This window comes from Emys orbicularis, chromosome 4, assembly GCF_028017835.1.
Source record: "Emys orbicularis isolate rEmyOrb1 chromosome 4, rEmyOrb1.hap1, whole genome shotgun sequence".
Classification (NCBI taxonomy): Eukaryota; Metazoa; Chordata; order Testudines; family Emydidae; genus Emys; species Emys orbicularis.
Genome location: NC_088686.1, coordinates 61,652,070 through 61,796,248, shown reverse-complemented (window position 1 = coordinate 61,796,248; position 144,179 = coordinate 61,652,070). Strand labels below are relative to the sequence as shown.

At 43.6% G+C, this 144,179-nt stretch overlaps 2 protein-coding genes across 2 annotated transcripts; both read right to left on the bottom strand.

The window, feature by feature from the left end:
* Positions 1-17,106: 17,106 nt before the first annotated feature.
* On the bottom strand, positions 17,107-19,295 carry CHST14 (carbohydrate sulfotransferase 14). Its single transcript, XM_065403721.1, has one exon. The coding sequence runs from the start codon at positions 19,293-19,295 to the stop codon at positions 18,186-18,188; it is 1,110 nt and encodes a 369-aa protein (XP_065259793.1). The 3' UTR covers positions 17,107-18,185.
* A 38,671-nt stretch (positions 19,296-57,966) lies between these two features.
* BAHD1 (bromo adjacent homology domain containing 1) lies at positions 57,967-124,936 on the bottom strand. The gene is made up of 7 exons (XM_065404133.1): positions 124,926-124,936; positions 74,352-75,995; positions 68,535-68,896; positions 66,166-66,325; positions 65,055-65,131; positions 61,746-61,837; positions 57,967-58,156 (listed from the first exon to the last, which is right to left on the bottom strand). The coding sequence occupies exons 2-7, from the start codon at positions 75,976-75,978 to the stop codon at positions 57,967-57,969; spliced, it is 2,508 nt and encodes an 835-aa protein (XP_065260205.1). The 5' UTR covers positions 75,979-75,995; positions 124,926-124,936.
* Between the last annotated feature and the right edge of the window lie 19,243 nt (positions 124,937-144,179).

Genomic DNA, 144,179 nt, shown 5'->3' with positions numbered 1-144,179 from the left:
ATGCTCGGTTCTAAAATATACCTGAAAACCTCTGAGTACTATGGACTTTAACACAAGGGATTTAGTACCATGATAGTCATTGCAATAGATGTATTTCTTAAGGAATCTAATATCAGTTTGTTGCATGTTGTTTACAAACTAGTCTTTTTTAGGTCGATTTTCACAACTGGTATTGAGGATGGATTTTTTCCCCCGCCTAAGAGACAGGCCTCATTCAAGACCATTTATCCCAATCCCTCCAAGCTTTGGTGGTTTTGATATACTGGTATATTCATTTGAACTGAATTCTGCAAACACATCCAGCCCATTCAATCTATCTTTATGTCCCCTTTGTTCTTACTGTGGAAAATCACAGCAGCAAGATGGAGTTTGGAGTCACATGGGCAAGTCACATGTCCATGCAGGACTCAGTTTGCAGGCAGCAGCCATTGCTCACATGCTACTTTGAATGTTCCCAGGAAGGTTCCTCAGATGTGGATTGGAGTCTCCCAAGGTCCATTGTCAGTTAAGTGTTTCTTGATTGGGCACTTACTCAGAATAGTCCTTTCTCAAGAAGCTGACCAAAAGCTTCACTGATGCTACTTAGAATCAAAAACATTGAGATACAAGTACATAGCCAATATTCATACTTCAAATACAAAAATGATCACACATACAGACAGCATAATTATAACCAGCAAATTACAACCTTTCCATAGACATCTTACTTGATTTTCTTTGTACAAGATTTGGTGCAACTATAGGACCTTGGTTGCAACAATGATCTATATGGTCACAGTTCATGATAAGAACGTCACAATAGGATTGTGGGATATAGCAGGCAGAAAAGCACTTTCCTTTTTCCCTCCCCTGTGTACTCCCCACATTGTGACACCTCCATGGAGTTCCATCCCTACCTGTGCACTTCAACCACTTTGGGACACCCATATTGATTCACTCCTCCCTCATACTACCCATCCCCCAGTGTTGTATGCTGCCCCCTCCATCACACACTATTTGAGTTTGGGACTTTAAATCTGTGTTTCCTGTTACAATCCCTATGAACAAAATGTGAAACTTTTTCAAGTTTTATTTTTGACTGTTTCTTTAACCAGCATAACTTGTGCAATAAAACACATTAAAGTCACAAAGACTCTGCAATGTAGATGTGGTACACACAAGAAACATAAAATGTTTCAGTCATAGGTTTTTTTACACAAGTATGAAAGCACAGATAAGACAACATAAAGAGACCAAAAACATGCCACTTTAGCACCCATGAAATCAGCTACAATTCTCACAATCCAATCCAACTCCCCTTCTTGCCAGGATAACAGCTGGATGGACAGCTGCATGTTTTTAGGCCTCTGATTCAAAGTAAGAACAAAAGGCATCCCTCATAGTTTTGCCCTGGTGGTTTACACTTGTGAATGGACGCCTTGGTGGCTGCTTGTACCAGTGAGCAAGTCTCCACACAAAAGCCTTCTGCCCAATGTTAAGCATTTCTCTCAAATATTGTGGCAAACAACTACAACACACAGCTATAATCCTAAACAAGTTTTGTTCTGCATCTTCTAACCTAGCCAAAATACAGCATCACCTTGCTTTCAAATGGCTAAATACATGTGCCACTGTCATTCTGCCATTACTGAGGTGATAGCTAAACAGTTCCTTCCTTCTGGCTGAGTGGCCTGGGCATGGCTTCATTAGCCAGGGAAGCAGAGAATAAGCTGGGTCTCCCAGGTTAACTGGAGCAATGTCACATCATTAATGTCCAGGGCGATCCTGAGGGCAAACTCTCCATTATTCATTAAAGTAAACAAAGCTGAGTTCTGAAAGGTCCTAAGATCATGGACCTTTCCAAACCACCCTGCATTTATGTTTGTAATCCTGCCACTGTGGTCAACCAGGCCTCGGACCACCATGGAGAAATACCCCTTTCTATTTATAAACTCCAAGGCCTGACATAGTAAGCATCTGTGTCCCTTCAATTGCCCCAGTACTATTCAAGAACCCCATGTGTGAAACATCAATCAGCTGAGCATTACCAAGCTTTATAACCAAGTACAACGGTCAATCTCCCCAAGCCAAACTGGTTGGCGATGGAGCAGTAACAGTCAGGGGTGGCGAGCTTCAGGATGACAACGGCAACCCACTTCTCAAAGGATATGGACTGCATGTTGGTATGCTTCCCCTGCAGCTCCAGGTGCCAGGAGCCTGACAAGGGCAGTCAGGGCCAAGGGTCAGAGCATGGTCAAACCTCAGGCTGAGTAGCAGTGGAATTCATAGTCAAGTTCCAGGCTGGGGTACATACCAAGGACCAGAGTCTTAGTCAGGTTTCAGGGTTCACGTCAGGAGGTGAGGCCCAAAGCAAGCTGAGGTCAAATCCAGGAGTTTAAGAGCAGGAATGGTCATGGCAGCTACAGGAGAGCCTCATTGCCTAGATGCTTCCTGGGATGACCCTTGGGTTTCTATAGGGTGGGAAACCAATCAGGAGTCATAAGGCTGCTGCCTGACTGACACCTTGAGGTGGGACTTCCTGTGGCCTGTGTCCAGTGGGTTGTGGGTAATGAAGTGTAAGCTGGCTACAGCTGCTGCTTGGTGGCAGCATGGAGGTGTTTACTGCCTAGCAGTTCGATAGGCCCAGGTTTGAGATCCCCTGGCTCTTACCCCTGGACTAGTTCAGCACACTTCTCAAAAAAGGTTGTCTTTAACCTCCTAAATTCTATTGCCACTGCTGGTCAGCAGAGAGGCAAAGGACCACAGGATACTTGCCTGAATGCCATGTGCTTAGTGTATGCCATAGGCCCTACCATGTGTACACAGTGATGCAAATTGCAAGAGGGCACAGCTGTGCTGCTTATGTATTGCGCACCAACTAGTGCATGTCAACTCAGTGCAAACTAAACCCCGCCATGTACACAAAGCCCTAAGTCAGACTCGGGTGTTGCAGGAAGGATTACTAGTGATTCAGTACATGGTAGTGCACTCTTGCCTCTGAGGGCTTGTCTACACTTACAGCAGTGCAGCTACATCACTGTAGCGCTTAGTGAAGATACTACCTACACCAACAGACCGCTTCTCCCGTCAGTGTGGTACTCCACCTTCCCGAGAAGCGGTAGCTATGCTGACAGGAGAAGCCCTCCAGTTGACGTAGCACTGTCTACACCAGGAGTTTGGTCAGTATAACTGTATCGCTCAGGGTTGTGGAAAATCCACAAAGTTTGTAGTGTAGACCAGTGCTGAACCATGCCTCAGCACAGACCTTAAAATGGTATGTGCTGCTGCAGGGGGTGTATTTTGGGTGAGAGATAAAGCAGAACTCCAGGGTATTTGTGGTCATTAAAACTCCTATATCATTTTTTGGTGAGAGTTTCAAGTGGAATCCTTCACGTCCTGCCACCAAAAGCTGTGCAGTGTTTCTATGGGCTGTTAGCTTCTCTGCTCTACTCCAGAGGCAATTGCATTTCAGTATACGGTTTGTAATGTGCTTTGGGGTATGACTGGATGCAATGCTTTATGCACCCTTAATGTAAGTTATCATATGGCAATGCAACCCCTTCTAGAGCCTGCAAACAATACATTTCTCTCAGATAGGAAATCAGTTGCTTGGAGTACATGTCTTCTATTATCACTCACTTGAATGCGGCAAGCCAGTTTCTAAGCTCAATCACTTTTGACTGAAACTGCTTCCCTTTCACCCTTACAAAATAGGCTTTGCAGAGTTGTAGCAAGAGAACATACAAAGAAAGCTAAAAAAAAAAAAAAATGCATTCAGCACTCACAAAACAGCAGGAGGAGGAAAATGTGGTGCAGAAGTCTGAATCCTTAAGGGCAACAAGATTTTCTTCTGGGGGGGTACCAAGAACAGGCCCCCTCTCTTGTAGCTTAAAAACTTGGCCTACAGGTTTCTTTCTCTTTCACAAGAAGCAGTGAGCAAACCCGATGGACATCATGAAAACGGGTGGCCCAAAGCCATGTTATAAGAATTATTTGGCTTCCCTGACTCAAGGCTTTACTGGTCTGTTCAATTGATCTAGTTCCATGATTTCCTGCCAGGCCAATTAGGCTAAGCATCTCTTTAGTGACAAACCTGCAGTGGAAAAGACCATGAAAATTATGACATAAAAGGAGGCCCTTGAATTTCACACCCTTCCTCACACCCAGAATTATTTTATTATATATACACAACAGTGCACATGCTGTCTGTTTTCAGTACCTTTGTTGGATTGGCTGCAATGACAATGTGCTGCAGCACTGACTAATCTTTACTGATCATTACCCATTGGAGACTTTAAAGGCCTTTGGTTGACATTATCAGTGAATGAGTGTATTTTCTGGTAATGAATAAGCACTTATGAGTCATGAGGCTGCTGTGTGTGTAAACTTGGCATATGAAAATCCTAGCAACAGCCCAGAGGGAAAGCTATTGCAATTCACCTCTTACTAAAGTTTATGCTGGTTGCAGCAGATTGTTCAAATTCATTTGGAGAGATTTTTTGTATACCCTCATCTCAGCAAAACTAAACAGGAAAGATGTCTGACCTTTAACGTTACAACAGTCCTGCCTCTGTCAAATCACGATTATTTCCCCCAGTTTAATGGCTGTGGCTTTTTGAACGTAGAAATTTTACTTTGACAGTGCTGTTCAATTCTTCAGCTTCACTTTGCAAGAGAGGGAGAATCCATGATTACTCAATATTGGAGTCATTTTTTGGACGGGATGGAATTAGGGTTACTAACGCAGGAATATTCCTTCTACTACAACATCAGAGAAGGCACATCACTGAGCCAGAGAGGGAGGGAGGGATGTTCTCTTTCATCAAAACAAAGAGAAACTAACTTCAGCATCTCATTGAAGTTGAAGGGAATTGCAACATGTATGACCATCTTGCCCAGTTATAATTTAGTCCAATTGTAATTTTTATAGATGGAGTTATACAGATGATTTCTAGTGTGGTATCCACTATTGTTTTAATACAGAGCTGACCTCCTGGGGAGAAGCTGTGATTGACATGCTAATTAAGGCCTGCTACCAGAAAGGGGTTGAGTGCAGTAGTTAGGAAGACAAAAGGAGACTTAACTGGAAAATCTACAAGGGCTACTTTCTAGGGTGGAAGTTCCCTGGAGAGTATAAAAACACAGGACATTGAAACAGCCTTTTGGGGAAGACCCATATACATCTATCTATAGATTGCAGGAGGAAATATTGTTAAAGAAACACCAATGTATGTTTTGCACCTAAAAGCAAAGAGATTGAAATAAATATTTACTCCCAGCTGCAGAAGAAGATGTTTAATGAGAAGCTATGTGTACTTTTGAGACAAAGTTAATGAGGTGATGCCTGGGGTGAAATCCTTGCCCCATTGACTTCAATAGCAAAACACCCATTGGCATCAATGGGGCCACGATTTCACCCCGGTCAGAGACTCACAGAGGTTTTGGGGGGTCCAAAATCTGAAACTGAGGCCCCCTCACTCATCCAAAAAAAATGCTATTAAGGGGAGGCTCTGGGGGGAGGGGATTGTAGAGGTACCTGCCCTGCATTCACCCCACATCTGAGGATTCTGTCCCATGGGGCTGGGCCCACTCCCCACTGCAGGCGTTGCAACATGGCATGTGGAGTCACAGCCGCCCCACTCACATGACACAAGGGTGGCTGAGTGGTGCTGCAACTCCCCACACCAGGTCACACCACCACGCAGTTTGGGGGACCTCTCAACTGGCAGCCTGAGGAAACTGCCCCTTTTTACCCCCTGTCCCTGCAAAAGATATGTAATAAATTGGGCAGGTCACAGGGCTGAAATGGCACTTCCCATGTTAAAGCAAATATGTTCTCCCTGTTCTGTAGTTTGCCAATAAAGTCTTCTGTTCTCAGCTGAGTTGGGCAATATCAGAGAAGTTTTTTGCTGATTCTCTCGAAGGAAAGACCTCTGGCCACAGGGGAAAGAGTGAGAATGGTGGATACCCCAGCTGACATCAAATGTCAATGGAATGGAGAAAGCTAACATCCATCCAGAACAGGGACACTAAAAAATACAGAGACAGGCGTCACCAGCTGTGGGCAAAGGACAAGATGACCCCAAGGATACAAGGCTCCCTCAGAAGTCCTCAGAGTAGGAGTACTGAAAAATCCCAAACAACTGTAAGTATTACGGTAATATCCAGGGGCCCAATCAGAACTGGGGTCCAGCTGAGCAAACACAACTGCTGTTCCCTTGCTTTCAGTGCATCCCCCTTGCTAGCGAAACTCCCATTGTGAAGAGACTTTAAAGTCAGCCTCTCTTCACCCTGACTGCCAGTGAGGCCTTTCCACAGCCACTCCCTTCTCTACTTCTCCCTCATCAGTATGCGTGTGCATGCACAGTCAGGGAGGAGCAATTCAGAGTGAAGGGTACAAATCCTTCACTGTGCAAATCCTGGAGCCTAGCTGCCTAGAAAGTCAATTTCAAACAAGGTAGGTGGAGTCATCTCTTTTATTGGACCAATTTCTCTTGGTGAGAGAGAAAAGCTTTTGAGCGTCCACAGAGCTCTTCTTCAGGTCTGTATAAGCTTGTGCCGTTCAACAACCATAGGTCCAATGAAAGATATGACCTCACCCACCTTGTCTTTCTAATATCCTGGGACCCACACGGCTACAACAACACAAATCCTTCTTTTTTCCACGTGCTTTAAAGAAAAGGTCACTGTCAGGTATTTTTTGCTAGTAATTTAGTTATTGTTACACAAGGTTTTATAAAACTAAATTTCAATAGAAATGTTTTAATTTTTTAAAAGAATCAATGAGGTTTTTTGAAAAAAAATCTCCTGCAGTAGTGGAAACTAAGACAAAATATCACTGTGCTAGTGTATGAGAATGAGGAAGTGAAAATGATTTAAAGGAAAAGAGCACCAGTCTAGTTTTATTGCCCCAAACAAGTGAAATAATGATAACAATACAATCAAGTAAGCAGTACAATTGCTTAAAATTAAACTCAATATCTGACTTTTTTCCAGTTGTACTAATGTAAGGTGCCATTCTTAACACAGGTAAGGCATTAAAAAAATGTATACCTGATAACAAACCATAACTATCTAAACAACAGAATATGAGGGAAATGATCAGTTATACCTACTTCTCAGAGAATGTCTCATGTCAGTACATCACTAGACAACATATCATGGTAGAGAACAAAAAAAGTGTCAGTGGTCATTTTTAATATAGAAATGCTCAGAGATCTAACGTTTACATCACTTCAACTACCTGAATCAAGGATCCTTTTCCATTTGTCATTAAACATCTCAATCAGTTGAGGATGATATGACACTCATTTCATAAGGAGGAGTTCCTGAATCAGGCTTCTCCGCGTGGCCAAGTAATCTTTAATATAAAGGATGAAACAACAGAAACTTTCAGACAACCTGTAATCAGAACCAGGCAATTATTAAATGCCCTTTGCTGTTCGGTGCATGCGGAAAAAAGAGAAGACTCCAGGTCTGTATGTAGACCAGCCACCTTGACTATAGAAAATTTTCTGAAGAGCTAAGATACCACAGTGATTACTACATGCATGGATGGACAGATAGATATTCTTTGTGTATTTTCACATCATCCTTAGGAATATCTTTCTTCTACGCTTGTGTCAGCAGTGTTACACAGAAGGGCTAGGGCAACAATATTTCACCTAAGTAAATTTGATTCCAAATAATTTGGTTCTCCTCCTGCTGGTCTGATTCAGTTTATTGTAAAGTAATATACAACGATTAACCAGCCTACAGATGTCACCAGACTGTCTCTGATCCAACAAAACATATTACTGGAAAAGTACAGGCCTTGAAACTGAACAAAATTGCAAAAATATGTTAGGCTGATAAGTGACCTTTAAAAATTTCCCCTGCTTGCTGCTGTTTCCTCATTTCTACCAGGAGGAACAAAGACCAGGAGGACTGGATAGTTCAATGAACTCGTAAGGGGATATAAGCTTTCATCCACTAGGACCCTCACTAGTTGGAAGGCATCCCGGGTCAGTAGTGAGCTGCGATGGCAAGTTATCACCTAATGGTTGTTCAGTAATCTGTATGAAATTAATTTGGTGGTCTCTGTCGTATTCTCAGTAAACAAATGTCCATATCATTAAACCACCACCACCATCAGAACTGACACTACTCACCATTCTTGTTGGCAGTCTTAACAAAGAGCCCAAGGACTGAAGTGCATGGAGACTGAACTATTCTCTCACACCTAGAAGTGTTTTCAATGACAAAGTTGAAGAGTGTGGGCACAATGATGTGGGGAAGCCTATACTGCCTATGGCTGTTCTGTGGAGTAAGAGATAGCATTTGTCTTCAAGACTGTCAATATGATACCTTACCTGAGCATCGTATTTTCTAAAAGTTTGATTAAAACATCCGTAAAAATACCTCAGAACTTTCATATTAAATAGCAGCAAAGCATTGGTCTATGGACAGATGTGAGGAACAAGGCTCCTAAACTTAAGTTTCAGATGATATCAACAATTCACTTCATTACTCAAAGGACCAGGGAGATATTGATGACCATATGGTGGAGATGGAACATTTACTCTCTGGTGGAGAAAAAAAGCAACAAGCAGAAAGACTGTTTTTGCATCTTGCATCTGTGGCACTGAAGAGACCTTTGTGCTAAGTACCACCACAGGGCTTCACATTGCAACTGGCAAGCTTAAGTGGTTTTGGAAGTTAATAAACCTTGTGTGGACATATGGATCAACAAAATCCTCACACATCACTGATTGTACAATATTACAGACCGAAATTTGGAGTTCAGACATGCATATGATAGAAATATTGTTATTTATACTGGGCTTTGTTACTGGGCTTGAGAGGAAAGAAGAATGTAAAGTTAAGACATCATTAAATGCCAATTCATCACCTAAACCTGACCAAAAACGTAGTGAAGGCAAGATAACTTAATTTGCTCCTTCTAAGCTGTTGTTAGCAAAAGTCCTGACTGTGTGAAATATTTGTGTGTACTGGTAAAAAGTAACTAATGGCATACTAAAACAAAGTAACATTCTGACAACCCAGGGAGTCCCTTTCAGCAGCACTCCTCAATAATGAGCTAGGATTAATACTAATGGAATGTTTCTACATATTTTTCATCATCATGACAAATCCCAAAGGAACATGGCATCCTTGCAAACTGAGCCCCACCTGGATTGCGCCACTGAAGCTTTTGACACCCACATGATCACCGGCTGTGTAGCAACTTTTTTTGGTACCCAACACTTCTGAATTCATTGGTCTTCCATTCTGATATTATGTCCATACTCAGAAAGCCGCCAAAACTGAACCAGTGCTGATGAAGGCAGTTGCTTGGTTCGGGTTTGAATATCCTCATTTCTTATCTTGTCCTATCACTTGATATGGGCAGATGGGGAAGATGACAAGAACCAAAAACATCAGTGCAGGGTTCTTCAGCCCTTCACAGTACCCAAGTTTCCCTTCTGTGCAATAGAGTTGGTATGACTATGGTTCTATAGATCTGCAGCTTCATAGCAAACTTGATGTCACAACACCCCCACAGAGGCCACTTAAAGGGCCCAAAACATGACAGCAGCTGCTGATACATGAGTGTCTGCATCCTTTGAGTATCCTTTAGCATTATCTATGAAACTGCCAAAATATTTGATACTTGCCACCTGCTTGATGTCCCACTTGGACAGGTTAATATAGAGGTGGTTGTAATTTGCAGCTGGAGTCTGCTTGATGATAATGGCCAGAGACTTATTTTTATCCAGATTAATTACCACACCAGTGCGTACATCTTCTTGCCCGACCAGATTGGCCATCAGCTGCAGAGATTCAGCAAACTGAACCAACAAGACAATGTCATTAGCATATTTGAGATCTCAAAGCAGAATGTTCAGCTCAGCACCACCGACAGCTGCATCCTTAAGTTTATCTACCAACCAATCAGCACAGATATTGAACAATGATGGCAACAGAACACAGCCTTACCAAACTCCCATGGAGACAGGAACCCAGGCTGTATAACTGCCATTGACTTGAATGCAGCTTTCCATTCCATTATAGAGCTCCTCTATGACACTATTCCAGGGATGCCAAGTCACCCTATTAGATCTTAGATCATCATTGCCAACTCAGTGCTGGGGCCTCAGCCCTTCAAATGTCAACCATGGATCAGTGAAGAGACACTTACAGCAGAGGCACCTAAGAAACCTGCAAGGCTACAATCTGCGTCTTCAACAAAATATTTGTTGAGAGCAAAAGTAAAGGCTGAACAGGTTTGACTTCAGAACATTGTCAAGTCATTGTGTAAAAAAGATAAGGAATCCTGGTGGTCAACTCAGGCAGCCAGTTCAGAACAGGCTGCAACTAGGCACGATCTCTGCAGTCTCTAGTCATCTTTGCAGTGTTGGCAAGGAAGGTGGAACCAACTTGATTATTAAAGAATTGGGATGGCAGCATCAGCCAGAGTCTGCAAGATCAGCTGCATCAATGGGAAGATCCTCTCAAGATGCTCTTCCATTGTCCATCGACTGCAGTCGCTCTTCCATATGAAGGGGGCAGGAAGTTCCAGAAGAGCAACCTTCCTTCAAACAAGGAGAGAACAGGATCGCAGTCCATAAGCAGAAGTCTGGGCAAGCACCAGGGGTTTGTAACATTACCACAGAGTTGCTGAAGACAGATGATGGTATTGTAGTACCATGGTTGCATAGATTCTTCCAGATCATCTGGCATACTAATATCAACCCTGATGACCGGAAGAAGAAGGGGGTTATTCATCCTCTGTTCAAAAAGAGCGATAAGGCCAAATGTAGCAACTATAGAAGCATGATGCTATTGTCAGTCCCAGGGGAAATCTTTGCTTCCGTGTTAATGTCCCAAGTCAATGATGCACTTTGTGGCAAAGCCCAGGATTCTCAGTGCAGCTTTAGACCAGGTCATTCCACTGTCAATCAGATTTTTACCTTGAGACAGCTTTTTCAGAAGATGGCTGAATTTAATAGGTTGTGCAGAGCACTTTTTGTACACTTCCATCAGGCCTTTGATTCAGTGCCTTGAGCAAAGTTTGTGGGATCTGATGAGTTTATTTGGCATCCCTGGTGTTATACTATTTTCCAGTAACAGTGGCCAGGTCCTTTACCTGGCTATCAGTATCAGTTAAACCCTTCTCTCACCGCTCTCTGAGTTAAAGAACTAAAGGAAGACAGAGAATGTCGTGCTTCGAAAACAGAACAAATAGTTTAATTGGGATAATTAACAAAAACAGGGAAAAGGGAAGAATAAATGCATAAAACCTTAAAACAACAATAATTGTGATTGCCCCCAAAGTAGGCTTAAAGCCCAGGCCCAATACTAACCCTTGGCCTAAATAACCTAAATAAAACAGACAAAAAGGTGCCCCAGAACTGTTTCACGTCAGGTGATGGACTGGAATCAGATGTTGATGGTAAGTACCTGCTTCAGTTGCTAGGGATCGCAGGACTCTGGTCCTTCAACTGCCGGACCCGGACTGGCATGGCCAGAAGCAGGCGGAGCACAGAGCCTTCGTGGATGACTGGACCCAGGAACCACAACAGCTGGAACCAGGTAAGACTCGATGCTAGAAGCCTTTATCATTGGAAGGATCAGGAACCGACGAAGGATGTCCTCGACACCTGCACAGACCTAACAGGTACTCCGCTGCTTCTCTAACGCACAGCACCTGACGTCCGTGTGCGCAACCCTTATACAGTCTGTGAGTGCGCAAAAATTCTAAGCAGTCAGTTGAGCTAGTTCCATGGGTGACCATTTATTCCCGGAGTTCCTTCATTAAACAATTGCATTAAGCACCTAATTAACAACAAACACTAATTTACCCATTACAATTATGCATATATTAAAACACAAACATATAAACTGGTAAACCACATTACACCGGGGAGATAGTGTCTACTTATCTTTGAATACTTCCATATGCAAAACATGCAAACTTCTCAGAGGGCGGTCAGGACTGGGGCTTATGATTACAGAATTAGAAAGTATTAGGTAAGAGGAATGTAGTAGACCAGGGGTCGGCAACCTTTGGCATGTGGTTCGCCAGGGTAAGCACCTTGGTGGGCTGGGCTGGTTTGTTTACCAGCCGCGTCCGCAGGTTCGGCTGATCGCAGCTCCCAATGGCTGCAGTTTGCCGTCCCAGGCCAATGGGGGCGGCGGGAAGCAGCGCGGGCCGAGGGATATGCTGGCCGCCGCTTCCCGCTGCCCCCATTGGCCCAGAGCGGAGAACCGCGGCCAGTGGGAGCCCTGATCGGCCGAACCTGCGGATGCGGCAGGTAAACAAACCGGCCCGGGCCGCCAGGGTGCTTACCCTGGCAAGTCGCATGCCAAAGGTTGCTGACCCCTGTAGTAGACAGATGGAAACACACCACTACTTCCTGCTCTTTTAAGATGAGAAGATGCCTCCATAATTTTAGGATAGATTTGGAACATGAATTTGCAACTCCGCAAGCAATCTCTTTAGATTATGGTGACAGTATAGGCGGTTTACAATCTTTCCATCTCTCACGCACCATTGATTTCTTCAACCTATTTTTCAAAGATTTTTAAAAACCATCCCTGCTGAAACTCACTTTCTCCTTAGTATCCCTGGTCCAGCTACAACCATCTAGATGTTCAAATCTGGCCAAGTCAATGAGAACAAAGACTTCCAGGAGATTCCTATTCCTACTCATTTCCCAGTGCAAGCTGCACTGGATGTGTTTGGAAGTTGGAACAATTTAGAACTTGCATCAGCATTTAGAACTTGTGCTGTGTGCTGAAGGTGTGTCAAAATGCATGGTTGGCACCAAATCCCATTTTAGAGTGTGTAAACACATCCTCTGGTTTTCCTGCCTCTATAGTACACTATAAGACCAAACAGTTCTGTCTGCAGGCACAAATGGAATTTCACTAGTAGTCAGTGACTTCACAATTGCTTGTCCTCACAAGGGGCCCCATTCTCCACTTACTTACACCAGTTTTACAATGGTACTGTATAATAAAAGCCCAATTCAGTACCCATTGAAGTAAATGAAAAGACTCTGATTGACTTCAGTGGGTGTTGGATCCGAATTTTATTCCCAATTTAGATCCTGATCCTGTAAGCTGGCCGCACAAGGATCTGCTTATGCAAAGCAATTTGCAGGATCAGGAACTAAAACTGGTGTAAGGGGAGAATCAGGCCAAAGGTCTGTAGGATGGCATGTCACGCTCACTTCATGCTCCGCACCCATAGCTAGCTGATGTTCTAGAGATAGCTGAGTTCAGTACCAGTCATAAAAACTAGTGAAAATCTGGCAACTATGTTGCACAACTACTCTTTTCTCTCCTCTTGACTCTTGTGTTGAGACACTGATTAATGCTTATTATAGCTAGAGGGGGTACAGCATATTCAAGTTGCTGATGCAGAAATTCCCCTTCCCTTACTGCAAAAAGTGGAACTGCAGCGCTGCAGAATTCAAGGGGCCATGTTCATACTTTTGTTACATTTCATTGCTGAGGTAGACTGGTTCTTGACAAGAATTCAGTTTAGGCTTGTCCTTACTGCAGGGCCTTTTCTGATCTGAGCAATTTCTTTCCCACTCATCTCTCTAGTGTCTTGTTACTTAATCTGTCTCTTTTTAAAAGTATCTGTCTAATTATTCTACTAAGGCCTGGTCTACACTAACCCCCAACTTCGAACTAAGGTACGCAACTTCAGCTACGTGAATAACGTAGCTGAAGTCGACATACCTTAGTTCGAACTTACCGCGGTTCAGACGCGGTCCACACGCGGCAGGCAGGCTCCCCGTCGACTCCGCGGTACTCCTCTCGCCGAGCTGGAGTACCACAGTCGACGGCGAGCGCTTCCGGGATCGATTTATCGCGTCCAGACCAGACACGATAAATCGAACCCGGAACTTCGATTCCCAGCCGCCGAACTAGCGGCTGGGTGTAGACAAGGCCTAAGAAAAGTTTTTTTAGATTGTAAGAACTTTAGGGCAGATGAGAGCTGTTTCTTTTTGTGTATTGTGCAACACTAAGTACATTGTTCAGGTTAAACAAAGCAATAATTAGTAAATAGAAATGATAGCTTTTTATTGTGCTTGATGAGTGCAAGGAGGTAGGGAGGAAGAAAAAGAAACAAACACCACTACTGAAAGTAATGAGGAGCAACCAGCTATTTAATCCTGCCAATTTAGAACAGTGCCAGAAAGAAGAAACATTTAAAACAAACTGAACACACTAAAGCAGTTAGTGGCTAATTGGTTATGTCCTCTCCCTTTGGAACTTAGCTGGTGACAGTTTTACTTCTATTAGCGCCAAAGCCCCACTTGTTACTTGCATCCTCCACAGCTTTAGTCTTTCCAGGTTTGCCTGCAGCTTAATTTTAGCCTCCTCTGTGTTTGCTACCCCTACTATTTTGATATCATTTACAACATTTGATCATGATTTAATTTGCAGCAAAGAAACACCTGACAAAAGAAAGACATGGAGCAGGCAGAAGGAGCTTATGTTTTTGTTCTTAGTTGTCCAAAAAAGCTTCAGGAAATCTTAAAAACCTTGGACAACAGGACCAGGAAGTATCATTAATTGAATACTGACTGATTCTTCACTTTTGTGATCAGTGGACCACAGTTTGCAGTATGCTGAATTAAAAGCAAACAGAATCAATAATGCCAGGATAGACTGCAAAAAAGTAAGGGAAATCAAGTTCGGCTTATCGCAGCAACCATAACTTGTCTCCCTTAAATTTATGGAGCATTTTGCATATCTGTGTATATTTTATAGCACATTCAGTGGCAGAATTATGCTCATGCTGTGAGTAACAAACTTTGAATTTCCTGACTGCATTAACATAGAAAAAAAAATTTGAGGGGGGGGGGGTAATTTTCTTGGCTTAAATGGAAAAAAGGGGATTGATAACATGCACAGGAGCAAATGCACAGGAGATTGAGATTCAAAGAAAAGCAAAACACTGATCCTTCTGTGGGCAGAAACCAAATCTTGTCTAGAGAGGGGAAGCTGCAGCCAACAAGCATTTTAAACCTTTAAAACTATTTTAAATTAATTTTGTAGTAAAAAGCAAAAAGCCAAACAAGAGAACATTTTTGTGATAATCCCCCAGCCTTCATAGATGTAGGTATAGAACGGGGGGGAGAGGGAGAGTAAGTTCCATCCAGTGTATTCAATTAAATAAATTCAGAGATCAAAATTAATTACACTTGCTTTCTCCATCATTTACACCCATTTTACAAAAACTCCTGACTAATATCTGCTGCCTTTATCTGGGGAATGATCCAGACATTTCCAGAAGTTTCGATAAATTCCAACACCAAGATCCAAATTCTATCGTCCATCACGTTTGTGCATTCCCACTGAAATCAATGGAGCGTCTCAGGAATAACTAAGGTTACAACTTAACCACATCTGTGAGAGCCAAGCTGATTGAAGGATGTGGATATGACAGGCAAACAAACAGGGTAAAGAAAAACAGAGTAGATTTAGAGGGAGGGACTACAGCTAGTATTTTGAAATATATGTATGTATTGCAGGGCCGGCTCCAGGCACCAGTGGAGCAAGCATGTGCCTGGGGCGGCACATGCTAAGGGGCGGCATTCTGTCCATTCTTGGGGCGCCAGAGTCCGGGCGGCTTTTTTTTTTTTTTTTGGCGCTTCGGCAGTTTGGGCGGCGACAGTCCAAGCATTTTTTTTTTTTCCTGCTTTGGCAGTTCGGGCGGTGGCAGTCCGAGCGGTTTTTTTATTTTTTTTTTGCGCTTCGGCAGTTCGGGTGGCAGCAGTCCGAGCTGCTTTTTTGTTTTTGCTTGGGGCGGCAAAAATGGTAGAGCCGGCCCTGATGTATTGGTCACTGTTGTCACCCAGCCAAGGTGGAATTCATTCAAAGTGGAATTCAATTGAAGTCAATGGGCATTTTGCCTTTGATTTCAGCATAGCCAGATTTCACCCATAAAATGTCAAAATATAGAAAGCTCTTAGGTCACTTAGTTAATTTCCTGTGAAGGCTTGTTCCTCACAGTATATATCCTAGTGCTTTTGTCCAGGCTTGCTTGAAATGTGGGCTTATACCACTTCCCTTGGACAGCCTTATAGGCCACACTGCTAGGAGACATGCCATATATGTACAGTGAATATTAACACATCTTGTGCATCTAGCTACAGAGGTGGCAGTATTTAAAAAGTTATAAAGAACTTTTTTTAAAATGCCTGTCACATTACAAAAAGGTGCTTCCAGGAAATAAAAAAATGTATGATGTATCTTAACATCTATCTACATCACTCTAGGTTAACTGGACAATGGTTAGGCATATGGTTTGCTGTATCCACTGCTTTTCATGCTGACTAGTATTATCTAATTGTTTCCTTGTTCTCCCCCTCATCTGTTTGTTTTATTCACCTGTTTGTTCTCTTTGGTCTTACTCTTTGATTGTAAGCTCTTCAGGACAGGGACTGTTTATTTGCTATATCAGGGGTCGGCAACCTCTGGCACGTGGCTCGCCAGAGTAAGCACCCTGGCAGGCCGGGCCAGTTTGTTTATCTGCTGCGTCGGCAGGTTCGGCCGATCGCGGCTCCCGTTGGCCGCAGTTCGCCACTCCAGGCCAATGGGGGAGGCAGGAAGCCGCGGCCAGCACATCCCTCGCCCGCGCTGCTTCCCGCAGCCCCCATTGGCCTGGGATGGCGAACCACGGCCAGTGGGAGCTGTGATCGGCCGAACCTGCCGACGCGGCAGGTAAACAAACTGGCCCGGCCTGCCAGGGTGCTTATCCTGGCGAGCCACGTGCCAGAGGTTGCCGACCCCTGTGTTATATGTTTGTATAGTGCCTAGCACAATGGAGCACTGCTGCTATTGTAATACAAATAAATAATAACAACAACAATCCATGACTAAAAGAAAAGCACCAAGCCACAGAATAATTTATATATAAATTGTATTAAAAATGCAGCTACTATATAAACTGTCATGAACAAATTTGAACATTATCATCCACACTTTTAAAGTTGAATCATAATTCTTACATATAAATAGCTATGAAAATGTCATGCACATATAAAAAGCAGAACTGAGCATTTACTTACAGTAGTGTCAAATGCAGCTGCATAAAGCATTTTTTCTTGTTTTTTCTCCATAGGCTGTAAATAACCACTATAAGCTATTTTCTAAATTTTGTTACAAGGGCTGAGAAGCTCTTGATTTTAATAACTTTTTTAAAAAAGAGGGGCAAAAGAAGAATTTGTTAGTAATAAATACATTGCTGCACCAAATGTTAGTTTCGCTATGTAAGTAATTGGTACTCTCAGATCTTTAATCACACAAAATAAAATGAACAGTGAATTGTCTTTGAATTAACATCTTGTATCAAGAGGAAAACATTAACTTTTTCTATGAATACGACATTGGTTCAATACTGAAATAATATACTCCACAACCCAGGCACTGCTACGTCACAGAACAAGAACTGACTTGTCAGCTTTAGATGCACTCAACAAGTGTGAAGATTATGGATACTCAGGCCTAGTTTACAAAAGACTTTTCTCTCAAAATTTCCCATCACTGCTTCCACCAGTTCAACCTAGGAACAATTTAACTATCCTGCAGTAACTCTTTAAAAAACAGCTAATACAGTTGATGCTGTGGGTAATTCTGCCCCAGAAAATGTAACCTGGACCACAAAAACAGAACAATGCTTTGTGCTTAAAATATATCCATTCCCTGATTCTTTTGCATATATTCACTGTCTTGTGCTGTAGAGAGAAGTTTTTAAAAAACAGATATATAAAAGCTATTGTGCTTAACTCAGCGGCACATAGACATAGTAAAATTGGAACAATACAAAGGTAAAAGATATTCTAGTTGTAAAGGCTATATATCATATGATATCTTAAAAGGTTTAAAAAGTATAAAATTAGGAAACGTGCATAGGACACGCATTACTTCACAGGCTTCATCTACACTAGAAAAGCGTAGCTTTTGCCAGTGTAGCTATACCAGCAAACCCTCCTAGTGTAGCCACAGTTTATGCTGGCATAAAAGTATTTTTGCCAGTAGAATTTATACAGGTTATTGAGTGAAATAATCTACACCAGCAAAAGTACTTTTATGCCAATACAACTGCTTACACTAGAGCTTCTGCCAGTATAAAAATGTTGCACAACATTATTCTATCAGCATAAGTTTCTAGCATAGACCAGCCCGCAAATAGAAAAAGTTCACTGTCTGCAAAATTCACTAGTAATATTTGGAAGAGGATAGGCAAACAATGAGAAATCCAGAATGTATTTTGGTAACAGTTCTTTTATAAGCCCACGTTGAGTGTTACACAGATAGTAATGTAGAGTTTCCCGAGTCACAGGCTTATACCATGATTGTCGTTCTGGGAAACGGATAAAAGAAGGTGCTTGAACATGTTCAAGAATGTAATTTGCATCCACATTCAGTCTTTCATATGATCCGATGAAATCGTACCTCACTGCACAGGGTTGGCATAGGTTGTAGATGGGCATCCAGTGTTCGTTCATTCTCTCTGCCTCTTCATCTAACAGATACCTGAGAAATTCAGAAAAAGTGACATCATCCCCCGTGGACTTTCTGGGGCTTTTTCGGTATCTTTTTACTATTTCCACACCATACTTTAACTGGTACTCTTTGATCTCTCCAAATTTATTCCTATAAGCTGATAAAAGTCTCTCCATCGGGTCTCGAACAAATATAAACTTGTAGTAATGCTTTAGCCTATAGCTGATCTCATCTGGCTTCATGTCACCAAGAAAAACCAAGTCATTCTTGTGGTCCATTTTGAGCTTGACATTCACATTCTCCAGCGCTCCATCCAAAACTTTCAGTATTCGTTTCCAGTTGGAGCAGGCGACTTTGGGGACGTAGCAATATAAGAAGCGATATTTATCACTGACCAGGATGTGTCTGAGCACGGCTTTCCTCTGACCTGCTGAAAGCTCCCAGATGCTATGAGGCATGTTCTTTTGCCCACACATGGTGCGGACTGTCCGGTTACGAACATCTTGTAGCACCTGGTAATCCACGTCCTCGGAGGCCACTGCCCTAGTGTCACCGCTGCTCCTCCAAGCGAGGTCTCCATGTGGGGGATGGAGTGGTGGTGGCTTCACCTCTGCCAAAATGCCCCTCTCAATCATGAGCAACAGGCCACTGGAAGCCACAATCACCCCAAACATGAGCATGGAGGGCAACAGCATGGTGCCACTGCCGGCCCGCATCCTGGCAGGCACCACGGCCCGGCGCACGGAGGTGGCTCCCATCTCTGCACCCCGCACTGCCACCGGGGCCAGAGGGCGTGGGAACATGGCCCAGGCACTGGCTCGGTGTCAGGGCCAAACAGCAGGTGGAGCTGGCCCCTACCCAAGGGGGAATGGAGTTGGGCAGGGCTGTCTCCTGCTGGATGGAGGCAGCACCTTTCCCCTCGGGCCCAGGGTCTCTCTGCCAGGTGCTGCTGCAGCCCCCTCACCCAGGCCGGGCAGCGGGACTCTGCATGGCAGCAGGGGGCTCCCTAGCGGCTGCCCCCCATGCTGGGCTCGCGGCGCGCCAGCCGGGCAGCACAGCGCGCAAGGGGAGGAGGCCGGGCCGCCGGCGGCGGGGGAGGGCGGCGGGCTGGGCCCCTCCGGGCCCGGCGGAGTTGAGCGGCAGCGACGGCCCGGATGTCCCGGGAGCGAGTGGGGGGGAGGCCGGCAGTGACGGCAGGGAGGAGAAGACGGCGGGCGGCTCCGCCCAGCGGCTCGGGGCCTGGGGGCGGCGCGCTCAGCTCTGAGGCGCCGGGAGGCGCCGCCAGCCCCGCCGTGAGGAGGTAGGCAGGGACGCTGGCTGCCGAGTTAGGGGCAGCCCCGCCTGCTACGCAAAGGGTGCGTGGGCTGGGTGAGCCCGAGGGGCACTGCTCGGGGGAGGCTCTGTGCCCACAGGGGCATTGCAGGGGGGGCTGTGTACACACAGTGTGCATCGCATGGGAGGGACACGGGCTCCGCACAGCAGCGGGGGGGTGAGCTGTGTGCACGCAGGGAGCTGTGTGCACGCAAGACACTGCACAGCGAGGAGGCGGGGAAGGAGAGCTGTGTGCATGCAGGGCACTGCACAGCGGGTGGGGAAGGGGAGCTGTGTGCACGCAGGGCACTGCACAGCGGTTGGGGAAGGGGAGCTGTGTGCACGCAGGGCACTGCACAGCGGGTGGGGAAGGGGAGCTGTGTGCACGCAGGGCACTGCACAGCGGGTGGGGAAGGGGAGCTGTGTGCACGCAGGGCAGTACACAGCAGGGGGGAGGGGGAGCTGTGTGCACGCAAGACACTGCACAGCGAGGAGGCGGGGAAGGAGAGCTGTGTGCATGCAGGGCACTGCACAGCGGTTGGGGAAGGGGAGCTGTGTGCATGCAGGCACTGCACAGCGGGTGGGAAAGGGGAGCTGTGTGCACGCAGGGCAGTACACAGCAGGGGGGAGGGGGAGCTGTGTGCACGTTGGGCACTGCACAGCGGGGGGGTGGGGTGGGCTGTATGCAGTTAGGGGCATTGCACAGCCTAGGGAAGGGGGCTGCGGGGTGGGGAGAACACTGTGTGCCCACAGGTTTCAGAGTAGCAGCCGTGTTAGTCTGTATCCGCAAAAAGAACAGGAGTACTTGTGGCACCTTAGAGACTAACAAATTTATTAGAGCATAAGCTTTCCTGGGCTACAGCCCACTTCTTCACAGTGACATTGCCCAGAATGGGGGAGGGACCTGCACAGATTGCCTCCACTATCAATGGGGGATTGTTGTATAGGGGTTTCTGTGCAGATGAGGGAACTTTGGGGGCTTTGGGTGTAGGTGGCTGGGAGGAGATCTTTGTGTTGGCATGGGGACTGTATAGGAGGGGGCTATAGAAACAAGCTGGGTCCACTGTACCCAGGCAGTGTCCAGGCCAGCCAATATAAACTGTTTATTAATACAAATTGCACATGGACCTGATGAATTAAGCAGAATATTGGAGCCTTAAAGTGGAATTATAGTAAAAAAAAATCACTCTAAAAATTGTATGTTCTTTCATAGCAGGTTTTTTTCCAGTCTGAATTGATTTATTTGCTTAGAAAATTAAGATGTTACTACTTTTTATTCCTGTTAGTAAAGAATGGCTGTGGAAGAGGGAGCTGGATTCTGCTCATTTAGCACATCATCAAGAATATTGCTAACTACCATGGAGGTGCAGAATCATTGGTGACAGGGCTTAAGCCAAAAAGAACCTAGCTTGACTCTCAGATTCCAGGGTAAATTTACAAACTGGGATTAGAAAAAACAACTTTTACTTTCAAATTGAGAAAGTTTTATCTGGGGTCTTTGAAATACAATGGTATTTCAGTGCTATTTTTACAGTCAGTATTCAGAACAGCTGGCCTCGATCTTGTGGTCAGATTGACCAGAGCTGGGTGCTTGACACCTCTCATACTTAAAAAGCTCCTTTTTATTTGAACAAGAAACCAATTATGAAAAACAGTTAAAAGGAAATTACTTTTGAAAGAGTGAAGAAAGGGAAGAATAACAACAAAAAAACCACCTGCCTGGATTTTTTCTGCATGGTTCACTTCTAATTTACACACTGTGCAGCATTTCGGGAGTTGCTCCACTTATTTTTAACACAAAATCCGTCATTTTTGGTAAATTTTAATACAACTGGAAAGAACTTAGCTGGCTATTTACAATTGGCAGAGATGCTTTCATAGATTATCCAACCGTTTTTAAAGTTGCCTGGTATCTAGGCATGAAATACAAATTATAGGTAACTGAGAAGTCAAATAAATTCGATCCCAATGCTCAACTATTCATTCATGACCAGACGTGTTTTAAAGTTGCCTCAAAGAAGTGCCAGTAGTTTAGTTGCCCGACAATTCATTTGTATACATTTTAGGTTTAGGAGAGACAAGGCGGGTGAGGCAATATCTTTTATTGGACTAACTTCGGTTGGTGAGAGAGGCAAATTTTTGAGCTTACCCTGAGCTCTTCTTCAGGTTTGGGAAATGTACTCAGAGTGCCACAGCTAAATAGAAGATGGAACAGATGATGAAAATATCATAAATGTTTACATCATTGCTTTCATGGTGGATTTGTCCAGAAATTCTTCTTCAAGGTGGCTCATGAAGAGGTTGGTATATTGGGGAACCATCCTAGTACCCATGGCGGTTCCATGAGGTGGCGTACCTCATCAAGTGCACTAAATGCCCCAGTAACAACTGTGTGGGTGAAATGAGACAATCACTATGCTCTCACATGAACTCTCACAGAAAAATGATAAAAAAAAATCCTATGACCTGTGGGCGAACACTTTTCACAAACCGATCACTCTATATCTGATCTCTTAGGGTATGTCTACACAGCAACTAAATACCCGTGGCTGGCCCATACCAGCCAACTCGGGCTCACAGGGCCAGGGCTGTTACATTGCTGTGTAGACTTCTGGGCTTGGGCTGGAGCCTGGGCAGTAGAACCCTACGAGGTGGGAGGGTCCCTGAGCTCAGGCTCCAGCCTGAGCCCAAAAGTCTACAGAGCACTGGAACAGTCCCTCAGCCCAAGTCCCGTGAGCCCGAGTCAGCTGGCATGGGCCAGCCATGGGTTTTTTATTGCTGTGTAGTCATCATCCTGAAAGGAAACCTGCACAACACCTTCAAAAGACGAGCCTAGATACTAAAAATCATGGACTCAATAGAGACACTGGATTTATGGCTCATTACAACAATCTATAACCCACTAACCTCCCAGCGCCCCCCCCCCCCAGCTTTCCCCCTCCTTTTTTTCCCCATGACTGAACAGGTGTTAACTGGCCACTTCACCTTGAATGGTCCCTTGAAATGCGTTTTAACTACTTATGCTAAACAATCTGTTCTACCTTCTATTTAGCTGTGACACTCTGGAGTACATTTCTAGAGCCCTGCAAGGATACAAAAATTTGGATCCACATCCAATCCGCATCCACAGTAATTAACTTGTATCTGACCCGTGAGCCACACTCCACCTTTTATATGTATCTGCACCAGCACCCTGTCTCACTTATTCCACTGCAATATCTTCACAAGGCTTTTTCCTCCTCTGCATTTGAATTAGACAGATTCCTTCTCCATGCAGCTTGGGTTCCATGGAGGGCTGGGGGGGGGGGGGGGGGGAAGGATGATGATCACAGGAGAGACAGGCTCTCTGTGTTCAGCTCCAGGGCTCAGCCCCACCCTGACCTGGAGCAGCCATTACAGGGAAAGTCCAGTTTTGTCTCTGTAGCTCTGGACTGGAGGACACATACTCAGTCACACTATGGGGATGGCACATGCAATCTGGTCACACCTAGGAGCTGTGAGGGGATGGAGCATTGCATTCTCAATCTGGACAGCAGTAGGAGCTGTGAGAAGCATGAGCATGCTCCGTGAGGGCAGAATCTTCAGAATTTTATAAGCTAAAATGGAAGACGTCTCTACTGAGCGTATGAGAATTGTGATTGTTCAACATCTTATAACTTGTGATCAAATTTGGACAGATTTTCATAGACATGGCAAAAGGCATATCCCTGATACAAAGGCAACCCCGATGCTAAATTTCGGGTCTGTGCTCCAAAACATGTGGGAGATAGAGCTATTCAAAGAAAAGCTTGCCAGATTTTTTTTAACATGGGAAAAACAGCATATTTTTCCCTAGCCTTGTTCTTGTTCTTGGCTGAAACGTTTTGGCTGAAATTTTCCAGGCTGAGGCAGAGACGAGGCATGTAAATTTCATCCAGAATGGCTAAAGTTTGGCAAAGTAATAATCAGCTGAAAACTGGCTCTTACAGTGGGAAGGATTAGTAACCTTAATAGATGGTGCTAACAGCCCTGCCTATAACAATATCTAGAATGAAGATCTCACGCAGCACAAATAACGCACTTTTCAAATTATTCTGCAGCTCATTTCCAGAACACATCACAGGGCTCCGGCTTCCATAACTATCTATGTCAAAAGCTTTCTTAACATCAAGAGAAAACAGCTTCCACTTAGTTTTCTTTGATCTAAACTCTAAAGCAACAAATGTTTTGTCAGTGAAGTCAGACAAAGAATTTGTAGTGAAGTGTAGGATCCTGAAGCCAAATTATTTTACATTTTAGTTTTATTTTGATGTAAATATATAATAAACCTGGTGAAGTTACTATAGATTCTGTCATCAGAAGAACAATTGTTTTATCAGATTTGTTTACTGATTTGAGATTGCAAATCCAGGGATCTGACTGTGATCTCACACCAGTGTAAATATTGAGTTACACCGGTATATAATCCATGGCACTGAGATCAAAATCTCCAACATTAGTCTTATGTGGTTTGTTTACAATTTACAGTATAAATCACAAGTAATGGGAGTTTCTAATTCTTCCATGTGTACAATTATTGATGATATTGAAATTCATAACTCATGTCAAGACACTTTCAAAACACATAAGTCGCCTATCTTTCTCATTTAATTCTGAATTGCAAATAGTTTAAGAAAAAATAAATTCACTTTAGCTTTCTAAATATATATTCTGGCTCTGCCACAATTACAGGAGCGAGGCAGAAGGTGCACATGGAAGCATGACATCTGGTTATGACAGCAGCTGTGTCTCACTGACATTAGCTGGAAGCTGTGAGGGTGGGAGTGAATGGATTTCAGATCACTTTCAGGTGTGCTGTTTCATCCGATTGATCTGCTGACATCATGGTAGTAGAACACACTGGACAAACTTTGTTGTCTTTGTTGATCTCAGGATAATCTCATAATATCTAGGTATTAATACCATGCTTGTCATTTGAGCGTCTAGCCCAGACTAGTGCTTAATGATTAGTCTACATACTACCACAGCAAATTGCTGTTATAACTGAAGCTTGCCATTGCATGTAGCATATTGTGTTACAAGACCATCATTAAGGCTAAGATTTTGTCATGGTTATTTTTAGTGAAAGTCATGGACAGGTCACGGGCAATAAACCAAAATTCACGGAAGCCGTGTCTGTGACTTTTGCTGCTGCGGCTCCATGGTTTCTCCCACCACTGTGGTGGCTGGGAGCTGTGGGGTTCCCACTCCAGCCGCGGCGGCTGCAGGGTGATCATATTTCCCAAAGAGAAAATGGGACACCCCAGCCGCTCGCCTGAGACGTCCCCTTTCCCCCATGTGAGGCTGTTGCCTGTCGCTGGAACTTTGCTGGAAGCCCCCTGTCACTTGTCGCTGCTCTTGCCTGTCGCTGGAACCCTGCCAGGGCCCCACTGACTGTCAGCCCCAGAGTCCTGCAGCCCCTGGGGCTGAAGCAGACAATATCACTGAGGTCTCTGGAAGTCAAGGATTCTGTGACTTCCATGACCTCTGTGACATAAACGTAGCCTTAACTATCATTTATGCCGTCTGTAATAATGATTTATTTCAGGGGTTCTCAAACTTCACTGCACTACAACCCCCTTCTGACAACAAAAATTACTACACGACCCTAGGATTGGGGACTGAAGCCTGAGCCCCACCGCTCCGGGTGGATGGGGAAGGGGGGCAAAGCTGAAGCCCAAGGGCTTCCACCCCAGGCAGTGGGCCTGTAACCTGAGCACCCCCGCCCAGGGCTGAAACTCTTTGGCTTTGGCCCCGGGCCCCAGCAAATCTAAGCCAGCCCTGGTGACCCCATTAAAATGGGGTTGTGACCCACTTTGGGGTCCCGACCCAATTTATTTAAATGTGTAATTGAAATGTCTATTCCCTTGCTCTTGCTGCTTTTACACATTTAAAGATACACAATACAAATTATAAAAATTACAATGTATAGCATATAAAATACTTAACACATAAAACACATTGATATTTTTCCTTCATATGAGCAAAGATATAATAAACCCATACATGACAACCCTCTCAACCCACTCCCTCGCCAAATGTCTGAGAGAATAGAGAGGCTTTGCAAGCATGCCTGGTAAGTTAACAAATCCCAGCCCTGGTGGACTATTGGGATGATCTATAAATGCCTTCACCATTTATAGGTGAATTATAACTAACATTGATATTGTGTCTTTCATCCAAAGATCTCCTAAAGTGCTTCATAAACTACATATATGGAAATCACTTCTCTCACCATTGAAATGCAGCCGATCCCTGGGGTGCCACATGGCACCCATTTAACAACACACAGCACCACACAATAATTTGGGACAAGAAGTAAAGAAGAATAGTAAATTCAAGTCTGTAAAAGATATTTTGGCAGAAATTACTTTCTTCAACAGATTCTCATTTACACCAACGGAGGCACCATCATCCTTTTCTTCCTTAAAGGTGATCTCTGCCTTTAAAGGGTGGCATTGAAAAATCTGTATGACTTCCAGCTAGTTTGGCTTAATTCAGAAGTTTTCAGAAGCTGAGTCAGGGAGAGTCCAAGGGGCTGCTTCCCTCAGTGGCAGTATGGCCCAGTGGTGAGGATTCAAAGGGGCCACCACATTCAGCAGCAGTATCTCCCAGTGGCAAGGGTGTGGAGGTAGAGGAACCCAGACCCACCATACTACACCGAGTCCCTACCCAGGGCCCTTCAAAATCAGGTACCCTGCTACAGGGTTCAGGTATCCATATCCCCAGGCTCATCTTCTGGGTTGCTTCCTACCCTTTTCTCTGTCTTCGTCAGCTCCTCTGCTGGTTACAGCAAGTCATCCCCTTTGGTTCCTGGGGTCGAAGGGCTTCTCATGACGCAGCTAGGAGGGTTGGTTCCACTGGCTTGGAGTCCTGGTGGCTTTCCAGGAGGAGGCTGGATGCATGCAACTGCTCTCCTCGTCTGTCAGCCTAGACTGAGCTGAGCTGCTCCCTTTTGAATGCTCCCTCTACTAGGAGCATGCCCAACAAGGGTGACGGGGTGCATCTCTTGGGCCCAAAGCAGTTTGTTAATCTCTGCCTTGTCAGTGCAGATTTCGTACACCCCGTCACAAGCTGCTCAATAATAACTGTAGGTCAGATATCCCGTTTTCTATATTCCTAACCTAGCATTTTGTGATCTCAGGGAACTTTGTTTACATAGCCAAACACAATGAAGCCTTTCACCAAAATCGCTGGCAATAGACCTCAAAGAAACTAGCGATGGGGAGTTTTACTGTAAGAGAGGCTTGGTCACTGTCCTGGTGATCAGGAGGGTATCAGCAGGTAAGGGCTTCTGTTACACTTGCTGAAGAGTTGTGATAAAGGAGGCTTTCATAATCTTGGAGAGAGAAGTCTTCATGGTTGTCACAGAGAGTTGGGGGTGGGGCCATTGTCACTCGTCACATTGTAGGCAGGCCGGGAGAATCAAGTTCATATTCTCACCAAAGCACTGTCCCTGCTCTGCACATGCTATAGGTAAGGCAGAGAGCACTTCAAGGATCTGATACCATTCCCACTAAAGTCAATGGAATAACACCCACTGATTTCAGTGAGTTTGGATTAGGCCCTAGGAGAGCAGTAATGGACTTCACTTGCAAGCAGGTGGTAAGCTCCCAATATCAAGGCCTGTCACTCACAATGCAAGGTACTTCTTAAAAATTATATATATGTTGTTCACAAGGATTCTGGAGGCTTCTTAAAAAGACATGAACAGTAAGTGTTATCTTTGTCTGCTCCCTTTTGACCTCCTCCCCGCCCAAATGGATCAAGAATATCATTTGTATGTGTGGTACTTGTTTCTGTGTTTGAATTAGTCTAATACTTCTGTGATTTAGTTAATTTCATAGTCAATCTTTGCTCTACCATCTATTTCAATGCCTTTAAAACCCCCAAATCATCTCATTTTCTGAAATCAGAAATTTTCATCGTGATGCAAGAAAAATGGAGTATGGAAAAGGACTGAAAGTTACCAGTTGACTGTGACACTGCTTTGATCAGCAGTGTGCTTTCATTCAAACAGCAATGATTATATGTGACCTGCAAACTGGACATCTTGCCCAATCCAGTTTGGTTACAGGAGCCTAGAGGCAAACTAAAGAATGGGACAGGATGTGGTGCTGGCAGTTCAATATGTTTCACTCTCCCCATAGTCCATACAGAATCAATGCCCCAGTTAGAAATCAAAAAGTAATAGTACTCGCCAAAATTGCCTCTAAACCAAGCCCCGCCTGTGTGGGATGTCAGTGTGAGATGCCAATCGCAGTAGACTGCACAGATCTTCATGATTGTCCCCTTTCGTTCCTGCATAATTTGCATGCAGCAACACCATCTGATTGTCAGTTCCCTTCGCGTGTGCTTTGATCAGCAGTGACATTTAAAGTGTTAACATTAGGCTTCAGAGTCAACACTTGATTGTGATGAATAGGGAACATAATACAAATTGCCATACAGGATCAGATCTGAGGTCCATCTATTCCAGGACCCTGTCTCTGACAGCAGCTAGGACCAGAAACTTTAGAAGAAGCCCGGAGCAAGCAGATATGGGATAGTCTGTACCCAATGTGATCCCCTGATCTCTAACAGTTAGAGATTGTCATAAACCCTTTAATATCATTTCCAAAATTTTTATTGTCATTAGTTACAATTCTGGATGGTCTAGCTATCCATATAAACTTCCAACCCTTTCTTTAGTCGTGTTAAGTTCTTGGCCTCAACAATTTCCTGTGGCCATGAGTTTTGCAGTTTAATCACAAGCTGTTTGAAAAGTATTTCCTTTTATCGGTTTTAAATTTCTCACCATTTAATTTCATTGAATGTCCCTTTGTTCCCGTGTTGCGAGACAGAGAGAACAGGAGTTCTTGGTCTACCTTCTGTACACCATTCATTATTTTATATACTTTTATTATCCCCCCTCTTATTTGTCTCCTTTCTAAGGTAAACAATCCAATCTTTCAGTCTTGCTTCATATGAGATTTTTTTCCAGACCCTTGATCATTCTCATAACTCTTCTCTGAACCCCCTCCAGTTCTGCATTATCCTTTCTGAGCTCAGATGACCAGTCCTGTATTCAGCATTCCAGGGGCAGCTCACACCTTTTAGAATTGTTGTTTCAGGCAGTTTGCAAACTCAGGCAGACATTATGGTATTGGTTTACACTCATTCACAGTTTCAAGGCTATCTTCACAATCTTATTGCAGTTAGAGACCCCCCCCCCTCCAATGAAATCTTTAATTCTGGAGCTCAACATGGAGGACTCCAAAAAGAATAATACCTTGCTAAGTGTGTCCAAGCTAAAGTCTCCAGTAAGAAATTACATTTGGCTTCCTGAAATTCCTACAATTTCAATTAGAGACAGCAGCATTATTCTTCACTTTTTGTCCTAATCTGTTAGGTAGTGTTACTTTGCAGTGTAAAATAGTTGCAATATTCCTCCCCAAATGTGACTGCAAATCAACAGTGGGACAATCACCCCTAAATATACTGTGCATTGAGTATGTGATGTTTGTCAAGACCTTTGGGATCCTTCATGATGAAAGGTTCTGTATCAATGCAAGCTGCAGTCTTGCTGAAATTTAAAAGTACATTGCTTTATAACAAACAAACAAAACAAACAAAAATAGCCCACAGGAAGGAAAGGCACTCAACCCAATGCAGTTACTCCCCTGAGTACTCACATGGCCTTTCCCTCCCCACCCTCTTTCAATTTTTAATACAAAATTTAATTGCCTACAACAGCAGGGGGCAGGAAGAAGAAGAAGAAAAGGCAAATGGGAAGGTGGGACCAACACGAGGAGAAGAAATTATTTTATTTTGCACCTATATTATTAAATAATTCCACCCTCTGCTCTCAAGATGACACTCAGACAGTATAATTCCATTTTGCATTTTCTGGCAAATTAAAATTCCCCTTTTCTTACTCATGGCAGTCTAAAGCCCTTCATGAGATAACAGCCTTATTATGTACAATCTGAGCACATTATTCCTTATAACCACCCTGCACCTTTACTGCATTGCTTTGGTGGTTAGAGTGCTATAGAGGGAGTGCAGCTGTTTTCTCAGAGTGCAGTGTTTACAAGCAGGACGTGCCCCGGACTCCAGCCAACTGTTGTTATATGCAACCTTTTTTCATCCCAGCCCATCACTCAAAGAGGAGCAATTATCTAATTGAGAAAGTGTGGCTTCAATCCATGTTTGCAGGGAACAGTACAGACAATGGGCCTTTATGTTGGCGATTGCTTCACAGAACACAATGAACATGCAGGGAATGGAGGCTGAACCTGGGACTTGATTCATCTGCTCTCAAAAGCTGATGCAAAAGAAAAGGGGAAGAGCCCCCCTCCCCCAATCTTTTAAATGAAGATTTAGCTCCATTAAATGTAGAATTTCTTAATGCTGTTAGCACAGAAAGACGCAGGCATGTTTGACTGTGTTCCTTTGGTATCCAGCCAGATTAATCCTCAACTCAAGCATATTTTTTGGAATATAAGCAAACAGCACATCTCTCCTCTTGTGCTGAGAGCTCAGCACTGGTTGCCTATTAAATCTTTTATTATGGGGTCTATAACAAGGATTCATACCATGGTGCCACATGGAACCATTCACAACAGGCCCTCTGTACTGATACCCAGAGTCATTTGTGCCACTTCCAGAAGAGATGCCAGGGTAATCAGCTCTGTGGTTCAGGAGGACTGGGCTGCAAGTGGCTGAGCAAGTCTACTTCAGCAGAAGACCAGATCCAAGGAAATAGGGACTGGATCATGACCACAGACAACAGTTGGCATTGGCCCCTGGGACAGTGCTGGGCAACAGCAGCTGAGCCAGCACTCTGGCCACTGTAACTCTAATTAAACACTGCAGAACAGACCTTATTAAGAAGAGCTGTGCCTTATTGGTGTGTGGAGCAGAGCTGGAAGGTTAATTAAGCCATTAAGCAGAGGATACAAAAAGGCACAAGTAGGAGGGAAGCAGACAGAGAGCGAGCTTGCTCATTCTTCCCTGCTTGCTTCAGGAGCTGAAGACCCCTTAAGATGGTAGGAGTAAGGCTGTACAGGGTACGGGTGGAGGGAACCAACGCTATAAATAAACTGCACTGAGTGTTTTGCCAGCAAAAAGGTCTCTGAGGCATTTGTGGATGGGAGCAGAGGCAGGAGCCCTTCCACAGCCCCCTTTGGATCAATGAAACACACTGACAAGCACTGATCTATAATATTATATTGCTGAGCTTTTCCATGATGCATCAATGTGTCCAGCCTATGGAAATCAATGGGAGCCTTGCCACTGACTTCAATAGGGCCACGAGTTCACCCTCAGTATATAGAAATCAATAACGGAGAAGGGCACAAACCCACTACACTAATTTGAACACCTATAAAATAGACTTTAACAAATCTTGCATTTTCTTAGCTGTGAATATAGAAAGGGATTTTTAACACACACACACACTCTCTCTCTCTCTCTCTCTCTCTGGCCCAGATCCTGCCCCTTGACTGTGGTCCACACACACTGCTCTAGTATGGGGGGAACCTAAGGTGCTCCTTGCACAAAAAACAGGAAGAGTGGCTGTGTAGCACTGTACATACCACATATAAAATTCAAGCCTGACTAAAAGGATGCCCTCACTAGCACAAATCAGACCTTTAATTCTCCATCTCTGCAGTGCCACTGGTAGTTAGCGTCAGTCAAAGCTATAGTGTAGGCACGGCTTAGGCATTTTTACCATGATGTCATTTAAGCCGGCTATGGATGTAAAATGTAATATGAAGCAGGTCCGGCTTAGGTGGGGGGGGGGGGGGAGAAGAGAGGGAGGAGGCGCCGCGGCGTGTGCTACTCTCGCCCACAGACACTGCCCCTCTAGCTCCCATTGGTGGGAACTGGCCAATGGGAGTGCGGAGCTGGTGCTCGGGGTGGGGCCAGCGTGCGGAGCCCTGTGGCTCCCCCGCCTAGGAGCCGGACCTGCTGGCCACTTCCCGGGCACAGTGTGGTGCCCCAGGACAGGTAGGGTGTTCCGGTCGAAAACCGGACACCTGGTCACCCTACTTGGAAGTGATGAGGCCTCAGCTGGAGTACTGTGTCCAATTCTGGGCACCCCACTTCAAGACAGATGTGAACAAATTGGAGGGAGTCCAGAGGAGAGCAGCAAAAATGATTAAAGGTTAGAAAACCTGACCTATGAGAAAAGTTAAAAAAACTACGTGTTTAGTCTTGAGAAAAGAAAAGTGAAGTGGGGACCTGATAATAGTCTTCAGATATATTAATGGCTGTTATAAAGTAGACTGTGATCAATTGTTCTTCATGTCCACGGAAGGTAGGACAAGTAGTAATGGGCTTGATCTGCAGCAAGGGAGATGTAGGTTAGATATTAGGAAAATCTCTCTAAGGGTAGTTCAGCTCTGGAATAGGCTTCCAGGGGAGGTTGCGGCATCCACCTCATTGGAGGTTTTTAAGAATAGGTTAGACAAACACCTGTCAGGTGTTAAGTTTATGTGGTCCAACCTCAGTGTGGGAGGGAGGGCTTGACTAAATGACCTCTCCAGGTCCCTCCAGTTCTATGATTCGCTTTACACTTTTTCTCTCTTTCATAGCTCTATTCCCCTCCCCCTCTTGTCAGTTAATTTCAGAGCCTTAGTTTCTCCATCTATAAAATGGGAATGATACTGATCTCCTTTGTAAAGTGTTTTGAGAGCTACAGCTGAAAAGTGTTAGATGGTGGTATTACTAAGAGCTAGGTATTACTATTTTATTAAGGGCCCCTGCAGTTTTAACTCAGACAATGCCTATTGAAACCAATGGGCTTAACAGGACTGCCATAAACTACACAGAGAACTGTACATAAACATTGTCTGGGGTGTGTCAGACTGGACCAGACAAGGGTGTGGAGTGACTCCATTTCTCATCTCATTGGCAACAACTGGGGTGTCTGTTTAGGGTTATGCTGTCACTTGGTGCCTTTTCAGAATTTCTCAGGCTGCTTTTTAATACTTTATCATTTGTGATAATGACTGACATTTAGATGGGGGCCTTTCATCCCAACATCCCAAAGCGCTCAACAGAGTTTACAAATAGATCACCTCACCTAGCTGACATTAGGATGAAAGCTGGCAGATGTTTAACAGCTCACAGCAATATTTCACCAGAATTTATGAAGAGAAAGAAGAATGCTATTTCCGATTGAAAGTATGTTAGCAGGCAGAACACCATTACCCAGATTGGAATTTGGCTAAGGCTACTGGGTTTATACTTCCCCCTTTGATAAAACTGCCATGGGATTTGTAATGACTTCAAGTGGACAGGAGCTCAGTTTTACACTTCACACAAAGGACAACAAGCAGGATGATTGATGTTCCCAACACCATATTGGGACTTTGATTCAGAGCTAAGAGTGCCACCTACTGAACCATCACAGCCACTGCTTGAAGGAGCTGGGGGGTTTCTCAGCAATGTCTTATCCAAATGCTCATCAGGCCGAACCCTGCTTAGTATGTCGAATTGTAGCTCAAAGTGGTATAGTTGGGTAGAGTTGCAGGCTTTATCAGACATGTTGCTACTGACTCAATACCTGATGAGTGTTTACAAAAGATTTTCACAGAAGATACCCCTGGACTTATCTAGAAGAGAGTCTTAACCTCCTTCCCCGCTGTATTTCAAATGACACAAGTAGAGCACCATGCCTAATGGACTCGGTATATTTCGGAGGAACAAACATTCCAGCAAATGCACTTCACAGGAGTTTGTTTGCCAAGTGGAGTTCCCTCTGTCTTTGGTTAGGAGAAAGTATTGTGTTTAAATGGGAAAACAAATACAGCCTCCAGGCCATTGCCCATCTTCCTTGCCAGCATGATCATTCCACATATATGGTATTTATCACAAGGTAAGTGGGAACATTTTATTGGGAGCCCTTTGCTAAAACATTGGCAGCGCCTCACTGAAAACTGTGGATGATCAAGTGAGCAGCAACATCTGAAGACAGCAGGATCAATGGCTGGTTGAGGGAATTTATATCAAAGATGGAGCAAATTGAGAAAAATATTGATTAAACTATCAATCATATTTCTACACCAACTTCACACGATCTGTCAGGGCATAATCTTTTGTCAGAGAAGTATAAACAACACAAGACTAAAAAACAACAAAGCACCACTGCTATAATGCCAAACACAAGCAGAGGTTCTCCCTAACAGATCGACTTACTATTACTAAGGACACTGACATATACATGGTAAAGTCCATTTTGTGTGAATTATTCTCAGAGGCTAATGAGCATCTTTGCAAACTTGCAAAGACACAGTTGTGTGGTAAAGAATTGCAGAAAGAGTCACTTTCTTGTAATACTGAACAAGAAAAGTTCTTAGAATAAGGAAAACAGATCTGGCCTTAAAATTATTCTGCTTCACTGTGCAGTTTCTGCCTACAGCTTTCTTCAGTTCCCCCTTGTGCCTAGCTTCCTGCTACACATTTAAAGAAACAGTACATACATCCTCCTACTTAATTTACCACATTTCAGTGTAGTTTAGAGGAGATTTGTAAAATTTTTATTCAAGCACCAATGTTTATTAAAACTTTTAACAATCGCACACCAGTGAAGTTTCTCTCTGTTCAGTGTTGCTTTGCAGCTGTAAGATGAAACTTGAATCAAAAGCAGAGTCTGTATCTGCTTTAATAACAGGAGTACTTGTGGCACCTTAGAGACTAACAAATTTATTAGAGCATAAGCTTTCGTGGGCTACAACCCACTTCTTCGGATGCATATGCATCCGAAGAAGTGGGTTGTAGCCCACGAAAGCTTATGCTCTAATAAATTTGTTAGTCTCTAAGGTGCCACAAGTACTCCTGTTATTTTTGCGGATACAGACTAACACGGCTGCTACTCTGAAACCTGTATCTGCTTTAGGGTTTTTGGAAAGTCTCCTCCTTTGCTGCCGGAGCTTTGTCAGTCACAGCATCAGAATAAGTTTCTCTCTTATACACATAAAAATTGTGCATGCAAGAAGGGGAAATAATGTGCGACATATAATGTAGCTCCACACAAAGGAGAATCTTTGGCCCCAGAGTTTTAGAAATGGGCATGCACATTTCTGCACAAATACTTCTAAAAATCTGAGCCTAAGAGTTTCTTATAGCAGGGTTTCTCAAACTGGGGTCTGCGAGTCATGTCCGGGGCCATCAGCCCCGCTGATCAATTCCTCCCCCTCCCTCCCAGTGCCTCCTGCATGCCACGAAACAGCTGTTCAGCGGCGTGCAGGAGGCACTGGGAAGGAGGGGAAGGAGCGGGGATGGGGAGTGCTCGAGGGAGGAGGCAGAAAGAGGTAGGGAAGAGGAGGAGCAGAGGCAGGAAGAGGTGGGGCGGGGGGGGGGGCTTGGGGGGAAGGGGTGGAGTGGGAGCAGGGCCTGGGGCGGAGCAGGGGCTTTGGGGGTCCATGAAAAATTTTAAATCAAAATGGGGGTCCTCAGGTTGCTAAAGTTTGAGAATCGCTGTATTAGAGGATGACAATCTGTTCTCAACCCATCCCAGTGTCTCTGGGGGCTATGCTGGCAAAGGGACTCAGAACAATGGAGGAGCTGACATGGTTTCTGATTCAAACTTAAGCACAGTGGATTTGTTTGGGACAGAGGGTGTGAGCTTTTGAAGTTGTATGTGCCTTAACCTGTTGACTTGTGCTGAGGAGTGTGGGCACCTCAGCACTTTGTGGGGCCAGCCCCAAAATGACCGCTGTAATTATAGAGATGCATTTTCTTGTTTTAAATACATTTTACTGAGTAATATGGCTAGTCTTATTTTAACACACATTTATACACACACGGGTTTACAATGTGTGAAGCTATTTATAAATAGTTACCATGGAAATGTTTGATGACTGCTAACTATGACAGTCACAAACATGTCAGTCCAATAATACTTGTCACTTACAGTGCACCTTTCTGAAGAGCTCAGAGTGCTTCACAAACATGGATTATTTACTTCTGTATCTCACATGTTACAAATTAATTAGCTGATGTTTACCAAGCACTTGGAAGATAAAAAGTGCCATACAAGCACTAAGTCTTGTTGCTAAAAATAAGCCACAGAACAGAACACGTCAGTTCTATGAATATTACTAAGCCTATTTTAAGGATAAATAGGCTGGCAGAAAGCTTCTTGCCTAAGGTCACCAAAAATAAATAAATAAATAAAAAAAAATCAGTGGCAGAGCCACTAGCCAGGGGTAGAAGCGCGGAGTGGGACTCCCAGTTCTTGATGAAAACATTGGTCCAATATGACCTCAGAAAAACTGAGCTGTAAAAGGCTTTAATGGAATCCTCGGGGACATCACAAAGTGGCCTTCTTGCACTTTCCTCTCCACTGGGGGGAGATACATTTAAAATAGACACAGGATAATTTATGTCCAAAATTTAGGTTTCGCAAACAATTTTTTACAACAGATCAGTACAAAAGCTTGGAGTGGACAGAGTTAATTTTGAAAGGCTTATTTCCCTGCTGGGTTTCCAGCCCCAAAACACTGCAGTATCCTGGTAAAGTATGAGAACTAGCAAGTAAAATGGATTAGAAATAAACAATTAAAAAGACAAAAAGATTGAATAGTCTGTGTATTTTCTGGGTGGAGAGAAATGCAGAAGGACTAAACAATTTAACTGGGGCAAAAATCCCTAATGTTGCACTCTCTTTAGGGTTACCAGATAGCAACTGTGAAAAAATGGGACAGGGGGTGGGGGGTAGTAGGCGCCTATATAAGAAAAAGTCCCCCAAAATGGGACTGTCCCTTTAAAAACAGGACTTCTGGTCACCCTAATCCTCTTGGACCTTGGGGTATCAGAATTTCATTTGTTTTCCAGTCACCCATAGAATCTTCTACAGCAGACAAGATCAGAATTTCCAATGTAAAAAACAAGCAGGGGAATGAAACCCTTTAAATAACTAATAGATAAACCATTTCAGGCCTCCACGCAACCACAAAAATGGCACACGCTCAGTGCTTTCATGTTGTGGGTGGTCTGTAAGGGGTAGTGTCTTTAAGGGGGTTTTCAGCAGGATCCTGTTGATTGAAGGATCACCTGCTGCCAGACCTACACAGCTGAGATATTGGTGGCACAGGATGCTAAGCCATCTCAGGCAGACTTCATCCCAAAAGAAACAGAGGCAGAACAATACATTTGTGAATCTGATTCTCCCACAGGATGTTTCAGCTTTCTCCTCCTAGGAAAGGAAAAACCAACCCCCCCACCACATTTGTTGTGTGCCTGAAAATGGCTAATATGGTAAAAATAATTTATGGCACTAATGTGCCATATAATCCCTTTTTATAGCCTGTAATTATTCAGTGTGCCATTAACACAACCCTACTTATTAGCCTCAGTTCAGCACTGATACAGAAGGAAAGGGAATTTACAAGGTCATACTTCATTAAGAAAGAATTGCCACCCCTCAATCCCTTCTCTGAAGAAAAAAATGAAAGGCCCATGACATCACAATGACTAAATATAAAGGTTTAATTGCTAAATCACCCTCATCCTGTAGCAATTACCTTTGTATTGAATGTAATTTTCCCCTATCATGAAATTAAGGCTCTAGTTCTTATTAGCAGCAGAACCCTGCTGATCCTCCTACTCTGTTGGAATTATATGTAACCCTGTTGCTTAGGGCATGAGGGGAGGCAGATATTTCATTGGGGGGAATAAAGAGGCTGCACATCACCTACTGATCATGAAGTAACATCCACATGTGTGTGGTCTTTTAATTTCCTTGCTTTGCCCTCATCCCCACTGGATTTTCCATGTTTGCCTGGACAATAACTATGAAATATACAAAGGCAAATACATGTCGTGTTTTAATTTGCAGGTCCCTGGTGGTGATACGAGTTCTGCTAAGATAAAAGAGAAGACACTGGGTAGCATGGCTTATTAAAAATGGCATTTAAGAGATCATCTGCTGTTCAAGATTGAGGTTTGAAATGAATTAGTGGACACTGAGTATCCGAATGCCCCTGACAAGGAAGAAGGATGTTGTGTAAAATTCTGCAATGTCAGGTCATGGGATACATTTTCAAGTGCAGAACTCCAGACCCCCGCACTGTGGACTTCTGCTGCTGTTGGCTGTTAACAGATTTTGAAGGCTGCCTAAAGCAAGACTGGGTATCTTTAAATCAGTATTGGATGTCTTTCTAAAAGATATGTTATTACTTGGACAGGAATTATGGGCTTCATGCAGAAGTTACTGATGAGGTTTTATGGCCTGTGTTATGCAAGCAGGCAGTGTAGTTGATCATAATAGTCTCTTCTGCCCTTAAAATCTATGAATTTTCATCTGTGATATTAGCCCATCAGTTAGCCAGAAGAATGTTAGTTGGAATCAAGTTATTGCTGTCAAACCTAATCCCCTAGGTCTCCACCAGCTGAAATACTGAGAAATTGTTATACAAGACATTATAGCACACAAACCAATTGGGATGGGGCATCTCATTTCCAGGAGCTGGTTATCAGTTGCCCATGAAGTCAACTTAGAGTCATAGAAATGTAGGGCTGTAAGGATCCTCGAGAGGTCAGCTAGTCCAGCCCCCACGCTGAGACAGAACCAAGTCTATATCTAGTTTGTTTAACTTGTTCTTAAAAACCTCCAATGATAGGGATTCCACAATCTCCCTTGGAAGCCTGTTCCACTACTCGGCTATCCTTATAGTTAGAAAGTTTTTCCTAATATCTAACTTAAACTTCCCTTGCTGCAGATTAAGCCCATTACTACTTGTCCGACCTTCCCGAGACATGGAGAACAACTGATCACAGTCCACTTTATAACAGCCCTTAATATATTTGAAGACTATTATCAGGTCCCCCCTTCGCTCTTCTTTTCTCAAGATTAAACATACTAGTATTTTACCTTTTCTCATACAGCAGATTTTTTAAACCTTTTCTCACTTCCTCTGGACTCTCTCCAATTTGTTCACATCTGTCTTGAAGTGGGGTGCCCAGAATTGGCCACAGTACTCCAGCTGAGGCCTCACCAGTGTGAAGTACAGCAGGACAATTTCCACACTCCTGTTAAAATACCCCAGAATGACATTCGCCTTTTTTGAAACTGTATCGCACTGTTGACTCATATTTAGTTTATCAACTATAACCCCCAGATCCTTTTTGGCAGTAGCACCACCTAGCCAGTTATTCCTCATTTTGTAGTTGTGCATTTGATTTTTCCTTCCTAAATGTAGTACTTTGCACTTGTCTTTATTGAATTTCAATTTATCAAATCTTGATGCCAAGAACAGAGGAAGCCCATGCTCGGATGCCAGGGATGGAGAGTTTGGAAAAGAACCCAAGCCTTTCTGTGAAAAGAGCAAGCAAGAGTATTTCTCCTCTGAAGTTAAACGGGGAGCATCATGCCTCATCATCTAGAACCTTTCCCAGCCCTATCTTATCTGGCTTCCTGGTATGAATTTAGAAAAATAGTACACACATTCTCACAGGGAGAACATGCTCTTATACCTGGGATGGAGGATACGGAAGAGTCATTGGGATCTAAGCAAACAGTATATTTAAACTTTAAAAAAGAAATATGCACAACTCGTCTACAGTCCAATTATTGCTTTTCTGATTTGCTGTACCTTTTAGTTAATAAAACAGCTTTGGTCTCAGAGATTTCTCAAACAACATCACTAAAGGAACATTCATTATATTCCCACACCATTTGTAACCATCCCACTCACAGTAGCTTCTTTCATTAAGTCTAAAAATGTGGGTATTCCCAACCCCAAATCCATGCTAATTTTCCTTATTTTCTCCTTGACACAGCTGCCTTTGCATTTCACAGCAAAGAACTGATGTGATCATTAAGATATCTTCATTATGAATAACAGTATTTAAATCGCCATCAGTACTGCTAAACTGACACTTCAGTCATGAGGAGAAGGAATAGTAGGAATTTATTGTTACAAAGCAACATCTTTTATGATCAGAGAAAACAAAGACCAATCAGAAGAATACTTTTGTTCCTTACAACCTGGATGTCGCTTTAGCATATTTTTGCCTGTGGTAAGTCTCCTTTTTCCACAACTCTGAAGGCGCTAGGTGAGTTTTGTGCTGCTGAAAGGCACTACGTTAATGCCTATGCTGATTTTTTTTTTTTTTTACTAGAAACATGATTGAGACCCACCAATTCATTTCACACTGGCAGACACCAATCAGATGGTACATGGATAATAAAACTCTCATGGTAAGGACCATCACTGCTTTGTCTGTAAAGTGCCATACACACTCTTGCGTTACTGTACTGATATGAAAACAGCAAAATAATAAAAAAAGAATCTATCCTTAAGTTTATGAGGGCTTTTTGCTGGAAGTATATTGTGCAAGGCCTTCTCTGGGCTGTGCTGAGAAAATTTAAATCTTGACTTTCCTTTGACAACACAGATGCATCTACAGAGCAACTCATTGCAGACTGAAAGACCTAGGTCAAAAATCTCTCAGTGACTGATCTGTGGATCATTCTCATGACAACCTTAATAGCGGTCTCAGGTCATATATATGGAGGATGGTCTTTTGGTAAAGACTCTGGACTTGGACTCAAGAGACATGGATTCAGTTCCTGACTCTGCCACAGACTTCTTGTAACTTAGGGCCAGATTTTTAATGTTATTTAGGTGCCTACAGATGCAGATAGGAACCTAGTGGGATTTTCAAAAACCCAGAGGCATCCAACTCGCATTGAAATCAATCAATCAATCAATCAAAAATCCACTAGGCACCTACCTGCAGCTTTAAGTACCTAAATACCTTTAAAAGTCTGGCCGGTAGTCACATCATGCCTCAGTTTCCCATCTGTTAAAGGGGGATAATAGCACTTCCTTATCTCACTGGGGTGTTGAGAGGATAAGTACATTAAAGATTGTGAGGTGCTCAGATACTATAGTGATTAGGCCACATAGATACCTAGATAGACTTATGAACTTAATCCCTGGATCATTGATATAGAATCATAGAACTGGAAAGGACCTCGAGAAGTCATCTAGTCCAGTCCCCTGCACTCAAGGCAGAACTAAGTATTATCTAGACCATCTCTGACAGGTGTTTGTCCAACCTGCTCTTAAAAATCCTCAATGATGGAGATTCCACAACCTTCCTAGGCAATTTATTCCAGTGCTTAACCACTCTGACAGTTAGGAAGTTTTTCCTAATGTCCAGCCTAAACCGCCCTTGCTGCAATTTAAGCCCATTGCTTCTTGTCCTATCCTCAGAGGTTAAGAACAACAATTTTTCTCCCTCCTCCTTGTAACAGTCTTTTATGTACTAGTCCACGGGTCGGCAACCTATGGCACGCATGCCAAAGGTGGCACGCGAGCTGATTTACTGTGGCAAGCTGCTGCCAGCCTGGGGTCCCGGCTGCCGGCCCTGCTCAGCCGCTGCCAGCCAGGATGGACGGAACCCCGGGCCGGCAGCGGGCTGAGCGGGGCCGGCGGCCGGGACCCCGGCTGGCAGGGGCCGGCGGCCAGAACCCCAGACCGGCAGCAGGCTGAGCCGCTCAGCCCGCTGCTGGCCTGGGGTCCCAGCTGCTGGTCCGCTCAGCCCGCTTCCAGTCTGGGGTTCCATCCATTGGCCCCTGTAAATGTAAAATGTATTACTGGCACACGAAACCTTAAATTACCGTGAATAAATGAAGACTTGGCACACCACTTCTGGAAGGTTGCCGACCCCTATACTAGTCAGTTTCAGCATTCAGGTCCTCATGCACTTGCACAAGACTTCAACATTCTCTCAAAGCAAGAGAATGTATGGGTTTTAAAAAAACAAACTTGTGATTATTTTACAATAGGGAAAGCAAAAAATATCAATCCAGATCTGGAGCTTTTATATTTTTAAATTGCTTTACTTCTAAGAATTATTTGATAATTTGAATAAACTTGGGTTTTAGGAGGTTGCTCTTGCGGTGGTGTGGATAGAGCACTTTAGAGACTGTTTTTACATAATAGACCCTTGGTGTGTGTGCTGCTCTTCTTATGGGTTAAAACAGACTGGTAAGGCCTAATATTAAAATTAAATAGGAAGCCTCAGAATAAATGGGGCTTTTATTCAGTATATCTTGTTAATCCAATATAAATTGTTTCCTTTATTAAATATCCTTTCCTCTTAAAAATGGATTAACCACTGTCACTAAAGGCACTGAGGGAAAAGCCATCTCATCACTATAGCAACAAGTTTCACGAATGTAACACTCACTTCTGCAATGGTTACCTTTGCTATGTAGAATTAATTACATTATCCCATTTTAAATCCACCGCTCCCAAACATTTTCCATTATTATTTCCATTGTGCCAATGCCCAGAAGCACCACTATGATTTCAAGTCCTGTTTGTGTTTCCTTTGTAAAGTATCTTTGCTTAGTCACAAATGTGATTTAATATTTAGTTTAATATTTGACATACAAGTTCCTGGTGTGGGAGAGAAGTAGGATTTTTGGGGTGGTTTGTTTTATGCCAGCCCAGACCTGTAAACTCCATTTCACAGACTATGTTATCCCTTCTTCCACGCTTGCCATTGGCAAAGGTTTTTAGGACAACTGCAAGCTCTCACCAATTGACTGCCGTGCTAGGCCCATATATGGCAAGACAGGAACTCATGTTTCAATTATGTATTGTTTGTAGGTTATTATTTAGGAGATTGATGCTCTATCTGTAAGAGAAGTAGATGGCAAAATAGAAGAATGGATGCATGAGCGAGCCCCAGTGCTTCATTGATTTTCCTCTTGTTGGATTTTTTTTTATACACTTGTCTAAAGTTCTCATTATGAACAGCAGCTGTTCACATTGAAAACTTTATATGGTGTCACTTTAAATTTTCATTGTAGGTGGCCAGCCCTCATGGTCATTCTCAAATGAAGGAGCGCCTCGCAGGCATTTGGCGCTGGGGTTAGGGTGGAGGCCGAGAGCATAATTTCAATCTTTACACACTATCATTTCAACACAAAGCAGCTGGCATTGCAAGATTTGCTTGCCAGCATTTAAAATGTTCAGTGTGAGGGGCTGGCGTTGAAAACTTTAAACAGGCAAATCTTTCAAAAGGTGGCTGGCTTCATCCCCAGTGATTGAAATTATTATTTGTATTGTGATAGCGCCCAGAGTCCTCATTCAGAGATCATGGCCCTGTTGTGCTGGCACTGTAAACACATCATAAAATGAGACACATGGAGTTTATAATCTCAATAGTAATGGTGAGTAGTGTCAATAGCTATAACGGAAACCAATTTTTGTCAAAATTCGTCTAAGCATTCCATTCATTTAAAAAAATCCTTTAACTCCCTGGAAAGTTTGGCCTGTTAAAATCAAGGCATTTCAGATCAAAGGAGAACCCCAAAACATTAGACACTACCATCAAAAATAAGTAATTTTAAGGACCTACTTAATCAAACTGCTCAATTCATTTTCAGCTTTCCATTTTTCTCCCCACTCCTGCCAAAAATTAATCACAAAGTTACGGAGCAGCTCCATGATAAAACTGAGCACTTCTCATCAGAGGATCGCAAAGCACTTTACAAAGGTAGATAATTATTCTCTCCCTATGTTACAAATGGAGAAACTGTGACCTGCCCAAAATCTTCCTCTGCTCCTGACTCAGAATGAGCAATGCACAAGTCATCTCACTGACCTGTGCTGCCCTCTTCTGCTTAGCAAAAAGTGGACAGAGACTCATTTCCCCCTGCCACCCTCCCTTTGAATGTCATCTGTAACAAAAATAGGAAACCCTAGTTAAAATCAAGGGACTCTGCTACCTGTATCAAATGCCGTTCAAATTCTGTCCAAGGAACATGCAGTCGTAGCCATTCAGCACCTCCCTGGTTCTGCAGTCACAGAGACATTCTAGTGGAAACTGTGCTTAATCTGGGCCCTGCCTGATGGAAAGGAGACAAAGAGGCCATTCAATATCCAAGAGAAGAATCCTAAGCATCAATTTTGCTGGCACCAGCAGCAGAAGAAACTTGCATCAGGCTTTTCAAAATGCTTTATATTTGCCTTTAAAATGCCTCCCACCCAAATCTCTAGAACACCGGGAGAAATAGGAAAGAAGCCAGGGTACACTGACAGAAGTGCTTAACATTTGCTTTCATTATCAAAACCGCACAGGTGCTGCTGTGGGTATATTTTATTACTTACCGAAAATCATAGATACAAATGGTGCTTTCCAGAAGAAATACAGTGTCCCTGCCCCAAAGAATTTACAAACTCAGTGACTATCTAACTCCCACTGAAGTCAATTTTAGATTTTTCATTTACTTCAAAGGGAGTGGGATTGGGCCATACATTTAGAGGAAGAGATGACAAGCACCAGAGAAGATGACCAGGGAGTAGGCAATAAAACCAGAGGGTCGCTTGGCTGCAAGCTTCAGGGCTCCTGTTTTCACATGGTATTTATTTTTCTATTAATATGTATGACTAGTTTATAAACCTCCAAGAAAGAATGAGTTTTGAGAAGGGAGAGTAATAGAGTTTTATAAATATATACAGAGATGCTGTATTATAGATATATATGAATGATGTACATTCAGTCAGTACAGTGTAATAAGGAACCTATCATTTTGGCCACTTTTAATTGTATGATCGATAGATGATCCGAACCAAAACTCTGGATCCAAACATGCGTAAACTTTGCAAGAGTTCAGAGCTACATTTTTGACTTTGTGGCTGACTTCTTTTTTTTAAATGGTTGAACACCCCTGAACTTTACAGAAGTTCAGAGTCACCTCTAATCCTCTAACACAAGGTTTCTCAAACTGGGGTCCACGGATCCCTAGGGGACCGCGAGGGTACTCCAGGGGGTCTGAAAGTCATGTCCAGGGCCATCGACCCCACTGATCAACTCCTCCCCTCCCTCCCAGTGCCTCCTGCAATTCATGAAACAGCTGGTTCAGTGGCGTGCAGGAGGGAGGGGGAGGAGTGGGGAAGGGGCATACTCAGGGGAGGGGGCGGAAAGAGGTGGGGAAGAGGAGGGGCAGGGGTGGAGTGGGGGTGGGAAGAGGTGGGGTTGGAGCGGGGCCTGGGGCTGAGCGGGGGGTTTCAGGATCTGTGAAAAATTTTAAATCAAAATGGGCGTCCTTGGTTTGCTAAAGCTTGAGAACTGCGGCTCTAACCTGTGCTCGTTGTGAGGGGTATATGCAGCTTGCTAGAGGTACAGTTAGATGGTGCTTAGTGGGGCTTGAATAGAGATGAATAGTTCCGCTACATACAATACACAGTAGTGTAATACACACAGTAGAAGGACTAAAAAGGATGTTTCTCCTTGTTAAATGTGGCCTGCAAAGGGAAAAATTGCAGGGTTGTGCCCTTTATTTCTCAGTCTGGATGCCAAAGACTTGAAAAATGTTTGGTTTTTCCCCCCACTTTTCTTTTTAACATGAAAAATTCAAATCCTCTCTAGCCTGGAAAACTCTATGGTGATGGGAGAATCAGTGAAATGTTGATATTGTAAGAGTCAAAAAAACTGAAAATTAAGCGATTGAGAGGGGAGGGGATTTTTCGCCAGATAATTTAGAACTCTTTCGGTTTTTCTTTGTTTTTACTAAACACATTGAGCTTCAGTAACTAATTAACATTTTGGATAAAGTAGGTGTTTGTTAACTATCCTTATAGTTAGAAATTTCCCCCTAACATCTAACCTAAATCTCTCCCTTGCAGCAGATTAAGCCCATTACCTCTTGTCCTACCTTCAGTGGAGAAGGAGAACAACTGATCACAGTCTTCTTTATAACAGTCCTTAACATATTTAAAAACTTATCAGGTCCCCTTAGTCTTCTTTTCTCAAGACTAAACATGCCCAGGTTTTATAACCTTTCCTCACAGGTCAGGTTTTCTAAACCTTGTAACATTTTTGTTGCTCTCCTTTGGATTCTCCAGTTTGTCCACAACTCTCAAAGTGTGGCACCCAGAGCTGGACACAGTACTCCAGCTGACACCTTATCAGTGCCAAGTAGAGCGGAACAACTACCTCCCCTGTCCTGCATCTGACACTCCTGTTAATACACCCCACATATTAGCCTTTTTTGCAACTGCATCACATTGTTGACTCATTCATTTGTGATCCTCTATAACTCCCAGATCCTTTTCAGCAGTACTACCAACTTCAACAGTTATTCCCCATTTTGTAGCTGTGTTTGATTTTTCTTTCCTAAATATAGTACTTTGTACTTATCTTTACTGAATTTCATCTTGTTGATTTCAGACCAATTCTCCATTTGTCAAGGTTGTTTTGAATTCTAATCCTGCCCTCCAAAGTGCTTGCAATCCCTCCCAGCTTGGTGTCATCTGCAAATTTTATAAGTATACTCTCCACTTCATAATCCAAATCATTAATGAAAACATTGAATAGTGCCAGACCCCACTATATATGTCCTCAAGTTTGACTGTGAACCATTGATAGTGACTCAGTATGGTTTTTCAACCAGATACGCAACCATCTTATAGTAGTTTCATGTAGACCACATTTCCCTAGTTTGCTTATGAGTATGTCACATGGGACTGTGTCAAAAATCTTACAAAATCAAGATATATCATGTCTACTGCTTCCCCCTTATCCACCAGCCAGTAACCCTGTCAAAGAAAGAAATTAGATTGTCTGGCATGATTTGTTCTTGACAAATCCATGCTGGCTATTCCATATAAACTTATTATCCTCTAGGTGCTTACAAATGAATTAATAATTTGTTCCAGTATCTTTCCAGGTATTGAAGTAGGCTGATGGGTACCTAATGCCCATGGTTCTCTTTGTTCCCTTAATGTGTTAGAGCTCATGATAAACATCCCTGAGACTTGTAAGAAATCCTCCTGTAAAACCAGAAAAGAGAAAACTTGACATTCCTGATACACCTCTACCTCGATATAACGCTGTCCTCGGGAGCCAAAAAATCTTACCGTGTTATAGGTGAAACCACGTTATATTGAACTTGCTTTGATCTGCCAGAGTGTGCAGCCCCCTCTCCCCCCGCCCCCGGGGCACTGCTTTACCGCGTTATATCAGAATTCGTGTTATATCGGGGTCACGTTATATTGGGGTAAAGGTGTATTTCTTAGGGTTAAAAGAAAAACAGATCTTATTTTTTTAAACACGGAAAAGAAAAAATCTTTCAGACATTCTTTCTCCATCATAAACAAACAAACAAACAGGCAAAAGCCCATTTGTAATAAATTCTTTGCAGGTCACTTTTAAAGTTTTGCTATTCAAGCCATGGTGGGATGTGCTTTCTATCTTAGCGGGATGTCAGTTCTCGAGTGTGCTCATCCATTAGTTCTGAGGAAGCTCTGTTGACAGTGCTGCTGTTACCTCAGAAAAGAACAAAGGAGGCATGATAGTAAACGCAATTGTGCTTCTCTTGAAGACAAGTGCTGGGTTTGTGAATAAGACTTTCAAGTTTCTAAAAAATTATTGATCTGGGAAAATGGTGTTGGCTGAAAGGGAGAGAGAAAAAGGCTACATGCCAATGGCAGCCACTGGAGGAGCACATCTACCTCTATTCAAGCCATGATTTCTCTTTCTTGTCTGTCCCAGACTAGTTAATATGGGCCTATGCTAATGCTCCCACTTTTTCCTGGAAGATTCTCCCTCCCTCTGAGCCTGATCCTGCCATCTTTAATCAGTCAAAACACTCAGATACACATGCTGTTTTGTCTGTGGCTCATTTTTCAGTAGTCACTTGAATGGGACAAAGCTGTGGGAAACTTGTTAAGAGGATTCTGTCACTTTAATCTGACAGTCAGAACTGCTCCTGTCACTTTGCTGTGACACAATTACTGTCAGTTACAAGTATACATGTTGTCGTGGCAGTTAAATGTAACCAACAGCTTATGGCTTTTGCTCTCTGACTTCATAACACGATGGCATCCAGGAACTGTCTACTGTCGAGATGAGGTGGTGGTCCCTTCTGGCCTTACCCCCTGTGAAATAAGTACCACAAGTCACAGAGTTTATGTCTACGGAGGAAAAGCTGTGTGCGGGCTTGCCTGTCTGAGCTAGCTTGGGTCACCGAGCAGTGTAGACAGTGCAGTGTGGGCTTCAGCACAGATCGTACAAGCCTGGCCCAAACCCTGGCTCCGTACTTGGCTTGCTGGCCTGCGCTGCGTTACCTTCCCTGCTACCATTACGCATGCTAACTGGAATAAAGCTAGCTCGGATAGGCTAGCTGATGTACAGCTTTTGTTCTGTAGAAATATCCGGAGTCTTAAGCTGCCAGAGATGCATTGGTAGGCCCCCTGTATTTCTGCATTCTACAGGTGGGGGACATGCCCTAGAATCCATCACTTGCCACAGAATTGTGCTCCAGAATCTCAGCTTTCGTTTAAAAAGAATATTTTATATCCAAAATAAGAAAAGCGTAAAACCATGAAGCAAATGTAAACAGAGTGTTGTCTTTGTGAGACTGCAGACAATATGAAACAATAGCTCTGAGGTCTGAACCGGCTCATTATCTCAGTGGACTTCATTCTGAAACCTAAGATGACAATTTAAATGTCAACATCCATCTGATGTGCCATAACCCTAAACCACCAAGGTGCCAAATGCCCAAACTGTTCCTTCCAATGTGCCCAAACCTCCAGCTTCCCCCAGCAACTTCTACAAGGTACTTGCACGTTTTCACTATAGATGTGGCACACTGAAAATATAGAGCAGCATGCATTTAATATCTAAACAAGCAGCACATGGGGCTACTGCACTGGTTGTGCTAATCATTGTCCTTTAGTTCATTAAAGCATTAAATTTGTTATTTAAATGAAACCACTATGAACTCCTGAGCCTGCTACACCACAGTGCTGGAGAAACCACAGATCCTGCTGGAGAACATAGGTCCAGCTTGACAGAATACATGTTGCCTGGCCTATTAGCTCATACAGTCCATCTCTCTTGCAATGCACAATTGTCACACCTAGTATAGTGATAATAAGAACATAAGAACAGCCATATTGGGTCAGACCAATGGGCCATCTAGCCCAGTATTCTGTCTCTGACAGTGCCAGTATCAGATGCTTCAGAGGGAATGAACAGAAAAGGGCAATTATTGAGTGATCCATCCCCTGTTGTCCAGTTCCAGCTTCTGGCAGTCAGAGGCTTAAGGACACTCAGAGCATGCAGCCCCAAAGACCTCTGTAGCGAGCTGAACCCCTCTGGTGAGTCAGGCCATAAATTCCATACCAATATCAGGTCCACAGAAAGAGTTCATTTAATATAAATATGAAAGCAATTGAGACTAGGTCCAGTATTCCTCATGTTGCTTACTTTGATACAAAATCCAATTCTTTTTTACATTGTCCCCATGTTTTCGATGTGCCATGGCTTTGTGTTGGCAATGCCTAGGGACGCTAACAAGGGGAAGCTGGGAGATTTGGCCTTTGATTAAGGCCTTGGTGGGGCTTTTAGCACTTGGGAAGGCATGGAAGGTGGTTGGGATTGTGGGATAGAAACATTACCTGGCTGTTTCAGCTAAAACGATGCACAGTTAAATTGTTAATGCTGACAATCTTGTCCTTGTTGGTTTTCAGTATTAACAAGTGCTAGTCACACACTTTTCTTAGAGCTATTTCTTCAGGCTGTCTCCAGACCCAGGGAGATGAACAAGCAAGGTATTGAGTTAAAGTAGATTCACTTTTGCAACGATCTCTTTGCAACCAAAAGGATTAAAATAAACAAATAAAAAAATGTAACAGCAATGATTCTGGAACAAAAGCCTGCAGTCATGGAAGCAGGAATACACAGGGCTCTGCCTCCTGAACTTACTGTTCTGTGCAGTCCAATTTAAATGCTACATGCAGAAGTTCCTCACTTCCTTTGGGAGACTATTCACAGCTTAATCAATTTCATTGTCAAGAAGTCTTTTTTTCCTGATCTCACCCTACATTCTCTCTCATTTCTATCCATTTTTCGGGTTTACAGGTAAAACTTGCACAGAGTTTTCTGTAAGGAACAGCACTGGTAACAAGGATTCTTGGTAAAGAAATTGAGGGCACTGTATCCTCTGGCAAAAAGCATAATCCTACAAAGAAGCAGGTCCTGGAGCTTTTAATGAAACATACCAGAAGGCTGGCAGGGGCAGTATAGAATCATAGAATCGTAGGACTGAACAGGATCTCAAGAGGTCATCTAGTCCAGTCCCCTGCACTCAGGGCAGGACTAAGTCCCTGGCAGGTGTTTGTCTAACCTGCTCTTAAAAATCTCCAGTGATGGAGATCCCACAAACTCCATAGGCAATTTATTCCAGTGTTTAACCACCCTGACAGGTAGGAAGTTTTTCCTAATGTCCAACCTAAGCTGCCCTTGCTGCATTTAAGCCCATTGCTTCTTGTCCTATCCTCAGAGGTTAAGGAGAACAATTTTTCTCCCTCCTCCTTGTAACAATCTTTTATGTACTTGAAAACTGTTATCATGTCCCCCCTCAGTCTTCTCTTCTGCAGGCTAAACAAACCCCATTTTTTCAATCTTCCCTCATAGGTCATGTTTTCTAGACCTTTAATCATTTTTGTTGCTCTTCTCTGGACTCTCTCCAATTTGTCCACATCTTTCCTGAAATGTGGCACCCAGAACTGGACACAATACTCCAGCTGAAGCCTAGTCAGCACGGAGCAGAGTGTTAGAATTACATCTCGTGTCTTGCTTACAACACTCCTGCTAATACATCCCGCAATGATTTTTTTTTTTTTTGGCAACATACACTGTTCACTCATATTTAGCTTGTGGTCTACTGTGACCCCCAGATCCCTTTCCACAGGACTCCTTCCTAGGCAGTCATTTCCCATTTTGTATGAGAACATTTCCTTTAAAAGCAGCTCAGGAGCTGCAGCTGCAGCTTTCTAAGAAGCCAGGGAGGGCCTATCCACACTGCACCAGAGCATGTCTGAACCTGGTTACACAAACATGGCTGGCTGTCCACACAGCATTATTCCAGCAAGCAAAATTTGTCTCAGCACTGCATGTCCTCACTTACCATGCTTCAAAACAGTCTTTGCACCAGTGCACTGTGAGAGAGTTTGTGCATACTTGCAAGCTCAGGTTACTGTGATAATGTTTATTTGGATTCCATCAATATCAGGAAGTGTTCCATAATTTGGAATTGTCTCTATAGATTATCTCCTACAACTCTATAACATTACCTTCACCCAACAACCTAGATAAAACTTATAATTGAATTGTATCTGTAGGTGAAGAAAAAACAAACAAAACCAGTATTCTTTACAACAGCACACGAAGAGACAGTCCAGAACAGGGATCCATAACACCCAAAATGCAACTCTAAAAATCCACAAGTCATTGTTCACTCCACAGAGGTCTGTGCTGAGCTTTCACAGACCTGCAAGTTGTTTTCTGTATCCTCACTATCTGTCTACATAGCACCCCCATGGACCTGAAATTGGCAAGGACAGTTAATATGTGAGGAGTGGGTAGTAGTGAGTGTATGGGCTACAGAATAGCCTCCCGTGGCACTGATGGGTTAAAGATAGGATGCATCACTGGAGTTCTGGGAGTGAAAGATGAGAGGACTGCCCTCACCAGAAGCCGGTTACACCACCCACTGTATTTATGACATGCGGGGCTGGGGTCTGAGAAATTTTGCACATACTGTAAGTGGTTACTATGTGCTACCCCACCATCTCTCCCACAAACCACACCAATTCACCCCCCTCTGTATACTTAGGAGCTAATTCAGTGTCAGTAACAGACATTGATTTCCCACCCCCCTCCTCCCTCGTCTCGCTCCCAGGACTCATTCTCTCCCCTCACTTGTGTATGGGGTCCCTCTCCCATTAATGAAAAACAGTCCATCACTTCTATAAATTGCCCTTTCCATTTCCAAGGGCCTACGGAGAGGAAATCACCACATAATCCAAACTGCTCTGTGTCTGCCCATATTGAGGGGCTTGGCCGAGCCTCATGGAGCAGCACTCAAGGCACTGCTGAGTTGTGGAGATCTTCCTGGTTCTTTTCATCAGACCTCAGGGTAAGCAGCTCAAGGCACTGACCCCCGTCCCAGTGATCTCCAATCCCTGCTGCGCTGGCCTTGCCATCCAGCAGCAGTGTTTCTCCAGGGAGCTATGCTTGGTGGGTGTGTTACAGCTATAGGCACTATGGGCCAAGCCTGTAGTCCTCAGTCCTTTTCAAAACAAAACTCTTGTGGGTGCGGAGGGGGGGAATTTTTTTTTGTTTTTAACTTGAATAAGGACTCCAGAATTTGGCTCCTTTTAAAGTAATGATGATGATAGCTAGATCAGTTCTTACCCTCATTATCACGCATAACTCTGGCTATGCTTCCCAGTCATGAGTCTGCCACCAGATGGCAGACCTACCTAATAGTCAAGCACCCATCAAAAGTCCTATTTCCCCTCTCTTCCCCAAAATCCAAACCATATCAAGATATACAAAACTACGCTCGCCTCTGCCCTTTGGGGCCCTCTCCATTTGAGGCATTTTTCTTCCTTTCGAGCGTAAACCCATTTTTATGATTGCTGTAGAGACCTCCTCGACGGAGACATTGGCAGATGACAGCGTCACACTCCGCCGCAGATGTATTTTTACACATGGAGGTGGCCACTAAGGGAAAGGCCATGGGTTCACTCACCACTTTCCCGGTGCAGATGGCTCCCCAGCTAGAATGCTTCCTTGCCTGAGCTTGGTGCTATTGTCTGCAGGAGCAAGAAATGAAGGCACTCCAGAGAGCGCGCACACAAGAGAGAGAATGAACGAACACACAAGCTACTATTCCACTGTAAAAGAACACAGCAAGGTGTGGCCAATATGGCTTCATCAAGGACTAATCAGAGATCTAAGGTATAATAGCAGCCTTCCTTGGAAGTGAGACAGAAGCAAAAGAGAATATAATCAGTTAATACTGCAGAGAAAAGATAAAGGCAGCAAAAATGCAGGATTAGAGCAGTCAAAGAGGGTAAATGTGTGTGTGTGTGTGTGGGGGGGAACGGAGGGGTCAGAAAGGGTACTACTAACATGGGGAAAGTCAGAAAGAAATTAGGCCCATTACTAGTTGATGAGCGAGGATACCATCAATAAATGCTCTTTGGTAGTTTTGATGCCCAATACTTCTCCAAATCTGTGCGTGAGATAGGATGACCAGATGTCCCGATTTTATAGGGACAGTCCCGATTTTTGGGTCTTTTTCTTATATAGGCTCCTATTACCCCCCAACCCCGTCCTGATTTTTCACATTTGCTATCTGGTAACCCTAGCGTGAGAAGGAAAATAAAAGGATAGACATTTGAACAATTCAGAAGTAGTGAAGAGCTTGTGAATGCGGCTCTTGATAAACAGTTAGTATGACACACTTGGGAAATGGACCATGCACAAACTGGCAAGTCCGGAGATGTCCAACACTGTAGTATTTTCTAAATACAGAAATCAAAATAAATATAGAGCTTTGTGGCTCGGAATGTTCACTAGCTAACTTCCTGCATGCATCTCCCCCTCCTGGTGCCTTCACCGACTGCTGGTGGCTTTGCCAACAGATAGCGGTGGCCTAATCACCAGACAGTACACACCCACATAATCTGCAATACCAAGTTTTCCCACCCAGCTAGCGGCCTTACAGACCCATTTCTGCAGCCACCTCAATCTCCAAGCTTTCTCCAACCTGCTGTAGCGGATGAAGCTCTTCTCCAGTGGATCCAAATCCCACAGCGAACCTGCCAATAGCCTCAAAGAAAACACAATATTTAATTTGCATAAAATAAACCAGCCCAATTTAGATACATTTAGATTTGCACACAGAGCAATAGACAAGGAAAGTGAGTCCAGTGGATGGCACACCAGCCTAGGAGTCAGAGGACCTGGCTTCTATTCCCAGCCCTGCCACTGACCTGCGGGGTGAGCGTAGGCAAGTCACTTCACCCCTCTCTGCCTCTGTTTCCTCTCCACCCTTTCTTTGTCCTGTCTATTTCAACTGTAAACTCTTTGGGACAGGGACAGACTTTCACTATGTGCATGTACAGTGCCCAGCACAACAGGGTCTCTCTGTCACAGTTGGGGTCTCTAGGCTCTACTGTAATACAAATTACAGACATCCACTGATCTCCTGGTGATGTTGAAGGGACTCTCCCCTCCCTCCCTCACCCCCCCAAGGTGATAATCTGTCATCCCTCAGAATGCTTTGCTGAATGCGTCTGTTCCAGTGGGCGTTTCCGTCTGGTGTTCTGAAGGCACAGGACTTGGAGGCTGAGGGGTTTTTGGCTTTTACCACTAAGAAGTCAACTTCTTTTTTATTTTTAATTCATTTGAGAGGAAGACATCCTCTCTCAAAAATAACAGGAGTACTTGTGGCACCTTAGAGACTAACAAATTTATTAGTCTCTAAGGTGCCACAAGTACTCCTGTTATTTTTGAGGATACAGACTAACACGGCTGCTACTCTGAATCCTCTCTCAGATACTCCTGGGATGGAAGCCACAGAAAACCAGATTAAAAAAAACAATGCCTCCATCTGGTGCTCACTCAGCATCTTCCTCCTTGGGTGGCTCTCTCGACACACACAAAGATACCCAATTACTTTCCCTATCCCTTTGTCGGCTCATTCTACAACCCTACAGATATCCACACCTCCATAAGTACTTCCCCCCCTCACTCCCAACTGCAAGTTTCCCATCAATCACACATACCAAGGTCGCACATTAACATTTGCTCCTAACAGACTCAATCTTGCTCGCTTCTGGTTCCTGGATTACTGGCCTCTACTCAGTTCTCCTCTTAAATTGTTCAAAGAGCCCCCCTGCCTGAAAACTGGCCAGAGCTGTAAGCCATATAGAATTCTGAGTGACAGCGAAAAATAAAAACTGCTCAAGACTTGACATTTGTTTTCTAAATCAATACAATTTTTCAAATTTATTTTTTAAGAATTACTTCTAATATATCTTTCTCACAGAAGGAGGGTATAGGGAATGTTCTCATTCCATCTGTAAACACTGAAATACAGATCTGGGAAACCAGGGAAGAGACACAAAAAAGTGCATTTTACAAAATTCTCAACTAAAATATATTTTACATGTATTACATTTCAATTTAAATTCTACTGACTGCATTTTCAGTTTCAAAAAATATTTCCATATCTAATAGATTAAAAAAGCATGAAATATTCTCATTATGGATAAGACATTTTGATTCATTTACATGCTGTTTGCACAACAGCATAAGCAACCATGTGAGTCTTGAACAATGTTCTTGGCCTGAAGCAGATTCTGACATAACATCAGAAGAGACAGGATTTCTCCTCTCCGGACGGGGGTGACAGCACATCCCAGAACATGGGTAAATACAATTTTTCCTCCCCCTTTGGGCAAGCTGGATTTCTTTCCCCCCACCTGGAAAGGAGATAGGACAGGTGGAGGGGGAACCAGGAGAAATAAGATTTTCAGCAAGTGACTGTGGTTTCTGAGGCTGGATAGTAAATGCTTTACTGACTTTGCAGTAGTGTGCAGATTTGAATTAGCAGGAAAGCTTGAGAAACCCTGTCACGACACCAGTAAATAAAGCTACTCCTTTTGCAGAAGAGGATCCCCAGGCATCTTAGCATGGACTGTCCCTGACCTCATTGATCCTACTCAGGATAGCTGTCCAAGGAGTCCCAAATCTGACTCAGAACATATCAGCTTGTCCATATAAGGGTTCCTAAGACTTTCCCATATCATCAATCTGGGCTGTTTCCCCTGTATTAGTCCCACTGCTCCATTTTCCTTGTGCGCCCCTCTCCACCCTGTAGCCACAACTAACTACCTCTCACCATGGGACCAGAAGGGCAGGCAGCAGCTACAGAAACTACAATATTGCTCCACAACCACACCACTGTTTACTACGAGGGAGCAGGAACTATACCATCCTCCCATCTAGAACCAATGAGCATCCATCCCTTCCATGATACTCTCACTTGGCCAATTGAGAGCCCTGAGGTTACCCCGACCCTGCTCTGATGCTGTAGTGAAATGCGCTCTGTAGTGCCAATGGCCTGACCTCCTTATTCCAAGTAATTGTTAAGGAAAACACAGACAATTACTTGACACCAACAGTGCCTTGAGGTATAAGTGGGATTAGATGCTTAAATTATGGATTTGTGCTCAGGTGCCTAGGGTTAAACCTCTTGAAAATGAAGGCTTGGGAGTTTTCCCCTGGGGCGCATTGGCAGGGACTTTGGAATTTTCCATCATCCTCTGGAATACTAGCAGGAATTGTCCATTGAGATCAAGTGAACATGTGCCACACTTCCAGCGTTGGCCCTCATGGGCCTCAGACCTTCCCATCTTCTTGCAAGGTTCTCTTGTCCTTCCATAAACATTCCCCTCTTTGGTATGTAGAGCAAATCTATGGATAACGCCTGTGTTAACAGAAACACAGGCTGCACAATTTTCATGTAACGGAATTTAATGTGGTAGGGATATTTTCTCCAGGCCAGGTAGGCGTAGCCTCAGTGATCAGAGCAAGAGGAAAATCCCCTTGATTCCAGCTCCGTCAGTGTCCGTGGTGAGTAAAGGTAGTGCTACTTCCACTTAAAGGACAACAACATTAAAGCAGTATGAACACTTCTATTGTTTAACACTAGTTCAGGCACCCCCAAAACTGAAAATGCAGGTCCCTAGTTTAAATGAGTGACTCCAGCAGTCAGCAGGTACATGGACCGATACAGTGTTGATTCTCATTCTTTAAATTAGTGCAATCTACAAATGGATTCCCAGCTTTGTGTGACTGATTCAATGGACTCTGTTATGCTGTCCTTTGGTTTTCTTTAGAATTAACTTCAATAGTTTGTGTTAAGATAAACTAAAGTATCTCTAGGATCTATACACATAAGGCAAGAGGCAAAAGTATCTGTAGGAATCAGGTAGCATTTTTCAACAACGCACACCTCTCATTGGTCAGTTCCTTTCAGAAGCCACCAAGCCACCCTGGTGAGCATGTTCAGATGTCAGTATAAGTGGTAGGGGAGGAGGATGGAAGGCAGTGCCAAGAGAGAGCACTGCTAATTTTCTCAGCAGTACGACCATGCCCAAGACCAAAACAATCGTGTCAGGTGTCATTTTTAGGATGAAACAGCCAAAGGAAATATTTTTCATTTCTTCCCCTGCCTCTAGCTTACCCACCTATGGTGGAATGTGCACATCTAGATTCTACAGGGACTAAACTACAGCAAAGAAAACTGAACTTGGAAGGGAGAGAATAAACCATTTACACTGCTAGGGAAGGCCTATGATGTCAAGGAGGGCAAGGAGATGAGTATCCTGAAGAGAAGAAAAGCATGGCTTTCACCTACAGAGCAAACCTCGTGTGTTCCATATCTTACAACAGTACGTGTCTGCTAGAGGTGTGCCTTGTTGGCCAAAGACCTCTGACAGACATGCAGCTTTCCATAAAGGCGTGAGGTAAGGCCTACTATCCCTTGCCCCGTTTTCTGCCTTGGAGCTGAAACAGAGTTCACGGCCTGCCTAAAGGCCCCAATCTGGGTTGGAAATCATAGACTGCAGAAAAATTGTAAAGGGAAAAGGAGTCCCTCTCCCTTTGCAAAGCAAAAACTATTCAGTACGGCAGATGGCCGCTCTGAACTTGGCACAACTTCAAGAGGAATTATTGGATTTTTAAGTAGCAGTGACATCAAGAATCCCCACACCCTGCCTTTTCTGCTGGGCAAGCATGACTATCCTGCACCACGCAAATGAACTGGGCTTTGCCCTCTCTCTTCACATCAGGACATGAAAACCATGGACCTGTCACAGCTTGACTCATACCTGCACCACAGCATCCCTCCTGCATATTCTGACCACCCCCACCAATGATGGCTTTGGATTTAGTATACTGGCTTTTCTCCCCTGCAAAACCCCTCTCAATATATGCATCTCTATATACATATATAGATATAGATTTACATATGCAAGTACCTATATCTATATACATATATTTATTTATAGGTATATATTTTAATTTATGCTCTTTAATGAAGTGCTGTGCTTTGAACTGCTGGCCTTCCTTGACAGGGATCTGTTCCTGAATGCGGAAATCTTTTCAGTCTTTGAGGACAGAGTGCTTGGACATTCCTTCTGGCCTGCAAGCAGTACTAGAAAAGTTGCTGAGCATGCACGGATGTCCCAGATGGTCAACCTGCCACTGGCTCTCTGGTGCCACTTGTCATCACCATAGCTGGACTGAAGAGTTTTGCTACTGCGGATTCTTCAAGATGCGCCCATGTCGAAAATCATAGACATGGCGGCAGAGAAAAACCAGATCAGGATCAGTGTCCTCTGGCACCTTGCGATGTGGAGGTGTGGAATACTCTTCTGACGGAGGAACCATCATTGTTTTCCTGCCTGGGATCCCCTCGACACGACGCTTTGCCAAGGCACAGAATCTGCAATGTAATTAAATACAAAAAGTCACAAGGAAACTTCATTTAGTGCCTTCACTGCTCAAGCTTTCACGATTCCTGCTAAGGCCGCCTGCTGGAAGAGACTATAATCTCTTTCTGCTCCTTAGGGTTACACCCATTATAGTATATTCCTGCCAGGCTACTGCAGGAGTGGGGAGGATAAAGTTATGGATTCTGGAACAGAACTATCCTTTCACCAAAAAGAGATTTAGAGGTTGGTTTACAAGTTATAACTACTCTGATCTTTACCAAGTAGCACACTAGTTTAGATTTCCTGGCTGGTAGATTCTGTACAGTTTTACAGTATGGAGGATTACAACAGTTAATCTGCATTGTTTAACCACCTTTGCCTTATTTCTGTTGATTAGCACTGGAAAAAGATTATTGCTCAAATAAAGGTGATTAAGCAAGAACATAAGCCAGGTCACAGAACACTCCACTCTTTGAGTCAACAAGGCCTTTTACTGGTGCTGCAGGATGACAAAAAGACTTAAATTAATGCATGCTGGAGTTGGATATTCTGCAACAATACCTGCCATTTGTGAGCCTGGTCCAGGAGGAGGAATATGCCCTAGTGGATTATGGTACTTTAAAACAATGACCGGACATTTGCAGAAATAATGCGTGCGTATAAAACGATTCGCCAGCCAGTCAACCTGATAATTATACCATAGTGTTTTAATTTATAAGCACTCATGGCAGAAGACTACTGGGCACCTTAAAAATATAAACATTTTAGTATGAATGGAGAGAATGTGCACAAACAGAGCTGAGATCAGGAGCAGAACAAAGCATGCCATTCAAACACCAAGTAAAATAAAAAACCTTGAGCCTTGCCGTGGGACGACACAGACATGCAGTGGGGAGTGTTGGGAGGGACAGCATTCCTGGCCCTGCAGAGAAGGTCCTGCCTTCTGTCCTTTCTAGAGTTTATTTATAGCAAAGCAGCTGTAAGAACCTCACTGAGCTCAGCTGTAGCAGCAGGACATAAGCAGAAAATACCTGATGTAGACGAGCCCTCTTACATAAGGCTATATGACTATAGCCATAAAATAGTGATACATTAGCTGCCTGTTCAGCAAGTGAGCAACCTATGGAATGTGGGGGTAAAACTTGTGGGTGAAGGCTCCTGCACAGTAGCCAAGCTTGTTCTGCAATAGCTGCAGAGCTGGAGTGGTTTAAGGGCACAAGTATGCACGTAACAGTAATCCAGCCTAAAGATCAAAGGCTGGAATCTCCATGCTAAGGTCGGCATCAGGAAGAAAGCGCCTACATTTGAAATATTTTGAAGATTAAAAGCAAACAAACAACTGTTGACCACTGATGAAACATAGGCTTCGGTGATCAGATTGTGATTGAACACGATTCTCACGGTGAGAACTCTTATCATTGTGCTTGGTACATACCCCAGACACAGAGCTGCCAATGAAACAGCAAAATCCTCCTTCCACTGGTAAGATCTCCTTCCTATCTAGCTTGAGTTCAAACACGTACTTTGCAACGACTGTGGTAGCACTGGGATGGAATCACCATGAACAAGGCTTACGTAATGTGGGGCATCTGCTTACTAACCCAGCTGGTTGAACTCTCACCTGAATAGAGGCACTTAAGAATGGGGGAGGATATCTGCAAGACCTCAATGAAATGGATACCACTGTTCAGGCTACCTTATCAGTTCTTCAAGTGGTTTCAAACACACATTGTGCAACAGTGGTTATCTGAACAAGAATCTGTATAGGAGGTTCTTCTGAGCCAGTGAATTCAGCTTTGCTGACCAGTTTGTGAAAACACCTTCCCACTGCCTGTGCTGATGTCTTTAGACTCCCTGAGCATTCAAACCAGTTTAGCACAGGTCAGCAATGGACCACTTGTATAGTGTGCAGAGAGGCACATTTCTAAGGAACACCGCCAACAGGTCCAATTAGTACAAAATTTGTAAAGGCTCCACACGGTGCAATAAAAATATATCAACATTTGGCCAGTGAGTCAGGAATAGCCCCTGTGGGTTCTGAGATGGGTAACCCCTCCGCATACAATAATTTATGAGGAAAGGCTATATTCCAATCACAGCAGCTTCATGTCAGAGCTGATGCAACTTCATAGATTCAAAGTAATTAGAGTAGGAACAAACCTATCCTATTTTTCTCTGGTGGTTTTTCTCTGGACATACCAAGCACATTTGTGAGAACATCCTGGTTTCTTTTTTGCAGCGCCTCACTGTATCAACAAGCTTTTCTTTACTACATTTTCATTCTATGTCTCACTTTAGCAAGTGCTTCTGAAAGTGTAGTTATGCCAAAAGGAAAATGACAGAAAGGGGTCTTTCCAAATTATTTTAATTCCCCAATTACTCAGAGTGGATTTATTCCACTTTTATTGAAGTTCCATAAAGGCAAATTCTGAGTAGTTCAGAGCTGCTCTAGTTGCTTTAATGTAACATCCATCTGCCTGTCAAGCCGTGCCACAGGGAAATGGGACTCCTGTCCAGAAGTTTCAAACCAGTGCAGAAGCCCAATGGTATATTATTCCCAGTCACTCACGTCTGCTTTTTTGGGGAGTGAGTTATTAAAAAAGCAGCAGGTAGTTAAGAACCAGGATGTACATGCTGCTCAAAAGAACTTTTGTAAAAATCAGTATAAGTTCGTTTAATTAAAAATAACTATTTTAGGAAATGACCTTCATTTTTAGAAACCCAGTGAAGCATTGGAACATGGCATAAGGACCAGTGTGAAACTGGCTAAGATCGTTTTACTGCCCAAGATGAGCAAAGCATACAATGCAACCAATAGCACAGCGTAAAAGCACATAAAATAGGACAGATTTTTAAAGGGTTATTTTCCATTTTAATAACCTATGGTCTGGACTTTAAATCTAATTTCTATTTTGCCATTGTTACTTTTATGTTAGAAAATACTGTTACTGTTAGAAAATACAGATACTCTGAAGTCCTTATCAGAGGGGTAGGTTGCTTTCTGAAGTCCTTGGTCACTAAGACTGATTAAAAATAGCAAAAATTAAACTGTAAAGTCAGTTAAATATTTCTCTAGTCACTATATTGGGTGACCTAATTACCAAAACACCTGATACTATAGGCATGCCTACAAAGAGTGATAAGGACAGCAAACACATTAGGCATATGCATTTTAGTTGAACTTGGAGCATACATGTGCATGTGGAGGAAATGTATAATGCTTGTAAGGGTTTGCTACATTTTTCTATTACAGTACACTCCAGTTTTGTAACTGAAATGTTACTGTGTTTTACTGAGTCTACTGATGATCATGTTCTGTAGTAGAAAGGTCATGCATGTGTAAACACTTATAAACTGCTTAAAGTGTTTATAAAACACAAAGCAAAGAGATATCCAAAGGAGCTAGAGTATGACAAACACTCCTAGATTAGCACAGCACTCTCATTCACTAAATGTACCGCAGTACAGTTTAACTAGAAGAGGTAGGCTGCAAAGCACATGCAGTTCTGCTGAATGAGATCAGGTAATAGAAATGTTGAAAAGAACTGGTGATACAGAGATAAGCTGCAAAAGCAACAGCAAGTTAAGAGCACCACCTACCTGCAGTACTCTGCAAAGGTCAGAACATAGCACTTTTCCTCAATGCAGGCAATACTGTTTTCATCCTGATGTCGGGATGCAAAGATCTCATTCTGCAAACGGATATACAAAGGGGACAGTCACTCAACTGGACAGGAGCACTTAAAGACGCAAGGCAGTCCTAGGTACTCTCTCCTTAAAGAAGAGAAAGGCTATGCACACATGCAACAACATGCTTCTTAAAGAGAAAGCACAACCCCCTACAAGTTAGACGTTGCAATTAACCCAAACAATTTACAGTTATAATTTTATAGCCTAATTGTTTTAGTGACCAAAAGAACTTCACTGTTTAACATTTGACCAAAATGTTATAGCTTTCCCATCACATAAACTCACTGCCATTCTACTTTATATTATCAGGTCTCCACATGTATTGCAAATATCACTGGTCAGTAAGACAGCTGCCACCAGCAGGCAGCTCAGAGATACTGCTTATAACCAAATCTCTCATTTCAAATGCAATTGAGAGTCTGTGACTTATATTGTGATAAGTGCTTCTCACCAGGTGACCTTTCAGAATGCTGCATTGAGCAATATGAATGCAGCTTTTTCAAAAAGTGCTCTTCCAATACCAGACTCAGCAAGAAGACAGCTTAGAGGGGAAAATGTCCTGTAATGTCTGTCAGGGGAAATATTACAAAAGGCCCAAGATGCAAAGAAATCCAAAGGGTAAAGACAGGATTTTTCACCCCATCCAATCCCAACGTCAGACCTCTAGAACTGTATGTGGAAAGACTGGAGAAATTGCATGGCAAAGAATGAACCTTCTTACAATTCCTCACTTTGTTTAGCAACCTAGGCAGGAGCTCTCTTCCTCCCCCACTTCCAATACCCTGTGGGACAGTCTCAGTTTTCTCTTTCCTGTGCTGGAAATCTTTTCTGATTCATTTACACAAATAAATGATATGAATGGTACTTAGCCAACCTCTCCCACTAGCCTCTAAAGTACTGTAGTGATCAGTCTCAGAATAAATAAATTATCCCCTTTTCTTCTCCAACTCTCCCCCATCAACTGAAAGAGCTATTCTAAGTGATGAAAAAATGGCAGTAGCGTCTTCTCCCCAGTCTGAATCTCAAAAGGGTGCATCTGAAGCAGTTAGGGAGGGGTTGACAAGTGCTGCCACTGGGCATAGGCCAACCCAGCTGGAGCTAATTTAATATCAGGTGTGGTAATCCGAAGTGAAGAGGATCTGGGGTAATAAGGGTGCTGTTGTGTAAGTGCCAGCAATGTGCTTCAGCGTTCGTTTCGCCTGGAGCCCCAGGGAAGCAGGGTAGGTGGAGGACGGGCTTCACTACAGCCTCAGGAGCAGGGTCAGAGTCTGGGAACGTGATCAACAACTAGAAAAGCAACAAAAAACTAACCAACAAACAAACCCCAACCCATAGAGGTGTGTGAATGTTTTGGTTTCCTCCTTAAATCAAGTTTACCTGAGTCATCCTTGGCAAGCCTATTCCACCTACTCAGCCCAGTGGCAGCTTCTCCTTTTAAAGCAGTTTTTGTATAGCAAGACAGGTGTGGGAGGAGGAAAGTGAGGTAGTTCCTCCCTAACCTGACTTCTTGCTCTCTATGCACTAAAATGCAGCTAGATACTCTCAGATTTCATTTGTGGACTACAATGTCACAAGGTACCAAACTGGTTTCCAAAAGAAAATCTGGGGATCATACATGCGGCATGTACAACTACTGAATGGAATTTAAAAACAGCACATTGTGGACTTTTTGTTGGATGGAAAAATGGCAGTAACTCATTCCTCTCTAATCTCTCTGTTCTTTTGGTTTAAAAATGTACCTTTTCCCCTCCATACAAAACCAAGCAAAGCAACAGGCCTGGGTTTGAAGACATACTGGGTCACACGTTTTACTTTTAAAAGTGAACACTTTGTGCAGAAGGAGCACAGTATCCTTCTTAAATCTGTTTTTAACCCCCCTAATAAATCCACCCTTTTCTGCCCATTATACAAAAAGGGAACAGGAGCTTTTGGTCCCATATGACTAGGGTTACCATACATCCGGCTTTTCCCGGACATGTCCGGCTTTTTGGTAATCAAACCCCCGTCCGGGGGGGATTGCTAAAAAGCCGAACATGTCCGGGAAAAATGCCGGCCGGGCACTTCCCCTCCCGCGGCGGCTCTGCTCCTCCCCTGACTCTTCGGCTCTGTTTAAGAGCCGAGCTGCTCGAGCGCTACCGGCTTCGGGCACCCCCATGCCTCTGGACCCTGCTCCCCCCGCCGGGCACTTCCCCTCCCGGGCTCCGGGGGCGCAGGGTCCGGAGGCATGGGGGCTGCCCGAAGCCCGAGCGCTACCGGCTTCACGGTTTGCCGGGCAGCCTCCAGACCCTGCGCCCCCGGCTGGGCGCTTCCCCTCCCGGGCTCCAGCTGCGCTGGGGAAGCGCCAGCCGGGGGCGCAGGGTCTGGGGGGTGCCCGGCAAACCGTGAAGCCGGTAGCGCTCGGGCAGCCCTTTTCGCGTGGCTGGGAGTGGGAGGGAGGAGGGGGCGGGGTTAGGGCGGGGAAGGGGCGGAGTTGGGGTGGGGCTGGGGGTGGGAAATGGGCGGGGCCAGGGCCCCGTGGAGGGTCCTCTTTTTTTATTTGTTAAATATGGTAACCCTACATATGACTAATTTCAGGCTAGAGGGATTGGACTGATCCCCTAAAAGAGGAGTTTTTAATAGAAAGTCACAAATTCAATTCATAGATTTAAGGAAAGAAGGGACTCATTTGGATCATCGAAGTCAGAGTCCCACATAACACAGGCCAGAGATTCTCACCCAATAATTCCTGCATCGAGCTCATAACTTCTTGCTGAACCAAAGCCTATCTTTTAGAAAGACATTCAGTCTTGATTGAACTCAAAACACAGCAGCTTCTGATTCCCAAAACAGTGCACCTTCCCCTAGCTAAAGTCAAATAGCCTCTTTTCTAAAGTGGCATAGGACTGTTTTCAGACCAGAGGAAATAGTACATTTTAAAGCAAAGAAGATCCTGCGAAAGGTACAGATACTTCTGTTACCACCCATCCTTGCTACTCACAGCATCAGATTGCTTGTGTCCTACATGAAACACACTGGTTTTACCCATTCAACACAAAAATATGGCAGCATCTGTGGAGCAGCCAGGAGACCGGTGTGACAAGGATCCCGCCTCCATGTGTTATGAAGGGCTAAGCATGAATGCTGAGCAGGGATGTTCATTCCATCCCATCTCCCTGGAATAGAGGGGATCCTTGCCAAATATCCCCTAACCGTCCCAACTAGATATTTGGGACTGCTCACCTGATGCATGCTGGGATTGCGACCTCCCTGAGTGTGCTCTGGTCTGTAATACCACAGGAGACTCATCATTAGCTCCCCTGGATGGAGACAAGAGACATTTTAAAGTCAGTGATGAAAACATGCATTAAGGAGTATCACAAAATCCAGTTTCAGTTCTCCTGTTTCATCCATCAGCCCTTCTATTTCCATAGCTCTCACCTAATTGCAGCTATACCGTGATAAATATTTGATGCTGAGCTGAGTTTCCTTTTGTTATAGCAACTGACTAGGTAAAACAAGTGGCGTCACTATTCCATTGTACCTGCCCCACCTAATAACTATTCACAGTCCCAGATGAAGAGGTCACTAGTCAACAAAGCCAAACGTTCAAATATGAAATAGCAGCTGAACTGGGATTTGTCAAGTACACGGGTCCAAGGTCTGGTACTTGCAATATTTAGTCCTGGACAAATGCAACAACAACAAAAGCACTGCTAGCACGGTCGCAGCAGTGGCCTTACCATCTTAAGTTTTTCTATTTCACAAGCTGTCAGGGGTCTGACTTGCTCTGTATGGTTTGGCATACTGAGCTTCCAACTTATACAAAGAATTAGGCTCTAGCCCTGGAGACCTGTCAGATATGGGATCTTACAATCAAAATCACACTATTCCAATTACCGTTCGGCTTGTCCCTATTACATGATTTTCAGTGCTAATATCAAGAACTTCTGCAGCTACAAATCAATGCTTCATCTCCCAGATTACAAACTGCCTAGGACATTTGCACAATTAGTGGTTCATGAGATACCTGCTCCTACAAAATCACATGGGAGAAATTGTTGCAAAGATCTTTAGTTGGTAGATCTGTGCAGATCCTTTAAGGACAATTACTGATTCTGAGTTAATGACTAAAAAGATGAAATTTCAGTTCTTGTATCAGGGGTCACCATGAACAGCTATAAGGCTCTGATTACCTAGTTCCTCCCCTTTATCACCCAAACCTGTAGTGGTGAGTTATTCTGGCAAATTAGTGTCCGCTACTCAATTCTGCCATTAAACCATTTCCACTCAGTTCTTTGGAATTTGACCGACAGAGGGTGAACATAATGTACTCTGGCTTTCTGCCCAGTACCTGTTTTCGGGTCTTCCCACAGTGCCGATATCTTTGCCACATAAGGCATAGATTTCTTTCGCGGTCCTGATTTCAAAAGGACTGTATCTCGTACCCGGATAATTTCCCCATCTCTCTCCACAGCCTGGTAGCTCTTACGAACAGCTGGCTCTGGCTCATTCTACAGTGTTGGCAGGGGAAAGACAGGCAAAAAGTTAGGCTAGGAAATACTTTAGAACAACTAATACAAGCTGCCTTTAATCTTCCTGGTCTTGATTAAAACAGTTCACTAAAAGCCCTGTCCGAAGTGGTGCACCTTGGCTGCAAGAGATCCCAGAGAGAAGTCACACAGCACAAACCCACTCATAGCATCTCTACATCCAGAGGGTAAATTTGAAAAGTGGATGTGAACTATTTGCTAATGAACCTAGAAAAATAAAAGCCACAGAACATTCTCCTAGGCTCAGTAATCAAGTGTCTTCAGATCAGGTATGGCCACCAGTCTGATGTTCAGAAAGGCTATGGAGAAAACATACTGCTATTGTTTCTGTACAGTAGATTGCAGAATCTTCACCACGCCAGTTTAAGAATCAGTCCTAGTCTAAAAGGAAAAAGTAGTACTTCGAAACCATCTCCCCCGTTGTATTTTAAATGGATCAAAAGTGAGCATTCCTACACCTGTGCACATACAAACCTGCTTTCAGGTAAGTGTTCTTGTGACAACAATTTTTTAATATTATCAACCTAGATATTGTAGGTTTCCAGCTGCTTATGCTACTGGTGCCATTGGAGACTAAATTTGTTGTTTGTTTTGAAATGTAATAGTTATGCTTCCTAAGAGACTATTAAAAACTATTTGTAAGAATGCAACAACATGTAATATGTCCTCTTGAAAATATAGGCAAAGTGAAATCCACTTTACCAACGAAATGAAGTCAAGGGGTTGTGACAACACAAATTGGACTGGAGCAAAAACATTTGGGCTGAGTTACTTGATTCTTGGCTTCTCATTCTTCCTCCAGCACTACAGCAGCACATGCCCTTGTCTCCAGCATGACAAATGAGCAAAGGAAAAGCCTAAAAGGTGAAGGTTGCTTTTCTGCTCTGCTCCCACCTGACCTCTTGGGCATGAGGAACAAGAGTAACGGGCTCTGCCTCTATGGGTACATCTACAGTACAAAACCAAACCAAACCCAAAGCCGACATTCCCACTCAGGCTGGAGCTTGGGCTCTGAACTCAGCAAGGGGGTTGGTCCCAGAGCCCAAGCTCCAGCCCTAGCGGGAATGTCTACACAGCTATTTTTAGCTCTGCACTGCATGCCAGAGTGTGTAGACCTGGGCTCTGAGACTCTCTGCCACAGGGTTGTTTTTTTGCAATGTAGATATACCCTCTGAGTTAAAAGCCACCTGTTCTGCCCCAAGACATGGGATAGTTTCCTTCAGATTTTTTGTGTGTGTGCCAAATTTGTGTGTACAATTTGATATTATGGATAAAATGAAACCGCAGAGCAGGGTAACCCCTGATGCAGCAGAGTTGCCTCACAGGGACAAATCTCTACTCCTACAGGCTCAGAATGCCAGAGATCTGTTGAAGGGGGAAGCCTAGTTGGGAAACCCCCATGGAGAAGAACAGCTGGCTAGGGCCTATAAATAGGGCATAAAAGATGTGGGCTGGTGGGGCCCCCATTGGGCTGACTTTGTGTCCTTCCCAAGGCCGTGTACTGGGCAACAGAGGGGAATTATTGCTGGAGCTACAGGCACCCCCAATGGCTGACGAGACAAGCTCAAGCAGCTTGGCAGTTGCTATTTTTGCCTTAGAATTGCCCTTAGACTGCTGCTTCCTCTACTCCCTGTAGTGGGGATAGAAGGTACCACTTGCCACTTCCCTGCTGGGGTTCACTGCTTTTCTGATCCAGCGCCTGCGTCCTGGCTTACAGGAGGCAGTCGTCCCTCTTTGACTACAAACCCAGCAGCACTCGTTATCAATAAACTGGGAAGAGGGGCAGGAGAAGCAGGTTTTCCTTTGAGGCTTTTTCTCTGCTTGCCTGTCATGCCAGGCGCCAGGGCAGACCAGGGCATGTGCTGCTGCAGTACCGGAGAAAGAACGAGAAGCCAACAATCAAGTGGTTCAGCCCCAAAGCCCAGCAAAAATGTTTTGCACCAATCCAATTGTTCCCTTGTTAAAGAAATGCTGGATGACATCCAGTGAGATCGTGCTGTTACAGAGGTAATAGCAGGAGTGTCACTCTGGAGAATGCTCTTGTACCTGCAGTCAAGTCTACCTAACCTGAAATCCTGCAACCCCCCTTCCTTGTCCCTACTGGATCTCAGTTTACTGTGCAGCATGCTTGGAGGCATACATAGGAAAGCAGAATTTTTCCAGCACTTACCACAACATACACGGCCTTTTCACAGGCTGCACCCACGGGTATCCAGCCATTGGTTGCTCTCCTCCTGCTGATGCGCTGCTGCTTTGGATGAGAGTGACCTCCTGCTGCTTTGCTATCACAGGCATGTAAACAGCCCGTAGTATTTCGAAGACCAGATTTGGAGCCACTGGGGGGCTTAGAGCTCTGTGGACACTCTCGGGCCATGGTCTGGGGTTCCGAGTTGGGAGTCTGCAAGTGAGGAACTGGTTCTGCAGCTGGTGGCACACTGGGCACAGGGCATCCTGAGAGTGGGTGGGCAGGTGATGCGGGGTGCCCTGCCACAGGGATTGTGAGGCTCAGCTGGTCCAGAGATTTGCAACTTTCTAACAAGAGAGGGGGAGAAGGGAAGAGTGATATATTTGTATGGCAGTTTCTTGATAATGACTAAATTAGCAGGATGATCCCAAGCTAAGCAATACTTTCCTACAGAATTCTCTTTATTGCACTACTAGTAGTAGACAATATTTATATTTAAGGTAAACATGGACCTCCTGTACTAGGAAGCATTTTGTACTACTGCTCGATTCTAAAAGCAATGACACTTGAATATGCTGCTTTGAAAATGCAGTGACGTACATCCTCAGTATGACAAACCCATTTGATATGCCCCTCGGTAGTGCTAGCCTATCATGTACAAAGGGCTGGGTTAGCACCCTAAGTGATACTAGACTTCAGTGATTCCAGCCTGTCAACATACATGTAAAGGTGAGTAGCAGCAGGGCTTACTGTGTGAGAGAGTGAGAACTCGCAAAGGACTAAATTATACATTAACCATCTGTCAGGGACTCTCGACACATACTCAACCCTGCCTCAGCACGGGGTGGTGGACTAGATGACCTCTTGAGGTCCCTTTTAGCCTTACATATCTATCCCTCCGTACTAATCCAAAAGCCCAATTTTCTTCTAGGTGCCAATGCAGGCACTAAGTTTAGTCAGTGGAAGTGAAGAGCTTTCTCTAATGAGATCCAGAGCAATGATAAAACATGGGGCCGAGCTTGAAACAAAGCATGGGCTGTTGCCTTTAGGACAGCCCTATATCCCAGAAGCAGACAGATTTACTACCATAGGCTAGCAAGTCAGCTGACAAAGCCTTCCAAAAGCATCCCAAAGCATTTTACAATGATAATACACATCCAAAATTCCCAGTGTCCGAAGTGTTCAATCCATGAAATAAGCCAGAGTAAAAAAGAAAGAAGCTTAGATCTGAAGAAGTCTAGTGACACAGCATTATCAACTCCGGCAGGGAGGGAGCCCCCAGCTTAACAAACAACCCAGTACATACAAAATTCCCCATGCTTCATAAATCTGAAAGCATGCATCCTGGAAATGCCAACAGGGCAGCTTGAGGCAATCTCAGACAGCACTAAGGTTCACAAAGACAGTTGCTTTGATACATCTGCAGGTCCCCAAGTGGGCACCGCCTTAAAAATCAAAGCAGTTTAAGAGAATCAGCGTAATAACTGATTCAATTTACAGAGTGAAGCATGGCTGAGGCTGCTCCAGACAGCAGGAAACTGCTGCCCTCTGCCTCCCACTCAGTGAGCTGTAAAAGGTTATGAAACAATCACCATTCTAGGAGATAGGAGCAGTAACAAAAGAAAGATGCATTCACAGATTAGCAGCAACAGCTATAAAAACAAGCACAGCTAACAGAGCTGGTCGGAAAGATTCTTGATCTCTCTGCTTGCTCGGTTTGTAGCAGCACGGAGGGCTACAGATGTAGAGTACTGTTCCCCTGGGAGGAGGAGTGTTTCCTGTCACTCAGCAGCTTCCCTCCGACTCTTTAGCTGATGGGGTTAGTGGGTGATTGTGATGGGTGTTTAAAAGATGGTGAAGTGTGAGGAAGAACATTGGAAGGTGCAGAGGGGCACACAAGGAGAATGGAGCAGTTGTACTAATAAAGGGGAAACCGCCTAGAATGATGATGTAGGAAAGACTTAGGAACTCTTAAATGGACAAGCTGATATGTCTTGAGTCAGATCTGGGACCACTTGGACAGCCACCATGAGTAGCTGTATTTAATGGTGTGAAGATTAGGAACTGAACTCTGGCACCCTATGGCCTAGGCACCCAGGCTAATTCCACAGATGACCTGGATAATAATGTAGCAGCCTCACGGACATTGAGATCACAAGCCCTTTTCAGTTCCAAACTGAAGCATGACAAACAGCTTCACACTAATACAGGGGTTCTCAAACTGGGGGTTGGGACCCCTCAGGGAGTCATGTGGTTATTACATGGGGAGGTCGCAGGCTGTCAGCCTCCACCCCAAATTCCCGCTTTGCTGCCAACATTTATAATGATGTTAAATATATTAAAAAGTGTTTTTAATTTATAAGGGGGGGTCGCACTCAGAAGCTTGCTATATGAAAGGGTCCCCAGTACAAAAGTTTGAGAGCCACTGCTCTAATAGCTACCCACCTTAAGAAAGGGAAAGACTTCATTCAACCAGTGCTCAATAGGGCCACAAGAACCCCATCATGTCCTACATTCCCATCTGCCATGCATACATTCCCACCACCGAAAATGATCTGCCCGGGTTTAATCTCTCTAGCATCCCTCCACTGCCCATTAATTCATTGGTTTCAAGTGCTACCAATAAAGCATCCCCCATGTCTAAAAATAGATAATCATTGTGGCCAACTCCTCATCCAGTCTGCTCAGTCTTAACCCCATTACCCTGTGTGCAGTTTTACATAGCAGGCTGCTGTCACTGGAACACAAGAGTAATCCCTCTCTCTCTCTGCCGGATATGGCACACAAGCACTGCCCACGGCACCAGTCTAATCCCTTCACCTGTATACAGCAGATCCCCATCATTCACCTACAAGTGAACACATCCTCCCCAGTGAATGAGACTGGCACCTCATTCTTGCAATGCACTGTGCTACTCTGAGTACAAAATTAACACCTGTCCCCTGTAAAGAGAAGGCTAGTATCTATGAGCAGCACTAACTAATCCCATCACTATCAGGATGACAGCGTTCAAAATTAGTTACCTCTACAAGGGCAGTTTGGCCCCACTCGGTACCCAGCTAACCTCTCTAACAACAGACTGTAATCAACAAGAATATAGACGCAAGGCACTTGATATGTCAAGCTGGCAACACTGGGGGATCAACCTTATCCCCTTTTCTCTGCATATGACATTATTCAGGTTAAGTAATTCTTTAACTCACTGAAGCTGACCTTTCCAGGAAAGACTCAGATCTTTTTCACAGGGCTCAACAAACCAGATCTAGAACATTAAACTTTATTTATGCTAGAAGAGCCCTCCCTCCACAATTCACTCAGCAAAAGCAGAAACTCTAGGATTTTCCAATTTTGCAGAATTCTAAATGGAAGTTACTCAGCAAGGAAGACAAGAGGGCCTGTCCACACCTTTGAACACACATAATGCAAATGCACCACATTTAAGAAGTGTGCTACCTTGCTATTTGCCTTTAAAAAGAAAAATCTATAGCAGGGAAAGTCTGGAGGAATACAGCAGAGTTGGAGAAATCCTACCTGTGGGACAGATTGGCACTACTCATGGCATCTTAGCTAATTATCAGCTTTCCAAGAAGGGATGACATCAATCTTCTCCCTCTGCATAAGACATCAACTTTTCTCTCTCTACATAGGAAATCACTCAGAGCACCACCAAAACATCATCACACCCCTTTCATCTGAATGTTAAGCTAGCATCACTAAGGTGCCTGACCCAATTCCTTTTAGTATAGTATAGATTGGCATGACTCAAGGCAGTACGTCAAAGAGCAGTATTCTTATTTCTGAACTAGTCTTCTCACAAGTATTATTCAGTTATGAAAACACTGAGAGCTATTACTGAGACTTTTATGTTACTGTCTAGCCCCCAGGGTGGGGTGGGGGCTTCCACTCCAGGACAGCAGAGATATATTTTGGAAAAAGGAAATCTACACTTTGCTCAAGTGCTTCTGAGTTACAGCACCTTCTTAGAACGGAAGGAGGCCATAAAGCCCATCTCATCCTGTACTCTTGACTTAGAAGTTTCATCCGCCTACCTAAAATCCCCCAGCAGTTTTAATTGGATAAGTTATCCTTCCCTTTGAATCCTAAACTGTACAGCATTGCTGCATGTAGCTGCATTTTCAGAGACAATTCCATCTCAGAGGTAGATGAAGCAATCCCAGTTTATAGATTACACTGTATTTTGGCAATAGCAACACACACCTCCTTTATAGCTTGGTGGCTTTTATGCTGAAAATGTACTAGTATACGATTGCCCTGGCACAACAATTCTGGTAGCCAGTTTTAAATATTGTAAACAGACATGTTTCTACATAGTGAAGGCAAAGCTCCTGGATAAAAACCACAGTACAAAGTCGATGGATAACATAGCTAGAAAAAAAAGCTACACAAATACCTGAACCATTTATTAAACATATTACGCTTCTGGATTTCAATGTCTCATAGGCTACACACAAAATCAGGGAAAGGGATCTGATGGGATCTCAAGAATCCACTGACATTCAGCGAGTTAATGATTTCAATGTACAAGGTGCAATTATGTTACAAATCTCACTGCTAACATCTTTTGGTGTTTTTCCAAACTGGGTTGTGTGACAGAGTGCTGGGCAACAGCAGCTATACCAGCGCTCTGATCACAGGATCACCAGTCAAATCACCCCGGAGGAAACCTGAGGAGCAAAGCTGTGCCTAATTGATAGATTGGGGATGGGCAGGAGAGAGCTACAAGGCTAATGAATCCATCAGCCCAGAAAGTAGAAAACACACAGGAAGGATGTGCTCAGTGGGGAAGAGAGAAAGACTGAGAATGGCAGGCAGGCAGGCTTTTCAGGGTCAGAGGCAGAACCAGGAAAGCTCTTTCAGAAGGAAGATACTTTCTGTTTCCCCCACTCCTTGGCTGAGAGAGCAAAGAAGCATATACTATTGTAAATACAGAGCTGCACAACTCTGGAAAGGTGGTGGGGAGAATACTGTAATACATTGCACAAGGTGTTTGACTAGAAGGCTCCAAGCAGTTTGTGCCTAGAGAAGGGACAGGAGCAGGACGGTGCCCTGTCACAGGTAGCACCTGCTGAAATACTCAATAACTTTGGTGCGTTCAAAGGAAAGAAAAAACCCAAATAAGAGATTTTGTGAGATTGCAATAAAATGTATTTTGGGAATTTCACGGTTCGCAGATCAGGTACAGTGCAGAAGCCAGTGCCAGGTTCCACACTCTGCCCTACCAGTATGCCTCAACCCTTCACTAAAGGGAGCCCCTCTAGGGACGAAAGGGTCATTCGATCTCCATGGTCTAGATCAGCCTTTGGATTCAGCTGGAACTCTGAACTAGAGCTCTTATACACAGTGGTGGCCGTTTGGCAAACTGGACCGCTCATCCGCTAGGAACTGAACAGACCACCCCTTCATTTCCCATAGAATAGACAGCCATTGTACTGTAGTTACCTCTAACCTGGGAAGAATTCAAACCAGGGACCACCTTCTTTCTGCCTCAAATCTTACCAGCCTTCTGACTCAATTTTTCCATCCCCATAAAACATTTTAATGGAAACAGCCTTCAGAGGAAAAGGAAGGAATGCCATAACATCTAGAGGTGTAGCTGAACGCTGCATCTTCCTCACCAACAGAAAGTACATGTCCCAGATTTAGCTGAACTGAATACATAGGGAGCATGCCTCTTACTTGGTCATGCCCAGGCAACAAGATACCCCGCTCTGCTTATCAGTGCACTAATCTAACCTTCTTCACTTAGGCATGCTAAGACCTCCATTTGTTACTTTGTCTTACCTGCTGCAAAAGGCATTTTGTAGGGGTAGCTGTTCCGTCCTGTATGCACACTGCTAATCCTGCTCTCCGGCACATGCATAACTCCACAAAGGCTGTAACTGTTAACAGCTGTTCCTTCTGCACAACAGTATGGAGAGTTACACCAGTGAAGCGGCTGGAAAGGAGTACCTGATGGTAAGGAAGTTGGAGATACCAAGAGCCCCTCACACGTAGACTGCGAAAGCTCATCCTTAGGGTAAACCGAGCAGTGAGAGTAGCCACTGTATCCACTTTGGCCATAATAAACGTAAAACCCGTTCAATGGAGTCAAATCTGAAGATTCACAGAGACATTCACAATCCGTGTGATTTCCTGGCACAGGCAAGGGATGGAACTGCTGCACGGGGAAGGAAGGCTGATGAAATTCCTGTTTGGGAGTAGGAGATTTCTCCCCAGGTCTCCCATACTCAGGCTTCATGGAAGCTTGTCCACCCATAAGCAAAGGCAGTCTGTGATAAAAACCCTCTGTGCTATCATAGGAATTAGATAATGGTTCATAATTCAGGGATTCAATTTTTCCATGGAGACTAGGGGAGTCCTGATGGTCTGCTTTCCTAAAAGCACTTGCAGGAAATCCTTGCCAGCCATGTGGACCCTCCATTTTTACATTGGACATTTCCTTTTTGGATTTGACACAATTCTTCCTATTGGCTTTGGCCCACTTGAGCCTCGATTTGGAACAGTGGTTCTCAGACTTGCCCTCTCCATCTGATTTACTCCTCGGCTTCAGAGGTTGGTCTTTTTCATGGGTTAGTTTCAAAAATGCCACAGCATTGAGACTGGCCAATCTCTTTGGGGTGGGATGATAGGGAATTCCACTATCCTCCCTCTTTGTTCCATCTTCAAAGACGTCATCCAATGAATGGTCAGAGCTATTGCATTTCTGACTGGATCCACTCTGACTCTTTCCCTTAGCTGTTTTTACAGCTGGCTTTCCCAATGAGGGCCAGTTGCCACTAGCTTTGCAGTGCAAGCCCTTAGTGCTGCAATCTCCACTGGCTTTGACAGAGTCTTTCCGAAAACGCCTGCCAGATAATAAGCCATCATCCCGTTCAAACAGCAGGTTATTCACTGCCTCTGCATTCAGAGACGCTAGTCTTCGTTTCCTGGGCTCCAAAGGAGCAGTACTGGGTTCCTGTTCTGTTCCAGGACAAGTTATTGTGCTCTCTTCCCCAGGTGGATCACTCTTCCCTGCTCCCAGAGTCTGAACTTGTTCTGGGAAACAGGGAGGTCTGAAGTCATCCATCCAACTGGAGAGGTCTCTTTTTGTGCCACTCTGGGTCTCTTTTGACAATGATCCAGCCACGTCCTCTAGTCTGGTGAGAAGCACTTTGCACGTTTTTTTGTCCACAGGAGTGATCAGACGTTTCCTTAATGGGTACGTCTTTCTGATCTCCTGCAAATTCCTGCTTTTGTTCACACCCATAAACCCACTCTGGCAGTTTTGAATATCAGTGGTGTCTCCTTGCTCACTGCACCCTGCCTCAGTCCTATCCATTCTTTCACCGTCTACTGGTGACAAAGCTTGGCCAGCAGAACCAGCTGGATGTTTTAGAAGGAAAAGTTGTTTCTTCCGGGCATGAGTCATAGGACCAGGTTCCACTCCTGTAATCAAACAGAAAAAAAATGTTTATTAATATCACCGAAAGGGACCCATCTCCTCACAAAATACCAAATGCGAAATAGGAAACATTTGAGGATGCTCGTTACTATACAAAATATAGTCTTTCTGGGTCATGGCCAGTTTAAACCAATCAGAAAACAAGATGTAATGAGATGTGGTCTAACATTAAACCACAGAATATGACAGTAATTAAATATGTGACTGATACTGAAAGCCTCAGAAGCCAGGAAAAATCAGGGTTAAAGCCAAAACTTCATCCCTCACATGCCCTATTATGCCTAAATATTATTCCAAGTATGTTACATGAAAGTCCAGTCCCCAGTTAAACTGACATGATTTTTAATAAGTCACAGATTTTAATCAAACTAACTAAAGTTAATTTAAACCCATGCCCAAGGTGTATGGTATAAATACATTCTAGGTATATTTTTGATTACTTGTGTGTTGCTACAAGCAGGGCTATTTCCCAGTCATTTCCCAGGACAATTAGAAAAAAGATAACAAGTTCACCTTACCAGGCAGGGCCAGCTTTAAGCCGATTCGGCCGATTCCCCAAAATGGGGCCCTGCGCCTAAGAGGGCCCCGCAATGTCCAGGGCTGCCGGCGGAGCGGGAAAAAAAAAAAAAAAAAAAGGCCGCGTCCTGCTTCTCCCCCCTCACTCCAGCGCTTGCGCCGCCATACAGCTGATCAGTGCAAGCCTGGGAGGGAGGGGTGAGGAGGAAGAATGCGGCGTCCTTGGGGAAGAGGCGGGGCCAGGGCGGGGATTCGGGGAGGGATCCAATGGGGCAGTGAGGGGGCGGGGCCAAGGCGGGGATTTGGGGAGGGATCCAATGGGGGCAGAGAGGGGGCAGAGTTGGGGGGGTGCGAGACAATTTGCGTCCCGGCGTGGGGCCCCGCACCTGCTAAAGCCAGCCCTGTTAAACAGGTCATGTGAAAGCTGAACTTTAAAGAAAGCCAAATGGACAGAAACTTACCAACTATAAACACACAAACTTAATATATATACAAATCTTCGTGCAGGTAAGAACTTGTCTAAGTGCTTCTCTTAACAATTAGTTTGACATTTTAATTGTTTTAAGGACCAGCCACAACCTTTAAGTAAGCCATCTGATCTGTAGATAGGCCTGCATAATAACTGAATCCCAAGACTGTGATTTTGGAAGGAAAAAAACTTTTGTTCCACTGAGTTAAAGTCTAACCTTTCATCCAGAGTTTGAGAGTCAAAAACGCTATTCAAAACTGAGCTAACGCATAACAAAAATATAAAAGGGGAAGTTATAAGCATTTCTCTGCAGAACAGGAACAGGTTCTTCAACCTGCATGGTTGAGTGAATGTATGATTGGTGTTTTCCTAGGATTTCAGTTCTAACTTTTTGCTAGGTTTGCATTTTGAAAATTATTTCTGAGTTGGGACTTTTTAGGACTGTTGAGACAATGTCTGTAGAGTGACTCATGACCTCAGTTGTCTCAAAATATCTGTGGACTTGCCCACTGACTGGATATATTTTTGGATCCATGGTCTTTGAGTCCATAATTACTGAAATGGGGGAGGTTCTTAATTTGCATAAGGGTGACCTAATCAAACACATAAGGTGATGCCAGTGACTTTAGAAGGAGATTCAATTATGATCTGCCACGGGTCTCCTGAGGAGGGATTCCCAATGGGAGGAACCAGCCATACCACCATCCTCAAAAACTGGAGGACAGGAAGAAGCTAATACTTGTTACTTCAGGCTTGTTGGCCACAAACCACGGCTTGCTGGCCACAAACCACGGCTTGCTTGCAATGTCTGTTGCAGTGGCTGCTGCGGACCTTGGCTGCTGGCCTCTGGCCATGAGATGCCACCATGTCTGACCACATGGCCTGTGCTTCCTCCACCCACCCAGATGGCCATCAAGGGGTAGGAGTCCAGCAACATGCAACATCTAAGACTCGACATCTCAAGCAAGTAACTTCTAACCAAACAGCAAGTCCACCACTGTTAAAACCTGAGCCAACAAGAGCACCTGCTAATCTTTTCAACCACGTGCCAGCTTTCTTAGGCTATCCACAAGAGTTGACACCCATCCTGCATATGTATCAGCCTTTCTGGTTTTGTTTTCTTTTCCAACTCTACCTTAACATTCTTCCACTTTTAACTCCAGCAGATGGCTAGTAGTGAGCAGGAGTGTGTATGGATAAAACCCACAGGATCTGAGAATTGCGCCTATAGAACAGTTTTGCCAGTACCTGAAACAGCCATAGGTTAACCAACTTTGCTGACTGAAAGATCACACAATATTTCATGGGTTAGAAGTTGTATGCTTATTCCCGAGAAAACATGTTACTTTCCCCTAAATTTGTCATTCAAATTTTAAAAATAACAAGCTATTATCTTGAATTGTATTGGAACATTTCATGTAACCCTATGACTGGGGATGGGTGGTGTGCAAGATTTGCTATTACCTAACGACCATTAATTTTGGGAAAGTCCCTTAATTGGCATCAAAGCTCAACATTAACTTGAAGCTGGGAGGGATTAGATCCTTCCTGTATCAGCTACTTGGCTGAAAGATAAGTATACTGACTGACACTGAGATTGATAATGTCCTCCCATTTTGGGGGCTCTCAGTTATGTCTGCCCAAATTATTAGATAAAGCTGTTGATTTAATCCGGTTTAAATCAACCTGATGTATTTTTTTTATATTATCTCACTTTTAATTTATTTATTTATATGTATTTTATTTGATTCTTTTGTTTAGTTAATAAAATATATAAATTAGAAACATGTTTGGTTCAGATGTTTCTTTCAGATGTCAAAGTTCCAGATCTAACAAGTCCCAGGGTAAATAAGAAGCAACTCAGTCTCAGACCTCTATACTGGTGGTCCACAGAACTGCCTCATAATCCTTCCATACTTGGTGCTGGAACAGGAACACTGTTGATTTTTGAGGGAAAGTTGATTTATGTACTGATCACTTCTTTCAGTAAGAGATGTAGGTTTTAGAACTTTTGAGGGCCTGGGATGGTGAATTTCAGCTGGTCAACCTACAGGCTGACCAATTCCCCTTATTTTCTCATACATCAGTGGGCAAATTTAACTTCAAAACATCAAGAGCAATCAGAAATAGGCAACAAGATCTTCTGTCCCTCTATTTAAAATAAATGAATTTTGTCATATTAGAGAAGAGTCTTTGACTTATCCACCAAACAGGTACAGTATGGGTAGTGGTAGTGCAACCATCCTACACAACCCTGCCCTGGACGGAGCCCTTCTACCAGACTGCATGGACAATTGATTTGTTGTAGTATGGCTATTTCTATTATCCTATTTCTTCTTGTCCCCATCAAAAGGGTAAGTCTCTGGCATAAGTGCTCTGCAGAGAATTATCTCCAGGTTGTTCAGAGACAGTCACTTGAAATTGACATCAGCTGTCCCCTTCCTCTGCTAGCCCCCACCATTCCATTGTAGGACTTAGTCTAATCCCCCTTGAACAGGCATTTCTTTCCAATATTTTATAAATACAATTAATAAAACAGTTGTATTTTAATTACATCCAAGTCCAAAATGCCTGACTTAAATAGATGTTCAAATTTTATTAATATCCCCCTCCGCTCTATCTTTTCTAGTAGCCAGTTACAACAAATTTCCCCATAAATGAAAAAGAGTGATGCAGACTCACAAGGAAGTGGATTTTTCTGACAGTAAATATTACTCCTGAGGAACTCTGCACCAACAAATTAAAAATTCTGTGCACATTTTAAAATTCTGCAAATTTTATTTGCCAATAAATAAATGTGGAGGCTCCAGCATGGCAGAGGGCAATACAGGCCACTGGCTGCATGGAAGTGGGAGATCTCAGTGGTAACCACTGTTCTCAGTGGTACCTGATGACAGAACAAGGAGTAATGGTCTCAAGTTGCAGTTGGGGAGGTTTAGGTTGGATACGAGGAAAACCTTTTTCACTAGGAGGGTGGTGAAGCACTGGAATGGGTTACCTAGGGAGGTGGTGGAATCTCCTTCCTTAGAGGTTTTTAAGGTCAGGCTTGACAAAGCCCTGGCTGGGATGATTTAGTTGGGGATTGGTCCTGCTTTGAGCAGGGGGTTGGACTAGATGACCTCCTGAGGTCCCTTCCAACCCTGATATTCTATGATCACCCTGCAGGCCCCTCCCTCCCTTCTGGCCTGCCCCAGAAGCACCCCAGGGCCCTGCCCCTCCACACCAGGTCCACCACGTGTGGGCAGGCAGGCTCAGCCTGGCAGGATCCAAGTGTGGAGGGGCTTAGTGTAGGGGGATCTAGGTATAGGGGGAGAGGGTTCTGTGTGGGGCAATCTGGGTACAGGTGGCTCAGAATGGGTGGTCTGGGTGTGGGGGGCAATCTGGATGCACAGGGGCTCGTTGGAGGGGGGTTCTGGATGCAGGGACAATGGAACTCTGCAGGGGGGTCCAGGTGAAGGAGGTTGGGGCTCAGCATGGAGGGTCTGGGCTTGGAAGGGGGATCTGGGTGTGAGGGGCTCACCGAAGAGGTCATGTTGCTGCAGGAGTGGGGCTTGGTGGGGTGGGGATTCGAGTGCAGCTTGTTGGGGCTCCATTGGGTGGGGGTTGAGGTGCAGGAGGCTCATTGGAGTGGTCTAGGCACATAGGCGATGGGGTTCATTGGGGTGGGGGTTCAAGAGCAGGGGGTGGTCTGCGTGCAGGGGTGGGGGTCTGGATGCAGGGGGGTGCGGCTTGGCAGGGGGTGGTCTGGGTACAGGGGGGAGGGGCTTGGCAGGGGTCTGGATGTAAGGGAGTGGGGCTTGGCAGAGAAGGCTGGGTGTGGGGGGGCTCGGCGGGGGGGGGGGGGGTTTCTGTGTGCAGGGGGATGAGGCTTGGCCGGGGGGTCTGGGTATGGGGGTCGTGTCCAGATGAACAGGGGTTGGGCAGACTGGGGAGCAGCTCCCTGTACAGTGACCCATCCACCCATGACTGAGGAGCAATGGGGACAGGAAGCAGGAGTGGTTGGTGCAGAGCTGGGGGAGGTTTCTGGGGATGGATCGCACCAGGCCCCGACTGCTCCAAGCAGGGGAAGTGTGCTTCTCCCTCACCCCAAGCCCAGCCGGGACTAACAGCTGAGCCCGGCGCAAGGTAGGAGCCACTGGCCAATGTGTCAGGTGCAGGGGGGCAAAACTCAGTGGGGGAAGGGGCTCCAGATGCAGTGGGTGAGGCTCGGCGGGGTGGGGACTGGGTATGGATCCCTGGGGTTGGGCAATTGTGGGGTGGGTCTGACCTGGCACTGGCCAGGGCATCCTCAGCCCCACCCCACCCCGCAGTGACTTACCTCTCCAATGGCTCCTCCGGGTTCCCCGAAACGACACACCCACGCTGCTGGGGAGGGGTGAGTAGCCGCTCTTGCGGCTTCCCTTTGCTTCCCCATTAGAAAGTCATTTTTCTGCAAGGAAGCAAAGAAATCTGCGGTGGACGTGAATTCTGTGCGCACGCAGTGGCACAGAATTCCCCCAGGAGTAAAATAAGGGAGCAGTTTACAGCCCAGGATACATCCCTTGCAGGTTTGGTGGCACAGCCAGTGCTACCAAGAGACTAACTGCTTAAAATGCTTTTCAAAAACTGTAAGTATGAATGCTTAAAATCATATGCCACCACCCCTGAAAACTACATTTAGTAAGATACCTTTCAATAGTAAGTATCACTTAGAATTCAGAAGAAAATTCATACACTCTCCCAACCTTGACTTTGAAATATATGTTCTACTGCACAATACCTAGGCAGAACATGGCAAGTTGTGGTTTATTTATAGCTAGTAGTTTTAAAAAAATCATTCAGCATTGATGGACTCAAATCCCACAGATCAAGAGACACTGAATTTATGGCTTATTACAACAATCTATAACCCACTAATAATCCCCTCCAACTTCTCCCCTCCCCTCTTCCTTTCTTCCCTATGACTAGAGGGGTGTTAACAGGCCACTTCACTTTGAATGGTCCCTTGAAATATGTGTTTACTTATGCTAAACAATCTGTTCCACCTTGTATTTAGCTGTGACACTCTGAGTACCTTTCCCAGACCTGAAGAAGAGCTTGAAAACTGGTCTCTCTCACCAATAGAAATTGGTCCAATAAAACGTATTACCTCACCCACCTTATCTCTCCACACATCACGAGAAGCATTTACAGTAGTTTATCATGTGAAGAGATTGCAATAGGTATCTCTATACTAGAAAATAACACATTAAAAGGTAAAAGTATCAAGAATTAATATGTATCCAGATTCCATGCAATATGTTTAAGGCAGACTGATTTAAATCAAAGCAATTTAAATCACAGATTTTAATCATGATTTCAAGCAGCAAGCAGGAAACCTTGATTTAAATTGATTTTACTTAGGTTTTGCATTTGTACTTTTTAGTTATTTTTCTAATGAAAGGTTGATTCTCATTGGTTGGTATCCATTAGAACATGTTGATTTGCAACTAAATATAGCCTTTATACTAAATTTTGTACTTCTTTTTGCTAACCAGGAGGATATACTATATCTATACACAATTATATAGCTTAACTTACATTTATTCAGTCAGATTCTTAATTTTGACTATGTTAAAAATGGTGAATGAGGCATTTCTTATTTATTAGATTATTTTTTACAAGCCTGACATGGATGAAGATTCAAATAAATTAAAAATGAAAAAAAAACAAACAAAACAAACAAAACACTTTTAAAATTAAACAGAACTACCTTAAATGTGCTGGATACATGAGAAAAATGTTTATCAGAAACATTTAGCATTAAAACTAACTGGTTTATTAAATAAAGGAAGTATTATTTGTACTAAATGAATTTAACTGATTGTTTCCTTTTACCATGTCCTTCAAGATTTTAAAAGTAGTAAATCTCACCCTCTCACATTGAGTTTTTATTCATAGATTGGAAGAAGAAGAAAAGAAAGCTTGCCTGCTTTTTCAGCTCCCAAACAGTGTCTCTACTTTGAATGAACTAATCATTGAGTTGAATTGATTGAAATTAAATTAACATGAAGAAGATATTGCCTCTGTACAGTACTTGTAGAAGAGACTACTGCTGTCGAAAGCTAGTTTAGCAGTTCAACAAAATCCAGTTGCAGGTGCTTAGTCAGTGACTTCCACCAGTTCAGTGGTTTGACTTTCGTACTCCTTAATTTTCTTTGATTTAATTGAAATGATTTTAACATACTATAAGTAGCTTAGGCCTTAATATAGGTTGTCACTTTTAAAATTTAATGTTAAATAGGTTTATTTTTTAAAAATTAACTTGTATTTAATTTAATTTAAAATAATTTTTTTCTAAAAAATCATCTGAATTTTTACCTACCCTGAATCTGTTTCAAAGGTTTCAATTGAATTAGGCCTTTGATATGATGAGTGGTTATAGGCAGTACTTACACAACAAACACAAGCAGCTGCTTTTTAAAGGGGTCATGCATGCATATAATTCTGTTCTTGTTAACTGGTGTTATGAGAAAACATCAACTCCTTAAACATTTCTCCCCACCTTTAGAAGTCAATTTCCCTTAAACATCACATAAGGCTAATCAATATCAAAGACCAGATATTCAGATTTAGAGACGCAAAATGATTAAAAAATAAGTGCATTTTTTGGCATTACAGCTGAACCTCTCCTTTAAAATTTTGGTGAACAAAGTGGTAGTTTAACCCACAGGTAATAAAACCCTTTGAAATCTAGGTTTATACCACCAAGTACAAGAGAGATGATATGGAAGCACAAGTCAGAAAGGTATTGTAAGAAGTGTTACTGAGGAATTCCATATTTTCTATTTCAAAGATTTCTTCATCAAATTTACTCAGTTTAGAAACCAAAGAATGATTCCCCTGCCACCCAACTGCGGGCTTGGCTACACTTGCGAGTTACAGTGCAATAAAGGAGCCCCGGGCGCCAGCTCACTCCCCGTCCACACTGGCCAGGCACGTAGAGCGCTCTGACTCCACGGCTACAGCGCTGCTGATACTCCAACTCGGCGAGAGGAACAACATTTGCTGTGCCTTGGCTACAACGCACGGGCGTCAGTGTGAACAAGGTATTGCGTTACTGCGCTCTGATCGGCCTCCGGAAACGTCCCATATTCCCCTTAAGTCAAGTGGCCACCCTTGTCATTGTTTTGAACTTCTGTAGGAATGCGGAAATGCCCTTTCAAAGTTCCATTTCTGACAGCCGACATGCAAGCCATTAGTGTGGAATGCTGTGTGAGAGAGAGAGAGGCGGGAGGTCCGCTCCTGTCTGAATTTACAAGACAGCATGCTGACATGCTCTCAGACTTCCAAAAACCCACTCTCTCTCTCCCCACATACATACAACACACTCCCTGTCACACTTCACCCCACCCCCCATTTGAAAAACATGTTGCAGTCACTTGCATGCTGGGATAGCTGCCCATAATGCACCGCTCCCAATACCGCTGCAAGTGCCGCAAATGTGGCTACGCCAGTGTGCAAGCAGCTGTCAGTGTGGACAGACTGCAGCGCTTTCCCTACTGCACTCTCTGAAGGCGGGTTCAACTCACAGCGCTCTACATCTGCAAGTGTAGCCATGCCCTGCGAGTACTGCATACTCAACTTAGGACCCAAAAAGACAAGACGTTGTCTTTCTGGCTTACACGTTATCACCAGGATCCTAGACTGCAGTCAAAGCTTAGATTAATTTTGTTGAAGACGAACAAAGCAGAATAGAATCCAGCTCATCGTATAACTGTTGCTCCACAGCTCCAATGCGAGTAATCTCATTTTTAGTCACTGACTTAAATCTGCTCGCTATATGTAGTTAAGTAAGACTATACCACTACTACATAGTGGTAGTCATTTTCCTGAGGACACTGTCACCTTAAATAGGACCTGCTACAATATACAGACATTCTTGGAAGCAAAATACTATTCTCAAAAGTGCTTTTAGTGCTAAGAAGAATCCTATTACCATACCTATGGAATCCAGATCTACTAGGGCTTGTTACAAATGATAAACACATTATCAAAAACATTTCTGGAGACATACTGCATCTGTGGGTGCCGACGTCACCATGATGAATACAAAACGAAGAGTCTAGAGTCAGTGACTTGCACATCTCAAGCATCATCACTAACTTAAATCCATTCAAATATTTGGATTGTTCTTCTCCTGCCCCATCATCTCTCAGAACAAAGTATTTTTTAATCTTTCCACCTAGGTCAATCCCTCATATCAATAATTTTTGCTGCATTTTTCTGAATTTCCTACAATCTGTCACATAAAAAAAACATACAGCAAGAGAGACTTCAAGGTTTTCACCTAGAGATCTGTTTGACTGTGGATATAACAAGGTTGATATCAGTGGAAGAGCTATATCAAGATACAAGTGCAATGCATGACTGGATCATTAAACTGACAACGTTGCCAATTTTGGTGGTTACTATTCTCAGCATGAAGAGAAAACTGGACTATTTTAGCAATGCAAACATCATCCCACATTCTGGAAAGAACACCCAAAAGTTAGCACCCAATAGAATTCAAATAATTTAGCAAGATTTATTAGTAAATAAAAACACCAGAAAAAGTAGTACTAGAATGTTCTGAGTCTACGTTGTTAAAGGACAGTTCTTAGTACTATGTGGATTTTCTAAAATCAAGTTTCCTTTGGCTCCAAATTTGTGCTACATAGTTTATGAAAGCCACCTGGACAACCTGACTCAATATTTGGTGCCTAGTATTCTCCATCCCTCACCACATCAATACACAACTTCCAGAGCCCTATTCAAAACTAGAACAATGACAGTTGAGTATTATTTAATGGCTTAGTATCAAAGCCATACAGATTTATGAAAACACAAGCTTCTGACCCTTGGTATGAAATACATTTCAGTAGGGAAACAACATTGTCAGATTCTTCATCCCACTGCAGTCCCTGCTAACTAATGGATCTATGATAATGAACCAAAGAATTCACATGAATGACGGGGAGCATGGCTACACTTGCGAGTTAGAGCGCATTAAAGCAGCCCCGGGCGCCCTAACACACAACGCGTCCACACTGGCAAGGCAAGTAGAGTGCCCGGACTCCGTGGCTAGAGCGCTCCTGGTACTCCACCTTGGCGAGTTGAATAACGTTTGATGCGCCGCCACAGCGCCAGTGTGGACACCATGGTCTGTTAATGCGCTCTGATCGGCCTCCAGAAGTGTCCCACAATGCCTGTTCTAGCCACTTTGGTCATCACTTTGAACTCTACTGCCCTGCCCTCAGGTAACCAACCATCAGACCCACCCTCTAAATTCTCTGGGAATTTTGAAAATCCCCTTTCTGCTTGCTCAGCAAGGAGTGGAGTGCTCTCAGCGAATCTTTCCAGGTGATCATGCCTCCACGCGCCAGCCGATCCCCAGTATGGAGCAATGGCGAGGTGCTGGACCTCATCAGTGTTTGGGGGGGATGAAGCTGTCCAGTCCCAGCTGCGCTCCAGCCGTAGGAAATACGATACCTTCGGACAGATGAAAAGGGGCCATGACCGGAATGCACTGCAGTGCAGGGTTAAAGTGAAGGAGCTGTGGAATGCCTACCGCAAAGCCAGCGAGGCAAACCACCACTCCGGTGGTGCCCCCACAACCTGCCGTTTCTACAAAGATCTGGATGCGATACTTGGGGGCGACCCCACCTCCACTCCGAGGACCACCATGGACACTTCAAAGCTCAGTTCAACAAGGCAGGAGGAGGAGGAGGAAAGCAGGAGTGAGGGTGCTGAGGAGGAGGAAGACACCCCGGAATCCCTAGATGCATGCAGCCAGGAGCAGTTCTCAAGCCAGGAGGAAGGTAGCCAGTCACAGCGGCCGGTGTTTGGGGAAGGACAAACACCAGAGGAGGTTCCCGGTAAGGGGCTTTTATTTTGGGAAGGAAGTTATTCAGTGTGGGGCTCTTGGGTCAAAGAGGGTTAGGGCTACATGCATGCCTAGATGCAGAATAGGGCATTGATGTGCTCTCTCACATCGCGGTAATCGGCCTCAGTGATCTCTTCAAAGGTCTCATCCAGAACTTGGGCAATGCGCTTGCGCAGGTTTCTTGGGAGAGCCACTGTGGTCCTTGTCCCAGTCAGGCTAACATGTCCACACCACTGTGCCGTGAGGGGCGGGGGGACCATTGCTGCACACAGGCAAGCTGCATATAGGCCAGGGCTGAAGCCGCATTGTAGTAGAAGACCCTCCCTTGCTTCCCAGGTCACCCTCAGCAGCAAGATATCTTCCAGGACGAACTCCTGTGGAAAATGTGGGGACAGTGTTCAGTATAGGGGCCCCCTGCAGCTATTGGCTCTCCCCAAGGCACAGAAAAAATCAGTCCCCCTTGACCCTGTGCTTACTCACCATTTTGGGGCTCCCGTGGGTTATGTGCGCTCACTTTGGGATGGGCAAATTATGCTATTGTGTAGACTGTGCTTGCCCTTAAGTATGGGGGAATCATTGCTCTGTCTGGTGTGAACAATGCTGCCTCTGTTAAGTGTTGCATTTGCCTTTACAGATGCAACCTTGAGATCTCAGCCGTCCATGTTATCACCGTCCGAGAGACTGCAAAGAATCAGGAAGAGGCCACATAGAAGCAAAGAAGACATGCTGCATGAGCAGGATGCGATTAATGGCCCTGAAAACTTGCATCAACACAATTACAACGGTTGACTTTCCCACTGGTTAGCGACTGATCAGTAGCTGTCTGGAGTTGCCAGCTTCCAGATTGCAATAGCCACCCACTTCTCCACTGGCAGGGCAGTTCTCAATCTCATGTCCTTGTGCCACAGGGCTGGGGCGAGCTCATCACGCAGTCCCATGAAAGTGGCTTTTCTCATCCGAAAGTTCTGCAGCCACTGCTCATCATCCCAGACTTGCATGATGATATGATCCCACCACTCAGTGCTTGTTTCCCGAGCCCCAAAGCGGTGTTCCACAGTGGTGAGCATGTCCGTGAACGCCACAAGCAATCTCATGTCATATGCGTTACTCGAATCAATATCATCATCGGAGTCCTCACTGTCAGTTTGGATCTTAAGGAGTACCTTGACTGCCAAATGTGACATGCTGACGAGACTCGTCAGCATATTCCTCAGCAGTTCGAGCTCCATTCCCGCAGACTGAAAGGGAAGACAGAGCGCGCAGTACAAAAAACGTTGAAAGATGGCGCCAAATGTGGACGGAAGCACAGGGATTGCTGGGATCCAAACCGATGCATCACGGGGCACTGGGATAGGACTCAGAATGCCCCATACCTCCCGCCCCCTTCCCACAAACCACAGCACCAGAATGGGAAGAACAGGAGTACTTGTGGCACCTTAGAGACTAACAAATTTATTTGAGCATAAGCTTTCGTGGGCTACAGCCCACTTCATCGGATGCATAGAATGGAGCATATAGTGAGGAGATATATATACATACAGAGAACATGGGATAGCTGCCCATAATGCACTGCTCCCAATGCCGCTGCAAGTGCCGCAAATGTGGCCATGCCAGTGTGCTTGCAGCTGTCAGTGTGGACAGACTGCAGCGCTTTCCCTACTGCGCTCTCCGAAGGCTGGTTTAACTCAAAGCTCTCTACATCTGCAAGTGTAGCCATGCCCTTATACTTGTTGAGCCCTCATGGAAACCTTGATAATCCAATTGTTACAGTCCTGATCTAAGTTTAAGAGAACTGAAAATTAAGTTATCTAAGGTCAGAACAGCACTACTCTGTACCTAAGGGGACAGAGGACAAAAAGATATTTAGATATACTACTAATTTCAAAAAAGAAAGTATTTAATCACTAGTTCCCAGCTTGTCCTCATCACCCCAGTTACTCTAGAATTCACTAAACGGTAAACTATAGAACCACCACTTGCCAAAAAGTAAAATCACCAGAGAGTTGATGCCTCATTAGCAGGAAAATAACCAAATGTGTTAACAGCTGCATTTTCTGTAATCATGCAGCTGCAGCATCTGTCTCATACTCTGCATCCCTTGATTGCAAGTGAAATCAGGAAACAAACAAGCTTGGGACCATCCATTCAAGCATCCTCTAATTTAATTTATTTCCTTTCCAAAGCTTTACCAAAAAGATATATTCGCTCCAAGGGACTTACACCAGGACAGAGAAGGTTTAATTTCTGAGGTTTTTAAGCAACTGATCCAAGAGCATGGTTGAGTTAAACATTTGACACCTAGTACCAAAAAAGATTATATGGCACCAGGATTCTTCCATGATTTTATGCACTGCATTGCGTTGTCTACTTTTAGGTCTGGTCAGCATAAGAAATTGCACTAATTTAAATTGGTGCAATTTCTGTGATCACACAAACCCTTCATCTGTTAAGCATCTTGTGTGCAAGGTTCTTGTCTCCTTTTTGTTCTTTATAATGAGAACATACCATTGGTACTCAAAAAATGAAACCATCACATACCTTAGGGTGGTGAGGGGGAGAGCCTTGTCTGGTCAGGAGGAAGAAATGAGTTATGGCTCCTTTAAGGGTTCCCCCTTCCTTCAGGCTGGGGAGGCATCACCTAGCTGGGAGCTGGCCAGAGAAAATCAGAGAAGCCACTGGCTCCCTGTGCACTGAGGCAAGGTGTATATGCCCTGTTCATCCAGACAGAGCCCTCTCTCACACCCTGAACAATATCATGCTCAGAATTTGACTTGCTCAGCAGGACACTGGAATAGACAGTGGTACAGGAGGCTGGTTTAAAACAGATAGTTCACTATCTGTATGACTTCCTGTTTGTGGGTATAGTAGATTTCGGAGTGTGCCAGCCTGCTGGCCTCATTCTAGGTTGGGAGTACCACTACAAGGAGAAAAGACATAGGACCCTCTGTTAAGCTGACCCCCTTAGGAACTGAGTTAGATACACAGGCCGGTATCTCTAGACCCCTAGCAAATAAGCTGGCAGAACTTTTGGGATTGCTCCAGAGGGCCAGGGCATCCAAAGCAGTTACATTGCATGAACTGCAAGCTATTATTCGTCATCTTAATTTTGTATGCCAAGTCATGGTCCCAGGACAGTCATTTTGTGCTCACCTCTCAGCTGCCACCTCTGGGATAACAAGGCCCAACCAATTTACAAAAAAGAGTGAATAAAGAAATGAAGGGGGATTTATGGGTATGGGAACAGTTCCTGAATCATTGTAATGGAGTTTCCTTTTGGAAAAAAGAACAGATGCTAGAGGCAGACCTAATATTCACTCTGATGCATTAGGAAGCACTGGGCTTGGGTTTTTAGTGTTTGTAAACACACATCAGGGAAAGTGGTGTTCTCAGAAATGGCTCACTGACTGGCTACAAAAAGGGATTGTAAAGGACATAACATTCCTGGAATACTTTCCCATTTTAGTTACAGTGAGAATTTAGGGGAAAGGAGCTCACAAGAGAGTGAGATTTTAGAGTGACAACCTGATGGTGGTACCTGTTATCAATTGCCAGTCCTTTAGATCATTCAGTGTGATGAGGTCATTCATCCTGCCGTGTTTAACTTAACATCTGTTTTACTGCTAAATACGTGCCCAGTATTAATAATGGAGTAGGCAATGCTTTGTCTTGATTACAGGTGGAGAGATTTTGAGATTTGCTATTGGGAACCAACAAGGAACCCGAACAGATGTTGCTAACCCTTTGGAACCTTGGCACATGACTGCTATTGGATTTCACAGACATCAAACATTATGGGTTTATGACAGGAGTTAATCAGTTTCAGATGGATGCCTATTTTGACCAATTCCTGAAGATCAGATACTTCAGTATATGGTGTCATTGATAACACCACAGGCTGGCATCAACCACTATCTCTTGGCCTTCATCGGGGATAAAAAGTTACCCTGGTTCTTTTAGCAGGTTTTTAGTTAAGAGGTTGCTAGAGGAGTGGTCTCAATCCAAAGGCCCTAGGGAAGATCCGACAACTTGTCACTATTCAGATATTTTGGGATCTGGTGCGAATTCTTCACCAGACATGCCAATGAAGCCAGGAGCATTCTAGTTCTTGGTGGCATTTTTTTGGAGCATTTAGAGTCAGTGATCTGGTGCCTGGGGTCAGCAAGGGATACCTCTGGTAGGGCTGTGGAGTTACGGACTTATAAAAAGGTAAGCAATTAGTCATCTTAATTCTGAGATGTCAAAGGCAAACCAAGGAGGGCAAGGGGACTCCATCGCTCTGCAAGAGGTGGCAAGACAGGGATTAGCCCATTAAGGACTTATATAGCACTGAGACTGACTGGGGATGGGCAATGGGAGGCAGCTCACATAATACCAGTTTGAGGCATTCTTTAAAGAGGGGCTTACAGCAGCAGGGTTCCTGCTGTGCATTCAGGTCCTATTCATTGAAGCTTGTGGCAACGATAAGCACAGCACAACTGGGAACAGGACTCAAGAGAGGCAGCCAGACACTGGCATTCCAGTAAATGAGAATCAGAGTCCAACAGTGTGAATGGCTAACATTACTATGATTTCAGTTTTCAGGAGCAAGGAAGCGAGTCATGTGAACTGCAGTTTGGATCTGCGGATGAAGTATTGTGCATTGGACCCACAGATGGGTTGCCGAATCACCTGGAGGTTCCCAGCTGGACCCTGATGGCAAGGCAACTGAACAGGGATGGAAGGATAGCTAAGCTCTGGGACTAGCTGATTCCCATCTTATGCTCTTTAGCAGCCACTGAACATGATTATTGTACACCTGGGTGAAAATGATTTGTGATTTTAGGAGAGTGTTGACTCATTCACCAAGGCAAAGAGCTTTATGACAGATGCAGGACTTTTTCCTGAGGGCAGCCGTAAACTGGTCTGAAATGCTACAGCAGAGGATATAGCGGGGAGCTGCCGAGCCTCCACTGGTTGACAAGGCCACAAGATATGTGAATCAGGAGGTGGCTAAATCTGTACACAAATGGGGATGATTGGTAATTATCCTTCAGAAAATATCATACTGGGCAGCTGTGTTATTCAGGGAAGACAGGATATACCTCTCTGATTAGGAAACAGGTATATTTTTGGTCAGTGGTAGGGAGGTAACTTAACTATCTGGGATGCCTGTCAGGGTGCAGGGGAGACAGTCAAGCTCATTGCTGGTGGCAGGTGTGCAAATGAAGGTACTAGTTTTATAGGGGGTGTGGTTTCTTCACAAATCAGAGTTGGACAATATCCTTTCCCCAGCCCTTTAACCATCCAACCAGGGTAAAGTGGTGGGGTCCCAGCAGGTTGGGAACAGCTTTGGAGAGGTGGGAAGCTGATGGTAACCCTCAAATAGGTAGAAACAAGTGAGGAAGGAATGAAGACATGTACCATACGTTACTGACAGAGGATTCCCAGATGAGTGAAGTTAATACAGTTGTGGCCTAATTAAGCCACACCCCTCACATTATGATAGATTATAAAACAAATTATCCTTTTCGTAATGGTTCCTACCCTTGCTAGCTTTTTTTGACTGCTGTTACACATTGAGAAGATATTTTCAGAGAACTATTCACAATGATTCCAAGAACTCTGAGTGGTAAAAGCTAATTTAGACCCCATAATTTTGTATGTCTAGTTGGGATTATTTTTTCCAACATGCATTACTTTGTACTTATCAACACTGAATTTCATCTGCCATTTTTGGGTTTGTCTACAGTACAACTAAACACCTGCGCCTGGCCGATGTCAGCTGACTCAAGCTCACGGGGCTAAGGCTGCACAGCTGTAAAATTGTTGTAGGGACGTTGGGGCTTGTGCTGGAACCCAAGTTCTGGGGCCTTGGGAGAGGGGAAGGTCCCAGAGCTCAGACTCCCACCTAAGCCCCAATCTCCACAATGCAGTTTCATAGTCCAAGCCCACTTCAGCTGACACGGGGCAGCCACAGGTGTTTAATTGCATGTAGACATCTTTTGTTGCTCAGTCACCCCGTTTTGTGAGATTCCTTTGTAACTCTCTGCAGTCAGCTTTTAACTTAGCTATCATGAATAATTTTATATCTGCAAATTTTGCCACCTCACCCTTCACCTCCTTTTCCAGATCATTTTATGAATATGTTGAACAGCACAGGTCCCAGTTCAGATGCTTCAGGGACTGCACTATTTATCTCTCCCCATTGTGAAAACTGACCATTCATACCTATCCTTTATTTCTTATCTTTTAACCAGTTACTGATCCATGAGAGAACCTTCCCTCTTACCCCATGACTGCTTACTTTGCTTAAGAGCCTTTGGTGAGGATCCTTCTGAAAGTCAAAGTACACTAAATCCACTGGCTCACCCTTGTCCACGTTCATTGACTCCATCAAAGAATTCTAATAGATGGGTGAGGCATGACTTTCCTTTACAAAAGCCCTGTTACCTCTTCCCCAGCATATCATTGCCTTTCAGTACCTGAGAACACTTTAAAAAATAGAATCATTTTTTCAGGCTGAAATTGAACTTTCTTGGTTTCAACTCAAAGTCCATCTTCTCCCCCTCCCCCAAAAGCTTCACGAAAAACTCTTCAGCCGTCTGAGTAAGCTGAACACAGAAAATGTTTTTACAATGCCTTTTTTGTGTGTGTGTGTGTGTGTGTGTGTGTGTGCGCGCGCTATAACTCAAGAATGGCTTGGTTTTATACCACCACACTTTCTATGAATTGAATCCTAATGATTTGCAAGCAAATTTCTGGAAGTTTGCAAATACTGCATTGAAGAATGCGCAGTACACAGTTTAACTTCAGAAAGATGTACCAACTGGATCTGGAGGCCTCTGTAGCTATCACAGCGCCAACGGAGGAAATTTGGAATTTTTATTCAGGGTCAGCACTGTTCATACCCTTGCCCCACAAAGGTAGCTTTCTCTAACTGTATTTTGAACGCGAATGCTACAAACACTCACAGCACATAAAAGTACAAAATGTAATAAATTACAGGATTTAAAATACATTGCAGTTACAGTCAGCCACTGATGTACAATGGCTGCATCAGTTTGGATGTAATCTCTGATTAATAGTTAAGCATCATGTTTGAGTGCAGTCCATACTTGCGTGGCTGACCAACTGAGAATTCTATACTTGCTAATTCTCTGTGAAAACTATTGTTATTTTAATAACTATTTGATTGCTTTAAAGCAGGGGTGGCCAACCTGTGGCACCAGAGCCACATGCGGCTCTTCAGAAGTTAATATGCAGCTCCTTGTATAGGCACCGACTCCGGGGCTGGAGCTACAGGTGCCAACGTTCCAAGGTGCCGGGGAGTGCTCACTGCTCAACCCCTGGCTCTGCCACAGGACCTGCCCCCATTCCACCCCTTCCCGCACCCTCCCCTGAGCCTGCCATGCCCTCGCTCCTCCCCTCCCCCCCAAAAAACCTCCTGTATGCCACGAAACAGCTGATCGGGAGGTGCGGGAAGACAGTGATTGGTGGGGCTGCCGGTGGGTGGGAGGTGCTGGGGGGGGAGGCGGAGGCGGAGGCGGGAGTTGCCGATGGTGGCGCTGCTGACTTATTACTGTGGCTCTTTGGCAATGTACATTGGTAAATTCTGGCTCCTTCTCACGCTCAGGTTGGCCACCCCTGCTTTAGAGGGTCTATCCTATTCTTGATCACTTATTTTGATAACCTGCTTAGTGGCAGAGCTCTGGACTGCGTTGCAGAAGACCAAAGTTTGACTCCTTCTCCTGTCTCTCACTCTCCAAGGCCACAATGAACAGCAGTTATTTTAAACAAATCATTACTTTGTAACCCTACTACCACAGCCTGATCTTATCATACACCAACCAGGCAAGCCTGTACATAGTCATTACTTGAGGAACCTCCAAACATTTCTCTCTCTCCCCCACCCCCCCTCCCCCATTAAAAGGAAAATCTTTTTTTGCTGGCTTGGGCGATTTTAGTAGCATCTATCTAATGTACTTTTTTGAAAAATGTTTTTTTTTCCCCCCCCCTCAGTCCCAATGGCAAAACTATGCCCTATTCTAGTTTGAGTGACCACCAACTAACTTCAATATCCTACCATACTGTATTGAGGAACTATTGGCAACAGGAGAAATATGAGATTAGGCCGTCAAACAGCCAAATTACCAAAAATAGAAAAACTGTAGATGCAAAATTTGATTGCACAAGTTTAGTCAAATAAAAACCAAGCCTCATTACCCTCTAAGACTTCATTTAACGCCAGTATAATTTTTAAAGACATAAGCAAAAGGCCTGAAAAATCTACTTATTACGGTGAATGAGAACTTAGGCTTTCATTTAAAAATAATCACATTTCTAGACCCTAAGGATACAGCTAACTTTCCTGACTGTAAAGGAAAGGAGTGTGGTATTTTCCTCAATCTGCAAAAAGCTCCAATGCATCTTCTGTTGCTCATAGCTTTGCCAAGTTACACAGTGAAATTCTAGCCAGTTGCACTGATGCTATTCAGAACTATGGGCAGCAGTGAAACTGTCAAAAATCACATCAGTTTCGTACTGCTACCACTACCAGCCAAAACTATGACTGAGGCAAGCACTGAGTTATTCACAGGGGAAGAGGAAGCCCCAAAACCAAATGGGGCAAGGGATGACAGTAGAACTCTTCCCTCTCCATCCCTCTTGAAGCAGCTAGGAGATTCTGGTGCACAGGGAAAGTACAGAGGCACTTCTCTCTCTCTCTCTCTCTGAAAGGGAGGTAGGGGTGGTGGTGAGAGATTATGAAGCTTCAAATTAGACATCTAGTCAGAGGCCGATACAGGACATGGAGATCCAAAGCAGGGTCCAGGGACAGCACCTTGGCAGAAACCCAGGGTGGATTTGATTTAAATCACTAGTCAAGAAGACTTGATTTAATCATGGATTTCTACATAAAAGTGCATTCTTGTTGGTTGTTATAACCTTAATACATATTCTTCACAACTCAAATAGATGTAGGTTTCATTTTTAGAAGGTACACACTATACATTTTTAAAGTGATTTATTTTGAAAGCTTTTCAAATTAGATTTACAGCTATATCAGAAAATGAATGATTGGTTATTTCATTTACCTTTGGTAAATGAAGCAGATATTTATGAAGTCATTGGGAGGTGAACTATCTCCAATTCAAAAGGTTAATCAGTAATATTTGGAGGATTTTCTTGCCATGCTGTATTAGGAGAAGAACATCACCAGACAGACATTTAAACTGTTTTATTTAACTAAAACAACGTTATTTATTCTGGATTTTTTTCTTCAACAGCAAACATATAATATTTTTACAAAACAAGCAAGTGAATTTTTGAATTTAGGTAAACAGTCAAGTTTTTTTAAAATCAGGTTTGGTTTTGTTAAAATTGTTTTTAACTAAAATAGTTAAATGAAATATTCAAAAAAAACAAACAAAAAAATTAAATCGACTATGTCAGCCAAGTCAAGATGAGAAACTTAAAATATTGGCTTCTATAGCTAACTCAGTCGTCTTCACCTTCATTTTCCTGTTTGTTCATAATCTGGAAAAGAAAAACAAGCTTTCCTGCTTTTTCAGGCCCCAAACGATTTCTCAATTTGGAATGAATTAGAATATTTTCTTCCTTTGGGCTTTCTACACCGGAAGAAGAAGCTACTGCTGTTAAAAGTGAGATTATCACTTCAACAATCTCTGAATCCAAGTGCTTAAGTGACTTCCACCAGTTCACTGCTGTGACTTTCTTTAAAACATCATCAGCCAACATATATTTCTTGAATGGTTCTTATTCCCAAACTGGGTCTCTTTTATGGCCTGCTGCCATTATAGGTTTTCCCTTCTAGTGAGAGAATGGTATGGTAGATCTCAAATCAATGAAGGCTACACTCAGAAAGACCTCAAGACTTCTGGAATATGCTGCCCAAACAGTTTCACTTTTGTTTCTAGTGCCCGTCCCTCCCTTCTCACATTTATCTCCAGACTTCTTCTCCTTGTCCAGTTCTATTCCGCCCCCAACAATCTTCTATTCATTGAACTTTTTGAAACTTTGCACTTTTAGAGAGAGGTATGGGATTGACTCTGTGTACACAAATTTGCAGATGGACGATAGGATTGAGGTCTGTTATTTCTCACCTCTCTATTATCTATTTAAAAACATTTTTGCTGTTAACATGCATGTTATCTCTGGAGACACAAATCCACAGTTTGAGAATTGCAAAACTAAGGATTTCTGGGGGGAGGGATAGCTCAGTGGTTTGAGCATTGGCCTGCTAAACCCAGGGTTGTGAGTTCAATCCTTGAGGGGGCCATTTGGGGATTGGTCCTGCTTTGAGCAGGGGGTTGGACTAGATGACCTCCTGAGGTCCCTTTCAACCCTAAGAATCTATGATGGTATCTTCTAGACTGAGCACTGAGTCCCATTGGGTAGATAGAAAGATTACATAAATAATCTATACAGAAGCCCCTGGAACCCCATAAAGTTGGGTCCCTAATCCATGAACTACTGGAACTCATTTACAAAACTTTTCTTAAACATTACATGAATATATTGTCTCATACTACAGAAATAGCTTTGAGCTATAATGTATCTTAATTAAAAAGCTATCTTTAGATAGGTTTTTTCCTCAAAAAGCATTTTATAAATAATTGATTTTTATCCACCCTGCAGAAATCACAGTACACAAATTTCCCCAATGACTGGAGGTGGTAAAGGGTGTGCTTCTTACAAGATACAGTCCCTTGTTCACAATTCTCTCTTCTCCAGGCAGTAAATTGAAGAGTTAGGTTTGAAATGTTTTCACTGATTTTTGGTACCCAATCTGACTCACCTTGGGCCTGATTTTCAGAGGTACTGAACATCCACGACTCCAACTGAAGTCAATGGGCGTTGCAGCTGCAGGCACTCGGCACCTCTAAAAATCAGGCTCAAAGTCTCTCAAAAGTTTGGCACCCATAAAATGAGGCCAGTCTCCACTTTTAACATTTTGGCCTTAGTGGACCAGCTAGTGGGTGTCCGACATTTTTCAAAGCCCTGGTCATAATATCCCTCTGCAATGTTCACAACCCAACCATTGCAGTACTGCACTTAGGAGTCCTTGGAGAGTGGGGTAGGCAAGTCCCTTCCTACCCTTCCCCAGTTTTTGTGACGTTGTGCAGTCTATATGGTTTTATAAAAATATAAGTGAGTATAATGTAACTGGGATATGCTTCATGCAAAAGGTCTCTTGTAAGGTATCATTACAAAGCTTATAATCTACTGAGTGTGATCATCCGATTTGTATAAATGTACCACTCTTGTATCTAAAACTAGAAATATAAAACATAACTCTGAGGGCCTATTGTAATTATGTAAAGTGTGGGCCATTAATGATGGTTTGGAATCTTGATGACTCCCATTAACAAGGACCATTGTCTGCAGATGACTGTGTTTACCTGTGAGTCTTCCTGTATATGTGTGCTGGCAAGTGAGTAATGAAGTCTTGCAGTGACATGTGATCATGTCACCTGAACTGGAATCCATCTTTAACCTGGTGCTTTTCCAGTGAGGGGGGGTGGAAACCCAGAGAGACAAAGGGTTCCCGCCTTATGCAAAAGATATATAAAGGGGTGGAAGAGAACAGAGAGGGGGAGGAGCCATCATGGAGAAACCCCTAGCTAACACCTAAGCTGGAACAAGAGCTGTACCAGGGGAAAGAATTGTGCCCAGGCCTGGAAGGTGTCCAGTCTGAGAAAAACTTACTGAAGCATCTCTGAGGGTGAGATTATCTGTATTTAGTTTGATTAGGCATAGATTTGCGCATTTTATTTTATTTTGCTTGTGACTTACTTTGTTCTGTCTGTTACTACTTTGAACCACTTAAATCCTACTGTCTGTATTTAATAAAATCACTTTTTATTTAGTAACTTACTCAGAGTATGTATTAATACCTGGGGGAGCAAACAGCTGTGCATATCTCTCTATCAGTGTTATAGAGGGCGAACAATTTATGAGTTTGCCCTGCATAAACTTTATGCAGGGTAAAACGGATTTATCTGGGTTTAGACCCCATTGGGAGTTGGGCATCTGAGTGCTAAAGACAAGCACACTCCTGTGAGCTGGTTTCGGGTAAACTTGCAGCTTTGGGACTAGTAATTCAGACCCTGAGTCTTTGTTAGAGCAGACTGGAGTGTCTGGCTCAGCAAGACAGGGTGCTGGAATCCTGAGCTGGCAGGGAAAACAGAAGCAGGGGTAGTCTTTGCACATTGGGTGGCAGCTCCCAAGGGGGTTTCTGTGATCCAACCCGTCACAGTGTCCGACATTTTTCAAAGCCCTGGTCATAATATCCCTCTGCAATGTTCACAACCCAACCATTGCAGTACTGCACTTAGGAGTCCTTGGAGAGTGGGGTAGGCAAGTCCCTTCCTACCCTTCCCCAGTTTTGGGGGTGTGGATAATGCCACCTTGCACCCTTAACCTGATTCTGCAGGGGTTCTATTTTTATTCCCATTACTTAGTCTCAGGGTGCATAAAAATAGATTTTAAAAAATCTGCTTTTATTTAAATTGGATTTTTTATTTAAATTACAGTTTTATATTTTTTTTAAATGAACCTACTTAAAAATGAAATTTCAAATTATGGCAATGTATGTTAAGGCCTAAACTTACCATTGTCTATATAATCAATTAAATAAAAATAATATTAAGCAATACATGTGCTGTCTCCCCAGAGTGAAAATATGAGCGGTAACCACAGGATTAGACAAGATTATGAAGTTGTCTGGCAAGTCTCCACTCATGAGGATACACATTGGAGTCAATGACACAGAATCACATGGAACTGCTCAAATTAGAGAAGACCTCAGGCACCTTGGAAGGCAGCAGAAGAAAAGGAGAGTCCAAGTGATCTCATAGGAAAGTCTACGAATCCAATGAGCACGAGAAAGCAGAAAATACAGGAGGTGAATTTTGGCTGCACAGTTGGTGAGAGGCTACAGGTATAGGTTTTGTGAAACATTGGGCCATATTCCAGTGGAAGAGGGAGCAGTAAAAACAGGATGGCTGGCATCTCACAAATCGGGGGCTAATCATCTCTGTAGGAGACTAGCTGGAGCAGCTAGGAGAGCACTGAAATACTAACAGAAGAAGAGATGCTAAGGAGGCAAATGTAATACAAAACTCAAACTCAAGACGTCATGAACAAATTGAATTGATGTGACAAAAATACATGAAGAAAAGACATGTTTCCACTGCTTATATGCCAGTGCAAGTTGTTAACTGGATTCCTAAGAGGAAATAGAAATTCTTATTGATGAGGAAAAAATATATACAATTGGCAATACTGAAACCTGATGGAACAAGTCACATGATGGTAACTAACAAAGCCCAGGATGTGGTCTGGTGAGCGTGTGTTACAGGCCACCGAATCAAACCAGAGAACAGAATGAGTTATTCCTTACAGACCGGTGCTTAATGTATTGACAGAAATGGTGCTGTTATTGGGGAATTCAATTTAGGAGACATATGCTGGAGGTCTCATGGAGCAATCAATGTATAATGCAATCAGAAGTTATGAAGAATAGAAAATGGATAAAGGAAGCTAAAGACATCAGAGAAAAATCCATGTCTGGCTAAGCTAAGGACAATAAGAAGGCACTTTTAAAGAATATTAGAAACTAAATAATTCCTAGAAACGGTATAGGGATAAATGGTGGATTCTCTGTAACCTGAAGTCTTTAAATCGTGATTTGAGGACTTCAGTAACTCAGCCAGAGGTTATGGATCTATTGCTGGAGTGGGTGGCTGAGGTTCTGTGGCCTGTGATGAGCAGGTCAGACTAGATAATCATGATGATCCCTCTGGCCTTAAAGTCTATTAATGTATGTTTATTGCCAAGTTTTAAAGAAAGTCAAATCACCGAACTTGTAGAAGCACCTGGAACCAGCGTTTATTGACGTCCTAAACCAGTTTTTGACACCAGTAGCCTCTTCTACAGATGCAGACAGAATATTTTCTTCATTTCAGTTTATTTCAATTAGTTCAGTTCAATGACTAGTTCACTCAGTTATGAAAAAGCAGTAAAGCTTGTTTTCTTCTTCCAATCTATGAATAAAAACTAGGTGTGGGAGGGTGAGACCTACCAGTTCTAAAATCTTGGAGGACATGGTAACTACAAGCAATCAGTTCAGTTAATTACACACACATTCTTGTTTATTAAGTCAGTTTTAAATGTAAAAAAATGTTTTGATAAACTTTTCTCTAATGTATCCAGGACTTAAGGCAGTTGTGGTTAATTATATAAATAAATAACCAACCAACCAACCCACCCGCTGTTCTTGTGCATTTAAATTTGTGAAATTCCAGCCAGAGTTTGACACACATCAAACACAAAATTAATCTAGTAAATAAGAAATGAATCCTTCACCATTTTCTAACAATCAAAAAATGTAAAAATTAAGACTCGGAATAAATGTAAATTAAGCTATATAACTGCTTAAATAAATGTTTATAGATATAGTGTATTCTCCTGGTTAGCAAAAAGCAGCAAATTTAGCGTAAGTGCTATATTTAGTTGGGAATCAACATGTCTTAATGATTACCAACTAATAAAACAACTTTTCTTTTGGGGCTTTTTCTTATATAGGCACCTATTACTCCCCACCCCCGTCCCAATTTTTCACACTTGCTCTCTGGTCACCCTACAGAGGGCAGATAGTGGGGAGCACCCATAGGGATGCACATCTTGAAGAACGACAGTTACCACACAGGGTGAGTAACACTTCCATCTTCAAGGAAGGAGGGCTGAGCACCTGCAGACTCATAACAGGTATAGATACAACCCAATAGCCATTTCGAAAATCTTAGCAGAAATGGGAGCACTCCCCCTTAGATCTATTTGCGAAGGATATGAAGAGTCCAGACTATCTCCTAAACTGCTTAGGGAGTTCTTTATGTGCAAAGGGACTGCCAGCTGCCAAGATGCCCCTGGTCAGAAAAGAGGCAGTTCTCAGCCAGCCTTGAAAGCAGAGGAGGCACAGCCTTGCATGACTGCTGAATGCTGCCATATGGCACAAAGGTGCATGCTGCCATATGGCCAAGGAATTGAAGACCGTTCCTTATTGACGTCCAAGGACTTCCTTGAATCATCCCTATCAGTGTTGACAGTCACAAATCTGTCTAAAGGGAGGTACACTCTGGCTGTCACTGAGTCCAAGTATGGATCCTTTGCAGCGGTACTAACATGGATTTCTTTGCATTCAGCAGTAAGCCCAATTCCCAGAACACAGCAAGGGCCTTCTGAGTGGATGAGAACACTGCCTCAAAAGAGTGGCCTTCGAGAAACCAATTGTTAAGATACAGGAAGATGAGAATCACTTCCTGCCAAAGGTAAGCCGCCAGTACCGTTAGAACCTTCAAAAACGCCCTTGGGGTCAAAGTTAGGCAGAAGGGAAGCATTCAATACTGGAAATGACCTTTCCTCTAAAGAAGAAGTTCTAGTTGCTAGAGTCATCATCCTGAACTTTTGAGGGGGAAGGGGTGGAGCCTTGGGCACAGCTAGGGTCAAGCACCCCCATCACATTGGAAAGTCAGCACCGGGGCTTGTAGAGCCATTCTGGCCAACAGCTAACCCTCTACAACAACAGACTGGAATTATTCCCTGCAGTCATGTGGCAGTTGCTCAATAAAGGCCACAAGCTTGTTGTAATTAGTGAAGTTATATTTGGCCATGACCACCTGATAGTTTGCAATCTGAAACTGCAGGGTTGTGTATGAGTAAGACTTTCCTCCAAAAAGATCCAGTTGCTTTTGGTCCTTGTCATCAGAGGTAGTCTTGAAAAATGCTGCCTCACCCATTCATTCCCAGCATCTGCCACGAGGGAGTTAGATGGGGGATGGGAACAAAGAGTTGGAATCCTTAGGGGGCATGTAGTACTTCTTGTCTGCCTTTTGCACACTGGTGGAATAGTGGCTGGCATCTGCCATACCATCTTAGCTGGATCCAGGAGAGCCTCATTAATAAGTAGCACCACTCTGGAGCATGTTACCGACTGCAAAATACCTAGCAGCTTACACTGCTGATTTTTGACCTCCTCCAGAGGGATCAGCAGAGTGTAAGCTACCCTCCTAATGAGGTCCTGGAACTATCTGAAGTCATCAGCAACAGAAGGAGGGAGAGGCATAACTGCCTCATTGGGAGACGATTGTGAAATGGGAGTTGCAGGGGAGACTCTCTCATCTACCCTAGCTTCAGGCTCCTCAAACATCTCCTCCTGCCATGGAAGGGTAGAGGGAGGATGTCAAACCCTGATTTCCCTAACAGACAGTACCAGTGGTCTCTTGACCTGTCCATGGGCAGACCATAGGTCCCAATATCGCCATTGCGGGGGGGTGGGGGGAGGAGAAACGGCACACAGGGTTGGTTCCATCATCCTCAATGAGCGGCAAAGTCCTCCCTGCACAAGGGCAGATTCCCAAAGGGATATGTAGGAGAACACCTAACAGAAATAGAGGAGACCAACTGGGAGTCTTCCTTTTCTTCCTCCACATCCTCCCAAGGATGAGCAGCCAAGGAGGACAGAGGAGAGTCCTGTGCCATTGAGTGACACTCAGCCTGAGGTCTCAGTATAGAGAGATGCTCAGTACCTGACTACAAAGGGGACTCTGGTTCATCCAACACCAAGAGGTCCCGAGTACTGGCACTCCTTCGGTACCAGTAAGGACACAGGTAGCCAATGTCACCAATGACTGAGTGTACTGCAGGCTTTGTGGATGTCCAATGCTGATGTTTGCTCGGTACAGAGGACACAGCTTGTACAAGCACCCTCAGCTGAGCTATTGATATTGGTACCGATGGCTAGGTTAAGGCACGCATGACGGCACTAACAGCTGAGTGAGATGCCTCAGTGCCAATGACAGGGCCAAGCTCAATGGTACCCTGTGCTTACTCTCCTTATAGCGGATGGTACAGGTGCCCTATCAGAGCCGTGCTTCTTCCCACTGGATGTCTGGGGCTTCACAGGCCTGCCGGTACTGGAGGAAGAGTCCTTGGCCACAACGGTACCCTCGGAGACAGAGGACCTCGATGCGCCCCTGGTCTTTTTTGGAGCTGGCTTGTTAGATACACTGTCTGCTCTCCTCTTTTTGGGAGTCTGCCCACTGTGCTCCAAAGACTTCCTTTTCTTAGGAGAAGCCTGCCCTGAGTCTGATGGGGTGTTGGATGCATCCTGGGACAGATGTACAGGAGACTGGAGGGGCTCCTGATCTGGCTCAGAGAGTGGTTGCAGGGAACGTTCCACCCACAACAGTTTGAGCTTTACCTCTCTGTTCTTCCTAGCCCTAGACTTAAGGGCTAAACAAAAGGAGCACTTCTGGGAGATGTGGGATTGCCCCAGGCAGACACACTCACTTGAAGTGTCCATTGCACACCAGTATAGCCCCCAGCAAGAAGTGGTGTTTGAAGCCTGGTGAACTTGTTATACCCAACCAAGAGAGGACAAGTTTCTCAAGGGAAAAGAGATAGAAAAACAGTTCCCTTTCCTAAAAAGGACTAACTATACTAACATTAACATCAACTCTATGCTAACTACCTTTGATAGAAAAAAGGTAAAGCGAAAAGGCCAAGTACACACTAGGCGGATACGCTAGTGTTGCATCTCGGACCAAGAAAGTAGAAAAGGAACTGAAAGCGGTTCGCCTGTGCACCTCTACATAGTCTCAGTGTCTGCCACAAAGCGGCATAGGACACATCACAGGCTGAATGGGCATTGTTAGCTAGAAGCCTCTGATCAAGGGCTCGAGAGGTGTATGTGCACCTGAAGTGGAACACTCATAGGGACACCACTCAAAGAAGTTTAAAATTGCAAAAATAAGCTTTTGTTAAAAAATAAAATCAGATAACTCCACAATTTTTGAAAAAAATTAAGTTTATTTTTAAACATTCTAACTCAATGTTTGAATCCTGAGTACTGCAGCACTAAGTAGTGAAACATCATTAATTCTCATTGTAAAGGATGAAAAAAGCACAGGTAAACAGAATAGTGACAACCGGATTTCGAAGTTTAATTATCTGAAATGTTTTTAGCAAGGAATTAGTTTAAATTATAGGTTGTAAGCAAAGTGATCCTTTATGACCAAGAAGGGAAGAAATTAGGATGAATAGGAGAGGGTAGGATGCTCATCTAACATTTTTAAAGGATGAGAATAATTTGGGTCTGGTTCTCAGATATAAATTAGCACAGCTCTACCCTTTTTAATTTTTTTGCTAGTAAAACCATTCACCTCCCTTAACATTTGCCTAGATATTTAACATTAGTAAAAGTCTCAGTAACAGAGCTGTACAAATAATCAATTTTTCAGTTTTCTGACTGAAATGGAAAAAATAAAAAATGTCCATTTTGATTGACCCAAGAAGTTTTTCAGTTCCTCATAATACAAAAAAACAGGAAAATATTGTTTTGAGTCGACTCTGTAGCCTCGTGGTTAGGACACTCACTTGGTGGGACACACCTGGGTTCCAATCGCTGCTGCAATTAATATTTATTTATACAAAGTGGAACAGTTTCAGAAGGAAAAATTGAGAGCGACCCTCTCCAGAATAGCCCAGGGCTCTCATCCACATTGTGAGAGTGCCAACTTTGAATCCCAGCTCTGAATTAGGCAGAACAGGACTTGAACCTGGATCTCCCACATCCTAGCCAAGTAATCTAGCCACAGGTATAAGGAGGGCAGCACTACTACCGCCTCTCTCCAGTGGTTTTGTGAATAGCACCTAAGTTCTCTTGGGAATTTAATCCAAAAAAATATTTTTGGTTTTGACTGTTTGGTCAATTTGTGTCAAATTTGCAAACAGTTTCAGTTAACCCCCAAACTGCATTTTTTGACAAATCAACTATTCATCTGAAAAATTTCACCCAGCTGTACTCAGTAAGCATAATCACCCTGTGGACGGAAAACAGGATTCTCACTGTCACTTTCCTAATTCATGGAACAATATTTTCAGCTAAAACCCCTTATCTGTATTTGAAACAGCGACTCATCTATGAGGCAACAGAATGACATTATCTGTGGGATTTCAAAATACATTATTCACAAGTTCAGGTAACTGTTCTCTTTCACGAGCCAAGTAACACAGCTATTGCTCAAGGAAACAGTCAATATTATTACTTTTTTCTATTCTTTTCTCTCCATCACCCAAATCACCCTGAAATAACATACTTACTCCGTATCACTGCCCAAAAATTAAAGAAAATCAGCACACTTTTTCATGTCTCCTGAATAACTCTGCACTTTTAAAAGCCCATCATCTCAATTCCAGCTCAGAATTTACATTATTCAAAAAAGCTTTCACAGAACTTAAAAAAAAAAAAAAAAAAAAAAAAATAGAAGGGATGCCATATATTCATTTATTTTTAAATCCACTGGAAACAGTTTAACCAAACATACAATCTAACTTCTACGTTTGCAACTCAAGCAGCAGCTCTGAACTCTTGAAAGTAAAGGTGAACTGAAACAAAACAAAAAGAACAGGAGTACTTGTGGCACCTTAGAGACTAACAAATTTATTAGAGCATAAGCTTTCGTGGGCTACAGCCCACTTCTTCGGATGCATTTCTAATAAATTTGTTAGTCTCTAAGGTGCCACAAGTACTCCTGTTCTTTTTGCGGATACAGACTAACACGGCTGCTACTCTGAAACCTGAAACAAAACAAACTAACAATTGATTTTCAATCCACATGCAAAGCGAAATGCAAAAAATAATCTTCCATTATTTTTTCTGAGGTATTATAGCACAGGCTTCTCATGCTGGGTCTCAAATGAAACCGGATAGAACATCCCTAGGTCATGGTTTTGGGGACCTGTTAAGTAGTTACAGTAGTCCTGTACACCACACTGCAACACAGAGTTCTTGTCACCAGCTACCACCTCAGTTCCTAGAACCTTCCAGCCAAAGGCTACATTTTGCAAGAGGCTAACCCCCCGCCCCCTTCAAATTAGATATAAAGATTAATAAAAATGGCTAAATACCATATTTTAAGACTAAAATACTAAAGGATGTTCCAATTTCTATACATTATCTAGACATGTGTACGTATTCGTATGTATATACACAGATTATTGCAGCAGCTCAATTGTCACTGTAGGCAAAACTGCGTTGCTAATTCCACTGCAAGCCTTGTTTTAACAAACACCCCTGCTTTTTTATGCATATACACAATTTGCTTAAAGTGTGTGTAATGTAGGCGAAAAGAAGTTCCTCCGAGAATTTGACAACTCTAGCTGTTTTCACACACTAGTCACTCAAAAATTAGCACAAAAGTTAGTGCAATATCTCACTACTTCTCATTCTGTTTTTCTTAATAGAGTATACACTTTTTAATTCCTAAATTGGCACCAGTACTGTTTGGTCTGTATGCTCCAATATAGCATAGTTCAAGTTATTAAAAGAAATGGTAACTTATTAAACAGATGCCCACCAAAGGAGATGGTGGGTAAAGATACATAGTCTGGTTAGACAGAAAGCTCAACATTGTTTTGATTTTTATGGCCATTTGACAACAGAACATGCTGTAAACTCTAAAATTCAGCCGCTTGTGCATAGACCGGTCACTAGAATTTTAGTTTTGAAACAAAAGTTAACAGTCTTCATCAGATTAGAGGATCTCCACCAGCTTGAGTGATTACAGTTAATTGCCTGGTGATTAATTTTTTCATTACTAAGCAATTAGCACTTAAATGTTTAAGTGCTAAGCACTTAACAGCATTCCAGAAACACTAGGAGTTAGGGAGTAAAGCTGGTGGGGTTGGGAGGAACAGAGCATGAGCAGGGATCTACAGGGAAAATGGGAGGCTCCAAGTTTTGCCATGCAGGCACCTTTGGCAGCTGGCAGACCTGCTAAAGCCTGATTAAGAGGAGTCCTGCTCTGGAGAACAACATGTGGTCCAGTGGAGTGGGATTTCCCCTCCTGAAGACCTTAGCGTAAGAGGAGAGTGGATAGGCAGAGGGAGGCTGGCTGGTGATTGGAGCCAGGGCACCATCACTCCCAGTGTTTGGCACTGGAGAGGTAGGCAGGCTGGGAAGCCAAGACTCCTTTTGGGCCATGGCTCCAGAGCCTGCCTCAAACCCAGGGAGCAGGGTGGAAACTCCATTTTTTCAGATGAAATGGTTGGCATCGTATTATATCAGATTTACAAAAGAGAGGAGAAAATTCCAAAACAGAAAAATTCAATTCAATAGTAGGCAAACTATGTAACTGTTGTTAAAACATTAACAATTATGAAAGTCAAGCAATTCAGATAGCAACAAACAAAGTCTCAATACTAGCACCAACCAACCTTAACTCTGTTCCTGCATCTGTGTTACTGTTTGAGGAACCAATCTAGCTTCCATGGAGACTGGGATCTGACTCTTACATATCTAACTGTATAGCTAAAAGGTATTTGACTATAAATATATTAATTAGTTCTGTATTATCAAGTTGGAACATTCATTGCAACACACACACACATACACATACACACACACACTACCTGTTTTAATATAACAGACAATGTTTGGTGCTGTGGTTTGGGATTATATTTCATATATGTCCATATAGTTACTGTTGCATGGAATTTAATCATTAAGAACAGATTGCAATTTGGATGTACTTACTTATAATTGTGATGGGTGCCCACAGGGTGGATTGCTTTAAATCAAAGTGATTTAAATCACAGATTTTAATCAGCAAGCAAGAAATCTTGATTTAAATAAATTTTATCCAATTTCACATTTGTACTCTAGTTATTTTCCTACAGAAAATATTATTCTCATTGGTTGGCAACCATTAAAACAAACTGATTTGCAGCTAAACATAAGCCTTTACACTGAATTTGATACTTTTTACTAAACAAGAAAATACACAACTACACACATTTAAGCAATTATATAGCTTAATTTACATTTATTAAAATTCTTATTTTTTTACAATTGTTTATTGTTAAGAAATGCATCATTCATTTAGGAAGTGACAATTTAAAAAAAAAACTCATGTGTGTATCAAGCTGCATTTCAATGGAAACTGAGTTCAATTAAAAATGCACCAAGTTTTATTTAATAAACAATTTAAAAGTGCTATCTTAAAGGGACTAACTTATAAGAAAAGTTCAGCAACACACATTTTGCATTTAAATATAACTGATTTATTATTAATTTATTATTAATAGGACACAGTATCTGTACTTAGTGAATTTAACTGATTGTATCTGGTCACCATGTCCTTCAAGTTTGTTTTTAGAACCAGTAGATTTCATCCTCTTGCTTAGTTTTTATCCAGAGATTGGAAGAGGCTACTGCTAGCAAAACCTAGTTTAGCAATTCAGACTCCAGATCAAGGTGCTTAGCTAGTACTTTTCCAACAGTGGAGTGGTTTGATTTTTTTTAAAAATTCAGCAAACATACTGCTTGAATTTTTTTTTTATATATAAATGATTTTAGTAAGTTATAGAAAGTTTAGGCCTGAATATAGGTTTCTAAATTTGAAATTAAGGCTTTTTAAAAAAAATATTTAATCTAAATTAAAAAAATTAGAGTTGATTTTTTCTGAAGTTTCAAGACATTTTCAATACAATTCAGACTACCTGAATCTAATCAAAGTATTTCTTGATTTTGTTGGTCCTTTATGGTTGGAAAATAGGCCAGACTTCTAAAAAAAAAAAAAAAACTCTCTGAATAAAATAAGGTATAAATATTCATGTATAGTTCTGAGTGAAAGCTATGAGATCAATATTTTTGTTCCTTTATTGTGAGTTCTCTTAAAGGGTGAGTGTTAAGGTTTTTTGGGGGAGTTGCTCACTGAGGATTTCTGTTCAGTGGTGTACACGCACATGCATGACTGGGTGTGATGTTGTATGGAATTTGAGAGACACTTTAGGATATCATGAATACCAATATAGTAAAATTGCAATGGGTTATGCCAGATATGCCGTGTAAGGTATCTGCAAAAAATGTTATTTGCCAAGTATGATGATCTCAGTTGTGTGTTTGTATCACCTTTGTGTTGTAAGTTTTATATGTATGCGTGTCTGTAGTTCCAAACTTGTGCTGTGCATCTGGGTGACACCCCCAGACAGATTGGCATTAGCACTGCCTAGCCTGCTTGACAGCCCATCAAGGGACACCAGCTATACAACTGACCCATTGAGAGAAGGCAAGGCATACACTTTATGACTCAGCAAGGCGTGCAGGGGCATACCTATGGACAGAACTCTAAGGCTTCCAGGACATGTGCTGGGCAGCTTGTGTTTAGAACAAAGGAAATCAATCTGCGTGGCAAAAGACTATAGAAGGCAGCTCCATCCAGGGCCGGCTTTAGGCCGATTCGCTCGATTCCCCTGAATCGGGCCCCGCGCCTTAGGCGCCTTTTTAATTTTTTTTAAATTTAAATTTTTTTTTAAATTTAAATCTTCGGTGGCCCCGCTCCCCTGGCCAGAGCGCCGGCCAGAGTAGGGCAAACCCCGCAGCCCCGCTCTCCCGGCTGGAGCTCCGGCTGGAGCACGACAGCCCCGTGGCCCTGCAACCCTGGCCGGAGCGCCACGGCCCCGTGACCCCGGCCGGAGCGCAGCAAGCCCTGCGGCCCCCCCCGCTCTTGCAGCTGGAGCTCCAGCCGGAGCGCGGCAGCCCCACGTTCCCGGCTGGAGCACGGCTGCCCCACAGCCCCACGACCCTGGCCGGAGCGCGGCAAGCCCCGCGACCCCCCTTCCCCCGCCAGCAATCCGAAGTGCCGCCAAAGACTGGGAGCGCCGCCCAGTGAGTACAAGCCCCAGGAATCGGGCCCCGCATTTGCTAAAGCCAGCCCTGGCTCCATCTTCTGCTTTTTGTCTTCAGTTCTGCTTCTAACCTCTGAAGTAACCTTCCTACAAACAGCAACAGAGGGTCCTGTGGCACCTTTAAGACTAACAGAAGTATTGGGAGCATAAGCTTTCGTGGGTAAGAACCTCACTTCTTCAGATGCAAGTAAGGTTCTTACCCACGAAAGCTTATGCTCCCAATACTTCTGTTAGTCTTAAAGGTGCCACAGGACTCTCTGTTGCTTTTTACAGATTCAGACTAACACGGCTACCCCTCTGATACGTCCTACAAACGAAGTTCTGAACAAAGGACTGAATGACCCATCCAAGCTGTGGATGTGTTCCAGAGGGACTTTCAAGCCAGCAGACTCACCAATACTACTAGGAACCTGATGGACTTTGTAGTCTTTGTATGTATGTGACTGTTTTACCATTTAACGTCTCTCTTCTTGTTCTTTATTTCTTTATAATAAACCTTTAGTTTAGAGACACTAAAGGATTGGTTGGCAGCGTAGTATTTGGGTAAGATCCAAACCCATACTGATCTGGTAACGTGGCTGATCCTTTGGGGTCAGAAGAACATTTTGTATATGTGAGCAGAGTTTTTTAAATAACTTAAGTTCTCACTGTACTGGACCTACGTGCTAACTGGGAGCCAGCGAACTGGAATGCAATGAAGGGCTGTGTGATTTCTTTTTGATAACCGGTGTCGGGGATCAGAAGCACAGTCTGTGACTGGTTGGGGAGTTTAACTTCAGTGTTACTCCCAAGAATGGTGGGTATCTGCTCTACATTTTGCAGCCTGCCCTGACATTGGCATTACCAGTGAGGGCTGCCCTAGGCACCATGGGGACTTAAAGTTGGTGTCAAAATTTATGTAAGCTTAGCTTAGATGTCTTTTTTTGTTTTTAAGATGTGTTCAGTGGTATGTCGTCTATTGAATTGCACTTAGCAACCTTAACTATTTTAAAATTTTGGTTTGGAAGAGATGGTGATGTGGAATAGTAAAAGGGTTATTTTCATGATTTCAGGATAGCAGCATTTCTTACAAGTGGCAGTGCCACAAATTAATCCTGCAGGTCAACAGGTGCTGGTAAAATCTTTACCATGCTATCATGTGGTATGTATGTATATGCCACACATTACAGAAGAACCATTTTAAGACTATTGAAATTTTTACTGGATTATGTTTTCCCTCTGCCTGCAAAACCAGGTGCCTTCATTACCATGAATACAACTATACAGAGCTCAGAAGGAACCATAAAACCTCTGAAAGTCAGATACAATCACTTTTCTGTACATAAGTTTCATGTTTTAACGTCCAATATCTCTGGCCCTTCGGTAAGAGGCCTCAGTGGGAAGTGCAGGACCTCTACTTTCCAATGGTATAAAGTTCCTGTTTCTAGATCCTCTAACAAGCGCGTGAAACATCTGACTTTAAATTGTGATGTTTATATCGAGAAAGCCATCACTGATGCAGTGCTAAATATTGCTGGCCTGAGGCTCAAATAGGGAATATTTGGAGGGAATTCTACATATGTAGGGACAAAAGGGAACTGTTTCTCCTTTGCAAGTTGATAGTTGACAAGATGGTGTCTATTTGAAGCAGCTCAGGGGTTTGGAATGTTAGAATAAATCCCAAGGGAGATGGATTAGTGAAGCAGCTACAAGTGCATGATAAACTGTAGTATGTGACAAATTTAATCACACAGACATCACCTGGGTGATATGCCTGGGAACATATGCATAGGTGCGATATAAAGGTCCTACACCAGCATTAGAGCACCAACCTGCATTGGGACTGGGACAGCTGCTTCATGTCAAAATGTCGTCACTTTCAAAGCAAGCTGAGACATGAAACTGAAAAACGGTGGGCAGTCAGTCAACATACACCATCATTTAAAAAAAATAAATCAAGGTTCCACAAATAATGCTGCATCTATACATACATACAGATAGACAGGATTATTTGGAGACTCTTGGCTCCTCATACCTTCAGAACTTCTGCAGAGGCGATGCCTCATCAAGGGAAAACTTCAACTTTGACATCAACACAACTCACCATGAAACAACAGGTGAAGCATATCTGGTGATCCTTATGGATAACTGGATTTGTGCTCATTGGGGAGTGGTGCAAACATCAAATTCAGATGCCCAACAAAGGGACATGACTCAGGCTTCTTCACGGAAATCTTTCAGAATCATACAGGCAGGATTTATGGAAACACCTTGAGGGTGCCTTATAAGAACCTTCAGGTATGCCCCTTGAAGCCAGACAGCTCTGAGCAACATCGCCAAGCAGATCTGACATGTGTGCACATTATCAGAGCCCCAAGAACAAAATATAGCAATTGTATTCATCTGTGAAGGACATTTTATGGCTACATCAACTCTTCAAGAATTCGCTTGGCTTCCTCCTTCTCAGGCATCAAGGAAGAGGAAGACACCCTGAAAAAGAAGAACCCAAAAGAAAAATCTAAGCCACATCAACTGCAGGAAAGGACAAATGCAGCATCAGATCCGAGGGTCCAGTTGTTAAATCTTGAGAGTGGTGACTGAGCAATAGAAGGTGTCATGACCAAAATGCACGGAGATACAGAACACGTTGAGGTGGAAAGTCTGCAGTACATGATATGGCAAGAAAATTTCCTCAAAGTATTAAGGGCATCAATGCAAGATCACCAAGACAGACCCTCGGGGGCAAAAATAAAAACAGCTCAAATCTGCTAGCTCAAAAGGACCCCAGATGGTAGCTTGTACTTTGTCTCTCATTCTGTGACAATTTGTTAAAACTGACTGGAGAGAAGATCAGCGAAGGATGCCTGAAGTGGAGAGAGCTGCCAAGTGGAGCAAAGCCAGAGTGACTTTAGGAAACACTAGCAACTCCCTATCTGAACGTTTCTAGGAGCTGAGCTACTGACAGTTGGTGGACCTGAGAACGCAGTGGCATGCTTTGCTAAAGAAATCATGTAGGCTATATGAAGACAGAGCGGATGCAAATTTTAGTTGTGGAATCTCCCTATGCGGACTAGTGGTTCTAGTTCTAGTCAGGAACCTACAGGCAGCCCAGAAACTGCCAAGAATCATGTCAGTTTCCTACTGCTGCTGTGAAAAGATAGGAGTAGCAGAGGAAAGCAATGGTATTTGAGGAGTAGAAGCAAAGCAATCAAAGTTGAGGAATGTGGAAGAATAATGAAGACCAGCTCTTGCCCACACAGCCCCTCTTTGCAGTAGCCAGGAGGCTCTGGATGGGGAGACTAGATAGAGTTCCTTCATCTTCCTAGCAAAAAATTTTTTGGAGAGAAGGGCTGGGTCATGAAGGGGAAGGAGGATGTTTCAAATATGTAAGATACCTATTTAGTCAGAGGCTTCTTTTAAAGTTGAAGCCCCCAAGTAGGGAGATAGAACACTAGCACGAATCCCAGCATCCACCCTTTTCATAGCAATTGGGAATGGCAGAAGGCTGGGCTTTTCACCAGGGAGCAGCCTGTGGACCTCATTAGCAGCCCTTCCCTGCCTTCTGTATCAATGAAGTAAGTTTAGTCTTTCAACCAGTATGCAGCTGGAAATCCTCAAGTCTGTGTATAAAATACTGTCCTTGAAGCACGTTCTATTGGTTATGGTAGCAGCTCTCAACTAAGAGTCCGGGGCCCCCTGGGGGGACGCAAGCAGGTTTCAGGGGGTCTGCCAAGCAGGGCCAGCATTAGACTCGCTGGGGCCCAGGTCAGAAAGCTGAAGCCCCACCACCCGGGGCTGAAGCTCAAGGCCTTGAGCCCCACCACCCGGGGCTGAAGCTCAAGGCCTGAACAGTTTAGCTTCACTGGGGCCCCCAGCAATTGCCCTGCTTGCTACTCCCTAACGCAGGCCCTGGCTTTTATATGCAGAAAACCAGCTGTTGTACCACAGGTGGGCCGTGGAGTTTTTAATAGCATGTTGGGGGGTGGGGGTGGCCTCAGAAAGAAAAGGATTGAGAACCCCTGGGTTATGGGATACCTGATCCTGTACCACACGCTCAGTAACTTTCCAAAGCAGTGCATATACACACACTATAATGTGCAGTAGCAGCAAGCTATTATTTTTCTCCTCGTTGGTTTAAAAGGATGCTGCCAACCTAAAAATCTTTCATCTGTCTAAAATGTTTTACCGACTATTACAAGTACCAAAAAAAGAAAAAAATCCTACATTGGTTACTTCATGCATTTTCCCCAAGTTTGCGTGGATCTTTCATAGAGCAAAAGTGGAGAAAGTCTGAAATACAAAAATGTGATTGTAAGACCATAAAAATAGGTGAAGGGCCTCAGAGGCAGGGGCAGTACTTGAAGCTATTTTAATTCTTTTTTTAATTGAAGAGATTTCATTTAAGCAGAATGCAGGCCCATCAAAGAAAGACCATCTCACGGTCACCTACTATACTGTTTTATTAGGGTTACTGCTGTTAACTAGATTTTAATAAAGCTCAAGTATTGAGATAGTAGGAATGCTTGTGTGTGTTCACTTTCCTTCCTCTCTATGGTCCATTTCTGCAATTGCTTCTGATGGTTACCTTGGAAACATATGCAAGTTAAATTGGATTCACGTCCACTTAGTGGTGGACAGATGGAGTTTTGAACAGGCCAGTGCATGAGATTCAGAAAACAGTAAGACTTGGAGAAGTTCACATTATCTATTAAAAAAAAGAAAGAAAAAAGCAAGCAGCCACGCCCGCGGCCCCCTCACCCCAGCAAGTAGGGCATTTGATCTATTACACCACAGTAACAACAAGGAGTCTGGTGGCACCTTAAAGACTAACAGTGGCTATGTGAGCTTAGCATCACAAACCCCGAAATCCCTGCTAACTTTTTATACTTTTGTCTAGATAGCAAGACCACAGGCACCTTCGAAATTCCCACTAAGGTTTTAAGGTTGTGCGAGTGTTTGTTTTTAGGCAAGGACAGGACAGTTCTTAATCTTGGTTAGTAGCTTCAGGCAGGAGAGCTGGTGTAAATTAAGGCTACATCTATACAGTGAGCTAGGGGCGTGATTCCCAGCTCTCATTCACATACTCACACTAGCTCTTATCTGAATAAGTGCACTAAAAATAGTAGCGTTGCTGCAGTGGCATGGGCAGCCCATGCCGCTACTGCCACTGGCCACCCCAAGGACATACCCAAGGACTGGTTATTCCAGGGGACAAGGGAGGTGAAAAAAATAGTTAAGAATTAGGGCAGACAATGTTAAACATGGGCAATCGTAGATTGAAAGAAGGAAGCAGATTCCTCACTTCTGGCTGGGGGAAAGGCTGGGAGGGGAGGAGATCATTCTGGAAATGAGCAGAAATTAGACTCTGCAGTCCTGAGGGCATTCTTGTAAAGAAAGCCACTTATAAGGTCTCCTAATGGCTGTACAGAGAAGACACATTGCAGCTGTGGGTCAGTGTTGGTACATTACACTGCATGCTGTGAGACTTGTTCGACAGTCATTAGAAATAACTTTAGAGCATTACAGCAGTTATTTTCAATCCCACTGGTATAAATACTGTACCAGTGCTATGTCACAACCTGAGAAAAGCTCTCCACAGCACCATGTATATATGGTTACGTCTACACTATAAGACAGGGGTGTGATTCCCAGCTTGCATATGCATACTCGCACTAGCGCTCATCTGAGCTAGCACATTAAGTACAGTAGTGTAGCCACAGTAGCATGGGCAGCAGTGGCACAGGCTATTATGCTCCAAAGTCATTTCTGATGCTGGTAATCCTTGTTCCCTCTTCAGAATGATCACCTCCCCTCCCAGCCAGAAGTGAGGAATCTACTTCCTTCTTTCAATCTATGATTGCCCAGGTTTGACATTATGAATTAGGGCAAACAACTATTTTCTCACCTCGTCTCCTGGAATAACCAGTCCCTTAAGAAACCTCCTTCTCCCCTAACCTCTTTTTGTTTGATTTAATCATTCTTCTGTTGCTCCCTACATTACTACTGTCCTCAACTCCTTTTCCTCTGATACCTTCATCAACTTGAAGAGTCTGCTGCTGCCCACCACTCTATTAAAAACAATCTTTATTCCTGACAATACTTACCTTCCTACCGCTAACCTTTTCTTAAAATGCTTTGTAGTTCACCTGGGCAACAGGAGAAACATCAAAGAAACCCCCTCCTCTCTCCTTAGCTGCTGATTTGCTTCCATTGTCCATAAACTTGGCTTCATCCTTGAGTATGAACTTTCTTCTTACATATGCATATATCTGCTCACTGACACTTTTGCAACATTGCCTGCATACCCCAATGCCTCAGCATTACCTCTGTTGAGATATTAAGTTCCTCTCACCTCAAATATTTAAACTCCCTCCCTTCATTACTGTCTCACCAAATCCCAGTTTGTCAGACTTTGGGCACCTACAATAAAGAGTGACCATATCACAGCCAGTCTCCGAGAGCTTCACTGAGTCCCCCATTCATTTCAGGATCTACTTCAACTTCCCCTTTGTTTTTAAGGCCCTCCATAGACTTGATTCATCTTCACAAAACTTATCTTTCATTCGGTTCCCTTCTCTACTTCTAGCACTAGCCCGTCCGCTCAGTCCGGTCACATCGTTTTGCAGTTGCTGGTACAAGGACTTCTGCAGAGCTCTTTCTGTATAACCCCACTTAATATCAAACTCAGTTGAACTGAGACTAACTTTTCTCCCTTGCCTATAACACATAATTTCTTCTCCTTTGCGGTTAAATTGTTTTATTTATAGGTATTCTACAAGCACTTGAAGATACAGTCTGTACAAGAGACACTATATAAACTGTACTGTACTGGAGGACAAGCTAAAGAACACTTTTCAGTAAGGCATTCAGGGCCACAGCCTGCAATAATAGAAAGCCAGCATGCTTAGGATCTACCTTTGTCTCTGCAGCTCTAAGGTCTCGTTTAAAGAATAACATTTAGACTAAGATACATTTGTGAAGAAAAATGGTTTTACATAACTTAATGTCTACAATTTTAATTTCAAAGAAAACTTTAGATAAATTAAAACATACTAAGTCACACATACATAGAGTTTACAAAAACCTTTGAGATCTTACTTGATAAAAAACAGGGCTTTGGAGCAGAGTCCGGAGCTGGAGCGTGGACCAGTAGGTTTTTGCCCAGAGCCGGAGCAGAGCAATTCAAAAATTTGATTGCTCCAAATCCCTGGATAAAAATCCAGCCTACTTCATTCAGGAGATGCATACTTCTACCCCTGAACATTTGAGGCAATATTTTGAATAAATACTCTAACAATGGGTGCAAGGAAACATCACCATAGTGTAGCTCACAAAGGAAAACCACACAATTAAGCTGCAGCTAAACAAGGAACAAAGTCAAAGCCCAAGTTAACATGAGAACTGACAGCCCTGAACTAAAGCTATAATGTACCACATTCAGAAATAAGATACTGTAATAAATCCCATTTATTCCAATAAAAAAATCATTCCACTTTAGCCATCCAGGTGCTTACTTGTATAGAGAGCAATTTCTATGAACACTTGCATCTATCCCACATTAAACAATGCTACACCAAATACTTGCATATACACCTGAGTGTAAAGAAAAATGCTTCACTGTGTTTTAGTCTTTCCTACTGGTATATAAAGAGACCACAACATATACAAGTCCCAAGACATCTAATTTATGTACCAATCCTTCCCGTCATGTAATATTACTATACATCAACTCTCTCAGCATATTACAGTGTTGTACCAAACATATGCATGGTATCAGCTGATACTAAAAACCATGCCAATAATCTGTTTGGCTGCCATTTTCACAACATTTACCTGTTTGAACTTAATTGTGTGTCTGCCTATGATTATAACTGAACATTTAACAATGTACTTATCAGTAAATGGCATCAAAGCATACATGGGTAAAAAAAATTCCCTGAAGTGTTTTGGAACCAAACAGCCTTGCATTAGCATTAGTGTAGAAGAACCAGAAAATGAAAATGAATAGAACCAGTTAACAGCAAGAGTGAAACTGACCAGCTTAATGAAATCCAGAGGTCAAAATAGCACAATTATTTCCCCCCCAGCTTAAGCTGTTAACTCATAGCTGGGAAAAGTGTATTACGAAAGTGAAGTTTCTAGCCCTGTCAATCGCAACAACCTTAAAATGTAAGTCTCTGGAAGCACTGCTGCCATGATGAGTCTACATCCTGACACACCAGAGTATACAAATATATGTTTCTACCTTTTCATCTTAATAGGTGTTTATTAGCTGCACTTCACTGCTAATGACACACTAGGTACAGACAAGTGCACTTGTTTAGTGCAGTTGGACCTATGGCACATTACGTGTCCTGACATTCCATAACTACTTGCTGCCAGAACACATTCACCCTTCCATCAGCTACAAAGGCAATTATACAGCAAGCTGGTATAACTTGGCTTAGTGCTCTTAGCAGAGGGCCCATGCAAAATTTGAAGAGAGATCTGCATGTGCTGCTTAAGCTCAAGAGTTTTAGCTAAAACAGTGTAACCTTTTATCAAAGTTTCACAGAATATTAAATGTAAATAAGTGATTAGTTGGACACACAAGCAGTATTAGTTTTACCCATTAAAGTTTTCCCTCATTTCAAGAGCCCCTATGTAAGTAAATTTGTGTAACGCAGAACGCCTACCCTCGTTCAGGGAGTTTCATTACCAAACCTTTAAAGGGACATCAATTTAAAGTATACTTCTAAGTGAATTTTTAAAACTTACAGTGGGGCTACAACTGAGATCGAATGGAAGTTTATTTGGTAGTTTTTTTACTTTGGGCAATTGAAGGCACTTTGTCTACTCAGTTTCATTATTTTCCCTTTATACTGTTTCCCCCATTTTGGGGGGGGGAAGGGGTTCCCCACACAGCAATAGGAAAATGGGATTGTAAAAATCACAATAATTGGCAAAGGGGTAAAACCGGTGTAAAACCTGAACTCATTTTGAAACTATCAATAAAGACTCAATTTTGGTTTCATTTAAAACCCTTTTTCTTAAAATAAGAGTGTCTTTTGAGCCTATGCCAATGGAAGAGTTATTAAAAAAAAAAAAAAAGTAACCTAGACATTCCGCTGAAGTGTTTGCGACCCAAACATTTCAGTCTTCCTGCACTAGCACAAGAATGCAAAGTGAAATTGACTATTTTGTCCAAAACCCTAAAATCGAACTTTATTTAAATCTTAACAAACAAAGGTGGTATGAGTAATATTCGTAAGGAAATTTGTTTTCAAGCCCCCCCCTCCCCCATTTCAGATTTATTTTTACTCAACAGTATGTATTCAATTCTGAGGATCCACAACATGAACTTAAGTAGCGAAGACCACTATGATTTAACTTTTATATTAGCACGTACAGACTAGGTACAGATCGGGTGCTATTATTTGTGTATTTATACATATGTAAATAGCATGTTTTTGCCCCAGTTAAGAATGGCAATTCGTTGTGTTAGGCACCATGCCCATTCTAAGATATCCCCCCCTCAAAAGTGTTTACAATCTAAATCATGGTTTTGCTATTTACATTTAAAGAACTGCTTACACAGCATTCTATCACAGATGCCATCTAAAACCAAGGTTTTAATATGTTCCACACACTTGACAGTTTGGGGAAATATCCGAAGATATGTACTAGACTGGCATTAGTGAATCGTAGCCAGTTTATTTGCTGTAAGCAATAAATTGCCTTGATGCCATAATCTTAAATGTCATTTCGGCAAAGAGGAAAAAGCCCTTCAGCAATCCCATGGAATGTAGAGAGAAATCCCAAAAGATTTTTACTAACATTTCCCTAATAGTCATATACAATATTGTCCCTGATCATGGCATATTCTGTGGTATAAAATGTAGAATGTGTATTTTAAGCATTTGTTGTTTTTTTCTTGTTTCAATGTTTGTTGACGTGCATCCATTTTTCTGTAGCATGCTTCCAAGTTAACTTTACCATTTTTCTGAACTTCTGTTTTCATTTCATTATTCACAAGGAAGACACTGGAGACTTTTAATTAGTTCAATCGATTAATTGTGAAGTGGGTTCTCTCTCCATGGTGATTTTTTTGTGTATTTCCCCTCCTCCCCCCGGTGTGTTTTGTGGTGGCTCAGTGAATAGTAGATGGGGCAAAAACCTGTGTGGAGCTCTGTATAATATATTTGGACATTTTTGAGGATTCTCTTAAAGTTCTGATGTACTAAGTCTGATCATCAGCAATAAATATACTAGTTTTCTTGTGGCCTGAGTTTAATGACAGAATGTAACTGCATGCCTATGTTTGCCTAGGATTTCTAATTTTTCAATTGTTTATTTTGGATAGGTCTGCTGTTAAGAGCTTGGTTTCAATACTGAAGTATATAAGATCAGTGTTTGAAGAAGAGAATACATTTCCCAAATAATTATTCATCACCATCTCAGTAAAATAACCACGTACTGTACAAGCACAAGAATAGCTGCTCACAATACACACACACACACACACACACACAGCACAATGACAATTATTGCTAAGACATAACACTAAATGAATCCACTAGTTTCAACCAATGATGAAAATGAATAAAGGTAGCAAAGATAACAGAGAGGAGACCCAACGGTGACAAAAGTTAAATTTTATTAATAAACAACAACAAGTTACTGTAAGCCACTTTAAATGCAGTGATGCACAACCTCAGAGGCTTTGAAGGTAACCAAATTCCAGCTCAAAATCCAGTATTATCAGCCCACAATGCTGCTATATCAAAAATGCATATCAACATTAATGCCAGAAATCTGAAGAGGGCTAAGTCATATTTTTTCCCCCAAGATTTGACCCCATATTCAAATGTGTCAAATTTCAACATCAACTACAGATTCAACCAAGCCAAATGCTAAAGTAAGTGTGGGACTATTTTAGTCACTGGTTATAACGGTCGATTTCTCAAATGACAAAATCCATGATGGCGCAAAAGTATTTTACTAAGGCAATGGCACTGTATTGTTCAGTATAACTGTTTTAGTTGATAGCAAACTGGATCATCCAGATAAGATCCTACACATGAAGTTCCACAGTAAATTTTTCTTCCCTCAACAGTAATTCTGGGTCTTTAAGCTAAATTGTACATCTATAAGCAAGGCTGTACTTCAGTGAGGTCAACCTAAATTCTGCATCAAGGATCCCGGATTCTGCAGCACTCATCATACAGCAGCCTGGAAACAGAAGCGGCTTCCGCTCCATTTAAAACCAGAGCGATTTACTGAATTAAATATGAAAATGAATACAAACAATTAATGCAACATTCCAGGTGTTTAATCTGACTAAATTAAAAATTAAAATTAGTTTAACATAATTTTGTATTGAAGTTGCAAAACTGCATCACAGAAGTTGTCAAGGAATCTGAAGTTTTTGGCAGCTCAGCAGGGGACAGTTGGGGTATTTGGCACTTGAGAAAGTGTGGGGAATGATTTCAGATTGTGGGATAGGCACATTATTAGCTGGATATTTCTGCTAAAATGATCAGCAGTGAACTAGTTAATGCTGGCATTTTAGTTATAATTAGATTTCAAAGGAAATGCATAGTGCCCAGTGCATCACATTCGGAAGGTTTGCTTCACAACCATAAGGGCTAGAAACTTACATTTTTTAAAATGAAAGCTCAGATTCTGGAGCACAGTTTTGCAGACACAGAATCACAGAATGCAGTTTGCTCTGCTTAGAAGTAGTAGCCTGGAATTATCATATTCTAATTGTGACAGATTGATGGATAGGTCAATTAACTGTAGTACCAACTGCCCAGAAATGTTTTCTTAAAAGTTCATCTGCTCCTGATGATTATAACTTCAGATGTGGAATAAGTATCAGCAGTAGCTGTACTCTTAAGAAAAATCCTGTTTGCAGGCTACTATCTCTTTAGAAAGACATACCATACAGGCAAAATAAGTTCTAAATTTAACATTTTCAAAGTTGTCTCATAAAATATCACTTGCTCTTTTTAAAGAGATTGAGTTGCCATGATGCACCGTAGAAGGAGCTGCAGATTGTAATAGGAATAACCTGGGATTTTAGCATCTCCATTTATCCAGCTCACTGGTTCTCGAATCGTAGTCCAGAGAGCACTTGCTAGTCTACAGAGATCTGGCCAGTCACATGGTGCTGGCTCCTGTGTCTTGCAGAAGCAGCTGGAAAGAAGGAGCCAGTGAAGCTGCCTCTATTAGAAGCCACTGCTACACAAAAGAAACAAGCTTCTCTCAGCAATGAGAGCCACCAACAGGAGAGAGAATATCCAGGACGATGGGAACCATGCAAATGGGCAGCATGTGTAGGGGAAGAGGAGGAACGTTTAAAGTGAAGAGCAAAGGAGACGGTGGATTTAATCCACATATACCCCAAACAGAACAAATCCTTATTACAGTAAAGTCAGTTAAATGCAGTAAATAATATTACTGTATATAAACTATTGCTTTAGTTGCCAGACATAATTAATTCAAAACAAAGGAATGGTCCAGTCACTCTATTAACACATGATCTATACCATGAGAAAGTTTGAGAATTTATCTACTTAATGAACATTTATACTTAGTGTAGTTATTCTAATTTCTGGCATACCCATAAGATTAATCTGCTCACAATAAGCCACACAAGCTAAATACCTACCATTATATATACACAAACCTTTCAAACTTCCATTCAACTATAAAACTGATTTAGTGCCCTAGATCTTACTTTAAAGATACTTGAAAACAAACACTATCATGAAACACCAAAAGCCCTTATACTTGCATAAGAAATTATATAGTGAGCATATACAATCTGCTCTCCATCTATTTAGGTGTTCCATCTAATGTACTCACAAATCCAAACTTGGCATTTCGCCCTGGAATCATGTTAAGATAACCATAATCTTTCTTTGGAGGGGGAGACAAATGACACCTTGTTTTCATTCTCTGTGGGCAGTCCACTACTCTAACGAATTCCTTCTCCATTTTTCTTAACATGGTGTTGCTTCAAACACATGCACCACAGGATATACAAACTTAAGTTTATGTTTTCCCCCCTTGCTAACACACTCCACTTGAATCAATATCAAGTGATTCTGTTTCTTGCTCTTTCCAGAGAAAACCCATCAAGATTCATTTTTCAAACATTTTTCCCTTTAAGACTGTAATGCTTAGTCACTTCTACAGTTTTTTTCCCCCGTTTTAAATTGCCTGTCAAGTTGCCCAACATCTAGGAATCAAGCATTCTGTTTGTCTTTGTCCTTTAGTGCCATTTTAATAAGGACATCTGTCTCAGATATTCTCCCCTCCCCCCCAAAAACATAGAAGTTTCTGTATAGATTTTGTAACCATCTCAGAATTAGCAAATTGTAAAATATTCCTAGGACTTTAGAGAGACAGAGGAAAAGAAATAGCTGGCCAAGGAGCACAAACCTCATTTGTGTGCTTCCCCCTGAGCCCATCACATGCCCTTCTCCACATCATTTGGAGTTTCCAAGTTAATTGTTTTATTACATAACTTTAAACCTAAAGCTAATCCCAGAGCAAAACAACCTGGTCACAGATATGATATGGCACGGATGATACCACAACCAGAGCTCAACCCACCTGCCACAAAGGCCATTTCCTCTACTCTCTGGGGAAAGGGAAGCCGCTCAGACAGCAGGGTGATGGGCGGGGTGAAATGGAAACAACCCACAATGTCCTTCAGCTCGCCCAAGTGCCAGACTGGAGCAGGATGCCCTTTGCGGTCAGATCGCCCCCCATCTCCCAGCCTAAGGGTCACAGACCCGCCCGCCCCCGCTTCGCGAGCTCAGGAGAGAGCGAGTGTCCTAGGGGGCAGCTCCTTACAGTGGCTGAGCTCTGGGAGGCCGACGCAGCCGGATCCCCCACCCCGAGCACACGCGGAGATCGCAGGGCAGGGGTGGAGAAAAGGCTCCGCCGCCCCAACCCCACATTATCTGTCACCTCATGCCGCCGAGCACGGGCCGCCCGCCCGCCCACATCGGGCAGAGGACCCCCCCAGGAGAGGGGGCTCGGATACCCGCCGGAGTAAACCAGCCCCCGCCTTCCCCCAGCCGGATCCGGGCGGAAAGTTCCTCGTCTTCCCGACCCGACCCGGCGCCCTGGGCAGGGGCGTCCCGCAGGAACCGCCTCGGGGGCGGCGGGAGCTGCATCCCCTCCCCTCGGCGGCACCTGTTCCCATCACCCCGCTCCGCAATGGAAGTTACCCGGGGAGACGGAGCCAGCCAAGCGCCACTGCCTCCGTCGTGCGGGATCCCGGGGCGGGCGGAGCCCCGAGCACCATCGCGTGGGACTCACCGCCGCGCTCTCCCGCGCTGCTCCGTGGCCGGCCCGGCCCGTCGGGGCCCAGGGCAGCCGGAGGCCCCGGCCGGGATGGAATCCAGCAGCTGGACCCCCCCCCCGGGGCGCCCGAGTCCCGGGCTCCACGCTGCTGCGTCAGCGCCTCCGCCGCCGCCTCCCCCTCCTCCGGAGCCTCCCGGCTGCGGGATGGGGGCGGCCCCCCGGGGCGTCGCGATCAGGCTCCTCCCTCCCGCCGCGGCCGCCCAGCGCACACAGGCCGGGAGCAGGCGGCCACTACGGCTGGGACAAGAGGCTCCTCCGCCGCTGCCGCTCGGCTCTAACTCCCCGAAAGCAGCAAGCCCCTCCGTCCTCCTTCCTGCTTCCTCGTCCGCAGCCAATCAGCGCCCTCCCCACCAGGCCGCTTCTCCTCAGCCGCCAATCACACGGGCCCCTGCTAGCCAATCCCGGCTCCCAGCCACCCGCCCGAGCCGGGCCAAGCGCCCCCCCACCACAACCGGGTCCCAGCGCAGGAGGCTCCCAGCAGCCACGGCATGGCTACCACCGCCCCAGGGCGGGGGAGGGGCCAGCTCCACACGAGCCTCAGCATCCCCCGCGGGGCATCGCTGGGCGAGCCCCTCACCCAGCCCGGCTGCCTGCCACCCCTCTAGAATCCCTTCCTCATCCCACACCCCTCCTGTATCCCCCTGCACCCCATCCCTTCCTGTATTCCCCTAGAACCTCGGCCCCTGCCCCTCAGCATCCCCCTACCACACCCCCGTTCCCATCCCAACCTGCCTACAAGCGCCCTACATCGTGTCCCACCCCCACTCAAGCTCTGCTGCACCCTCTCTTCCCAATCCAAACCGTCTCCCCCATCGCTTGCCCCTCCCCATTCCACAGAAATCCTTAACTAGACTCTCATGCCTGACCCACTGAAAACCATTCCTAGCCTAGTCACTGCACCAGCCTGCCACCCACTCTTCTCCCTTGTGACTCTACACCTCGGTCTCCATCCCCTCACTGAGCTTCCAGAGCCAGTCTCCCACCGTCCAGCACTTCCCTTGCCTTGGACGAGCTCTCTGCTGTACCCTCATTCCTTTCCCATCCCAGAGTATGTATAACCAGGTCACTGACATTCCATGGAGCCTTCAGTTGTGTCTATTCCCCCCTGCACAACTGCCATATTCAGGTCACTGACTCAACTTGTCAGTCAACCTCCAGTACTTCCTCTCCAGCCAGACGAGCCCTCTGTGCACTCTGCAAAGACCTTTGCTTGGCAGTTTGTGATCTGGGATATGGTCTACATGTTAAACTAATCCTATCTTCCCCACCTGGCTATTACAGAAGCGAGCTGAATTTAAAATTTACTAGCAATTGCTGTATTAACCTACAATCAGGCAGACTAGAAATAAGAGGAGATGATCACATCAACACTTATACCTTAAATCAGATTCCCAAAAGTGGTCTGGTCACATGCTGGCTTCTCTTTTCCACCTGTTAAATAGCATTAAAAAAAAGTAAAGATACATTAAACACCTTCCTATTTAAGCAACTGTAGTTGCCACAGAGATGTTGTGTGATTGTGAATGAGAGGAGAAGCAGTCCGCAAGACAGTCTTTGTATTAAGTATGTCCCATACTATGAAAAAATGGGAACCCTTGGGTTAAAGCAATACCGGTTAGCCACACATTTATCTAGTTATTCTATTAAACTAACCTCCCTCCAATGATTACTGCAATTCATAAACAGGCATACTATTAAATGCAAGAATTACAGTTAATGCTGAGAAATCAAGCATTCACATATAAAGGAAATAGCCAACATTACGTTTCCTACCACTGTAATAACTTTGTATATCCTGTAAAATATATTATAGGTTACATAGTAATATAAGGTTTGCAATTCAGAAGGTAAACTACAATATAAAGTACTATATTTGAATAATGTGACTGAGTTAACACTGTGGTAAAACCTTAACTTTTGAGATTTCCTAAGGAGAGTTCTTGATTTTGTGACTTTAACATCACATCAATGCTAATTGTTGTAGTTGATTTTCTCAAGTGCTGAAAAAAAACTCACAGTGCACTTTTACCTGACACCTTAAAGTGAGGTGGCTGAAACTAATGGATTCTTTAATAAAGATATCCTTAATTGACGGCCTTCCCTACACTTTGGTATCTTTACAAATGCATCCTCCCCAAATCACCAACTATTCAAATGTGTAAGTTAATCAAAGGCAAAGATGGAAAAAAATATACTTTCCTTTAACTGAAAGTTGGAACAATTTTGTTTAAATTTTCCCAAAATAAACATTCATTTTTCAGCGGAGACCAATCTGAAAAATTTTGAACCAGAAAGAGAAAAGAAAAGTTAGTTCAGGAAAGTTATAACCAATTGGAAAAAGCGGCAGTAGTATAGAAACTGGAACTCAGCCTTACCTATAAATGATCACTACTAGCAACCCATGTAAAGATAAATAGCAATAGAACACCTTTACCAGTATTTATATTGCAGTGTCTTCAATATAATCATGGTTCTTCAATGCTTTCCCCATTTATAGGGTTTTCCCTTTCCATTCAAGGTGTAGATCAGATTACTTTTCTCCTGGTACGCAGCATGGCAGAACAAATGAAGACTATGCTGCTGCCTATACAGATATTTGTAAACTGGGTCATGCAAGCATGAACATCTGATGGCAGGGATGGGCTCCTGGATGCTGTGGAGAAATATGAAGATAAGAAGTGTTATAGAAAACCATCCCCTGCTGCCCTATCACCATCTGTAGGAACCCATTTTCTAGCTCCCCAATTACCAGTATTTAACACTGTCATAGCACAAACAAAGGCAAACTCCCTCTTTGAGAGATTAGATGGCAGGTGATTGTGACTTCTCACAGAAATGGAAGCACAAAGAAATATTCCCCCTTATTGGTTCATTGGTACAAACTCCTTTTGTAAACAGTTTTGTAAGCCAGTATCAGCAACTTCCCCGTTCCTTCGGGGGAGGCCAATTTTACTCATTAGCCAGGAGGGATCAACTGCCACAGAACCTCCCACTCCAGTATTCCATACTTTCTCCCACTGAAGGGGCACATTAATAGCAACAGAGGGGAAGGGGATCACCCCATATCTGTATCATGACATATGGGGCAGTTTCTTCTGCTCTTGCAGCCATTGAGACAATCATTACAGTAAACACATCAGTTAAGAGTCTGTGTCTTACATATTTTAGTGGAAGTGCTGCTGTCACCAAGGGCTTACTTTTGTAATCACCTACTGCCATTCCATAATAGGAGGATCCTACCACACAAACCCCTTTCTGTTTTCAAGGAGAAAAATCTATTTTTAAAAAACATACTTTATCACCACCAGACTCAGCACTCACCCAACGATGGGGCACCAGGAATAAAGAGCTGTCTACGACCAGCTCTGGAGGCCAGCTATGGGACTGGCCATTGCAAGCAGAATGCTTCTTCAAAGCAGTGGTACTTAGCTGCACTATCCAGCCTATACAGGCTGCAAGAAGGAAATGATGCCCCCAAACAGATATCAGCCGGAAGTAGTGACTGGAGTCAGTACCAGGGCATTACCATTGATAGCCAAGTTTCTACTGATTAATCATCTACGTCTCTTTTCCCATTCCTGGCCACTCTAAGCAGAGAGGGTGGTATTTCCAAACAAGGCAACAGCTCTCTCCTGAGGAGCTGCAATGAGAGCCACGTAATATGCGATTTACAAACTGCAAGTTATAAAAAGCAATATCCATTTTCTCAAAGATAAAAAGGTGTGTTACTTTCACTGAGCTTAGGGCAGAAGATACATGCTCCCTGATTTCCACCAACTCACACCCGTGCTATCCACATATTGAAACTTATCCATCAGTTTTAACATGTTTGCTGTTCATTTCACTCCCACTACAGTTCAGGAGGACTTTGGGAAGCAAGCACATGCCACACAGGATAGCCCAATCACAATGTAAGAGTATGTGTAAATAGTAAGCGTACACCAATGAACAGACAGCGTCAACTAAGCCTTAAAAAACTAGGTTAAAGTAACATTTACAGGTCTGGTTGGAATTCAGCAAAACCCAAGGAAAGTTAAGAGGCTGAAATACTCTTTTTCCATTGGGCCTGGATACTGTAACCTACAATGGCTGATCATGCATACCGTGTTTTGAACCCTTGCTGTGCCTGAGTGAATTGGGCTAAGAGCTAAAAGGGCACATTTCAACCAATTGGAAATACTGATCCGCTTTCTAAACTACCCCCCCGCCCGAAACTCATTATTTCCTTAGGCAGTTTGTGTAGATGTAAAATTTATTTTAAGATACAGCTCTGCAGCCTTCTGTTCAATCATCTACCTGCCACTTCAATGAGACAGCGCAACTCCTCTCAGCTACCAGGATTTGTAAGCTACTGATAAAGTCTCCACATGATCATAAAGTAATTGTCTGAGTCTACCACACAGTTTATAGCAATGATTTCACACATAGTACCACATGCAAGGGACCAGAATAGGGTTCATTGATGGTATATTTTTCCAGGCTAGCCATCCCCAGAGCAAGTGGTCAGCCACTACTAGATGTTACTATGGTGAACATTGACACAGGCACTTGAACCTAGTACACTGGCAAATTACCATGAAAACTAACCAACATGCTTTTGGACTGAGCTATGATAACTGATTATATGAGGCCTGATTGAAGTTTCATTTGAAACCTGGCCTCTCCAGCAAAGACATGTACACTACCTGTGACAACGGTACAGAAGCTAGACATGAGGCTGCCTGAAAAATTTGCTGCCATCTTTGATAGAGAACAACCCTCTTTCCCCCCCCCCCCCCGCAAGATTTATCAGCTACACTGCTGAGAGCCACAGGGGATCTACAGTAGCAACTGGCCTTCATCCAATAACACAGCCACCTTTGTAAGATCCTTGTGTTTTGAGATGCTCAGAAGACAGGCTCTGTAGAAGTGCACAGTGCTAACACTAAATTTTCTCCTCCTTTAAGGTAGCATTAAAATAAAAAACAATCAATTCACAGAAGCATATGGAGATGATAGAGCAGTCTATCTTATGAGTACTTAAAGTATATGCATACTATGTGCCCCGAAGACTGTAATGGTTGTAAAGGAACACTTAGAGTCTCATGTAGATCCGTAAATTTACTAAAGAGTTGATTTCTAACATGACAGCATGCAACAGCTCCTCAATCGGATCAGACTTTTCAGAATCACGACTGCTCTCAGACCTGCTTCCCTTATGCTTTAGCAACTTTATTGCAGTTTGGGATTTAAAGAAAGATGGGGGGAAAGGAGGGAAAACATTCCCATTATACCTTTATTTCACCTCTTCCCTCAAGAGTCTTGTAGCACAGCAACATATCCTCAGAACATGCAGTTACCCTCCCCAAACCCATCAATGCTGGTGAGTGTCAGCTAAAGGGAGTCACCCAAGGGTAAAGGGTACTCCCTGTCCCCAGGGGCTGAGTGCTGCCTACACAGTGCTCTCAACCTGAAGAGTGAGGGAGTCAACCTTTGAGCGTCAGCAGTATATTTTACCACTGGACTACCAAGCTGTCCTCTACATTTTTAAAACAGGCTCTCTCTCCAGTGAGCAGCAGCAATAGGTTAACTAAGGTACTGGCCAAATGCAGAGCACAGAATCTAACAGAGTTATCTCACCTTACTCTCCAGAAGTGTTTTAATGCCTCTGCAGCCATACCACTGTGGACTGTGATTTCATCAACTAAGGAGGGTCACGTCTGGTCAATACTTGCATTGGAAACTGACAGATTTGGAGATGCTCTGAAATAATTTATGATTATGAATACTGTATGTTGACCTCATTAGTGGGATGTATACTGTATGAATATATTGCTTTAGTTTAATAGGGAGCTGTAAGGAAAAAAACAAGCAGAAAGGGAAACAAATGACTCAAGATAGGCCATTTCTCCACAAATGCTCGAGGATTAAGAGACAGTGCCATACTGGGAAAGGTGTACACACACCACCAGATCAAAAGGACCACAGCAGTTTAGAAAGACTCAAGAGATGGGGGAGATGTTCGGAGGAATCAGGATGAGATACAGGCATCCAATAGGGGTATGAACAAATTAGCCCTGCCTAGCTTACCACGAGGCGAGAACAAACCTTTAGGTAAAATAGACAGGCACAAAGACAGCTTTAAAATCCCTTTTCTCTAAACCTTTGTTGCTACTGTTAAAACAAACAATGCTTTGGTTTTAGGAAGGCTGTTTGGCCACTATATTCACCACTGGCCACAGAACTCCTGACGGGAAGAACCACAGGTGCCAGAACTCAGTCCAATCTGCTGGGTAAGCATAGTTGATACACAGTGCTGTAGCCCAGGGCCCAGTCAAAGTGTGCGAATTGTAGAATGCCACCCCAGGAGAGGTAAAGGCACGAGGCGTGTCAACTGTGAGGGTGCTCTCAGAGACCAGAAAGGGGACAGAGGTGCAGCTAAACCTGTAACCATGACAGAAACTTCCAAGGAAACAGGTGCTAGCAGGAATTGGTGCTTATGATTCAGTAGATGGCACTCTTCCCTTTGAGTCAGTACTGAACCAATACCCCAACATGATGTTAGGGGTCACTGTGCTGCTGGACATTCCATCTTTCACATGAGACAGAAAACTGAGTTCCTGACTGCTTTTGGTCAGTGAAGATCAAGACACAAAGAATGGGTGTGAACAAGGGTGCTTGATCAAAGCCTAACTCGGGTAATTATACTGCAATTTATTAAATTCCCCCTTCAGTTTCAACTGGAGAAGTTATTTTTCTGTTCCTAATACATATAACCCTTCTCCCCACCACCACATATCACACACACACCCTTGTTGATACACAGTAGCACATACACACACACTGTACGCAGTAGCTGCCATGTATTCTACCCCAGGTGTGGCTGCCTTTCAACAATGAATGAGATATCTGGATTTAGAATACATGAAGCATGGTGGGATCCTTCTCTCACTAACAGTGTCCTGCTGCTATCATTTTAAGACACCCTCTTGGGAAATAGTTTCTGTGGGATAGAGGTGCATATGTAAATTAATCTCACCTCCCACACAGTGACGTAGTACGTTTAGGAAAGAGGGAGACCAAGGGACACAAATGAAAAAGTTAGATTTCTTAACAGTTGCTTTATTAATCTACATGTAGGCAAATCTGGAATTAAATTAGCTAAATTATCTCTATCCCTTAATATTTGATCAGTAATTGTTAATAAGAAGTTTTTCCAGTTACACTATTAAACACATTGTTAGACACTTGTTTCTCGCTCAAACAGCAATACATGCACTTTCCAGCATTTAGAGTGCAAATTTTTCAGTCTAATTGTTGCCTAAGAGAAACTTGTCAGTGTACATGCTATTCCATTTACGATTAAGTGTCACCTCCGCATTCAAGGTGCAGGACAGGTAACTTACCTCTTTCAAGGATGCAGGATATCAGAACATCTGGAGACCAGGCCAATACAGTTATATTTTATATATATCTATATCTATACACACACACACACCCCTGTATCCGATGGAGAAGTACAAGAACTGGAATTGACAGAGAAAGCAGACCCAGCATTACCAGAGTTCTCTCTGACACTCTTCATATAGCCACTTTCTCCTTTGGGACATTGACTATTTAAACTACTTTTCTTGTCCCTTCCACAGCCATCAATTATACTCTCAAAGAAAGGGAGGGGGGGAGGAAATAATGTAATCATTGGTTACAATACAAGATAGCTGGCTATCTACTACTCCCTAACCAACATCACAGGAACCCCATGAGTGTGATTTTTCTCATTAACCATGAAGAATGAGCTGCCAATGCCCAACTGTCACAGAACATTCCGATTCCTGTAAAGGGAACAACATCCAAAACATTCTGCTTGTTGTCTGAATAGCAGCAGAGGGGAATAAATATCCCTTTGTTTGTTGACTCACCATTTGAAATGTGCTGGTATAGGCAGTAGCAGTGTTTACTAACCTGCTGTCACATTCACCTCCATAGCCAGTGAAGGCTTGGTTGTAGTTTCCTGTGGCCTCCCAGTAGCAGGATGGCTCCAAGGAAGTTACAGAATGATCCAGGAAGTGACAGAAACTGAAGGCTTGATTCTCCACAGCTGTGCACTTTATGCAGTCATTTACGCCTGTACAAAAGGGACAGGTACCAGTGAGAAGGGATGGAGCAGCAAAAGGAAAGAAAGGCAGTGGAGAAAAAGACAACACTGATTAAGGAAAGAAAATGGTATGACATAAAGGAAGAGAATGGCTTTGGAAAAGAGGGAGAAAGAGAAGGGAGTTATGTTTCTTTATTCCCAATTACCCAAACAATCATTCAGTTAACAACTTTAACTGAATAAAAAGAAACAGACAGTGGGAATTTAACAAATGGATCAACTAAGTGTGGCCAGAGAGTCCTTCAAACACTATGCTCCAAACACTACAGCAGAGAAGAAGACACAAGCTGCCTGTGTGCCACCCTCTCATTCCCCTCTATTTAAAGGACTCCCACAGTCCCTGCAATCCCACATGCCTCCCTCATGCCAGGGGCTTGGTGTATCTGCCACGCCCTCTCCCCCCATGCCCTCTATTTACCCCTTTCTCTATTCCCCTCATGGCAGGGGCTCCATGTGTGCCCCCCAGCTCTCTATTTCCTTATCCCATCTCCACTCTCACCTCTCCAGGACCCTGTTTCTTCCCCACCCTGCTTTTCCCTCCCTGTCTCCACTCCAGGTTGCTGATTCTACACCCATCTATTGAGTCTTCCATCCCCTGAGTCCCTGCTTCCCTTATCACCACCCCCACTCCTCTCCCCCCATTCTCTTGTAGGTCTCTGCTTTGCCCCTCACACCCACTCTCCTGCTCCACCTCCTTCCCCTCCCCCACCAGTCCCCAGTTCTCTCCCAGCCTCTGCTTCTCCATCACCACTGGCCCACACCATCTCCAGGTCCCTGCTTCCCCCTCCCCACCCCAATCACCAATAGCCCATCTGGCTGGTCCCTGCTACTTCCCCTTGCCATGGCTATTTCCTCCTCCCCCTCTGGATCCTCATTCCTTTCACAAACACTCTTCCTCCCATACCCCCCAGTCCCTGCTTCACACCCTCTCTGTAAGGCGGTCTTATTTCTGATGGAGTCCAGACAACAATGTGCTCCCCAGCAAATTAAGCTGCCACCTAAAATATGTGTAGGCATCAGAATCCTCTGCCTGCAGCACCAGGCTGTCTTGGGGCATCGGTTTCCTGTGAATCAGTGTTCAAATTTGCACCAAACTCACTAGGCTTGTGCCTACTGCTGCCTAGAACATTCCCTGAAATTTTGGAATTGATCGGATAAGACATTACAAAGTTACCACATTACAGACAACTGGCTTCACTTGGCCAAAACTGCGGGCTTCCATATGCAGCAGTTGCTTCTGTGGCCTCAAAGCAGACAACGTCCCTCTTTTTGTGCTATTAGCCTCAGGACTAGCCGACCACTGCAAACTGACTCCTTGGGCTGACCTATAACACTCAAGAACATCACCCTGACCACACAGTCTGTGAGAGGCGGGAAGAAGTCTCTCTTCCTCCAAGAGCAGGAGATCCCACCTGAATCTTGACCAGGACCATTAATGGGGAATTCCCATTACACTTGCTGCTTGCAATTAATTAGGATCTATATGAAGTAGGAAAACAAACTTAAAACTGTTGATAGCAATACATTAGAAGCAGCTGCTTACCGTATTCTTGAGAACCCCTACTCTAACCCTTTCCTAGATCAGCTTTAATGGGTTCCAGGGAAAGCCTTATCCAGCCTCCCTTGGCTGGAAGTGATAACCTGGTGCTTTTGGAGAGCAGGTAGGATCCTGACAAGATTTCTTCCTGACACCAAGCAGTTGCTGGGATCACAAAAAACTTGAGTTAAGTCGATCTAGGGTGACCAGATAGCAAGTGTAAAAAAATCAGGGCAGGGGGTGTGGGGTACTAGGTGCCTATATAAGAAAAAGCCCCCAAAATCAGGACTGTCCCTATAAAATCGGGACATTTGGTCACTCTAAGTCGATCCCTTCTGATAACAATATTTGAAATTATATCATTGCCATACTTACATTTCAATGCATCAATTTGCTGAATTAAAGAGATTCTTCTTATTTTACAGCTTCAATAATCCCCCTCAGAAAAGTCACAGAGATTTCCATTGCAATCTATTGATGTGTTAGATGTTCGCAAAATCCAACATCCTCATTTAACCTGGATTTCTACATAGACTTGCACTTTTTAAAAATCAACCTGTTTGCTCTAAGCAAGAAGAATCTGGCAGTACATCACTCATCTCTCCATAAGGTTGGGGGGTTCAAATAACACTGTATGTTGGAGAGAACCAGATCCTTCCGCAAACATCATAAAAACCAAACTAGAAACTCCATGTACAGGTTAGTGCAGGGGGCGTGGAACTGAAAGGGGGCAACACTCAGTAGAATTAGGACCCATACAATAAAATATAAAAACTAGATCCCCAAGAAGCTTCAGTTTGAAACCCTATAGAAAAACCACAGTAACATATTCCCACCTGTGTGGAGGGATACAGAGTCCTATTCCTTACAGACAGAGATGTAAGTAACTATCAGCCCCTTAGCAGAGCAATTTTATACACTGATAGGTGTTTAAATGTACTGCACACAGATTAATTTGACAGAAGACTTTCAGTTTCATTTACTGAAGATGACAAGCAACCCCACTCCCTCATCCCAGCCAAATACAAATAAATTACTAGCTTTCCCAGCCTAGACTGAGGTGCTTTTAAATTAGAACTCTCCATACCCTGTGAGGGAATATCACAGTTGTACACATGCTGTAGGTGCCTTTATTTTCTATAAGAAGCTCCTCTACACTTCCTGGGACTAAAATGAGAAACAGCCACTCAGTCAGGCTTTTGTACCAGGTTCAATTTACCCAGAACCCCTCCCTTGTAAAGTTCTCCCTCCCCACCCCTTGCAGGGATATCTTTAAATGACCAAACTCTAAACCAGTGAGCATACACATATCCAAATCAGCTGAGTCAGCCCTACCCCACCTGATGCAGAGCAGCCTCAGCATAAAAGGTGCTCACACTGCACAGTCTACTGCTTAAAGAGACAGTTTCCATTCCTTTTTCATGGAGGAACAGCGAGTAAATACTGCAGGCCAAATTAATTTCTGATGGAACTCTACTCACTTACTTGGAATTACATTACACTGAGGGTAAATTTGGACATCAGTGTTTAGCTACACAATATATCACCTTTAATTACAGATGCTTTTTCTTTTGAGACCTCTACTTAAACATCAACTTTTCTGTATTCTTTTCATAGTGATTTCCCCCCCTTTCCCATGAAAAGTAATATAGTCTCTGCCCTGATGAGGGCATATTAGAAACAGACTCAGTGTGGGAGATCTGTCAGCCAGCATGAAGGTGCCATATAAATTTGAGATATTTTATTTACCTGGAAAAACGGCAAATAAATAGCACCATGTGTGATTACTGGATAATTGGAACTCCAGACTTTATATAAAATAAGATCTTTAGTACAGTTATTGTGCTTTTCACCCAAAGGTCTCAAAGCACTTCACAAAGGTGTATGTAAACTTCATTAGTCACATTTTACAGGAGGGGAAACTGAGGCACAGAGAAGTGAAATGTCACAGTGAGTAAACAGCACAGTTGGGAATAAAGATATGGATTCAGAAAACACGCTTAAGCAAATGCTTAAAAGTTTAACACATACCAAAATACTATCCTGAATTGCAATGGACTTAAACTTTGAACTGGATCATGCTACCATTAGTGAAAATTCATATGCACTATCAGATGTTTAACCATCCCTAGATAACAATTATTTTATAAAGTGTGATTCACAAAAAACTATAGTAAGGCTGTAGTAATATGAACATGAAACATATGTCCCAAGCAGACAATATAGTACATAAAACAAACAGCAGTTACATGATCTGCAAAATGAAATCTGAAATGATAGATTTGTAGTGGGCTTGGAATGCTGACGCAGTTGTTCCCAGAGCATAGACGAGGGCTCTATAGTATAAAGTTACAGTCAGTAAAAGCCAGACCCCTGTCATTTGTTGATGAGTGCCGGTGACACACTGGATACAATTGGCTCAGATAAGTCAGTGAGTTCAAAGACACAAAGGGTATGTCTACACTGCAAAATAAGCCCAGGGTTTGAAGTCAGGCCCAGGCCTAACCCCCCTTCCATCTACACACATATTGCATTAATCCAGGGGTCTGACTCAGGGTCCCAGGCCCCCACGGGATGGAGGGTCCAAGCCTGAGTCAAGATGGGGCCCAGGGTTCAAACCCTACTGCTTTGCAATGTAGACACAGTCCCACTGGACCCATGCTCTGGGAGTCCACCAAAAGTATTCCACAATCCTTTGGGCTGACTTTCATTGTCCTCTCTGGACAGTCAAGTTTGGTGGACAGTCAGGTTTTCCCACACTACACCATGAACAAATGGCTAGAGTGGCCACATTTCAGGAGAGCTCTAGAAAGCCTGAGATGGTTGGTTGGACTGAGGGTCGGTGTGCTGAACCAGGTTCAGGCGCAGGTTAGAAAATTCTTAACGTAGGGTTGACAATCAGTGTAGACGCTCAAGCCCTAGGTTCTCTAACCCAGATCTGCTGACTCAAGTTCCAGTAACCCTAGGCTTACACTGCAGTGCACATGTATCCTCTGAAATTAAGTAAAAGGTGCCTGGGTGCAAGGGCTCAGTGCAACACATGTACGCAGAGAGGAAGCAGATGCAACACCAAGAAAGCGACATCTCTTTCCTGTCCTCATTTGCCAAGTACAAAGGGACTCAGTCCGGCATGTATACATTTCAATTACATTTACACTTCCAGGTCCCTTTAGGCTGCCAGAGTGGAAGGATGGTCCAGTGGGTAGGTGCTAGCCTCAGACTCAGAAGACCTGGGATTCAATTCTCCACCAGAGACTTCCTTTATGAGCTTGGGTAAGTCCCACTGGCCCATATCCACAAAGCTATTTAGGCTTCCAGCTTCCATTAAAATAATTGGAACCCTGAAATCAATGGAAGTTAGGGGCCTAACTATCTTTGAGGGTTTGGGCCTCGGTGCCCTATCTGTAAAATGGGGATAATCGCACTTCGCTATCTCTCTGCAGTGTTGTGAGGATAACATCATTAAAGACTGTGAGGCCAATGGTAATGATATTACCATAGATAGAGGGAGGTAAAGGGGGCTTAGTATAAATGAGAATCATGCCACAAGTTGAAATGAAATACCAGACCCACCCCATTCACAGTTATTAGATATATCCATTAACACAACTGCAACTACCAGTCAACTATCCATGGATGTGAGGAAGAAAGTGGCTCAGTCAGGATCCCCCAAAGACACTTTAGCCTCTACTGGTAATGTCTATGGCCTTGTCTACACTTACAGAGCTGCAGCAGCACTGGTGCTGCTGTAGCACTTAGTGAAGACACTACCTACACCCATGGGAAAGCTTTTCCCATCGGCGTGGTACTCCGCCTCCCTGAGAGGCAATAGCTATGTTGACGGGAGAAGCCATCCCATCGATATAGCACTGTCTACAGTGGGGTAGAATGGTATAACTATGTTGCTCAGGGATGTGGATTTTCCACACCCCTAATTGAAGTAGTTAGTTATACCAACATAAGTTCCTACTATAGATCAAGCCTATGTTTACATTACCCTTTGGTATCCTGAGTGTGGAGGAATTCCAGGATTCTCTCAGGATATAGATAAGACACACAGATGTATGCTCCAAGAAACTGCTCCCTTGCACTCCATGTACACCACTGCAGGTGTATTGGGAAACATTTTTGCCTTCCCAATTGAAACATCAGATGATGACCAAAGCTGAGGCAAGACACCTGATTTGACAGACCAGTAGCCTGATCCAGTATGGCAAATCACACATTCTCAGTCCCTAATTCTGCTCTCAGTTACACCAGTGTAAATCTGACCTAACTGCATTGATTTTGTTAGAGTTTCTCCAAATTTACACCAGTGTTACTGAGATCAAAATTTATTCCTATGAAAGTAACACACAATCTGACAAACTGTCCAGGATTCCTACAGCTTCTTCCAAGGAAACCCTTTTGCTATTATGATGTACACCAATACACTGGTATAGGTACACCGATACATGCTATAGTGTAGAACCTCACTAATTTTCAGGGAGACCCATTGCAAACAACTGAATTTTCTGAATTAGTGACTAAATCAGGGGTCGGCAACCTTTCAGAAGTGGTGTGCCAAGTCTTCATTTATTCACTCTAATTTAAGGTTTCGCGTGCCAGTAATACATTTTAACGTTTTGAAAAGGTCTCTTTCTAGAAGTCTATAATATATAGCTAACCTATTGTTGTATGTAAAGCAAATAAGGTTTTTAAAATGTTTAAGAAGCTTCATTTAAAATTAAATTAAAATGCAGAGTCCCCGGACCGGTGGCCAGGACCCGGGCAGTGTGAGTGCCACTGAAAATCAGCTCGTGTGCCGCCTTTGGCACGCGTGCCATAGGTTGCCTGCCCCTGGACTAAATGAACAAAACAGAACAAAACAAAAGCAGGCTATGGTGTCTCAAAATGAACTTTGTTCTTTTACTTGGTCAATTATAGTTTAGTTTGATTTATGATAACACTTCATAGTAGTGTCTGTAGTATATATTGTGAAAATAATGAAATCTTACTCACACAAGACCTCACTCCATTAAATCTTTGCAGAGAGATGGAGAGAGGCTGCCATTATTTTGTGCAGATTATAATAAAGTGTGCAGTTTAGTGGAGAATGGATTATGAGGTTCTACTGTAACTAAGACTGATTTATAGCTGTCATTCTATTCCCAATAGTTGCTGATAACTATCTCAGACAAATTCCTTTTGTGTTGAAATTTTCTATGCTTAGTCTCAGCCCAAAAGTGAATTGTTTTGAAAGTTTTGTGAGGTTTTTTTTCATAGATCCCTTACTTTAAATAACTTTAGAACACTAGACATGCATGGAATCCATTATCATCAGATCACAATTAATTCTTCACTCCTTAGCATTAAAGCTGGCTCAGGCCTTACAATGTAATTCTACTCTGAAAAGTGACAGTAAAAATTGTACTTTCTTACTAAACAGATCTTCTTCCTGGAGGCCTTATTTGCCATGGTCTTTCACCTTGTGGAGTCATTTACACCTGTGAAAAGAGGATGTTAGATACAACCAAACCAGAATTCTCCACTCACTTCAGTGGTACGGGTCATACACCCATTCTGAACAGGTGTAAAAGTGGGATCCACAAAGGGACTTAGGTGGTGCAATGCTCAGTGTCATGGCACCTAACTTTTAGGTGCATAGGAAATCACAGGAACAACACAATGACCCACAAAGCCTGAGCTCAACACCTAGGCTTCCTATACAATGAATGGGGAGAACTAGGCATCGTAGAATGCAAACCACAGAAGCCAGCATGCTAAGCGGGGAGCTCCCTAAACTAGTGAATGGGAGATACAAACCAGAGGGGTGTGTTCTAAGCCCCACCCCTCATTCAGAGACAGGCACCTAATGCCATGCTGCAGGGAGGCACCTATCTCTGCTCAGAGATCCCTGAATGGGAACCTGCTGCCTGGAATCAGGCAGCTTAAGTACCTAAGCATTTTCTTGCTGGAATGGGTTACATGCCTGTCTCACTACACACAAAATGGAGGGGCCCACCATATCACTTTTAGCCCAATGGTTAGAGCTCTTGCCTGGGATGTGGGAGACCCAGGTTCAGTTCCCCCCTCTCTGCCAGAAGGGGAGAAAGTTGGGAAACACCTGTTCAGATCCTGTCAGGAGACAGCTGCAATGACTGAGCTATGGAATATACTGAATTGGGGCTCCCTCATTCTCTCCTGTTGGAGCTGTTACACTTTGGATAACTAACACAAGAAGGGTTGGAACCATGGGATAGAACCACGGATCTCCCACCTCAGGGTGGGTGCCCTAACCACTGGATTACAGAGTCATTCTCATTCCCTTTCTCTCTCTGATCCAATGATTATTTAGGTGTCTATCCGCAATGGAACAGTCACTGGAGTCAGAGAGCAAGGGACTGGGAATGACTGTAATCCAGTGGTTAGGGCAGCCTGCTAGTAGGTAGGACACCCTGGACCACTCCCCTTGCTCCACTCACTCTTTCATCATTTATCCAGAGTGCAGCAGCTTCAACAGGAGAGACTGAAGGAGACCCCCACCTCAGAATATCCCATAGTTAGGTAGGTGGGGCACTCTCCTGAGAGATGGGAGACACCTGTTCCAATCTTGTGGCCGAGAGGGGGGAATTGAACCTAGTTCTCCCACATCCCAAGCAAATGCACAGGCCACTGGGCAAAAAGTTATAAGGTCATCCCCCCCTCCACATTTTTGAGTGGGACTTGATCCAGTAGGCATCCTCAGAGGCCGCCTACCAGATCGGGCCCTGCACATGATTTAGGTGGCTGAACACCTGTCTTCCCCCAGCTCATGGATCATTCTGGGCAGGGGTGGGAGATAGGCATCCGTACACCTAGAGGGAGGTAGCAGTGCACATGCCTGGAGGCAGGAACATAGGTGCCATAGGGAACTTTTACCCTGAATAACTTAGGCATCACACGAGTTAGGCACCTACAGGGGTCAGGGGGAGTTTTGTGGATCACAGTGGAGCCAAAATTGGGACTTAGGCACCCAAATGTGGGATTTAGGCACTTGAGTAGCTTCACGGATCCCACCCTAAGTTACTATATGAAGTGAAGCACAATAGTGAATCAGCAGCTGTGTGTATTCAGAAATACATCTGTTTACTTCACTGAATAAAATAAGTTTTTTACTACTTGTTACTCCTTCTAGATGTGTTGGCTCTGCTATGCTAAGAGGGAGGCCGCTGAATTCTATTTATTTTCATATATTGTCAACAGAACTTGCAGGGCCAAATTCTGCTCCGAGTGAAACCAGCACAACCCTTCTCTAAACAATGGAGTAGCACAGGTTTAACTGCAGGTAAGATTTGGCCTACAATCTATATTACTGGTGATGACGGATAGGCAGGAAAGAAAGAACACAGCATGACATTCATAACCCAGTTTGAGTCTGGTAATTAGGAAAAAAGTGTCTTAATTGTAAACTGAGCAAATATGATCTGAAGTCACTGAGACATACTAAACATGGAACCTCATGATACCATTTTTAAAGTCACTTTTCAGAGCAGAATCTTCAGTGCCTTCACTGCTGAGCTGCCTCAAACATTTTACCTCTAATGATGCTCTTAAGCACTTGCCGGTGCTGTTGGCTCTAAAGCTTTAAAGTTAAAGGCATGCTTAAAGGGACCTGACTCTTTAAGGTGCCTCTACACTAAAGAGAAAAGCCGTTGTTTCTGGCACCCACAAATCTTGGAAATAGATTCTGTCCACACAGATAAGCACTCCTGACCTCACCAGTATCATTGTAAGTGTACTTTCTTGAAGCAAGTGTTAACAATACCACTTCCTGAACCGTTCATTGCACAGCAGCGTAACACCAATGCAAATGTAAACCACAGGCTTTGCAGCCACACCAAGGTTGCTTGTCCTTTTGGTTTGGCTCTACAGTGCTCTGCCACCCCTACCAATGACCGTTCCCCTGCTCTCTGTTCCAGGAAGATTCAAGAGCAGCCCAGGTGATGCCGGTCTCTTCTCTGTTCTCTCCACCCCCAGGAGAGAGATATCAAATAGCACACAATCAATGTTTATTTATATAAAGTTTTAACTGACACTTACACATAACGAACAATAAAAATCATAACCAAAGCATTTCTCACTTCATTTACTCCTGTAAAACATGAAAGGGAGAGAGGTTTGTGAGCACAGACCACAAACACACACAGCACATCCATTAAATAATACTATAGAACTGAACAGCATCAATAAAAAATGAACTTAATTTAATGGGGGCCAGCGTTTGAGTTACAATTTGGGAGCTGCATCAGTTTCACCTTCCAGGTGCCAGGTATTTGAAAAAAATAAGCAGAGAAAAGGGACATAGTGAAAAGTCATTGAAATGACAGATCCACAGTCACTACACAAGGCTACTGCCAACCTCCTACTTACCTTTCCTAGCCCTCTACTTACCTTTCCACAGTGTATCAGTGCTACAAAAGGACTTCTCAAAACTGGTGACTGGGCAACAAAATGGCAGATGAAATTCAATGTTGATAAATGCAAAGTAATGCACATTGGAAAACATAATCCCAACTATACATATAAAATGATGGGGTCTAAATTAGCTGTTACCACTCAAGAAAGATCTTGGAGTTATTGTGGATAGTTCTCTGAAAACACCCACACAATGTGCAGTGGCAGTCAAAAAAGCGAACAGAATGTTGGGAATCATTAAGAAAGGGATAGATAATAAGACAGAAAATATCATATTGCCTCCATATAAATCTATGGTACGCCCACATCTTGAATACTGCGTGCAGATGTCGCTGACCTATCTCAAAAAAGATGTATTGGAATTGGAAAAGGTTCAGAAAAGGGCAACAAAAATGATTAGGGATATGGAACAGCTTCTATATGAGGAGAGATTAATAATACTGGGACTTTTCAGCTTGGAAAAGAGACGACTAATGGGGGATATGATTGAGGTCTATAAAATCATGACTGGTGTGGAGAAAGTAAATAAAGAAGTATTATTTACTCCTCATAACACAAGAACTAGGGGTCACCAAATGAATAGGTAGCAGGTTTAAAACAAACAAAAGGAAGTATTTTTTCACAAAATGCACAGTCAGTCTGTGGAACTCTTTGCCAGAGGATCTTGTGAAGGCCAAGACCATGGGCGGCGGGTGAACCCCTGCTTTGGGGAGGCTAGCTGGTGACTGTTCCCCTTCTGCCCGAGGCCCCGCCCCCCTCAAGCCCCAAATCCTTCCCTAACAGGAGGAACCCTGAGGGCCCGGCCCAGACTGGAAGAGCCCCGTGGCCTGCCCACCCCAGCCACGCGGCCCCCTCCTCAGCCCCGAGTGACAGTCCAGTTCCAGCCACGTTGGGCCAAGCTGCCAGACCCCCCCCAGCCACCAGCTCTGCTGAACAGCCATGTTGGGCTGAGCTGCCGGCCCCCATGGACAGCCCAAGTGCTGGGCTGAGCTGCTAGCCCCGGTCATGCCAGGCCAAGCCGTCCACCGGACAGGCCGAGCCAATCACCACCCAGACAGGTCGAGCTGAGCCGCCATCCACGGCCCCGCCAAGCCGGCCCCAG

What these genes read in the sequence shown, in the direction of transcription:
- CHST14 (XM_065403721.1), bottom strand. Translation starts at nt 19,295, where the DNA reads ATGTTCCCACGCCCTCTGGCCCCGGTGGCAGTGCGGGGTGCAGAGATG.
- BAHD1 (XM_065404133.1), bottom strand. Translation starts at nt 75,978, where the DNA reads ATGACTCATGCCCGGAAGAAACAACTTTTCCTTCTAAAACATCCAGCT. An exon ending in AAAAGGCCGTGTATGTTGTG is followed by an intron (nt 66,326 to 68,534) that starts GTAAGTGCTGGA and finishes CCAACACTGTAG; the next exon opens with AATGAGCCAGAGCCAGCTGT. An exon ending in GCAATCCCAGCATGCATCAG is followed by an intron (nt 61,838 to 65,054) that starts GTGAGCAGTCCC and finishes ATCCGTTTGCAG; the next exon opens with AATGAGATCTTTGCATCCCG.